Below are 106,927 nucleotides of genomic sequence, written 5' to 3' on the forward strand. Positions count from 1 at the left end.
AATGCTAAAGCACCCTATTTTGTGGATGAATAGGTGATAATGACTTCATAAAGTTCTTTTTGTAATATTGAAGGGCCAGTACCTGACAAGTTCATTTTCACAGTCTTATCTTCTTTCTTCCTAATTCTCTTCCTTGCAATTACTTGACACTTATGTAGGAAAAATCTTCCATATACAATTATGAAGCAAGAAGCTCTATATGTTATATTGTAAAACTGAGGTTTTATTTTTCTGGGCTGCATTCTAAATATACCACTGACCTTATTCACTGAGGAACACTTTAAAGTCTCTACACAATGACATGTGAGACTCACAGCTACAATAAAATATGGTTGCCCTATTCTGAAAGGAATTTTTCTGCCATGGGTACCAAAAGCTCCTTCATTTTTACTTCAGCTTTGGGAGACCTTACGGATGTTAAAATGCACCAGGCCAAATTCTCATTCTCAATAAATCTGCTTTGTTGTTTGATTATCTGCTGCCACTGACTGACAAGGATTTATGAATGACCATTCTAAATGCCCATACAGCCACCACTTGACCTATGGTTATGAAAAGTTGTATGTCCACATATCTGATTTGTCCTTTTTTTCTTACTGTGTTATATTCAGTGACTCTACCATTTTTATAGATCCATAATATGAAACTGCATCTTCACTCAGTGACACCCTGACTAAACATTGGCAGTGCTTATAAGTAAATCTAAAGCATTTATCGACTTTATTTTCAACTCATGCTATCTTCTTAAGCCTTCTTTTAATATTTATAATAGTAATTAACTATATTGTAATTATATATAATATCTGTATTATTTTTGAGCCATATATATCTAATAAGCATTTACAATCAGAGAAGTACATTTGGAATTTTGCAACAGTGCATTTCCTTAATAACAGAGATTTAATGAAGCTTATAGTCCTTCAACTCTAGACATAATACATTCTAGCTACAAGATTTAACCTGTCTTCTTCACAAAGTTCCCCAAAACTCTTAATTTAATTTTTATGTAATATTCATTCTACTCTGTTCTGACTACAAAATATTGATTCTATTCAAAAAGATGGGAAATCTTGCTGCTGAGAGTAGAGGTGTATTTGGAAGTAAATGTAATGTATTTATCACATCAGACTCAAGTGGGATTTTATTCGGCTGTTTTAATGTTAGGCTTTTCCATATCAAATGCTTTTCTTGGGCATTTCCAGCCTATGAAACAAGGCAAATGGCATAGCCTGCCTACGTGATGTCATTGTTGGACTTTGCAATTGTCTTTCTCCACTGCATCCCAAAGTTCAGTTACGGAGAGGCTCCAGCTGTGTTAACAGAACATCTCAAAGTCCTGTGGTAGACACTATAGGCTTATTTCTAACTTCTTGCATGTTATACTATAGTAGCCACAGGTAGTTCGTTTTCAAACACAGCACAGATGTGCATTTCTTTAAAAAAGCAGTTATGTATAATGTTTAAAGTAGATATCCGTAGAGCATGGACTAGGGATTTAATATTTAATAGTTGACCTGTTGTCAGTGCTCCTTTTAATACAGAGTACTGCTGCTTAAAGCAGGAATAACAAAAGTAAATACTATTTTACATGATGCTACTTAATACCCTGATAAACTACTGGCCTACTAAAGTGAATCCATATCTGGATTTTCTTTTCAATAAGAATGAAAGGATCATTTTAATGCTATTTTTACATTTGCCCAATTGGTGTGTCTCAAAGTAGGTTTATATATTTTTGTTAAATATGGTTTTATATCAGTATTTCCTGACTTCATAACTTTATTTTGAATTCATCAATATAAGACTAAAAATAAGTAGCACGCTTAGAGAAAAGCAAAGACTAAAACATCTTGGAAAAAATCATACCTGAAATTCTAAATTGGATACATTTTTAAAGTATTTGGTATTATTTGAACAAGAAAGAAGAAGCACAAGTGAAATGGAGCTTAACCTAATCAGTTACTCTAGTCATGGGAACCAGGGGTAGATATATGCACCACCAGGGTATTTCTGAGCTATTCTGCTTGTTGATAACTCCTTGGGTATTTAAGATTTAAACTCTAAAATCTCTTCTACCAAAAGCAATTGCAAAAACTAGATATTTAGTGGGAAAGCCAACTGAATAATAAAAGAGCATGAGTTATAGTATATTTGGAATAAAGTAAAGGTTCCTGCAGGCATATCACAGTATCAAAAAGCATGGCTAATGTGTAGTGCTGCTAAAAAGTGGCCCTGCCAGAATGGCTTTATCTAACCCAAAAGAATTAATTCATAACTTAGTAGGTTCTACATGTGTGATTTGTTTTTAAAATACGTATCAACAATACTAAGTTCAATTATTTCTTTTACTTAGTAACTCATCCCCCCTTCCTCTATCCAAACTTGGCAGTATAAAGGTAAACATATCCAGCTTGCATCTAACACATCACAAATTATTAGGTAACAAGCTCTATGTTAATTAATTTATATTGCATTGCTGGTCCTTTTGAGTTTATAACAATGGCATGTTGTCTGAAAGGCCTACCACCATTTCTAGTAGTTGGACACACAGAGGAGATATTAAGAAGCTTCCTGATGATGCTTCATCATCTAGCATCTGTGTAGGAGTCATACTCACTTCTGGGGTATTCCAAAACCTCCTCTCCCCACCCTTACCCACATCTCTGTCCTTGCACTTCTCCAGCCACAATATCCCCACCCTGGGGGTAAAAAAAGGAAATCCTCCAAAAGCCCAAGAAATAAGTATTCTTAGAAGCAAAGCATACTTATCTCATACTGCCTATGAATTTTTCATAGTGGTATTAGGATATTTATCCCAATTCTGACTTTCACGTTAGCTTTTCAGGCTGTCCTGCTTATGTTTAAGCTGAATTATATTGAGAAAAATGAGCTTCAAATAAAGTAAATGGAGTGACTTTACCATTCCACTGAAAATGAATTCAAACTCAAGCCATGACTCAGTAAAGTTAAAGATTCAGTTATGTAATTTGCAAGATCAAATATGGCACGAAAGACAATATTTTTACTCACATTGACTAAGTAAGGAAAACTATTTTCATTATTAAGTGTGTATGGAATTAATTATTACAAACAAAACAATATTATATTCTAAATCTAGACTGGACAGAAATAAATAAAGCACTGAACAGAAAAGATTTTCAGCTGGCTCCTTTAGAGAGCTGGACTTAGGTGGAGGACGGATTTTATAAATTTTTATATTATTTCAGAATGTAAGGATTTTATGTAAACAAGGAAAGGGAAGGTTAAAAACTCTTAAAATTTTATAAAATCGTAACATTATTTCTTCACTACTATTCGATGCCAGTAATAAAATATTCCAATGCTTAGCTTTCTGCAGCATGCTTAACTATGCAGAGGTTCATTTATAAATATTTGATAGGCAAATAGTCCGTAAGTATTTTCTGGCCCTTGTTTCTCTGTCCCTCTATTAGATAAGTTCCAATCCCTCCCCTGATTATAAGAACATTTTGGTGAAATAGTACATCTGGACAAAAAATACAATTTGTTGTATTTTACTTCTGGTACATTAAAATCCTGTATTCAGTTGTTGTTTTTCTTAGTTTCAGAAACCTAAAAGAAGGTCTTCTATTTCCTAAAGGATAAAATTGGATATAGCCTCTTTAGTAGCCTTTATCACAGTTCTGCTGTTTGCTGTGTTCATTTGCTTAATGAATTGTGTGAGAACAGTCACTGTAATGAAGTGTGTGTGTGTATGTGTGTGTGTGTGTGTTGCGGGTGGGGGGAAGGGCATGGGAAATGTTTTATGAAAAAGAAGTTATAAGCCTAATACTATGAAGTAACATCTAATGAAGTTCTTTTTAAGTGCAATATATTTATTTCTGCTAGAAATGTATTATCAACATTATGTAATATTTGAAGCATTACATGTTATTTGTAAACAGCTTAAAATTATATATTACCCCAAATTGTACAGAAGTACAAATGTGTGGATAATAATTTCTTTCATTAAATATGGTGTGTTTTGATATATATGCACACATTTACACCTTTCATTATCTCACACACTTCGTGACTTTTGGTACCTGTTTCCTTACCTGAATAAAAAAAAAAAAAAGAGGATTAGGTAAGATCAGGGGTCACAATTGGCCACGCCCAGGCCAGACACAGCCCTGAGTGCTACACAAGGTTTTGGTTTTGTCTTTAATTGCATATGAAAGTCTGTAGAGAAGACATTGCTCTCAAGTTGGCACCAGTTCCCATTTTCCTATACCCAGTACCTTTCACTCATTCACTCTACCTCATGAACCCCTAGAATCGTGGGTCTTTTTGCACCTCTCTGTACTGAATGATACTGAAGACTCCATAAAGCTTAAAGAACTCCTGCCTCTCATTCCAGTCATGAGCTCTTAGATGTGCTGTAATGATATTACACAAAGCAGGCTGACACAAAATAAGATTAGCCAAATTCAAAGTTTTAATCCTTCTTCCACATAATAGTCCTTCAAAACACTTGACATTATCAAACCTGCTTTCAGAAGTCTGCTCTATTACCCTTAATATTTTGTGCATGCCAAACACCAATCTTTTAAAAATCTTTTATTTGGAATAATTCCAAGCTTAGAGAAAAGTTGCAAGAATAGTATAAAGAAACTCCACATACTCTTTACTCAGATTCACCAATTGTTAACTTTCTGCCCCATTTATCATTTGCATTCATACTGAGGAGTGCAAGCATACATACACATACAAATTGTTCTTCTGAACATCTGAGAGTAAGCTTCACATATCATGCCCCATTATCCCTGAGTAATTCAAAGTATATTTCCTAAAACCAAGAAGATTCCACTAAAGAGCTACAGTACAGTTAGCAAGTTCAGGAAATTTAACAATCGTACAATATTGTATCGACCATCTGTACTTCAATTTTGTCAAATGACCCAGTGATGTCCTTTCTAGCATATTTTTTTTCCTTCAGTACGAAGGTTAGATCCAGTTCAGAATCACACATTTAGTTGTCATGTTTCTTTAGTATCCTTTAATCTGGTACTGATAGTTCCTCAGCCTTTGCCTTTTAAGACAAAAGAACTCCTATTTTTCAGTGGCTTATAATTTATTACTATCTTTAGTTATCTTGATGTTCAAATCATCCCAGATTTGGTCATTGGGAATCCCTTAAGTTGGATCCTGTGTCCTCTTGACATGCCCAAATTTACTTTTATTTCCCTTAGCACTTCTTAACTTTCTGGCTTAGTACATTGTTCCAGGCTCAACTTGTACCTTTCTTGCCCTAGCCCTGGAATCAATTTCTACCAGGACCCCAGATTCCTTTTAGCTGGGGAACTGCATTAGTAACCAATATCTGGGTGCCAGATGTGTTCATTGGGGATGTTTCTATACCTTTTCAGCTAACAGAGTTAGGAGTACATATACGTATATAAACCCACACATTCAAATATACGTATGTGTGTGAGTTTGTGTATAAAACGTATTAGAAATCATGAGTTTATGCGGATATCTCCAATTTCAATGTACTCCAATAGGGTCCTTTTCCCCATGCTTTGCCCCAGTTCATATCTGTATTTGCTTTCTTCCTCAGTGAGAATCCTGGCTACCAAGAGCATCAACATACTTATTTACTCAATTCTACCATACACCCCAAATAATTTCATATTACTTCTTTCATACAACTACAATAAACCTTCTACAAAGAGTTCAGGATTTGTTTCCAGTTGTTTCGTTCCCTATTCAACTAAGGGTAAATAGTTAAATGACATGTTTAGCAGTTACTTAGATCAGTTTTTTTTCTCTCCTATATAGTTATGCTATTCATTTGCAATACAACTGGGTTCATTTGTTCAGTTTGCTTACAGTTTTAAGGATTTTTTTCTCTAATTCTTACTGATTTTTTAAAAAATATGTAGAATATTAACATGCTTCCAAGAAAAACCATAGAACTAATAATCAAATATAACAAGATTATAGGGTACACGGTTAATATAAATAAGTCAATTGTTTTCTTATACACCAGAAATGAACAACTGGAATTTGAAATGAAAAATACAGCACCATTTATGTCCGCACCAAAAAAAGAGAAGAAATACTTAGGTATAAATATACTAAAATATGTACAAGATCTATCTGAGGAAAACTACAAAACTCTGATGAATGACATTAAAGAAGATCTAAAAAAATGGAGAGGTATTCCACGTTTGGGGATAGGCAGACTCAATAGTGACAATCAATTTGATCTATAGATTCAACACAGTCCCAATCACAGTCCCAGCAAGTTTTGTGGCTATCAACAAACTGATCATAAAGTTTATATGCAAAAGACCCAGAACATCCAACAAAATACTGAAGAAGAACAAAATTGGAGAATTGACAGTACTCAACTTCAAAACTTACTATAAAACTATATTAATAAAGACAGTATGGTATCAGTGAAAGAACAGACAAGTAGATCAACAAACACAACAGACAGCCCAGAAAATAAATCCATATAAATACAGCCAACTGATCTCTGACAAAGGAACAAAGTCGATTCAGTGGAAAAACAATAATCTTCTTTTAAAAATTATGCTGGAACAACTGAACATCCACATACAAGATAATGGATCTAGATACAGACTTGGCACCTTTCACAAACATCAACCCCAAACAGATCAAAGATCTAAATATAAGAAGCAAAGCTATAAAACTCCTAGAAGATAATGGAAGAAAATCTAGGTAATGTTGGCTTTTTAGATACAACATCAAAAGCATGATCCATTAAAGAAAAAGTTAGTATGATGGACTATATTCAAATTTAAAAACTTCTGGTCTACGAAAGACACTATTAAGAGAATGAAAAGATTAGCCACAACTGGCAGAATATATTTGCAAAACACATATCTGATAATTGGCTTGTATTCAAATATACAAAGATCTGTTAAAACTCATCAATCAGAAAACAAGCAATCCAGTTTTTTAACAGGCAAAAAGATCTATCTGAAACAGACAACACACCAAAACATATATAAAGATGGCAAATAAACATATAAAAGGTCTCAACATCATGTGTCATTTGGGAAATGAAAATTAAAACAACAATGAGATCACACTACATACCTATTAGAATGGCTAAAATCCAAAACACTGACAATACCAAATGCTGACAAGGATAAAGAGCAACAGAAACTCATTTGCTGTTGTAGAGAATGCAAAATGGTACAGTCACTCTGTATGACATTCTGGAAAAGCCAAAACTATAGAGATAGTAAAAAGATCACTAGTTTCTAGGGGTCTGGGAAAAGGGAGGGATAAATGGGTGGAACACACAGGCTTTTTAGGGTAGTGAAGCAATTCTGTATGATATAAGATGGATACATAACATGATGCAGTTGTCAAAATCCAAAAAACTGTACAACTCAGAGTGAACCATAATGTAAACTAGAGTTATGTTAGTTAATAATAATGTATCATTATTAGTTCATCAATTGTAAGAAATGTACCACACTAATGCAAGATGTTAATAACAGGAGAAAATGTGTACAACAGTGGGGATGAAGGGATATATGGGAATCCTGTACTTTCTGCTCAGTTTTTCTGTAAATCGAACACTATTCGAAGAAATAAACTGTATTAATTTTAAAAAGCCAATGAAATACCACTTCACACCTACTATGATGGCTATTATCAAAATGATGGACCATAACAAGTGTTGGCAAGAAACTGGAAACCTTGTACATTGGTTGTGAGAATACAAACGATGTGGCCACTTTGGAAACCAGTTCATCAAAAGGTTAAACATAGAGTTACCACATGACCCAGGAATTCCTCTCCTACATATACAGCTAGGAGAAAAAAAAACATATGTCCACATAAAAGCTTGTACATGCATATTCACAGCAGCATTATTCATAATAGCCACAAAAGTGGAAATAACTCAAATGTCCATCAACTGGTAAACAGATAAATAAAATTTGGTATATCTATATAATCAAATATTATTTAGCTATAAAAAGAAATGAACTACTGATAAATGTAAACATGGATGAGCCCTGAAAACATTATGGTAAGTGAATGAAGCCAGACACAAAGGACCACATATTGTATGATTCCACTTATAAGAAATGTCCAGCAGAGGGCTATTTAGAGAGGCAGAAAACAGATTTCCAGGGGCTGGAAGGAAGGAGAAATGGAAATGACTGCTAATGGGTATGGGGTTTCTTTTGAAGATGGTGAAAATGTGGAATTAGATAGCAGTGATGGTTCTACAACATTGTGAATATACTAAAGTCACTGAATCCTACACTTTAAAAGAATATATTTTATGGTATGTGAATTACATTTCACTAAAGCTGTTACTTTAAAATATAAAAAAGCTATCCAGAAAATATTTTATTTCCATTTTTAAGGGCCCAACCTGTCAACTTTGAGGACTCCCAGGGGAGTGATCTTGTGAGTTAAGAGTGAGCAGTCTAGGATCTTCTTCCTGACTCAAAATTCTTTTTTATCTGTAAAAAGAAGCTAATACTGCCTATTAGATAGCACTGCATGGTTTTAGGCTCTCAGTTTAAATTGGTTTATTTTTATCTCCTCCTTTTTGTTTCCCCTAGGAAGAATTGTAGTTGGTTCTTTGGACCCCCGGGAAAAGAAAAAGATGATATAAATAATTCCTTCTCCATCCTGAGCCTTGATATGGTAATGTTGCTACCTTTTATAAAACACTACATCTATATACTCTACACACATTACCTTACTTAATCTTTGCAACAACTCTATGAGGTAGAAGCTATTAATATTCCCATTGGAAGTATGAGAAAATTGAGGCTTAGAGAAATTGAATGTTCAGAAACCTACAGTAAGTGAGACAGCAGGATTCAAATCCTGTCTGAACTCATAACTAAGATGCTGTGCTAACTCCTATAACAAATATTTCTACATTTTAAGAAAAAAATTTTAAAGTCTACATTGTCTTTACTCTATCCAGGTACACAACTTCAATTAAGAAACATAAAAGCATAACTCAACAATTTTTCTCCTAATGAGTTTTATATTGCCACTGGTAAGTGTCTGGAGAAGAGTTTCAGATTGTAGCAGAGAAGGAAATTTTACAGTTCCACATTTACCTTTGAAGGATTGGTCAATATCTATGTGAAAGCAGGACTCTGCTGCCCAAAGCAGGAGCCTGGCGGTCTTCATATAAACACTTACTACTTATTTATGGATGTTTCCCCTTCCCTTTGTACTTTAGTTACCATTTAGGCTGCTAAAGGACAGAAGTAATTAGAGAATAGGAACAATGAAGCCCACTGTACTTAAGAGACTAGACAGGGAATCAGGGAAGAACCAGAGGAAGAGAGATCAGGGATGGGGTGGAGGCCAGGTTGGGGCTGGGCTGGAGCTAGGCTTAGTTCCTCTGGGTTGGCAGTGAGAGGTGTAGCAACTTGAGGAGAGGAAGGGGGATAAAATGTGGGGTAGACTGCAGTGAATAAGACCATCAGGATGGAATCAGAACACAGATGCAGATAGATGAGGAGAGAAGGGAAGTACTGTTAAGAAAGGAGTTTGATACAGGGCACTCAACAGGTATAACTCAACAGGTATATTTTTCCAGCCACCTAAATGTATGTACAAATACTAACTAGAATCAAATAAGTTTAAAAGACTTTAATAAGGCCTGTAGTCCAAAGTCTTTATTTCATAGTTGAAGAAATCAGACCTAGAGAAGTACTGCCCAGAACATATTGGGTCCGACCCTGCTGTGATATTTCTATCACTGTCATAAAGTTAAATCTCAAGTCAATCTGAAATATTATGTGATATAAAACATAGCACACAGGTGCCTTATGTATCATTTGTTTTTGCTACGTTTTGCATTTAACCTTCCCATATATATACACTACAGTTCATTCTTTAATATATTCTAAGACATCTGCTTATTTATATTAAATGTAATAATTCTTGTATTAGTTACTTTGGTGGTAAATGTTTTAAAAATGTCAATATGCTGGAGTTTGTTAATGGAACTATCATCATTGGGTTTATGGAAAAATTGATTTTTGGGGTGTGGTATATGTATACATGTATGTGGCTGCGTACAGATTGGTTAAGTCATTAAACAGTGGTTACTGAGTACCCTTCTCCTCAAATCAGTATGCATACATTATGCAACTGGGCAGTCTTCCCATGTAGGCGGTGAAGGAATTCTCCCAATTAATTAATGGATTACCTCCTTTCCTTTGAATGAAACATGCCTATATAAGGCTGTTCAAGGTTAAGGGGGTCTCATTTCATCTGAAATAGGTTTGGGGAACTAAACTGAGTTTGGGTGGCTGAGAGGGCTCCAGTTTAAAAGGAGAATAGGTCCCCCGTGGACCCAGGAAGTAGAATAGAACTCCTAGAAATCCCAATTTATTATAGATACCTTTTCTCCTACGGATGAAAAGACAGTGTTATGCAAAGCATCACACACAGATGCATTGACATTCAAGATGTATTCTTCATGACAACTTGGGGACTTTCCAATTTCTCCTAAGAAAAAGCCCCTGCATCCAACTAGAATTTAAACAGGCTCTATAAAGTAATTCAATAGCAGCAAATGCGCTAGTTAAAAATGAATCAATCCAAGATACATAGTGGTTTTAGACTGATGCAGTTGTTTTATAAAATATACATGTGCAAAGACATTTCTTCTAGTGGAAGCAACTTACTAAAGAAGAATTTGAAAGGATCTTTCAAAGATAAAAACAGACCAGTTAGAAAATAAATAGCCACCAAAAAGCTTATACCCATGATCATTCTATTTTTGAGACAAAAACAGAGATACAATTAAACATACACTTTTTCATCTTTGTAAACTTACAGGAAGTCTTACAGAAGTATAAAAATGAATCCCATTGAGTTCATCTTTTTAAAACTTCTTAATTGGAATGAATAAAATTACTAAATCAAAATGCTCTAAAAATCTTGGATATGTGATTCAATTATAGTTAGCATAATTATGAGTTCCTAAGAATTTTGCTACCATCTTTGGGACTAACTAATGATGATACTAGAGATACATAAACATTTGGATGTCAATTCCAACTCCCTGCACCATAAGAGGAGAAAAAAGCACTTTAATGTATAAGAAACTGTGAAACAAAACCAACAGAAACCCATCTCTTAGCAGATTGTCAGTTAAAATGAAATTGGTATTTTAAATTATCAAATTATAAGTGGAAAACTTAACATTTCCAAAATGATGTTCACTGAATTACCTCTATCTTTCCTAATCTATATAGCCAAACTAGATACAGATATAACTAAACTAACCACTTGAATTTATATCTAGGCATTTGTGCAAAATTAAAATGTTTAAATTTGATTAAAAAGTATCTGAATCAATGAAAGCAAAGTCATTATTATTTAGAAAATCAAACACTGGCCAAAATAAATATCTTAATTATTTTGATATATGAAATATGCTCTGTAATTATTTTTATGCAGGGTTACATTTGGAATTTCTCTACATTTCATATTTATTAAACTGATCTATTACAAGAATAGTGATCTTTTTCTTTTTAAAAATTACCTGAATAGTTAAAATTCTGATTTATAATTCATTACTGCCATCTGCTGGTGATATAGTTTCACTGCCTTTTTTTTTTTTTTTTTTTTGGTAAAACAAATTGCTTTACAAAAAGACTAAGAAAACAAAGACAAGTTTTAGATATAAAAGATTGGGAAATCTCTATGTAAGAGAAATAATTTGCTATATCACGAGATATCTTTATTTCAAAGAGTATAAGATAATGCAATAATATAGTGCATTATATCAAATTACACTATTTTAATTGTCAGTTGAGGAGGGAGGGAATAGCTCAAGTGGTAGAGCACATGCTTAGCATGCATGAGGTCCTGCGTTCAATCCCCAGTACCTCCTCTAAGAATAAATAAATAAGTAACCTAATTACCTTCCCCCACCAAAAACAAAAACAATGATTTTCTTAACTGTCAGTTCATCACATAGTAAGTATTGGGCACATGGATTTAAGTCATTGTCCTTAATAAGCACGTAGCTGAAATATAGCTCAAATAACTAGGTCAAAATAAGTGAAAACTGTTAGAGAAGTTACTAAAGATGAAAACATGCCATGATTCTATTCAACTGAATAAAACTAAGTGTCACATCTTCCTTCACACACACACAATCTATTCCTCGCCTAAGAGAATGCATAATTATTTAGGCAATGTCTTTTAGTTTTCTAAATTAACTAAGGAACCCAGAACTCATATTACTGTTTGATGATAGAACTAACATATAATTTAATCAGAAAAATTCAGGTGAGCAAAACATTAACTGGAAGTGGTACTCATCAGTATATTCTGAATATGGTCACTCTTGAGCAAGATATAGGAATTTTTCTTTCATTAAGCATGTAGTGTTTTAGGTGTTTTAGCAGTTTTCAGATGAGGAGATAAAAATTAGAGTGGCTAGGTTACTAGCTCAAGGCCACACACTGATAATCTTCCATATATGAGTCCTCTATGTAAAAGATTTAGAATGTAGCCTGGAACATAGTTAATTCTGTGTATATACTATATATCTGAATCATACATATCTTGCCTCTTTTACCTTCAACACTGTATCATGAGCATTTTCCTATTCAAAATTATTTTAGTCAATTTAGTAATGCTTCACTGTATAAGTGTTCTGTAATATTTTGTTTAATCTACAGATTATTTCTAATTTTCACTTCTATAAATAATAGTACAATGATTCTTATAAAAAATATTTTTAAATAGCAAAAATGACCAGATTCGTACTCGCAAGTGCTAGACCAAGGGTAAGAATATACTTTATTCTGTGAGACATAGAGTGACTTGAAGAACTGGAAACTCCAAGAAACAAACAAATTCACCAAAAAGAGAAACATAAGAAATAGGCAAAGTAGACTGAAGAGAGGGAAATCAAAATCAGAAAGTTCAGTTCAGAGTTTTATAAGAAAATGTCACTGAAAACATCTGGTCAACATTCCAGTAGCAGCCACTCCTTACTTCCCACAAAAATACCCACTTCTCATGAAAAACAAAGATATAAAATCACTTGAATGAATAATCTACTAACAAAGATCTTCAGATTATCTTTTTAAAAATTCAACAAGATATAGCTTAAAATAAACACATCTATTAGAATCACAGAGAGTTGAAGGATAAACCCTGGGCAAATATGGATTCTTTAAAAAAAATACAGATGGCCATATCAGTTTCAGTATCATATCAGTAAAAGCAGGGTGTATAATTCAGCTGACTTGAAATGTCTATGGAAAAACATAAATTTCTCCGAAATTGATACAAGTAGTAGCAGACAATGTAAATATACCAATAATAATAAAGGAAACTGAAAGATTAAAGAAAAAAAAAAGAGGCTCCAGAATCAGCTGTCCTAATGCAGACAAAATGGTGCAAATCTCAATTCATTTTGTGAATCTAATTCTAATAAAAAAGGAAAACAATAATTGCACCCCACTTGATCAAAAACAGTATTAAAATACTCATATAAAAATAAGGTATTTTATTTCAAGTTTGCATATTTATTCAATAATATATTTCTATCAACCACCCATAAATACCTTGTATTTTAAACTCAGTAGTGGACGATTTTTTACCTGCTGAAACTTGGGCAAATACATCCTTGATCCAGGGTTTCCTAATTAGTACAAAGTTATTACATGAATTAAATAAGAAAACATTTTAAGCACCCAACACAGTGCCAGGAATGTAAAAGTGCTCCCTGAAAAAATCTTACAAACCAATAGATTAATAACAACATTTATTTAATTTAAATAAGTGATAAGATGACTAGTACTGTTGGTACCTGCTTTAGACCTTCAGAGTAGAGGAAGTAACATGGGCTGGAGAAAAGGCTGGGGCTGGCGCACGGAAAGTGATGGAACTGAGACGGGCAGGGAAAGCTGGACAGAAAGCTCCAGGAGAGTTTTTCAGGATGAGCAAAGGGATAGTTACGGAGTCTCTCACCATGGATCCAGTCGGAAAAACTGGAAAGGAAGATTTGTGTCTGGGATGTGGGAAATTAAAGTTGAAGAGGCAATTGGGGCAGATTACTGAAGGCACTGATGAGCAAGCCCAAGGCGTTTACATTTTATTTGCAGGCCAGTAGGAGCCATGAACATTGTTGAGCGGTGTTGCATCAGGAAAATGAACCTGGCCACAGTGAGCCGTAACGTAGACTAGATGGGGGAGAAGGGGCTTGGGGAGTTGGACCCATGTAAAACAGAAGGGAGGAGAAGTAGGGTGGGCCCCAGGGCACGGCCTGCAGCGGAGGACACGGAAAATGCGCACGGCCCTTGCCCACCGCTGCGGCACCATGTGCGGCTGTGCGGTGTCTGTGCGGCTAAGAGCTCCCCAATCATGAGGTCCTGGGTGGTTTCTGGTTCAGGAACGTGAGAGGGCTGAGCACAGCTCCGCACTCAGCTGCTGAGGAATTCTGAGCAACCGTGTTTGGGACACATAATTTTACCTCAAGGATGGGTCAGTAAACGCTGTCCTCAAAGGCGACGTCACCGAACTCGCGTCAACCTGAGGCTCTGGGGTTAGACTCACCCGGCTCACGCCGGCTCTGCACCTGCCGCCTGTGGCCTCGGACCTTTGCCTCAGCGAGGGAGACGGACTCTTGAAAGCCCAGTGCAACGTGTTGGAGGGAGACCAGGTGAGATGCTCCTCAAGTGCCGGGCGCATCGCAGGCGCTCACTTCTCTCCCTCGCTTTCTGTGGTGATTTCTTTCAATTAATTGTCCTTTCCCTTCAACCACCTCGAGACAGGCAACTTTTGGGTAAAAATAACGAAGCTAACACTAATCTCGAAGAAAGTTATTAACTCTAAGAAAGTTCCTCATACTTGTCCGCCAGCAGGGGGCGATACCAAGCGGCGAGCTGGGCGGCGCTCGTGGGAGGAGGCGCGAGCGGCACGCAGAGCCTGCGCACTTGGGCGGCGGTGGGCGGCGCACGTGGGAGGACGCGCGTGGCGAGGCGCGCGTGGGCGGCGCACGAGCGGCGCGGGGCAGCCTGGGTCTCCCCCACCCCCCCTCCAGGTTTCGCGGTCGCCTTGACGACCAGGCGGCCTGCAACGGCGGCGGGGTTTAGTCGTTGAGCGGGCCTGGGAACCAGGCCCCTGCGGACCTCGCCCAACTCGGCCGGCCCCTGCCGGAGTCAGTCCCAGCTCCCTCCGAACAGGGACTATGAGAAAATGGTCGGGCAAACGAGGAGTAAGCTCAATGAAGCGGCTTCAGAGCCGTTGCATTCACCCCGCTCCATGCAGTATAAGCGGCGGCGCCGGGCCACCGGAGCTGGGGAGCCGGAGTTGGAGGAGGAACCGAAGGAGGAGGTGAAAAAGCCCCAGCTGCCTTTGCCTGTAGGCGGGGGGAACCTGCCAGGGGGCGCCCGGAGATACTCGCCGCGAAGGACCCGAAACCTGAACGCGCAGAATTGCATGCAGCTGGAGGTGGTCTCAAAGACACTTGTTCTGGACCGCTTCCAATTCCTCAGCTGTTTCCTGGAGCAACTCCGCGACAAGGTGCATCTATTGCAGAGACGTCAGTTCACGGGCAGGATCACCTTCTGCATAGGTGAGCAGAGCCGACCAGGGAGAGCCGTCGGCAGGAGCCCCGACGGCTCTGGGCCAGTGCACTCCCGCTTTCACACAAGGGACTCTCAGACCCTCTGAGCCTCGGGTTGGCAGTGGTTTTGGTGAGTCTTGAAGATCAGTTTCATAGGCAAGCCTAGCAGGAATAATGGCAAGGTGTAATTTCTGGAAAATCTTTGAGAAGAATTCAAAGCCCTTTTAGTTTTTTTTTTCCCCAGGGTTTTCAGACATAGTGATCATTTCATGTGTCACCAACAAAATGTCATCATAATCAAGGCAGCCATATATCACAAGTTGTGAAAACGATTGTTTAGCTCTTAGGGGCGGGATTTAGACATATTTTTTCTGCACTTTGAATAAAGCAAAATAAAGTATCGATTCTTTTAATTAGCTGAGAAACTTTAATAGTGGAAATAAGGTCAAGTTAGGCAATGTATTTCCCCATGTTTGTATTCATTGACTTTCATCTTGCTGAGGAGCTTCGATGCCTACACTGGGAAATTTTCTTCTTATTTGCATTCCTCATCTTATATACCTGAAGAGGTAACTTAAATGTTGCTGTTTCATTAAAATCAATTTTGAGCCCAGTCCTTGCTCAGACTGGCTGCTGATATAAATTGAAACATAGATAACTATCTCTTAATGTAAGTTGTGGGGTTTTTTCTATCCTAAGTTGACTGCTGATATTAAAGTAGAATGAACCTCCACATTTGGAGTGTTTTAGAAATACTTGAGAAAAAAATAGATAGGGGTTCATATTTAGATTTTATCAGATGTCTAATTATGGCAACACATACATCCCACTCCAGAGTCAACATAATGTTAGATACCTAGGTGTTTTGCATCCTAAACACAAGCTCTGGTGCGCCCTCTACTGGCACATTGAAGGCACTCAATGAATGTTGGGTGAAATGATGACTGAGTATATTAAGTGCTATGGGAGTTGAAAAGAGTGAATTAATACTTTAGGATGGGAAGTGGGAAATGAGATCAGGGGAGACTTTTAGGAAAAGGTGGGATTCGAATTGTGACAAAAACTGGTATTTGGACGTGTGAAGCAGAGGACAAGTGTAAGTGGCTGATACACCAGCATAATCAGAGTCATGGAAGTAAGAAAATACAAAAGCAAGGGAAGGCTGAAAGTAAGGGTACAAAAAGGTACAAAAAAGAAGAAATAGGGAGTTCAAAAGATTGGCTGGGACCAGCCACGGAGAATCTAATTCAAGTCTGGGTTTAAGGCATTTGAACGTTATTCTGTAGGAAGGCACTGATTGATTCTTTTCTTTAGGAAAATAATTTTTTTAATGATGTGAAATGCCTCATTAAAGTTAACCATTTTTAAAGTGAACAATTTTATAATGTTTAGTATATTCCAACAGTGGCATTGAATGATTGTTAAATAGAGTGACGTGATCAGAAGTGTACTTCAGAGAGATTAAGTTGACAGCAGTATGTAAAATGGACTGGATATAAACTGAGAAAAGAAGCAGAAAAAAATGATTGAATACTAGAATCCAGGCAATAGTGGTCTTAAGAAGGTAGCAACGGTTGGAATGGGGAAGAAAGGACAGAGGTGAGAATTGATGGAAACATTGAGAGAGCTGGGTAGGTGGTGAGGTAGAAGAGTGAAAAGAGAAGGGAGAGAGAATGTTCAGGCAAGAGGATTATAGATTTAGGAATTATCTGTGTAGAAGTGTGTTTAAAAAAAATAAAAATTGAGTAAGATTGCCAAGAGATGAAAGAGGGCAAAGTAAAGATACTTGGGAAACACCTCCCCCATACTTAGTTTTAAGAGATGAGAGGAAAGGAAAAGCCAGATAGATAAGCATGTAAAAACAAATGGTCAGCAAAATAGAAGAACTGGAAGAGTTGGTGTGATGGAAGATGACACAGGAAGAAATCCAGGAATCTGGTCAAATGCTACAAAGAGATTGAAAAGCATGAGACTTGAAAGAGGCTATTGATGTTGATAACTGAAGGTCATTGGTCATTTAAAAGAGTTACAAGAACTTATTAAAATGAAGGTGGCTAAGAATCTTATTAAATAATGGCAGGGGGTGGAGGAGAGAATATTTCCTAGTTTGAAGAGCTTCTAGATCTAGAGAAGTGTCCTAAGGCTTAGGAAAATCGAAGGCTAAAGGGAAGGATTAAGGGGACAGTACGATTGAGGTTCCAAGAGTTGGGAATGGTTGATGGGGCAGTCTTGGAATAATTGGGAAGGGTGGAATTAAAAAGGCACAAATTTGAGAAGCTAACTGTAGAAAAGAGAAAAGATGCTTCCTCTTCTGAAATGACAGAGATTAGAAAAGCAAGGATTACTGTATAGAGAAATGTTGAAGTGGACATAAGAGAAGTTAGGAGTGCTTGCAGCAAATGATCTTTGTCTCAGTAAAGAGTAAAGTTGGGTCACTTTCAGAGGTGAGCTTGACAGAGACAGGATACAGGGGCTCAGGAGATAGGCTTTGTATCCCAGCTTTGGAAGGAGTGGAGATAAGCACTTCATGCGTTTACAATATTGGCATCGTTATACCTTAACCATTTTATCAGGTGTGGAATGTGGGGTAAGGGAAGGAGGCAGTGAGAGACATGAGAATCTTGTGAGGATTTTTAGAAAGCTAGATGGACTTAGTAGGATATTTGATCATTTACTTAAATATCATTTTTAAGAGTTTTTGCCAGTTTATATAATTGGAGAATAAGAAAGAGGATATAAATACAGTCGAATAGGACACTTTCTGAGTATCTTAACAATTAATGAAACCTATCAGAGGGGCATCTGTTTCAAGTCGAGAGGGACGGTATAGATTTAATTTTAAAGTGGTTCAGAGTATATTATGATAGAAAGTTAACATACGTAGTAAGTATATACTTTTTCTATAAAGAGCCAGGTAGTAAATGTTTTAAGCTTCATAGGCCACATACAGTCTCTGTTACCTATTCTTCTTTCTTATTTTTACTACCCTTAAAAAATGTAACAAGGATTTTTAGCTTTCAGACAATGCAAAAAAAGACCATGGGCCAAAGTTTGCTGATCTTGGTATAAAACAAGTAAATCTTCGGAAGAATATTGAAGAGTAGTAGGAATGAGCTCAGGATGGTAAGAATATGGAAAAAAGGATGGAGAAGCATAACTGGGAATTTACAACATTGTAGTGGTTTTTTAAAAATTATTAAATACTTGTTTTAGAGGTATACTATAATAAAGCAGCTTTTAATGACTTTTTTCTTTTTTTCTTTTCAGCTGTCTTTGTGGGAGTTTTGCACTGGTAAGACTAATTTGAAATAAATAAAAACATTTGGATTAAAAATTGCTATCACTGTTTGCATATAATAAAATAATAACTGCTTGGTATGTGTATAGAACATCTGTATGTGCACCAGCTTACATATGAAACTTTGTATGTGAAACAGCATTTATAAATGGGTGCATTAGGGGAATAGTAACTTATGAGTTAAAATATTTTTGCTTTACCAAAGGATTCACCAGTATATTTCTTAAATACCTAGATTTTCTAATGTATTTTGCATGTTTATCTCATGTAAAAATTTTTTATTTTATAGTAATTGAGTGTTAGTGATGTAAAGTTAGAGATAAAGTTTTAGTTAACACCTGTCATTTGGAAATCAGGTAGAAATGAAGATAAACACTCTCTAATGGTAGTACAGAATTAAATGAGCCTTTCAGTGTGCATACACATGCACATTATTTTATACAAGTGATCTATTTGTAAAAAAAACTGTATGTAAAATAGTATTTTTCCTCTGACATATCTTCATTTCTAACTGAGCTCAAGGATTTCGACTCTTGGGATGAATGAGATTGCCCCACATCCTGTTGGGACGTAATGTTTTGACCATTAGTCTGCAGGGAGATTTCAATGTTAAATTAAGGCTGTAATGATCAGAAACATTTCCTGCAGCTATTGGTACCCTGGCATATGTCCTACATGTAAATGAAGGTGAGTGTTAGACAGGTTTACTATATGGAATTTTGCTTTATTTTCTATTTCATTGGAGAGCATTTACTATATAAATTAAGGATAGTGTAATTACTGACTATAACTAATTTTACTTATCACACATGCTCCTATTTTCAGTCCCTACAGCTGTTTTTTTGAGTTGCATTAATAAAATATCTTAAAGTACAGTCTGGTGTTCTTTGGCATTTTATGTAGTATTATCTTATTTAAAAATTGCTTTAATCTAAGATAATTTTATTTAAAATTATATTCCAAAGCTTTTCAGCAATTAGAGGCATTTCTCAAACCTCATACATTAGAATAACTTGTGAAACTTAACAAAAACATGCCTCTGTTCTGATTTAGAGTCCTGGAGTGGGAGGAGGGATAAAAATACCTGCAGGAGTTTTAGATGTACAATGAAGAACCAAAGAGTGCAGGAATTTCAGCTATGTGCTAATGCTAACATATAAATGCCTAAAAATACACAAGTTAGTAAGCAAATTATAAAATTATCCCAGTATTCATTATAAAAATTTATTCTTTTTCCTTTTTATGGTTTTCATACTTTGTTCATAACAGTTACTTTAGTAATTTTTTTGAAACATGTTCTTTTTTTTTGCCTAGGATGCATTTGGTAACACTTTTTGAAAATGATCGTCATTTTTCTCACCTCTCATCTTTGGAACGGGAGATGACTTTTCGCACTGAAATGGTTAGGTTCTTTCTTCTAATGAATGAATTTGTGGTTTAATACTAAGTCTATAAGGTAAAAATTTATTAGGAACTGAAATGAATTTTTGGTGAACTGCACTATTTGTCAAGCTATAATCTAGGCTCAAAGTGGATTAAAGACCTAAATGTAAGATCTGAGACCATAAAACTCCTAGAAAAGAACATAGGCAGAACACTCTTGGCATGAATTGTAGCAATGTTTTTTGGATCTGTCTCCTAAGGCAAAAGAAGTAAAAGCAAAAATCAACAAATAGAGCTTAAGTAAACTTAAAAGACTTTGCAAAGCAAAGGAAACCATCCACAAAATGAAAAGACAACCTACTGAACCAGGAGAAAATATTTGCAAATGATATGACTGTGACATTAAAAACACTCATGTTGTGCAACCATCACCACCATCCATCCAGAACTTTCTTATTATCCCAAACAGAAACTGTACCTGTTAAACACTTAGCCCCCCCACTCACCTAGCTCCTGCTGACTTTTATTTGACTCCCTGTCTACAAATTTACCTAGTCTAGTTATCTCAGCCACTGCTTTTGAATCTCACCTTATAGCCCCTTAAAGCTCTGAAGAAAGGGATATGTTAGCATTTGTAAAGCATTTGAATTTTTAATATAGGTATTACTTCCAAAGAGAGCATTAAAATATTATTAAATAAGGAGTGTAGCTATGGCAGAGTCTGAGCTTTGATGACAGATCACTAAATTTGAATGGCAGTTCTATGCTTCATTGTGTGATACTGGTTAGTTAACCTGTCTGATTCTCAGTCTCATCTGTTAACTAGAAATAATGCCAGCCTTACAGGATTTTATTAAAAATGAAGGAAGATACTGAATGAAGTACATAGCATAGTACCTGGTGCAAAAGTAATAGCTGTTATTAATAAGATTTATATGTTTTTATATATCTCTAAATACAGACATGCATATTAGGTATCCTTTCATAGTATTGCCTTGTTTCTGTCATAAGCCAAAGACAGAAATCTTTATATGATCTCTTGTTACTAATCAAAACTATGAGGAAATGCTCTTTCAGATACCAGCTGAAACATATCTTTAATTTAGTAGTCACTAGTGTTGCTTAAACTATCAAAAGTAAAGTACCTGTAGTTGTATGAGGCAGGAGTGAGTATAGAGTTGAAGATTATTTTTAATGTTTTTTGAGGAGAATGTATTACAAACTGTGTGGCCCTTTATTTTTTAGGAAGGAAAGCAGGAAACTGATGAAGTAATCTGAAACAACGTGCTTTTGTTAACTTCTGAATTTTAGCTATACAGCACTTTTACTGGTCTAATAAAGTCATTATTTCACATGCTGGAATAATGCACTAAAATAATCCCTTTTTCAGGACACAGCGTTTGTGTCGTGAACAACAGTCGGTTGACGTTTAGTTAGCTTTCACTTTATACAGAGCCAATAGATGGAGCTACGAAGTAAGATGAAAGCATGAACTACGTCTCATGATGCTTATGATCATTATTTATTTCTTAAGAGTTGGAGAAAGAGAAGTAATTTTCTGTATGCAAAATTGTACATGTACAAGGACATAAAGTCACGTCTGTGCCAGAATTCATCAGATCTCAGCCTAGTCTAAGCATCTCATGATGTGGGGATAAAAATCAAGCTTGGTGGAATTAAAAATATATTATATACATACTTTAAGGTATGGTTAGAAAACCTCCTTAAAATGTTTAACCGCCCCTCCAACTCTTTCAAACCTACAGATAATATGAAAGAATAGCACAGTAATAACCTGCAGATGTATGATTTTTTGAGTCCAAGAATGCAATAGTGAGGAGAAATTAGGAAGTCTTGCTACCATTTTCTTTTTTTCAGAAGAAATTGTTCAAAAAGATTTACAGAAACAAATTTTCAAATGTTTACTTACATTGACAATTTGTGCTCTTTTAAAGGGACTTTATTATTCCTACTTCAAGACCATTATTGAAGCGCCTTCATTTTTGGAAGGACTGTGGATGATTATGAATGACAGGCTCACTGAATATCCCCTTGTAATTAATACAGTGAAACGCTTCCATCTTTATCCAGAGGTGAGCAATATTTGGGGACAAATATTTGTGGATGGATTTTTTTGTATCATGTAAAAATAGAAAGTAAGCACAGTGATGATATAGAAAGGAGGTGACCTTTAAAGTTTATTGATTGTATGCATCCTTATAGTTAAGCAGAGTATCAAAAGTTCCTCTCCTCAATTTAAAGACCTTCAATCTGTAACATTGCTAAAATCATTAGTTCTAGGAGTTTTTCTAAATTATGTCAGTACAAATAGAGACAGTTTTATTTCTCTTTCTCCAAACTGTCCCTTTTATTTCTTTTTTTTTTTTGCATGGCTAGGATATCTATTATAATGTTGAATAAGAATGTTGAAAGCAGATACTTTTCTCTGATTCCCAGTATTAGGAGAAAAGCATTCAGTCTTGCCCTGTTAAGTGCAATGTTAGCTGTAGATTTACAGAGATGTTCTTTACTAGGTAGAAGAAATTCACCTTTATTCTTAGTGTGCTGAGAGTTTTTATTTTGAATGTTGGATTTTGACAAATGCTTTTTCCCTACATCAGGAGTTGGCATACTTTCTGCAAAATATCAAATATGAAATATTATAGGTTTTATGAAGCACATATGGTCTCTGTTATTGTTGTTTTTAACAAATCTTTAAAATGTGAACACTATTCTTAGCTTCCAGTTTGTACAGAAACAGGCCATGGGCTGTAGTTTGCATCTATTAAGATAATCATGTGGTTTTTCTCATTTATTCTGTTAATATGATGAAGTACAATGATGGCTTTTTAAATGTAAATACATATATGCACAGAGATAAATATAAATATATCAAAGAATATGAGAGAGAGACTATATGTGTCTCGCAAAGCCTTAGGTCTTACTATCTTGCTCTTTCTAGTGAAAGCTTGCTGACCTCTGATATGGGAGAATGACTCAATTTGGGAAGCAAAGTGGGTTTCCTGGGTAGCACCAAGGGCTTCATTTGAGGTTCATGGTCTTGAACCTAGAATGAGACCAGCCAGCAGAGTTGGTTTCTTCAGCTATAATCAGCTTCCCAAGTATGAGCACTGAAAAGGTAGAAAGCCCGATTTAATCATATAAGATCAGCTTTCCTTTGAATGTAGAAAGTCAGAAAGACCAGTGCTACCAGCCTAGCAGCAACTACACAAGCTGGACAATCTGCAAAATTATAACTTTTCCTGAAACCATCAGGGAGCTGAGGTAGTAGGGCAATCAGCTAACCCAAAGTCAAAGGAAAAAGGTGCCTGCCAGAAGAACAGGGAGCACAAACATCTGTTTACGTGGGTCTTCTGCCACTAGACACCGGAATAAAGAACTTAGCTCAAATTATTCACCAGCTGGGAAGTGCCTAGCATGAGTTAACAAGAGAATGTATAACCCCTGGGACTGCAGATATAAGGGAATTTACAGTCACTTGCAGGTTTTCCCCACAGATCTGACTGGGTGCTGACAAAAGATTATCAACAGTCCTGAGGAAGTGTCCCCTACGGCAAAGCCTGGGGGAGCCACCTAGGGAGAGGCATGAGACTCTACCTGCAACCTTCTCCCTTGTATTCCTTATGGGGAAAAAGCCTTAAACTGCTGGGGGGAAGGGTAAAAAACTTGCACCAAAATAGGACACAGGTCCTGATTTAGCCCTTGACTTAGTTTTGCTAACTCCTGTCCTTAATGCCTGTTTCATTTCTTCTCTCTCCAGTTCTCCCAAACTGTTTTCCCTCTTTTATTCTCTACTAATGACCCTGTTTCCTACTATTATTCAATGCCTGTGAACAGGGACTTTTGTTTATGACTGTGCCTAGTGCCTGGAATATAGAATTAATTCAATATATTTGTTGAATGAATTAAATGATAATTTTCTGGTACATACTAGGTATAATTTTTTTATTATTTTGTAGTTTTTAGTGAACATGTCTTAAATTCCTTTTGATAAATATTGTGTTTTTAATTTCAAATTCCAGTTGTTTATTGCTGATATGTAGGAAGATGATTGACTTATGTATATTAACTGTATCCTGCAACCTTGATATAATAGCTTCTTAGTTCTAGGAGTTTTTGGTTGATTTATTCAGATTTTCTGATAGACAATCATGTTATCTGTGAACAAAGTGTTTTCTCTCTTACTTCTGATCTCTATACTTTTTTTTTTCTTACCTCATCTCATTGTATTAGCTAGGAGTTTTAATATGATATTGAAGAGGAGTGGCGAGATGGGACATTCTTGCCTTGTTCCTTAGTGAGAAAACTTCAAGTTTCTCATCAATAAGTATGATTTTAGCTGTAGGGTTTTTGTAGATGCTCTTTATCTAGTTGAGGAAGTATGCCTCTAGTCATAGTTTACTGAGAATTTTTTTTAAATCATGAGTGTTAGATTTTGTCTGTTGCTTTTTCTGCATCTATTGATATGATCTTGTAATTTTTCTTCTTTAGCTTGTTGATATGATGAATTAAATTAATTGATTTTCAAATGTTGAACTAACCCTATATATGTGCATTAAGTCCCACTTGGTCATGATGTATGATTCTTTTTATACATTGTTGAATTTGATTTGCTATTTTGGGGGGATTTTTGCATCTGTTCATGAAAGTTATTGTTCTGTAGTTTTCTTGTAGTATCTTTTTCTGGTTTGGTATTATGGTAATTCTGGCTTCAAGGAATGAGTTCATAAGTATTTCCTCTACTGTGTCTTCTGGAAGAGAATCTAGAGAGTTGGTATACACTCTTCTTTAAAAGTTTGATAGAATTCAGTGGTGACCCGATCTGGGCCTGGTGCTCTCTGATCTAGAAGGTTAGTAATTGTTGACTAAATTTACTTACTAGATACAGTCCTATTCAGATTGTCTATTTCTTCTTGTGGCACTTCAAGGAAGTGATTCACAGGTTATAAAATTTGTGGGCATAGAGTTGTTCATTAACTCTTTATTATCCTTCTAATAACTACAGGATCTGTAGTGATGTCCCCTCTTTTGTTTCTGTTATTAGTAATTTGTGTTCTCTCTTTTTGTCTTAATTAACCTGGCTAGAGGCTTATTGATTTCATTGATACTCTGTTTTTAGATGTATGCACATTAAGGATTGCTATGTCTTCTTGTAGAATTGGTCCTTTTATCATTATGTAACACCACTCTTTACCTCGATAACATTTTCACTGTGAAGTCTGCTCTGTATAAAATTAGTATAGCTACTCTGATTTTCTTTTAGTGTTAGCATAGTATATCTTACTTTATTCATTTACTCTTAATCTACATATGTCTTTATATTTAAAGTTAGTTTATTGTAGACAGCACATGACAGGGTCTTGTTTTCTGATCCACTCTGACAGTCTCTGTCTATTGATTGATGTGTTTAGATCATTGGCATTCAAAATGATTATTGACAGAGTTGGATTGATGTCTACTGTATTTGTTACCATTTTTTTCTGGTTTTTACCCTGGCTTTTTGTTCCTACTTTGATTCTACTTTTTATGCCTTTTGTGATTCTAATTTGAGCATTTTATGTTATTACACTTTCTCTTCTTTCTTAACATTAAAGTTATAATTCTTTTTTCCTTTTTCTTTCTTTTTTTTTTTTTTTTTTTTTTTTTTTTTTGGTGATTGCCCTAGAGTTTGCAATATGCATTTACAGTGAATCCAGGACCAGTTTAAATTACACTAAACCATTTCTAGGGTAGTATGAATACCTTATAATAGCAAAATAATTCTAATTCCTCCCTCCCAACCCCCGAATAATTGCTGTCGTTTATGTCATTTATACATAAGCATACATACATACATAACAATACATAAATGAATACACTGTTGCTATTATTTTGAACAAAGCTGTTATACATTTGATCAATTAAGAAAAATACAAAGTTTTTATTTTGTCTTATTCTTTCTTTAATGCTTTCTTTCTTTATGTAGATACAAGTTTCTGATCTGTATCTTTCCCATCTCTCTAAAGAACATCTTTACAAAGTTCCTCAATTTTGACTTGTTTGAGAAAGTATTTCTCCTTCACTTTTAAAGGATAATTTCACATGATAAAGAATTTTAGATTGTTTTTTTCCCTCCCAACTCTTTAAATATTTCATTTTCTTCTTAACTGAATGGTTTCTTAAGAGGAGTCAGATGTAATTCTTATTTTATAGGTGTGGGGTTTTTTGGCCTATATCATGCTTTATGTTCTCTGATATTTCTGGATCTGTGGTTTGGTATCTGACATTAATTTGAGGAAATTCTTAGTCATTGTTTCAAATGTTCCCTCTGTTTCTTTATCTTTTCTCCTTCTGGTATTCCCATTACATGTGTCCTACACCTTTTGTAGTTGTCCCACAGTTCTTGGATATTCTATTCTCTCTCTCTCTCTCTTTTTTTTTTTTTTTTTTTTTTTGTCTTTTGTATTTTTGGTTTTCTGTTTTGGAGTTTTGTATTGAGATACACTCAAGCTCAGAGATTCTTTCCTCAGCCCAGTCCAGCCTACTAATAAGCACATCAAAGGCATTCTTGATTTCTGTTACAGTGTTTTTGATTTCTAGCAATTCTTTTTGGTTCTTTCTGAGAATTTCTCTCTCTGCTTACATGGTCTGTCTGTTTTTGCATGCTATTTACTTTTATCTATTAGAGCCTTTAGCATATTAATCATACTTTTCCTGAACTCCCAATTTTATAATCCAAAATCCCTGCCATATCTAACTCTGGTTCTGATGCTTGCTCTGTTTCTCAGACTATGTTTTTGGCTTTTAGAATGCCTTGTAGTATTTTCTTAATAGCTGGACAGTGATGTACTGGGTACAAAGAACTGCTGTAAATAGTCCTTTAGTAGTGTGGTGGTAAGGGAAGCATTCTATAATCCTATAATTACATCTCAGTCTTTTATGAACCTGTACCTCTGGACTGTGAACTTAACAAGTGCTTCTCAGGTTTAGTTTTTTTTTTTTTCCCCTCCCCATTTAGGTGCAACAGGATGGCTAGAGTGGGTTGGATTTGGATATTTCCCTTCTCTCACATGGACAGCTAGAGGGGACTTGCACATTAGGCTCTGATAAAACCCCAGCAGGTTAGTCTCTGGTAGAATAGTTTCTCCTAAAGACAGGCCTTCTTAAGAAGAGCAGAATGCTCTGGTGTGTTTCAAAATGATCCCCTCACCACTTCCCCTGTCAGAAGCAGGAGGTTTTTTTCTGATTTCTACTGTGAGAACCTGGTAATCTCCTAGAGCTGAAAATCATAAATATGTGGGCACCCTCCCTATTATGGGGTCTCCCTGGAGTTTTTGATCCTCAGAATTGTCTTGCTGTGCCTCCAGCAATTCATCAATTACAATTAAGTTTTCCTACTCTCCATCTGGTTTCCATGAGAGTTTCTGCTCCAGTAACTTGTGATTCTCTTTAATTGCCTGTCAATCTCTCCAGTTTGGGGAGCAGTTTACCTTGTAATCTCACTTCTGTTATGGATCTAAGAAGAATTGTTGATTTTTCCAGTTTGTTCAACTTTTTACTTATTAGACGGAGTGGCAACTTACAAGCTTCTTAGGTGCTGGACCTGGAAACCTTGTATTTCTCTTTTATTCAACTTAATATATTTTATTTCCCTTGCAACTGCCTACTTGGTCTGTGGATTTTTTTTAAGTTTTTTGTTTATTTGTTTTTAGTTTCCAAGTGTTTGGAGGTTTTCTTTTTATCTTTCTGTTGTTAGTTTGTAGCTTAAATTCATTGTGGTTAGAGAATACACTTTGTATCATTTAAATTATTTTAAGTTTCCTGAGGTTTGTCTTATGGCCCAGAATAGCATATGTCTTGAAATATGTTCTGTAGGCATTTGAAAAATTGTGCATTATGCTGTTATTGGATGAAGTATTTTGTAAATGTTGATTAGATCCTGTTGGATGATAGTGGTATAGTGGCCTTGATGTCTTCTCAGCACTCACTGATTTCCCGTGTAGTATTATCTGTTGTTTTTTTGGTCTGTTTTTTATTGACATAGAGTCAGTTTACAGTATTGTGTCAATTTCTGGTGTCCAGCATGTTTTAGTCATACATATACATATGTTCATTTTCATATTCTTTCTAGTTATAGGTTACTATAAAATATTGAGTATAGTTCCCCGTGCTATAAAGAATAAACTTGTTGTTTATCTATCTTATATATAGTAGTTAGTATTTGCAAATCTCAAACTCCCAGTTTATCCCTTCCCACCCCCTTTGCCTCCTGATCACCGAAAGTTTGTTTACCATGTCTGTGAGTCTGTTACTGTTTTGTAGGTAAGTTCATTTGTGTCTTTATTTTTTTTAGATTCCACATACGAGTGATATCATATGGTATTTTTCTCTGACTTAATTCACTTGGAATGACAATCTCCAGGTCCATCCATACTGCTGCAAATGGCATTATTTTATTATTTTTAAATGTCTGAGTAGTATTCCACATCTTCTTTATCCAGTCATCTGTCCATGTACATTTAGGTTGCTTCCATGTCTTGGCTACTGTATATAGTGCTGTTATGAACATTGGGGTGCATATATCTTTTCAAATTAGAGCTCCCTTCAGATATATGTCCAGGATTGGGATTGCTGGATCATATGGTAAGTCTATTTTTAGTTTTTTGAGGAATCTTCATACTGTTTTCCATAATGGCTCTACCAAACTATGTACGCAACAACAGTGTAGGAGGGTTCGCTTTGCTCTACACCCTTGCCAGCATTTATCGTTTGTGGACTTTTTAATGATGGCCATTCTTACTGGTGTGAAGGTGACACCTCATTGTAGTTTGGATTTGCATTTCTCTGATAGTTAGCTATATTGAGCATTTTTTTTCATGTTCCTATTGGCCATTTGTATGTCTTCATTGGAGAATTGCTTGTTTAGGTCTTCTGCCCAGTTTTTGATTGGGTTGTTTGTTTTCTTGTTATTAAGTTGTATAAGCTGCTTATATATTCTGGAAATTAAGCTGTTGTCGGTCTCTTCATTTGCAAATATTTTCTCCCATTCTGTTGGTTGCCTTTTTGTTTTGCTTATGGTTTCCTTTGCTGTGCAAAAGCTTGTAAGTTTAATTAGGTCCCATTTGTTTATTTTTGCTTTTATTTCTATTGCCTGGGTAGACTGCTGTAGGAGAACATTGCTAAGATTTATGTCAGAAAATGTTTTGCCTATGTTTTTGTCTAACATGTTCATAGTGTCTTGTCTTATATTTAAGTCTTTTAGCCATTTTGAGTTTATTTTTGTATAGGTGTGTGGGAGTGTTCTAACTTCACTGATTTACTTGCTGCTACCCAGTTTTCCTAACACCATTTGCTGAGGAGGCTGTCTTTTCTCCATTGTATATTCTTTCCTTCTTTGTCAAAGATTAATTGGCCATAGGTCTGTGGGTTTTTTCCTGGGCTCTGTATTCTGTTCCATTGATTCATATGTCTGTAACAAATACAGATACTATACAAATACATGCTATTTTGATTACTGTGGCTCTGTAGTATTGTCTGAAGTCTGGGAGTCCTTCAGTTTCTTTCTTTTTCTTCAATACTGCTTTGGCAATTCTGGGTCTTTTGTAATTTCATACAAATTTTAGAATTATTTGTTCTAGTTCTGTGAAAAAATGTCCTGGGTAATTTGATAGGGATTGCATTAAATCTGTAGATTGCTTTAGGTAGTATGGCCATTTTGACAATATTCATTATTCCAATCCCAGAGCATGGAATATCTTTCTGTTTCTTTAGGTCACCTTTAATTTCTTTAATCAATGTTTTGTAGTTCTCCAGTGTATCTGTTGTTGAGAGAGGGATACTGAAGTCTTCAACCATAATTGTGGATTTGTCCATTTTTCCTTGTAAGTCTTACCAGTTTTTCTTCACATATTCTATAGCTGTGTGTTTTGTACACATGCATTTAGTATTGCTATATCTTCTTGTTAGATTTTTGTCGTTATATGAAAACCCTCTCCCCTTTGCATTCGATTTTGTTTGTTCTGAAGTCTGCTTTTTTTGATATTAGCATCTTTCTTTTGATTAATGTACACAACACATCTTTTTCCATCCTTCTACTTTCAGAATGCAGGACTTTTTTCTTTCTTTCTTACTTTTTTTTGTTTGTTTGTTTGTTTTCAGTTTTCACAAGTGTTCAGAAGTATGCTGTTTAAAAATTTTCTTAAGTGTGATATGTCTTGGTATGGATTTCTTAGGTTTTATCTCACTTTTGATTTGCCCAGCTTTGGTTTCCTCCTCTTCCTCTCTTTTCAGAACTCCAGTGACACAAATGTGAGATCTTTTGTTAGAGTCCCATGGTTCCCTAGGGAACTGTATTTTTTTTTCAGTCTATTTTCTCTCTGTTGCTCAGATTGAGACATTTCATTTTGTTCTATCAGTTCACTGATTATTTTCCTCTATCCCCTTAATTCTGCTGTTAAGTTCACTGTTGAATTTTAGTTTTGGTTACTGTATTTTTCAGTTCTGAAATTTTTATTTATTTCTTCCTTATATCTTCTATATCTTTGCTGGCTTTCCCCCCTTCTTTGCAAAGACTTCCTGTTTTTTCATTTGTTTCACACATGTTTATAAAATTCATTTTACAAAGTATGTTTATTTTATCAAGCATGTTTAAAATTTATTTTAACATAATGTCTGTTTTATAAAATTAATTGATAAAATAGTAAATCTGTAATAGATATGAAAAGATGTTTAGGATATTGTTTAGTGATGTATATTACATGAACATCTTATGATACATAATATTACATAGTGAATAAACTCTAGCTACCTGTTTCCATATGCCTAGGGAGAGATGATCACCAAAATATAAAAGTAGTTAGTTCTAGATGATTTTTAGTTTCCCTTTGAACTCTTTATTAACTTTTATCCCCAGTGATCTTGCATTATTTTTCCCAAATCTATAAAATTAGTTTTTGAAAAATGTCCCAAGCATGAGCATTTTGTTTGCATTTTTTTTGTTGTTATTTTCCCTTGTCTTTAAACTTTTTAAAGTAAATTTCAGATTGGGAAGGATCAGGTAATTAAGTCTGCTTGGTCATTTAATGAGCACAGGGGTTATTATTCCATGCACAGATGGTTTTATAGACTATAATGAGTTGGTTTTTAGACTATGAAGAAAATAAGTGAAATGTTATGAAATATTTCTGTAAATCTTTGTAGTTTGCTATTATTTACCATCATATTTTAATTATATACTTTATGCTTGATTTTACTGCTGCTGTTAATTATGTTAGAGTTGATTATAAAAGTATATTACAAAGATGTTGATCACAACATAAATTTTGTAAATATGTATTACTCAGTACCACACAACTTCATAGAGTGTATGTGTATAGGTATAATTTAAAATGACCGTTTCCCACATAAAATGATTTAAATAAATTTGTCAAAGTTTATAATGTTAAAGTTAACCATCAGAAAGTGGTATTTTGGAAAATTTTTAATTATGAAGATAATATATTTGTCTCTATTATCTTTTTGCTTTTACCTTTTGTAGGTGATTATAGCCTTCTGGTATCGCACATGTGTGGGAATAATGAATTTATTTGGGTTAGAAACTAAGACCTGCTGGAATGTGACCAGAATAGAACCTCTAAATGAAGTTCAAAGCTGTGAAGGCATGTTTCTTCCTAAAATGCTGCTATACTGTCAGTAATGTTTACATAAACATTTTATAATGTTATGACTCACTTTAAGAATTATTATAAACTACTGTGATTGATTTTTTTTTCTTTAAAAACACTCTAGAACTGATTCACCTGAAGGAGTACTTACCCTTTATAGTAATCTTCTGAGAAGGCTATGTAACTTACTAATATGAGTATTATTTTGGAATTTAATTTCAATATTAATATACTGCAATTTAAGGCCATCCTGATTGTAAGTCATTCCTCCATTTCAGAATAAGGAGGTACCAAAAAAAAGCTTTGGGGCAGTATGAATACATAATTTTGGGGGATGTAGATAAAACAATCAGAATTCTACCTGTAATAGTTAATTAAAAATTTAGTTATACATATTTTAAAATCAGATATATGATAATAGATTACATTAGAAATTCTGCTTTTTAGTGCTCTCACAGTTCATGAATTGTTCTAAACAAACTCTTCACATATCTCTTCTACATCGGTATCTTTGTCCAGGAACTGCTTTTAGAATCCTCTAACAGTTTTCCAGGCTCTGTAATTGTCACTTCTATTTAAGATGTTTTCAATTTAGCACTATTTGCAATCTGAGTATACTGCTGTCCCTTGAAACTCTTGTTCAGAATCACATGTATCTACTTGTATAACACTCACATAGTTTTTTTTTATTTCTTCATATTCTCTACATTATATAGATTTGTAGACTTGTGTACAGTAACATTCAGATCTTTAAATATATCCTAAGTCTGTATTTTCATGTTTTCCTTACAATTTTACTGATTCCCTCGGGTGATCTTTATAACATCTAAAACAGCATTGGTAGAAGATATTTGAGGGCAATTAGACTTTTTTTTTGGTACAAAGAAAAGGAAACAAGAAAATGCCTCATAAAATGAGAGACTTAATCAGCTTAGAAGGTATAACCTTGGGGGAGGGTATAGCTCAGTGGGAGAGCTCCTGCTTAGCCTGCATGAGGTCCTGGGTTCAATCCCCAGTACCTCCATTGAAGATAAATAAATGAATAAACAAACTTTTAAAAAAAATTTTAAAGAAGGTATAACCTTTTCCAAAGGATGGAAAAAAATCACCTCATATATATACATTGATGGTATTTATTAAGTTGCCACTGAGTGATAGATTAGTGTTGGCACTTGGGACCCCAAGATAAACCAGGTAAACATGGGGTCTTACCCTCATAGAATTCACAAAGTAAAAGGGATGTTAGTGGCTACAACTGTGGTGGATACTACAGGTAAGAAAATAGTGTTGCTGAGGTTAGGAGAAGTGTTTCAAGAACAGGGACCAGCTAATTCCAAAGTCCTGAGGCAAGAAAGAACTGAAAGAAAGCTAAGCTTTCTAGAGCAGAGAAATTTAGAAGAAAACATGATGTGAAATGATGTTTGGAACGTAAGCAAGGGTCAGATAATGAAGGATGATTTACTTGATAAGGATTTTATATGTATTCGTTGAAGAATTTTAACAGATTTTTATTTTTAAAACATTATTTTGGCAGTTATATGGAAAATATATTAGTAAAAGACAGAAGTTAATTCAGTGAGGCCAGGTAGGAAATTACTGTGCTCTCAGTAAATGATTGCAGGAAAAGTAACTAGGAAATGAATGGATTTGGCAGATAGTTGGAAACAGAACTGACAAGATTTGATAATTGTTTGAAAGGAGAGGGGAAGGAGAATGAAATTATGAAACACTGGTCTCTGGCCTAAATAACTGAGTTTCTCCATTCAGAATGGTGAGAAACATTTTAAAAGTAGCAGGTTTGAGTTGCTACATTAATTTGAGGTCTCTGAGAGACCCCAAAGTGGTGATGTCAAGTGGCTACCTGCATATGCACATACAGGAATAAGAAGAAAGTTCTCATCTGAACATGCACTTGGAGTCGTCTGTATATAAATGATAATTGGAGCCATGGAAGTGGAAGAATTTCCTTAAGGAGAATATTCAGACTGAGAAGAGAAGAGGGCATATGGAAGAGGATAAGGTGGTCCAACATTAAAGGGCGGTTGGTAAAGAAAGAGAAATTATTAGGACAAAATGAAAAGGAATGGTCAGAGGAGTAGAATAAAGGCTAGCCTTCCAACCTTGGCTGCACCAGTTACGGCTAAATAACTTTTGGCAAGTTACTTTTTCTATGCTGTTTTTCTCAACCATTAAAAAACGTGTTTTTATACCAAGTAAACTCAGATTTGTTCTGAGTATTATGTGAGATGATAATTGTAAAGCACCTAGTAGATTGTGTGTTCATATATGTGTGTGTATATATATATATTGATTTTATCTAGCAAAAAACAAAAATAATGCAATGGATTTTGTCTTGTAATTTATCAAGTGACTACAGACAGTTCCGGATACTGAACAACAGCAGCATTACCTAAATAAAATGAAGCACCAACTAATCGTAACAGTCCAATAATACTATAATAGGGAAAACTATAAATGTAACTACAATAAAATATAAAGTATAAATGTAACTAACAACACCTCATGGAAGGGGAAAGCACTAATGTAATTATTAATAGAGCAGCAATCTGAAAAGCAAATGCTTTCTACAAGTTCATGAGCTCTTGATTACAAAGCATTGAGATAATTGCACCCAATTGCTATATAGTCATTTATTCATTAAATGTTGAACAATCTGTCTTTTTAAAGGATTGGGAGACCCTGCTTGCTTTTATGTTGGTGTGATTTTTATTTTAAATGGAATGATGATGGGATTGTTCTTCGCATATGGTACATACTTGAGGTAAGACTACTGTGTTAAAAGATCTTTCAGTGGGATTGTAAGGACTTGATGACATTTATTGATTAAATCAAGTGCATAATTAATGAGATTCATTGATTAATAGTAGGAAACTGTGTAGATTTTATGTTTTTCAGAAACTTAGCCAAATATCATGCAGCCAAAAACTAGAGTTGTCACTAATATATCTTAAAATCTTCCCCTTTTTCCTTGTGGGGGTATTTTTGAGCTCATTAAGATTCCTTAACAAAGATTTTAGTGAAAATACCTCTAGATCACATGTAAAATTATTGTAACATTAGAGGGGATCTTTGTTTGGCATTAGTAGCAGATTATTTCTAATTTTAATCTCTGTATGTGTGAAATTAAGAAAGCAGTAAAAGGAAATGTGTACCACTTGTGGCAGACACATTTGATAGCATGTCTTTCTTGATAATGGCACCGCAATTTTGTTTGGGTATCAGAACATCTAATTTCAGGTGATAGTTTGAAGTTGACTGTGACAGTCATGTATTCTGCTTCCCAATCTCCATTGCACATTGGGAAAGCCATACGAGCTAGCTTTTCCAGTAAAATCAGACTTGGTTACACCCAGGAAAGCATTTGCCTTTTTAACAAAACGTTAGATTCTGATGCCCTCTTTCTGTTTCTTCCTGCTTTTACTTGGATGTGATACTTGGAGCTGCTGCAGGCATTTTGTGATCATGAGGGAAAGGCCATAAACATAGCACATATGTCTGCCCTGACATCCTTTTGCTGCTGAACAAATGCCAATAAGCACTTATCTTTTATTTTCTTGTTGAATAATTTAATAAACATCCATATTATTTAAGCCACTTTTTGTCAGATTTTCTGTTTCTTACAGCAGAATACATTCTTATCTGAATCATTAGCTTTCTTTAAATGTTATCCTTGAACTGCATAACATTTAAAGTTAAAAATCTAGATTTAATCTTTCAACAATTATTTTTATTGAAGTATAGTTGAATTACAATGTGCTAGTTTCTGGTGTACAGCATATTCATTTAGTTATACATATATATGTATCTATTCTTTTTCATATTCTTTTTCATTATAGGTTATTATAAGATATTGAATATAGCTCCCCTGTGCTATACAGTAGGACCTTGTTGTCTATCTGGGTTATATATAGTAGTTTGAATCTGCTAATCCCAGACTCTTAATTTATCCCTCCCTGCCCCTTTCCCCTTTGGTAACCATAATTTTGTTTTCTATGTCTGTGAGTCTGTTTCTGTTTTGTAAATAATTATTACTGTATCATAAAACAAATGTAAATAAGACCATGTGATATTGGCATAGGGATAAACAAATAGATCATTGGACTACAGTAGAGCCCAGAAGCAGAAATGTACATTTGTATACACTTCTGTGATAAAGCGATATTGCAGATCAGTGGGTAAGGATAGGCTTCTCAATAAATGGTGTTGGAATAATTGGGAGATATGGAGCAAAGAGAAGTCAGAACTTAAAAAAATAAATCCTCGTTGGATTAAAAGATCAAATATGAAAGGTAAAATTGTAAAATGCTTAGAATGTTACATAGGAGAAAATCATTAGTAACTTAGAATAAGAAAGGCTTTCTTGAACAAGGTACACAATCCATTCCTGAAGGAAAAACTGATAAATTTGATGGAAAAAATTTAAGTTCCTCAGATATTATAGAATCAAAAGATAAGCCATAAACTGTGAGAGGATATTGCAAAGCATATATCCAGCATAGTATCCAGACTTACATTCATTCATTTGATAAATATTTATTGAATGCCTGCTGTGATTGGAAGCACTATTCTAGGTGCTGGAATACGAAACAATTTCTCATGGAGTAGGAAAAAACTAAGAAGATAGACAATCCAATTGAAAAATGGGCAAAATATTTATGAACAGACATTTTCCAGAAGAATTCCAAACTGCCAATAATACATATGTAAAATTGACCACCATCATTATCAGTAAAATACTAATTTAAGCCACAATGAGATACTATTTCACATCTACTAGATTGGGAAAAGGAACTTTTATCCTTGGTAAGTGAACATGTAAATTAGTACAACTATTTTGGAAAAACAGTGTGCATTATCTAGTAATTTTGAAGATGTATTGACCTTATAACTCAGCAATTCCAATTTAATGGAAAAGAACTGAAAAAAAAGTATGTATGTATGTATGTGTATAACTGAATCGCTTTGCTGTACACCTGAAACTAACATTGTAAATCGACTATGCTTCAACAAAAAATAAGAATAAATAAATAAATAGATGAAGCTAAAAAAATGAATTAAGTAAATATACCTAAGTATACCCCTCAATCTTAGAATTATTACCATAGTTTAGTAACCCTGTTACCCTCCACAGCAGTCATCGTTGTTTACCAGGAAATATGTATAAGAACAAAGCAGCATTATTTGTAATAGCTCCAAACTAGAAACAACTTAAATGTCCTTCAACAGAGAAATGTGCACATTGTAGATTTATTAATATAGTGAAATACTATACAATAATGAGAATGAATGAACTATAGCTACAAACATCAACATGGAAAAATCTTACAAATACAATGTTGAAAGAATTAGGGCAGGCACAAAATTTTAAAAAATGCTGCAAACTTCCATTTGCGTTAAGTTTGAATATAGTAAATGATAGTCTGATATGTTTACAGAAGCAGTTATATTGATAATCACAAAACTCAGGATAGTGGCTGTCTCAAGGGGTGACAAGGGAGGACTGAGGGTGTGATCAATTTTCTGTTTCAGTGACTTAACAGAGATTATAAGGACATCCTGCTTTATAAGTGTTCTATAAATTATCTAGAAATTTTTATGCACTTTTCTATATGTATGCCATGTAAGAAAAATGTATTTATATAAGCTCATCAGTATTTTGAGAGAAAAGGATTACTTTGAGATTATGATACAGGCTTTAAAAATTTCTATCTTTGAAAATAGGTTGTATTACTTATGCTTTTTCAAATATGGAAAATGTTACACAAGACTAAGACATTTTAAAAACTAGTGCTTTTCACTGGGAGAGCTACCCAAAAGGTGGTAATTCTCTAAATTGGCTACAAAGTTCTGGAATATCAAATATATTATAAGTCTCCAGTCTTTAAGAAAGATGTGTAAATGTAACATATGTTGGCTATAAAAGTGTCACCAAAACTGTGAGGAAATTAGAAACCATGGCATATAAGAAACAAAAGAAATAGGAATTTGGAGGGAAATTTTGCATTTCTTACCCTGGCCATTCTCCCCGACTGGCATTAACTTGGAAGGTAGACATTCCATTTCTTTTCTTTTGGTGCTTAATGATAAATGGTTAGCATGCATCTCTAACTTGATCAAGTCTAGAATTAATTGATATCCTTCCCCTTCTTCTGATCAGTGCAACAAATTTCAGAACACTTTACTTGAAAACAGCCCCTCAATCTTAGAATTATGACCATAGTTTAGTAACCTTGTTACCCTCTACAGCAGTCATTGTTGTTTTTTTTTTATGTTGTCAAACTTCCTTAGATTTATCCACATGTTCCTAGTGTCTATATGCAGCATTTGTTCTTGCTTCTCATGCCTTCCTCCTCTCAATTTCTTTTTTTCCAAAGTACGTCCTTTGAATTTCCTTCAGTGAAAAATCTCTTAAAGGTAAATTACTTCCCATTGGCTTTCCTTTGCTTGTTTTGTTGAACTCATTCCTTCCTTTCTTCAATCCTTCAACCAATATTTATTGTCTTACAAGTGTGAAGCTGTGTATACAATGGTGAACAATACTTTAAAGAAAAGGCAACTTTAAGAGATGGTTCTTAATCTTTGATAATTATCAGTCATCCTTGATCTGAGTTTTGTGTTCCACATTGTTGTTTCTTTGGGCTTCCAACAAAAGCATATTTGCAGTAGTTTAGATGGTTCGGTTACTACTAAATGAAACTGTTAGACTCTTGTCTTCATCTCTCAGTCACTGAAATCCAACTGGGAATGACAAAAATTTGCCTCTACTCAGAATATTAAAAAAATGCAATATAAACTCTGAAGTGCTGGCCTGTTTGTTAAAAATTATTTTATGTTCACACCTAATATTTTAACTTAGAAAATATTTTAAATATGAGAAATTGTAAGATTCAGATTACTTTATATGGACACTTTGTATGCTTGTGCATTCAAGATTAAAACATCAACTACAACATGGATACTTTAAAATTTTTGCTTTTATTTTATGTGATTTAGTACTATGACAGTTTAAAATCTAAGATAATTTTGTGAAGAACTCCCTATATTTTATATGAATTATGATTATATACTTTTTTTTTTTTTACAGTGGGACTCACCTTGGAGGTCTAATTACAGTATTATGCTACTTTTTCAACCATGGAGAGGTTTGTTTTTTAGAAAATAATGTTTAAGTAATAGAAGGAGAGGTACAGGAACAAGGAAATTTGTCAAAACTATATTTAATTGCATGTTAGTTAGGACTTCACAATATTTTAAAGAAGTTTGTATTGTAAGCTGATATTGTAATCATGTTGATCCACATTTTTACATAACAATTAGAATTTATGATTTGAAATATCTTGTCTAGTTTTTAGTATATATATTTATACAGTACATATATTTTGTAGAAAAAGAAAATACTGTATTTGTTGAATTCAGGCACTTCATACACATTATCTCATTTACTCCTACCAAACTTTTTGTCAGAGTAGTTGTTATCCTCACAGTAGAAGATATGAAATAAAAGTTTGGACTTGAGTAAGTTAAGTTATTTATCCAAGATTCCACATTTACTCTGTGATAAGGCTGGGTTTCCTATTCTACATTGGTCTGGCTCTAAAACCTCACCTCCTTCTATTATATCATGTTGCCTTTCAATAACACTAAATGCTGAATGCAAAATAGAAATTAACTAATTCAGCCCAACAAGACATGATCCACCTTAAAAGAGCTCATGGAAACTTATTTGAATGAATAGGATAGATTCAGTCAATGAAATATCGAGGACAGGACACATGCCAGACTCCTGTGTTAGATGCTGAGGATATGGCAGTGGAAAGTGGAAGAATCTGACTGCTAGTTTTTGGAAACGAAGTATGTAATATGTTATGGCACAGGTTATTGGGATAGAAGTCTTTATCTATTACTATTGGGAAAGGTAGATACTTGTTAACTTAAAAATCAATTAGACAAGGGAATCATAAAAATTTATACATAAGTATCTTAAATATATTAACTTAAAGCAAACAAATACATTGTCAGTCACCAGTGCGTTAGTGTAAAGACAAGACCTTTTCCTTGAGTATGCCAGACGACTGACATTATGAGTTGACCTTTTTATACATTCCATAATTCATCTTCTAAGGTTTATAATTTTGGTTTCTTGGAAGAGGAGCAATAAATTTTAAGACTCTTGCAAGGTTATAAGAGTTTAGATTCTTTGTAGAATTTCAGATTCTTGATATAAAATTTTATAATATTCTCGCCCATGTGTTTTGGAAATAATCAGTTTTTAGTTGTTTTTAGAAATTTATAGTTAACTCTTTCAAAGGTTTATTTCACAAATTCAGAGACAATCTTCATTACTTGTGATGTGTGTCTTTACTCTTTAAGAGTTTGTGTCCTGTACAAACTCTCTTGGTGTTTGTGAATGCCCTTGGTGACATTTGTTTAAGATGTTTTTCTGAGCATGTATACATCCCAAAGCCCTGGGATGCCAGGGTCATCACTGCAGAGCTGGAATGTGGATCTGGTTTGTCATTTCCAGAATCCTCACTGCTTCTATACCTATCATCTTGTTTGTCCTTTGGGTTTCTTTATGTTTGGCCTGATGATATCTTTCACTTGTGTCTGTACTTGCTAGTTAATGGCTCTCTACCTAATGGCTATGTGCTGTTAGGAGAATTCCAAAAACTGAAAAGCTATACTAGGCATTCAGAAATAAATGACCCTAGTATTAAAATTATTAAAACCAACCCATCCATGATTTTTAAATTAATGATGTTTATTGCAATGGAACATAAGGTAAAGTAAGCATTTTATTGATTTCAGGCTACTCGGGTGATGTGGACACCACCTCTCCGGGAAAGTTTCTCATATCCATTTCTGGTACTTCAGATGTACATTTTAACTATGATTCTCAGGTAATTTTTATTTACAGAACAAATGTAGATAAGTCATAAGTGTCTTAAAAATACATCAACCTATCAAGTTATAATTACTAAATTTAGGCTCTATTTAAAAAAATTTACTTCAAAATTAAATTGTGTTTCCAGTTTAAAAAAGTCTAAAATTACTATTGAAAAATTGCTTTTTATGTAAGAGCCTAGGCTACAGGTTTTAGATAACTAAATTATGTTTTAAAAAATCAAAATGTGTATGTTAATATATATTTGGTAAAGGCTCAAAGGTTTTTGAGAAACTGTTACTTTTTTTCCTTCAACACATTTGTATGCTGACTTTGTTTTCCAACCTGTGGATTTGATGGAGCATGAAAAAAGTATGCTATGCACAAATGAATTTGAAAAATGTTAGGTTAGCTAGATAAGGATTATCTATAATATGTTTATGAGTATTTCTGAACTACTGATATTTCTAGAAGCTCAACCAAAGTTTCATCTTAGCTGTTTTCCCTAGACGCATTTTTTGTTAGGTGGGGTTAATTTTATAAGCATTTCAGAAGTTTAAGAAGTCTGAGAAACAACAAAAGCATAAATAGTAGAATATTATAAATAACTTTATCATAGAAATAGGTTTCATAGAACGTTCATGAGATTTCTCACTGAATGAAATACTGATCACTGTCTCCTCCAAACTCCCAGAGAACCTCATACTTTACTTCCTAGTACCTGTCAGGTTCTGCCTATATTAAAATCATTTATGTACATCTTCTTTCTTTTTTAAAACTATAAATTTGTTAATAAAACACACATATTCAAATGTCTAAATATACACTTAATATATTAAAATGCCACTGGAAACAGAGACCAGCCACATTTCTCTCTTTAACCATGGAACACCTAGCACACTGCCATGCAGACATTTAACACCATTGTATGTCAGCGTGAAGAAAGTAAATAGAGGCATACTGCATGGCTACCAAGCTCGAGAAGGGAACAGCTAACTTCTGGTCTGTTACCTACATGAAAGTTTATTTTTGGATTTTATAAATATAAGATAACAGTACTTAATGAGTATATTTTGTGATAATACTACTTAACAATATGAACATTAAAAATTTTCTTTTGAAAATTTATATACTGTAGTAGGATTTATCACAATCCAATACAACCTTTATAAAAAGAACAGTTTTATAATATACACAAAATGTTTGCATTTCTTTTTTTTCATATTCTAAAAGATAGTAAAATCTTCTGTGGTAAAAGGTATTGGTTATTAATATATCTCATAATTGCAGGATGGACAGTTTAAACTTCAATATGCAGTAGTTTAACTGTATTCCAGAATTATTCTTTTAAAGTGATTGTTTAAAATCTCTTTAAATTTTTCTTATCGTTGTTAACATATTATTTCACCAGCACTTATACTTCTCTTCATTGCTTTTTGAAACATAAAAGTAGTGTTACATGAAAACTACTGCTGCTCATATAGGTAAATATCTCAAGGTATGCAAAGACAGTTCACATTCTGTTTTCTGACCTTCTTGCTGGAGTACTAAATTTCTAATTTTATACATAGTTACAGTTTTTAATTGAGTATATGGTTGATTTACAATATTATATTAGTTTCAGGTGTATGAAATAGTGATTCATTGTTTTTACAGATTATATTTCATTAAAAGTTATTGCAAGATAATGACTGTAATTCCCTGTGCTATATGTTTAAAATACTTACTGATAAACTAGATACAACATTTTGTTTAAATCCCTAATTTTGATTGTTTTATAATAAGCATTTTTGGAATCCAAATACTTTAAGTTATTTTTAATGAGCTTTTAAAAGTTAACTGTATTTTGTTGTCTTACATCAAAGGTAAGGGCAACATTAGATTTTAACGTTTTGCAACTAGTCTTTCTGTTCAATGATAGGCCAATTTTATGGTAAAACTTATTGGTGTCAACTCTCTCCATTAAGGACCTTGAACAACAGTAGAAGATTTTTTGTTGCACTCTGCCTTTCCAATGTTGCTTTTATGCTTCCCTGGCAATTTGCTCAGTTTATACTTTTTACACAGGTGAGATGATTTTAAACTAATTTAAGTTGAATGCAATATGTACTTGGCTGTTTCCATAGCAATTTTAAAATGTAGTCATTTTGTGCCCTAATAGATTTTAAAAATATGAAATAATTATAAAGTTCACATACATATGTGTGGGTTTTTTTAATCATGTAATTCTACCTTCTGTTAATGTGTTGGTAAGTTAGGCAGATAGGAAAGATCAGCATTCAAAAGACTTTTTCCTCTTATTTTAACTCATAATTTTTCCTATTGGTATTTGAGATGATCTCTGTAAATCTGCCTGTAGATTTTCCTTTGACTTGAGGAATCATTTTGGGTGCCAAGCTGTACAATATGGTAAGGGCCAGTTTGACTCTTCAAATTGGGAGGTTTCTGCTTCTGTTCCAGCTAAATGTTGGCCGTTTTGTCTGAAGAGCAAAATCTTACTGGACATCATTTTCAGAGCTTTAATCGTGGTATTACTTGAGTGAATTGAGGCCATATCCTGTTTCACCAAACAACTAAGTAACCAATGGCAAGAAACTGAGCTGGGGAAGCAGAGTAAAAGGTCAATTTTGATGAAATTTCCTCCTATGATTTTTCATTAGAATTCCTTTCCACCTAACTAGTAAACACTGATAATAAAATATTCTTTATCGGCCATGAAGAATTCTGCCAGGACTCCTTGTGTTGCCACTTGTCTACAAAGACTGAAATTATAACCTCAACTTAATTGGTGCTGCATGTTTAAAACATGTTTAGAATATCTCTTCTGCCTTATTTCCTTATATTTGGTCTATAACTAACACAGAATTTCTGTGGTTTTCATTATTTGCATATGCCAACATAGTAGAATAGATTTCTAATGTACATCTTTTCCTTGCAAGCAAATGTACTAATTTAGTGGTGCTGATGAAACTGTTTGAGTACCTTCTTGGGTAATTCTGATATCACCTTAATGATTTTCTGTCCATTCAAAAGATATACCAGGCTTTTAGAGTTTTTTCTTTTTTTGTTGTTGTTTAATAATTGACATAAAATATTATGTAAGTTTAAGGTGTACAATGTGTTGTTTTGATGCATTATTATATTGCAATATGATTACCACTTGGTTACCACCATAGTGTTAGTTAACACCTCTGTCAAGTCATATAATTATTATTTCATTTTTGTGGTGAGAACGCTTAATATCTAGTCTCTTGGCACCTTTGAATTCTATAATACAGTACTGGCTAAAATGACTGTGCTGTGTGTTAGATCTCCAGAACTTACTCATTTTCTAGTTGCAAGTTTGTACACTTTGTCCAACATCTCTCTTATTCCCCACCCCCCAGCCCCTGGTAATCACCATTCTACTTTGTTTCTACAAGTTTTACTTTTTTAGATTCTACATACAAGGGAAATAATACAGTATTTTCTTTCTCTAGCTGACTTACCTCACATAGCATAATGCCTCAAGGTCCATCTGTGTCCTGTGGCAGGATTTCCTTCTTTCTCATGGCTGAATAATACTCCATTGTATGTATATGTAGCGCATCTTCTTTATCCATTGATCTGTTGACAGACAGGTTGTTTCCATACCTTGGCTCTTGCGAATAATGCTGCAATAAACATACAAGTGCAGGTAACTCTTCCATATTCTGTTTTCATTGCCTTTGGATATTTACCTAGAAGTGGGATTGCTGGGTCACATGGTAATTCTATTTTAAATTTTCTGAGGAAACCTCCATATTGTTTTCCATAGTGATTCCACCACTTTACATTCCCACCAACAGTGCACAAGAGTTCCCTTTCCTCCACATGCTCACCAACATTCGTTTTCTCTTGTCTTCTTGATGACAGCTATTCTAACAGGTGTGAGAGGATATCTCATTGTGGATTTGATTTTACTTCCCTGATGATTAGTGATGTTGAGTGTCTTTTCATGTACCTGTTGGCCACTTGGATATCTTCTTTCAAAAAAATATTTATTGTTTCCTACTCATTTTTAACCAGTATTTTTGTCATTGAGTTGTATGAGTTCTTTATACATTTTGGATATTAATCTTTCATTTGATAGATGATCTGCAAATATTTTCTCCCATTCCATAGGTTGCCTTTTCATTTTGTTGATTATTTCTTTTGCTGAAAAAGCAGAAGCTTTTTAGTTTGATGTAGTCTTGCTTGCTATTTGCTTTTGTTGCTTGTGTTTTTGATGTCACAATCCAAAAAGCATTGCCAAGACCAATGCCAAGGATCTAATTCCATATGTTTTCTTCTAGGAGTTTTATGGCATCAGGTTTTGTATTTAAGTCTTTAATCCATTTCAAGTTAATTTTTATGAGTGGTATAGGATAGAAGTCCAATTTCATGTAAATATCATTTTCCTAACACCATTTATCAAGGACACTATTTTTCCCCCAAGTGTTCTTGGCTTCCTTCTCAAATATTAGTTAACTGTATATGCATGGGTATATTTCTGGACACTTGATCTGTTCCATTGGTGTATATGTTAATCTTTAAGCCTGTACCATACTATTTTGATAACTATACTGATAGCATAATGGGTGTTCCTTATATGTGACAATATATTTTTTCTTGCTACTTTCAGGGTTCTCTCTTTGTCTTTTATTTTTCACGGTTTCATTATAGTGTGTCTTAGAGAAGGTCTCATTCAGTTGCAATAATGGACTATTAGGTTTGAGAATTTGGTTGTCCAGATCTCTTCTTAGGTTTGAGAAGTTCTCAGCTATTATTTCTTTAAATAAACTTTCTGCCCCCATCTCCCTCTCTTTTCATAGAACTCCAATGATTCTGATAGTTGATCATTTGATGTTTTTATATAGATCACATAGGCTTTCTTCATTCTTTCTTTCTTTGTCCTCTTCTGATAGAGTATTTCACAGTTCCTATCTAACTCACTGTTCTGTCTTCTATTTGGTCTATTCTGATGTTGATACTCTATTGCATTTTTCATTTCATTCATTGAATCCTTCAGTTCCAGAATCTGTTTCATTCTGTTTTATGATTTTTATCTCTTTGTTAATCTTCTCACTTTGTTCATGTATTGTGTTCCTGATTTCATTGAATTGTGTTTCTGTGTTTTCTTGCAGTTCATTGAATTTCCTTAAAACAGCTATTTTGAATTCTTTTTCAGGTTAATCATAGAATTCTGCATCTTTGAGTTTAGTTACTGGAGAATTACTGAGATTTTTCGGTAATGTCACGTTTCTTTGATTCTTCATGTTCCTTGAAGTTTCGTGTTGCTGTTTTTGCATTTCAAGTAGCAGTTCATTTTTTTACTAATTGCCTTCAGATAGGAGATAGTCTTCATTCACCCTACTTATATCTTGGGTTTTCTCTGACTTTATATGGACATACCTGCTTCACGCTTCTTGCTCCCTCTTTGTGGCAGAGTTATTAAGCTTGTATGTCTTTTCTGGATCTTAGCAGGCTGACTGCTGTAAACCTCTCTTTTGCTTCCAGAAGGTGGTGCTACAGCTCTAGTTTCTCCCATGCCCACAGACCCTGACTTGTTTTTCATATGCGCTTATCCATCAGAGCGTGCTCTTGCTGCCACACTCAGGAGCATGCACAAGGAGCCAGTGGCAGAGTCGAAGGAAGTGTGAACTTAACACTCAGAAGGTGTCAAGAGTGCCTGCTGGCTTTCCTCAGCAGCTGGTGGGCAGGTTTCCTGAACACAACCAGAGGAACTGCATCCTTTTTGAAATGCCCTCTAATATTCTTATTTGCCTCTTTCTCAGTCTCCTACCTTCCCCAGTCAAGGAGATCCCACCTCACTACTCTGAGTGCTGCAGGAGAGAAATTTTTTTTCCCAGCAATGTCCTGCACAGCTGTGGAGGCCAGGCACACAGTCATCATTCTTCCTTTCCCCAGTGTGGGAGAGGTTGCCACTGGCTAGTTCAGGCTTTCACTGTGCCACCTTGAGGGAAGGGCAGTGTTGGCAAAGTTCCTCTTAACGCTCTCCAGTGCATCCAAACTTGTATATATATTTTTCCTCCAATGAAGTGCTTGAGCCTCTCCTCGGGAAGACTGGACTGTGCAAAGGCTCTCTTATCTGTGAGTGTCTGCCCAAGTCAGCACTCTCCATATTTTCTTCAACCATAACTGAGAGGGACTGGGGCCAGTTCACTGGCTCCTGCTTATTCCGCAGCCTGTGCTGAGGTCTGTCTGCCTATTACCTGATACATAGGTGGGCACAACTCCTCCTGGGGCCTTTGGTGTATCATGCTGGATCCCACAACTCCCACAGAAGCACTTTTGTTCATGGGTGGATGCCAAATTTTAGTTGTTAAAAGATGGAGGCAGAAAAGAGGGGCGTCTCATACTGCCATAAAGCTGACATAACTTCCAGCTTTTAGTTTTCTTAACTAATGTATAAAGTTTTGCTTGCTTGTGTGTGTGTTTGTTTTTAATGCTAACATAAAGGTAATTCAAAGTTGTTTTCAGGGAGTAGTCTAAGACTTATATTCTTGATTATATTTTTCATAGATTTAGGTTAAAATTAGTTCATGTCTTCTGCACATATTGTCTGATAAATAGGGTGAAGGAGTCAAGGATTGGCTATCTTTTAAAGAGAAAAAAATGACAAGTGACAATTGTAGAAACCTAGACTATTAGGAGGTTAGAAGACCTTAGGCATTATCATTCTTAAGAAACTGAAAAATTGTGACTTACTCAGAAACTGAATTTTAATTTATAATATGTTCTATTTTCTTACATTTTATTCGAGAATTCCCGTTTATGTAGGAAAGATTGTTATGACTAAGGAAAGCAAAATGGATAGTTGCAGGAAGGAGGTTATAAAATCAGAAGTAATAAAGATACAGATTATTTCTGAAAGAGATAGTATCAATATATTTATATAAAACTAGAATTTTTCATTTTCTTTCTTTATAAAACTTTTTCTTTGTTTGGGATAATGTATAAAGCCACATCTCTCATCTCTTTTAATATTTAAATTAATGTGACTCCATGCCCTCCTCCTTCTTATAACAAGATTATTTTCTTCCCTTCCTGGAGTTTCTTTTTCAATGATAAACCCTTCAGCCATTAATTTGGGCCAAGGATCAGGACTAGATGTTTTTGCTTCACCATTGAAGCCAGAGATGAAACTACTTGTATCTGGAAGATTCAGGAATCTGGGTACACAGTGGATGCCACCACACTTCTGTTTAGCAAAACACTTTCCCCTTCTGCATGAGAATTTGACCCTCAGTTTACCTTCTAGCTCTCTTCCCCAAGAAACTTGCTAGTGCGGCATGACCGTGATGCGGACGAGGCACATCACTTGGTGATTGCCCGATTGCATCCGAGTGGGAGGAGTTGCAGGTGAAGCTCTTCCTGAAGGGATGCATGACTTTGGACTTCCTTAAGTGAGGCGACTCTTAAGTGTCATTTCCCTTGCAGAATTTTCCGTGTCCTACGGAGCTCCTAAGCCAAGGTGACGTCTACGTTTACATGATGTGAGTCTTCTTTCTTTGCTCTTGAGCTGTCACCTGGGGTAAGGCAACTATGTAGACTTCTTTAAGAGTTCCCAATGAAGAGAAATATCTGAAGCTGTCCTACAGCTTTCTGAATGAACCTGAGGCCAAGTGTGAACTTAAGACCCCCTGCTTGGCAATGACATCAAGAACTCAAATTCATCTTCTTGAAGACAGAAAACTGCTACTAGCCATAGATGCCAGGTGCTTCATGCTGAAACTGACCTGAACTCCATGCTTTCACTTATGAGTGCCACCAGTCTCTTTCATGTGAATGTCTCATAGCATGTCTGCAGTGCTGAGACAGCTGAGTTGAGTCATCAGGAATTTCAGCACCAGCTAAATGCTATGGGCACAACTAGCCTTCTCCTAAGAAAAGACTCTACGGTTCTGGTGTTGAGTGAGCTCACAAATTCAAAGGTCTCTCACCTACACAGTGTGTTTGCTCTCAAGGTCCTTGGGGTCCTGTCTTGCCAAATTAGGATTATATTAGTTTCTTGAAGATGTTCAAATGTTGGTGAATCTCAGAAAGGTTTTCCCCCAGGAGATTCCTGATTCCTTATGAATTTTTTCCCCAGTTCCTTTGTCTTTACCGAACATCAAATTTCACACACCAAGGGTCGGAAGGACAATTTTTGTCAAGCCAAATAAACCTTTTGTTTAAGAAGAGTGAATGCCTATTTGCCTTTGATCTGCAAACTAAAAGAGGTCACCAAAGTGGTTTTTTCCAAGAAGAGTTGATGTTTCTTCTCCTAGACATAGAAGCAGCTGCTCTTACTAAAAATGTCAACTTCTCTTTCTGAAAGTTTTGTCTGACCTAGCATCTTCTAATGTAAACTCAGTCTACAAGTTGATTTCTCCCTGTTAGTTTGACAGTCTCTATTGTGGCCACAGTGGTTAAAATATAGTTTAAAGTCTATATATATAAACTAAATAACAGAGTCAAAAATTAGCTTACATAAGGGTTTTATGATTTTATTTCTTATACTAATTTTTATTTAAAACGTCTGCACTCATATCTGATTTCAGGAGCAAAATTGGTCTAAGCATTTGAACAGATTTAAAAATCTTTACTGTTTCCTAGAAGCAAATTTTGACCTACCCTCAGACCTACTTACCTTGAGGCTAGTATCCACAGAAGTTTGATGAAATCATCTGGAGGCAAGAATAGAAGTCAGTCAGTTTTCTACATTTTCACAGCAGAATGTCGACTCTAAATGAGAGAGCTTTCTTTCCAACCAGCGATTCAAGTAGCAACATTTTGGCAATTAAGCAGAATTTTCACCTGTGAAGTATTTTTCTTAGCCAAAGCATAAAGGTGATATTTAAGAAGGGTGGTCTAGATCTGCATATCCTAACAATATTAGTCTATGAAAGGAAGGAAAGGGAAAGTAATATATGCCTGACTTCAGTATTATAGTTTATTTCATTTAATCCTCAAGGAGTCTAGGCAGACGGGTATTATTAACTTAGAATTACAGATGGAGACACTAAGGCTCAAAGATTAAGTTAAAATTAAGTCTGCCTAACTGCAGAGCACCAACACTTCCAATTTATTTTTGTTGCATCTCTTGGGTCTTTGAACTCCTCTCTTGAAGGCTACACACTTGGCTGTATTATGTTATTTGCTTGCTAAAATGCCGCCAACTTTAACACAGCATTAATAAAAGAAATGCACATTTAAAGAATACTTCTGTACCTTTTGTTAAACTATAATTAATTGAGTCTCCTCTATTACATAATTGCTTTTCTGTATAAGAATCTATATGATACATTTTTCATAATTAGTGTCAAGATTAATTTTCCTCACAAAGTGAATTTATGAACTTCCTTTTAACAACTATAACTGTTTCATTAAATGAACTGGACTCAACAGGAGACAAGCAGAAAGCAACTGTATTCTTTTACCCAGTACCTCTTAAAACTTATGGTCTAGACTTGTCCCCATTCCCAAATTTACATACATACTCTTTTCCCTTTCACTTTGATGAAAAATGTGATTTCAGTAAATAAAAATTTTTGAGATCCTTAAAATATTGTGTCTTCTGATCAAAGAACATAATATATATCTAGTTATTTAATTCTTAATTTCTCTCAATAATGTTATATTAATTTTTAGAGATCATATAGATCTTTCATTAAATTTTTTCCCAGGTATTTTCTATTTTTGTTGCATTTAAAAAGATTGGTTGTTTTGTATTTGTTAGGTATGTGGTTATAGATATGTTAGGCAGAGTTTAATTGTATATTCAAATCTTTTAGGTCTCTACTACTTTTGTTTGCTTTCAGTTACTGGAAGAATAATTGTTAAAGTCTTCCACTATAACAGTAATTTGCTGTATCTACTTTTAGTTCTGTGAACTCTTGCTTTAAATATTTTAATGCAACATTATTATATGCACAGTTATTGTGTAGTCCTTCTATTTTCATGTAACGGGCCTTAAATTTTTTTAAGTCTATTTGTGAGTATGTAATGTGGCAAGAGCAGTGAACATAAGATGTACACTTTTCATAGATTTTTGAGTATGCAGTCCAGTATTGTTATGTACAGGCACAATGTTGTATAGTAGATCTCTAGAAGTTATTGATCTGGCATAACTGAAATCTTATGTGTGTTGATTAGCAGCTTCCCGTTTCCTCCTCCCCCCTAGCCCTTGGCAATCACTATTCTATTCTGCTTCTGTGAGTTTGAGTATTATCTCTGATAAATGGAATCATGCAGTATTTGTCTTTCTGTGACTGGCTTACTTCACTCAGCATAATATCCTCATCCATATTGTTGCATATTACAGAATTTCCTCCTCTTATAAGGATGATGATACTCTGTTGTATGTGTATAAACCATTTTTAAATCCATTCAACCATTGATTGTCATTTTGGTTATTTCCACATCTTGGATATTATGAATAGGGCTACAGTGAACATGAGAGTGCTAATATCTCTTCAAGATCCTGTTTTCCATTCTTTTGGATAAATACTTAGAAGTAGAAATACTAAATCATACCATATTTCTATTTTTAATTTTTAAGAAGCCTCCATACTGTTTTCCATAGCAGCTGCACAATTCTGCATTCCCATTAACAGTGTAAAAGGATTCCCTTTGTTTCACATCCTCCCTAATACCTGTTGTCGTTTGTTTTTTGATATTAGCCATCCTAACGATTGTGAGATAATATAATATGGTGGTTTTGTTGTGCATTTCACTGATGACTAGTGATGTTGAATGTTTTTTTATATATTTAATGGCCATTTGTATACCTTCTTTACTATTTACTTTATTGGTGTTTCCTTTGCTATGCAGAAGCTTTTTATTTTGATGCAATCTCACTTGTCTATATGTCTGATAAGAGATTAATATCAAGAAGACAAGAGAAAACAAATGTTGGTGAGCATGTGGAGGAAAGGGAATTCGTATGCACTGTTGGTGGGAATGTGAAGTGGTAGAACCACTATGGAAAACAATATGGAAGTTCCTCAGAAAATTTAAAATAGAATTACCATGTGATCCAGCAATCCCACTTCTAGGTAAATATCCAAAGGCAATGAAAACAGAATATGGAAGAGATATCTGCATTTCTATGTTTATTGCAGCATTATTCACAAGAGCCACGGTATGGAAACAACCTGTCTGTCAACAGATCAATGGATAAAGAAGATGTGCTACATATACATACAATGGAGTATTATTCAGCCGTGAGAAAGAAAGAAATCCTGCCACAGGACATAGATGGACCTTGAGGGCATTATCCTAAGTGAGATAAGTCAGCTAGAGAAAGAAAATACTGTATTATTTCACTTGTATGTGGAATCTAAAAAAGTAAAACTTGTAGAAACAGGAGAATGGTGGCTACCAGGACCTGAGAGGTAGAGGAGATAGGAAGGCATTGGACAAAAGGTACAAACTTGCAGCTAGAAGTTGAATAAGTTTTGGGGATCTAACACACAGCATGATTATAGCTAATGATACTGTTTTATATACTTGAAAGTTGCTAGGAGAGTAAATCTTAAATGTTATCACCACAAAAATGAAATGGGGATTTTGAGACATGATGAAGGTGTTAGCTAATGCTGTAGTGGTAATCATATTGAAATTTATACATGTGTCAAATCAATATGTTGTACACCTTAAACTTAACACAATGTTATAGGTCACTTATCTCTCAATAAAACTGGAAAAAAATAATACAGGAGTCCTTGGTAGAGACTCTAAGCTTAATAAAAAGAGGTAAATTTCTTAAATCCAGTAAAGTTCTGATTATCCATTAGCTGGAATTTTAGTTGGAACCACTTTATGCCATCCCCATCTATTTTTGTGGAGGAGGTGGGTAGTGAGGTATTTATGCTGGGAGAAAAAGAAATGACAGGAGGTTTGTTAGGCACCAACTCCTGAATTCTGGGTAGTTGATCTATAGAATAAACAAACTTGTAACAATTTATGCATTCTTTGACTCTGAGATTCGATGGGCTTGCTTGAGCTTGCTCTGTGAGGTACTTGATACTGTGTTGAAAGGAGATTTGCTGAGCTATCTATGTCTTTGCTCTTTTCCACACCACCGGCAAGTAAGTTTCTTTAGGGTGGAGATAGCATTGACCCTTTAGCATCCATTGAATGGACTTGAATTTAAAGTATTGTTTTCTAAGAAACTGTACTTTAAGCCCAAGCAACTAAGCTATAAAAAAAGTTCTAGAAAACTATATTCAGGGAAATTGGTTATTACTTGAAAGTATTACCATATTCAACTGGTACCTCTTTAAATCAAACATCTCTTTGGGATTCTTGAATGAATTATCCATTGTTGTTGTACTTATATAATAAATGCATAATCTGGTTACTGCTGAATGTTAAATTGCATGGGACTTTTCAGAGGCCCCCCCAAAAAAAGAATTCCTGGGCCCAGACATAATTATTGTGAATGCAGCCCTCTACTAGTACAAGAAATGTTAACACTGTAATTCACAGCAGAGCTCTACAATTTTTAATGTAATAAAATACAGCCAAAATAAAATGTCATGTAGTTAGAATCATAGAGTGTGTCACCTTTTCAGACTTGCTTCTTTCACTTAGCTGTGTGTATTTTAGGTTCCTCCATGTCTTTTCATGATTTGATGGCTCATTTCTTTTTATTGATGAATAATACTCCATTGTATGAATATACCACAGTTTGTTTATCCATCCATCTCTTGAAGGACATCATCCATCCATCTCTTGAAAGACATCATCGTTGCTTCTAGTCTTTGGTGATTCTAGTCTTTGGTGTGAAATATATTATTTATTGTATTATTTAATTATTTTTCTTTTGGTGGTGGGGGAAGATAATTAGGTTTTATTTATTTTTAGAGGAGGTACTGGGGATTGAACCCAGGACCTCATGCATGCTAAGCATGCACTCTATCACTTGAGCTATATCCTCCCCCCAAGTGAAGGTTTTGAGTGGGCGTAAGATTTCAACTCAATTGGGTAAATACCCAGGAGTGTGATTGGTGGTTTGTATGGTAAGATGATGTTTAGTTTTGTAAGAAATTGCCAATTTTGTCAGTTTTTTTGGATATTAGCCATTCTGATATGTTAGAAGCAGTATCTCATTGTTGCTTTGATTTACAGTTCCCTAGTGGAGTATTGTGCTTAGCATCTTTACATATGCTTATTTGCCCTCTGTATATCTTCTTTGGTTAGGTTATTTGCTCAGAGCTTTTGCCCATTTTTTTAATTCGGTTATTTGTTTTCATATTGCTGAGTTTTTCGAGTTCTTAGTATATTTTACATACCAGACCTTTATCAAATGTGGGTTTTGCAAAGATCTTTCCCCAATACCTTGCTTGTCTTTTAGTTTTCTTAATAGTGTCTTTTGCAGAGCTGGAGTTTTTGATCTTAAGGGAGTTCAGTTCATCAGTTTTTTCTTCCATGGATCATGCTTTTGGTGGTATTTCTAAAAACTCATCCTTAAACAAGATCACCTTGATTTTCTCCTGTTATCTTTTAGAAGTTTTTTGTCCATGTTCTCCATTTAGGTCTAAGATACATTTAAGTCAATTTTTTGGAAGGTGTTAAGTCTGTAGTTTGTTTTTTTTTTTTAATGTGTGAGTGTCCAAGTCTTTGAGCACCATTTGTTGAAGACTGTCAATTCTCCTTTGAATTACTTTGCTCTGTTGTCAAAGCTCAGTTGCCTGTAGTTTTGTGGATCTGTTTCTGGGCTCTATTTTATTCCATTGATCAATTTGTCTGTTTTTCCTCTCCAGTGCCATACTCTCATAATTACTGCAGCTTTATAGTAAATCTTAAAGTCAGTTAGTCTCAGACTCTTTTAAAGAGTTTTGTAGTTACCTTTGGTTATAAGCAGTTTTTACATTATATTCCTAAGTGTGGTCAGGTTTTGTTTGTCTTAATTTATCCCTTGCTGGAGGCTGCTCATACTTTGTGAATCAGTTCTTGATTTTTTTTTCTATAAATTTTGGGAACTTCTCAGATATAATTTCTTTAAATAATTGCTTTTACTTAATTCCCTTATCCCTTTCTGAGATTGAAATCTGGTCTTTACACTATGTGCTCTACATTTCTTATGTTCTTCATATATTGTTCATCCTTTTGTCCATTTTATGCTTTCTTCTGACCTGTCTTCCAATTTATCACTTTCTGTTTGGCTATATTTAACCTGCTTTTAAACCCATGTTTGACTTATTATTGATCATTCTAATACTTGTTGTACATTTTTAATTTGTTCTTTGTGTGTGTGTGTGGCTTTCAGTAGCCTCTTGGAATTTTCAAACTTATCCAGACATATTTTTGAGTGATTTGTGAGCTAAGAGTAGTTTTCACAGTTTTACAGTGTTGTTTAAAGAGTATAGAAGATGAAGAGTATACAATAGAGACTGTATGTGGCCCACAAATTATAACATATTTACTCTCTGGCTTTTTACATAAAAAGTTTGCTGACCCCTAAACTAGATGTAGAGTCTTCATAGGTCTGTTTCTATTGTCTTAGTGGTAGTGTCTTATCTCCTCCTACATCTGATTAGTTTTGATGTGGTATTGAACATTGTATATGAACAATTGTAGAGTTAATTTGAGACTAAGATGATACAAACTTCTTTCAGAGAAAATTAGAATTGCTTCCCATAGGCAAATATAGGGACTAACAATCTTTAATCACTCATGCAATCAGAGATTGAGATAATTCAAAGGTGAGCTTCAGTATTTCCCAAGGCTACTTTGATTTCTGGTTCTCTCTTATCGTATTACCCTTTGAAGTACAAACTAAAGCTTGGGGACTTAGCAGGGACCCCATTTTGGGGTTTCCCTGACTGCTAAGCTTGTAGAAATCTCTCAGCTGCCTCTCAGCTGGCAGGCATCCGCTTCTTTTAGAATTAGCAGATGCCTCTGGGAGAAAAATGACCCAAAATGTTATGCTCATCTCTGTAGATTTCCATCTTTTCTCTAGTCTTAGCTTCCCAATTCTTTTTGCCCTCTTAGTAATCTGTGGCTTACATATAAATATTTTTTCTTAGCTATTGTAGTTCTCAGTGAAAAGGCTGACTCACATTACTGTGACTATCATTATTGGAAATATAACTCTCTTCTTATATTTACTATGCTTATGAATAGTGAAATGCTTGTCTACATTTTATTTTTTGCTTTTTTTATATTTTTATTTCAGATAGCTTCATTATTTCCTATGTATGTTGTGGGGTACATTGAGCCAAACAAATTTCAGAAGATCATCTATATGAACATGGTAACATTCTTAATATTTTTAAGTCATATATTAAAATAAGATCTCAGGGTTTATAAAACAGAAGTGATTCTGTTTTATATACCTCCTCTCAAGTTGTATTTAATACATATGATGTTGACAATATTTAGAAGGATAACCAGATGCCATGTTATAGCAGATTATACTCTTAACTATAGATGTTTTATATTCTCTGAAACTTTTTAAAAATTTTTGTTTTATTATTATTGTCACTACTTTTGAAACTGCCTTTTCTCCCTGAGGCTTGAGATTTTTAACACGTCGCATGAGTGTAACACTCTGTAAAATTGATGTTTTGCATTATTGTTTTTATCTTACTCTCCAAACACATCTCCCTTAGGAAAATAAAAACTAAAAATCTTTTAGATAAGAACATAAAATAAACCTTCATTAGTGATGGAAATATTCAAGTAGTTCAACAAAAAATAAGATTAGAAAACTAAGACTTATAAGTCTTTCTCCATTATTGAATCAATAGAAACAATAGTTTTTTTTCTATTTTATTTCTACAAAGTTGCAAATAGAGAAAAAATTAAATTCTGCTATATAGTATTTATGATGTTGAAAATACTTAGAATCTATAAATATGTTGAAATTCTGTTATCACTTGGTCAAGATCTATCTTTTAATCTTATTTATGCAAATATAATTTGTATTAGAAATGATACATCCCTGCAGAAAAGGACACATTATGCTGTCTAATGACTATAAAATGTGTTTTTTCCTTCAATTCTTAGATTTCAGTTCTCCTTTGTTTTGTGTTGATGTTTGGAAATCCAATGTATTTATCGTCTTATTATTCTTCATCTTTGTTAATGACATTGGTAAGTGTTTCTTAAGCTCATGAAGATTTATTTTTAACCTGTCAAATAGCAGTTTACCCATCTCATAGATTTAGGAGACTAAACAGGGCCCTTTCTGGATTATTACTCACATGAAAAATTTTCCCCAGATAATGCTTTTTCCCTGTCTCATCCTTGAAAAATAATATAATGAAAGTTTACATTTTTAAGGCAATGCCCAAGTAAATTTTTTTTAAACTCATAAGGTAATAAGGCTTACTTTTTAAAGTATGCCTTAATTTATGATAAAAATTAGTTATTTCTTTCAGAAGTCACTTCAAGTAGGCTAAATACATATTGAAGTGACACTACCATTGCCCAGAGCATTTTTGGAACTCCTCTGAATTGCTTTCACAGACGGTGGCACATTCTTTTGAATATCCTCAATGGTGGCAAATCTTCATCTTTCAAGGGTGGATTTGATTTCTGGAAACGACCAAACTCTTGTGAAAAAGATGGGTGATTGGGCTGGGTAATACAGATCTTGATCAAAATATGGCACGACAATAAAATAATAAGACCAATTTTCTTGCAACTTTCTCTGAAAGTTGTTAGTAAAGAGGAGTTCTGAACTGTTTTGAGCAATGACAACATAATTAGAGAAGTATATAGTTTCCTCATGTGAATTACTTTGATGAAATAACATTCATTTGCAGTTGTATTTGGAATGGTGGTTCAGTAAATCAGTTTTATTACCTTATAATCACATTTCTGGTATTCATAAGCCAGAACCTGGAATGTTCTTCCCCTTGGAATGCTCCTGGGATGTTCTCTTTCCACAATAATCAGAAATGACACTTACTACAGAAATACCAAAATACAGCACTTTTCCATGTATGGTGCATTGGTGGAATCTTTTGGGATGTAAGTTTTAATTTTTTTTCCCCCACAACTCTTTTTTTGCTTCATAGTAAGTATTCTTCTTTCTCTCTCCCAAAAGACATAGGTTCTTTCTTTTCAACATTTTGTCAAATTTTTCCAGCGTTACAAAGTAGAGGACTTATAATAGTGTGCTCATCCACCTTTTTTTATGAAAACATTTTTTACTTTAAAATATAACACAGATATAGGAAACTTCTTAAAACAGATGTTTTATATACTGACTTAGTTCTGACCAGTACTGATAATTACTGATAAATGAACTATTTGGCAAACATCCTTAAACTACCATCAAGTCAAAACTAGAATTTTTCTAACCATTCTAGAAGCCCTCCCTGTAACGTGCCTCAGTTATGACTCCCTTGCACTCCTCTAAAACAGTAGTGTCTGTCTTGACTATGGTAATCACATCAAACTTTTCTTTATAGTTTCAGCATTTACATTTTTATTTTTAGCTACAGGTTTTCAATATGTCTCCTTGGTTTTTCCCCCAGAAAATTTATTTGTTGAAGAACCTGGGCCATTGAACATGTGAAGGGTTCTGTGGTCTTGATTTTTCTCTCGGAGTCCTCATGGTGCAGCTTTACATCTTCCTTTGTATTCTGTATTTATAATATATTAATTATTGGGTCTAAAACTTGGACAGGTTCTGATTTAATCCCTTTGGCAAGTCTATAATCAGGAGGCACATATTATCTGATGACTCTGGTTTTATGATAGCAGCCATCAGTGCTTGATACCAGATCCATTAATTCAGTAGGGATGGTAAAATGGTGACATTTTACACAGAAATCTATTTTAAATATTATCTCTCACTTACATGAAGGCAGCATACCACTATGTTTTGTGTTTTGATTTATCAGTCTATCCTGGGTATCACTTGACAACGTATCCTGGATATTATTCCATATCTGTTCATGGAGATCTTTATTCTTTCCTATAATTTCATAGTATATATTCTCCTCTGCATGCTCTATAGATAATTTAACCACTGTTCTATGTCTGGGCATTTGGGTTGCTTCTTGTATTTCGTGTTTACAAACAGTTTTGCAGTTTGTAATCTGGTGCATTTATATTTTCCTGTTGTTGAAAGTTCAGGAATCCTGGCTCACGTAGGACTAATTAGATGATGCAAAATTCTCCTCCAAATCTAAAAAATACACAGGCCTAAGATTTCAGTTTCTCGTTGGAAGCTTTTTTTTTTCCCAACACAAACTTGGTAATAAACAAATACCTTATCAACTTGTAAAATAGTAGGAGGAGTATTTCCATTCCCTGCATGCCTTTGTCGATTTGGGCTGCTCTAACAAAAATACTAGACTGGATGGCTTAACAGATGTCTATTTTTTACAGTCCTAGATGCTGGCAAGTACAACATCAAGGTGTCAACTGACTTGGTTCTTGGTGAGGGCTCTCTTCTTGCTTTGTAGACAGATATCTTCATTGTATTTTCACACGTTGGTGAGAGGCATCATCTCTCTCGTGTCTCTTCTCAGAAGGGCCCTTAATCCCATTTATGAGGGCTCTACCCTCATGATCTAATTACCTCACAGAAGTTCCACCTCTAAATATGTCACACTGAGGATCAAGTTTTCAACATATGGATGTAATGGAAGGACATAAACATTCAGGTGATAGCACTAAGGGTATGGTTTTGGGGGACCCCAGCTGTATGCATGAGTCTTAATTCTAATTTCTTACCTTTCATAGTCCCAAGTTCTCTTCTGCTGCCCTCCCTTTTAATACAAGCCCATATTTGTAGCCCCCTTCTACAGGCCGCCTCAAAGACTGCCATAGGTTCTCTCCTAATTAATGTTTTAGTTTTTAAAATCACCTTCTTTTCTGACACCTGGAAGATTCCTTTTCTTTCTTATAAATTCAATTAGGCATTTTCTTTAACATTTTAAAATATTTGAGAGTTTGGAGAGGAAGGATTTTCGTGTTACTTTAGACCACTAATTTTGCTAGGTAACTGACATATACATTTGTATGGACATACCTCCCCCATACCATCTACCTCCTCAGAGTGTTGCTCTGCATAAAATGTCCTAAGTAACTCACTGAGGAATTAAGTTGATTCTAGAGTCAACTTTTTGGTTTACAAAGCATTTGGCTCTCACTCCAAGGAAATTTTCCATGTCCAAATTTGGAAAAATCAACAATTAAGAAGGAAAATGGCTGGTAATAGCCAAGATGGAAGGGGGTGGCCATGTAATTTTTGAAATTTATCATTCATATGAAATATAAATGTTAATTTTATTTAATTGTTTTATTTTATATCATGCATTTTAGGTGATAATTCTAAAGAGAAATAAACTTCAAAGATTGGGAGTATCTGAACTCCACTTTTGGGTAAGGTTCAACATTTTTAACACAATTTCTTCAAATTTTTTTTCTTTCTATAAACTGAATACAGATAACATACTTTAAAAATTGAATGATTTATAGTGAATAAATCTTACAAATAGCTACTTAGGTAAGGTGGGAAATAGTCCTTATCGACATCTACAAGTCATTTTCAAGAGGTTAGTTTATTTCAGTGCTACCTTCAGTCCTTTCTTCCTTTACCTTTCATTCTGCTTTACACCTACTACCTTGCCTCTTAAATTTATTTCTATTTACTTTGAGTTTCTCTCTTTAGATTTATTAACCTTCTCTTCAAAATAACTCAGTCTGTAGTTCTGTCCCCACTTTCCCTTTTTTTTCTATATTTACCCATCATGTCTCTTTCCTTCAGCTTCCAACTTTAGCCTCTATTATTTTTAGCCTTTAAATGTTTTCCCTACAATCTCCCAGTCCCTTCTTATTTCAGCTCAGCCACTACCTGATCTTTGTTTGACTTCTTCTCAAATAGACAAATGGATGGCCCATGTTACCTCTATGTTTATGTGTTATGTTATAAAGTAAAATAGATACATTAGTGCGTAGGCACTGCAACTACTAATTCTCATAATATCAGGCAGAAGACATTCATTCTTTTTCTCTGGGTCTTTAATGTATCCCTATTAAAAAATAAAATCTGCTGTGTTGTAGAACTGTGTAATTACATGTCATATATTGATAGGGTAAAACTGGAAAAGTTATGGTATGATAATAAGGTAGATTTCCACTTAGAATACAAAAGAACAAAACGGAATTAATTGCCAGTTTCTCATTGCTGGAAGCACTCTTTCATCCCCGATGGTGAAAATACACTTAAGTTATTGACATGACCCTTCTAATATGTGATTTTTTTTTACTTCAGAAAAATCGACAATGATTTTTTTTTAAGAGTAAACCAAGAAATCAACAGAAAATTTAAAGATTTTTATTTAATAATTAAACTCAAAAGAAAGTCAAAATCTTAATTACAAATCATTGAAAAATGACAGTGAATAGAACAGTGTCTGTGGACATTTAGGAGATTCTGCCAAAGTTGTACTCAGAGGAAAATTTATTGTCTTGAATATTTTCAATTTTAGACTGAAAAAAATTAAGCTTTCAACATAAGAATTTCAAAGAAACAAATCTAAGAGAGAAAGTTAAAATATAATGAATGTTCAGCTTATATTTGTATTTTGAAACTGATATAATTAATACTGTCAATATCTTGCAAACGGAAGAAGTGAATCATGGTAGTCATCTAAACAACACAAAAGATATTCTGGCCCCTTATGGCTATTTTTGAGAAGACAATCAAAAAGAAAAAGCAAAGATATTTTGTGAACTAATACTTTTTCTTACAAAGACACCTGTTTTGTTACTCCAAGTGATTCTTACATGCTTGTGGAATAAAGATTATATTGCATATCTTGCTCTGTCATAATTGGAAAACTTGAAAATGAGGAGGTTCTTAGGTTTCTGCATCGCATGGCATTGAAACAGTATATAGAAAAAATGGTCACTTAGGATTGATCATAATCTAATTTTCATATTCTTTGCTATCATGTGGTAAATTACAAGAAAGATTCTTTTTTTTCACCTTCCTAGGTATTAAGTATTCTCTATTTTTAGCTTTTATGTATCTTTAGCAAAGGTAAATATTTACAACATAAAGCCTAAGCAAGTGCTTTTAGGCCTAAGTGATTCACTTGACAGTTTTCCTCAGTAGGAAGAAATTCAGTGCTTAATAGGAGATCCCAATTTTTGATTACGAGGTAAATATTAAACTGGGTTTATGAAATTTACTCAAAAACACCAAGAGGAACTCAGTGCGTATCATAAGGAATGAGAACCCTTACAAGAAGGGAAATGAAACCTCACTGGTAATCTAAATCTCAGTACTAAGGTCAGGCAAGGACAGTATGATTAAGCTTATTCTTACTCATGAACATGGATTTTAAATTCCACCTAGACTGAAAACACTCTATGGATAAAAATGCAAAAGAAAAGGTTAACAACTCAAGAATAGCCAGATAGGTATATATAAATATATATAAGCGATAGTCCATTCTTACCAAATTGGGTTCATCCCAGGAATGCAAAGACAACAAGATGGATACAGATAGGTGTAAATACAATAGAAGAATATTCTCCTGAGTGTTTCCTTTCATGTGTTTGCTTTGGTTTATTTTGTTATTCTTTATCTAGATATTTGAGTCAAAGTGTTAATTTATCTCTACTCTTATTTTTATTGATAAAAGTTTTTGGTGTTATGAATTTTGTTCTGATCATTGTTTTATATGTCTCCCTTAGCTTCTAATATGTAGTTCTCATTATCATATTTTAAAAAAATTTTTAAGTTTGTGTTTCCCTCTCACTTAAGATTTGTTAATTGAAGGTTTGTTGATTACCAGGATGCAGGGCCTTTTGTTCCTCAGCCTTCTATCTATTTTGTTTGTATTCTAGGTAATTCAAGGTTGTGCTTGGTTTTGTGGAACAATCATTTTGAAATTTCTGACATCTAAAATTTTAGGTGTTTCAGACCATGTAAGTACTTTCTAGCTAAAACATTAAAATTTCTATAAATATGTAGTTGGATAAAGACTTTTAAACCACCTGTTTTTGCCTCTTCATTTTATAGAGGTTAAAGTGCCTTCTTCAAGGTCTCAAGATAGTTATTTACTGGCAGAGTCTGTACTGAAACTCTGCAGTTCAGTGATTTTTTCAACCCACCAAGAAAAAAGTGTACCAATGAATTCTGACTTAGCCTTCCAGGAAAAAAAATATATTAAGTAGTTGCTTATATTTTGGTTAAAATACAAATAATTTATTTAGTAAGTTATTAGTTTGTTGTAAATGTTAACATATGAGCAGTCTGTACTCAGCTTTGAAATATAGAACTTAAAATCTCAATATAGTTTTATTTATAATCATAGATTAAAATTAAGAAATGATTTGATATTATTGAAGTTTTTCTTGTATAAAGATAATGATAAAAATTATCTTTTCATCTTCTAGAAAACATATGGACCACTTATCCCTCATGCATGGTGTTTCTGTCTGTTTTAAGGTTAATACCTTAAATAATGGCCCTTTTCAAAGCATAAGTTCCTATTAACTAATTTCTTTAGAGAATAGAAAATAATGCATGAATTTAACTTTTATTTTCAGCACTTTGTGTTTGGATATGAGCATAGAAGAGTGTAGCATACAATAACCCACTCTGAAATTCACCTTATCTAGCACTCTCCAATTAGGACCCTATCTCATGCTGAAATTGCTTCAACTTTAACAATGGATTATGGTAGTTACTCTCTAAAAGGCCCTGTGTTATCACTGTCCAGTAGATTTGAGCCTGGATACATGTTCATGTTAAATACAATTTCAAAATATAAAGATTTATTTGCCATTTATTGTTACCTCTGCATAGTGGTTTATTAGGTTTCTTTGCTGCTGTTGTTCTTTTTATTGTTCTTAATTTTTTATTCTGTAGGGGATATATATTTTATGGTAAACTATATTTAGGCCCTCTAAATTATTTTTTTATCTACTAAATTGACCTGTGATTTTCTTTCTTGCCTTACACCATATTGTCACCCAACTCTTTACAAATCCTGAACACACACACACATTCCCTTGGTATTCTTAAGTGACTTCTATGTGACAGCTGTGAGACAGATGTGCAACTAACGTGGTTTGGTTAAATTATTATTAGTCACCAGGCCTACTGTAAATTAGAAAAATTAAGTCAGCTCTAAATTATCCTTGGTACTGGTAGATAAGGGGAATCATGAGTAAATAAAAACCATAGTCATCAAAGTTGATATAAAATAATTTATGTCCTTATAAAATAATTTGCATTAATGCCAGATATTTTTCTTTTTCTGGCCTTCTGAGAAACCAGTGTAAAAATAATTGTCTCACTGAAGTAGGTAGTAAATAATGAGTAGAAAATAGGAGTTCTGCATTGGATTTGGTTAGTGGTGTTTATTTTAAAGGCCTTGGAGATCAAGTAACGAAATCAGAGTGGTATGTATAGTTATCATTCTTATGAAGAATAACTCTCATATTTAATGGCTTGAATGTATGTCTGAAAAATTCAAGAAGCACCAAAGATTGTGATCAGTGTCTGAGGCTTTGTGAAAATGGCAGTACATGGAAAATTTGCTGATGATTTACAATTTGTAGTGAAAGGAGTTAACATGAAATTTTTTTTTCTTGGTAAATGATCTGATTAAAAGTTTCATGATGAACTGCATGGTGATTTGTGTCAAGCAAATGTTGATTTTAGCTCACTTCTCGTCTTCCCTGCTTATTTTTCCTGACCTCATTTTCCTTTTCATTTCTCTTGATATTTCTCTTTGTTTTTATTTTCTTTGTAATTCAGGGCATAGCATGTATGGTTCACTGTATTTTTGTTGTTTGTTTTCTTTGAGGGGCATCCATGTACCTTGGATTTATCTTCCTTTTAAACTTTTTTTTTTTATTGTTACATCAAACCAGTTATTATTGACTATAATTATTTGTGTAATTTTAATTTGTTTTACTTTATTTTTTTCCAGATACGCCTGAGTGACCTTATAGCAGCCAGAATCTTAAGATACACAGATTTTGATACTTTAATTTACACTTGTGCTCCTGAATTTGACTTCATGGAAAAAGCGGTTTGAAATTTCTTTTTTTTTCCTTCTCTATGGATATGATGGGTTCTTGCTCTTAAGCTTTCCTTTTAATCTGAAACTCAAAATTTTTATTCAGAAACACCCAACTTACTTACTTTATCATTTTTATGGTAACTTTTGCTAATCATATGGCCTTCCTCACTTGTTTTCTTATGTGTAACATCAGTAAACAATGGCCCCTACCAAGGAGAGGGCATAACATACTATATGACCCACAGTGAATTATTATCATTACAGTTCAATTACTTGTAATAATCTAGATCAGTTGGAGGTATGGGACCACTCAGGAAAAATAAACCCACATTCTCATTTTTGTTATTTAAAAATTTCACTAAATATCCCAAATATTATAAAATTTTAAAATAAGATGTTGCCAAGAAAGTTATACTACTAACCTTGTATTATTCTCTTACCTATCCAATTCATTCAAAATTGATTACTGACCACTAATTATCTGTGAGGCAGTATGCTATAGGAATACAGAGAGGAAAATGACTTGGTTCCTCCCTTTGAGAGATATGTAATTTAGTTACATGGTAAATCACTCTCTGCCATCATTCATGAGAATTATCTAACTGCTGATATTATTTTAGTACTTATTTATACTTACAGTAATTACTTAGGTTAACTGTCTCCCTTGTTAGTTCTGTAGTTTCACAAATGAAAGCAATAGAATTTTGCAGCCCAGGAAATGATAATCTAGGGACCAGGGATCAGTAAACACACATTTTAAAACTTTCTATTATATAAGTAAGGGAAAGATAAAACCAAAAGAAAGGAAAAAATAATATCCATGGCTAATTTCGGTTGAATAGTTATTATCACTAAATTTTTTGATGTACTTGTTATAACTGTTTTTTTTATCATTTTGCTTCTTATATTAGAAGATGCAACTTGATAAGTATGTATTCTGTTAATGACAAAGATATTTTCACCTTTACAACATTGTATTTTGACACTTAATTTGATATAGATTTTTCCTCATTTAATGTAAAATTTAATAAATGACTGTTTTGAATAATTTGGTATATTTCAGACACCACTGAGATACACAAAGACATTATTGCTTCCAGTTGTTATGATGATTACTTATTTTATCTTTAAAAAGGTATTTAAAAATTTTTTTTGCTTGCTTTTGGGTTCAAGACCAGGACTTAGATTAATGCTAATAGCTCAGAATTCTGTCTTTTTAGGGTGACCTCCTCCCCTCCCTACAAAACTTTTTTTATTCAGATTTTTCTTTATCTAGTATTATATGCGGGTTTTTCTTTCCCTGAAAGCCAAGTTTGAAAGGCTATTTTTATCTTTTCTTTCAAAAGAAATTTGTTGATTATTCTCTATGTACCAAGAACTACATTAACATTGTAGGTACACTTGACAAATAAGACAGGCCCACCCCTATTTTGAAACTCAAGGTCTTGGAGTAGGGAGGGAAGAGTAAACCAATAATTTCCCAAATAATTAAAGAGCTGCAATTGTTATAGGTACTATGAAAGAAAAGTACAGTGGCCACGTTGGTATCCTTCACATATAAAGCACATTCAAAGAAATATTGATCCATTCTGAGAAATGAATAGGAGAAATTTTTATAGCCATTAAAAAAATCATTCTCTATTGTTCACTGTTTTCACACTGTTATCACAATAGAAGAAATAATGTTTAAAATACCACTGGAAGATTTTTTTGGTCTGGGAGTGATTTATCTGAAAGCCTGATTAAAGACAGTTGGTCCTCAGTTTTTAGCAATTTTGAACCATCTTTATTTATATCATTTTAAAGTTTTCCTACATTAAGTCAGTGTGTATTTATTTTGTGCTTTTAAGCAGATAGCAGTAACATTATTTCTCTATTGCTTGGTCCTGTTGAAGCCAGTGTTCTATATTTAAAGTCAAATTGCATATCTTCTCTATGTAGTTGCAGTTCCCACATTTCTCATTGCTTTGTTTTCACGTAGACTATGAATAATTTATGACCGAGAAAGTCATCTTCCTCTATATCTCTGTTGTTTTACCCTTGATCTAGTTCCCTAGGGACCACTTGGAAAGAGGGCAGATAGAGGTAATGAGAAGGCATGGGTAAACTACACACAAGATGGCTGCTCTCCATTGCTCTGGCCCTACCTATCTCAAGTTGCAGATTTTCTCCACTAGCCTGCTCTAGTCCATCATGGCAAATTGTGGGATTCTTACAAGGCTCCACCTGGAGGGACTATTGCAGGAATTAACTATTCAGTGGGGAGATATCCAGCACAGGAGAAAATGATAACTAGATCTACTATTAACTATTTAAAAAAAGTTAAGATCTAAGATCCAAGACTCATAAACATAATACTAGCCCCAAAACACACCACAGCTCGAACCATGCATGTGCACTAACAGGCTCTTGCACACATGCCTTCCTGTGGCTGTTAAAGCTTCACTCCTTTCTGCATCCACATAAACCCTTCAGCCTTTACCATTCTATTGTGGCTTATTTTCCATCTCAAGGATACTTCTGATGTTCATTTAACTATTACTTGTGTGGAATCACTTCTGGGAAGGGAAGGAGGAAGGCATGTCTACTATAATTTTCCTGTGACAATATTGAATCTCAGTCTCCTATAAATGAATATATTCTATTATCTATACCTTTCAATAGACTTTTGCTTGCCAAAATGATTGTAATCTCATTTATGTTACTTGAAACATTCTTCCATGCAGGATGCTCTTGAATCAGTGAGAGACATTAAAAATTCTAAACTTAGATTTCATTTAAAATTAGAGTCCAAATTTAACTATGTATTTTTTTCAGAATGTATCTGTGACTTTACAAACCACGTATCATGTAGAGTGCAAAATTTCAAGTTCCCCGTTAATTTCTTTATCTTAAGTTGTGTATAATTGCTGCTAAAGTCTTTTTGGCCAAAGTTGGCGTCCACATTCCCCTTCACTCCTCCCCCTCTCCCTCCCTCATCACCATCTGGTACATTTTGATAAGTGTTCTCAAGGCTTCGGTAGCAGTCCCTCTAGGCTGAGATAGATCAGGGAAGCAGATATGCCACAGCTAATTTTATAGTAATTGGGAGTTTTGAGTGAAGTTGGAATATAGACTGTGTAGATAGAGATTCCTAATTCACTTGGAAGGTCAAGATAAAATAGTCTCTCCAAGTACCTGGAGGAAGCTGCCGCCTTTGTGGAAGCAAATCCCCCACCTACAGCCCACCCGTCTCCCAGTACAATATAAACTTAAACTCTAGTAAGAAGTTATCCACATATAAAAGCTTAGAATTTTAGAGCTGAAAGATTTACTCCAATACTTTTTTTTTTAATGGAAAAAGAGGTTACAACTTCAGGAAATTATCTGCTTGAGGTAGAGTTGGGATCAAACTGTTCCTGAGAACTCACTTTAACAATAAGAAGACTTCTTCCTAGTGGGGGTGTTTATATTAATGAATCAGGGCATTTTAAATGTCAACTTAATTCCTTAGAAGTTTCATTGATTTGGTTCTATTCACAGGCCTTTCGTGATATTTTGTGTGTCTTATCTACAAACACTTATCTAAGGTAATTATATCATAGTTGTTTTTAAATCACACCATATTCAGTTATTAAATAATTTACTGTAATATCAGTTTTCCAGATGAATGTAATTAAACTTCAGCATTATGATTTAAAAAGGAGACATGCACCAAACTTAGATGTTTTCTTAAAAAAAAAAAGATCGAATGTATTATTCTTATGGCTATCTCTCTTTTGTGTATTTGGACTTGTTTTGGAGGTATTTATATTTGTGAATTAACTCAGTTTAAATTGATTTAGTTTAATTTTCATATACCACTGCAATTTAAAGTCAGTAAAAAGAAGTAAGCTAAAGTTTTATTTTGACAATTCTTTTTTTAACCTTCAAAGAAAGCATACTTATTAGTTTTTCTGAATATTCATGAAATAGTTTTTTTTCCTACATTTATGGTTAAAACTATTTGTTTTATCACATTTCTTTTCAGTTTTAGTAGTCACTAGAATTATGATATAAACATATATGAGAAAATATAACAACTCAAATAAATCATACATTGCTACAGGCATGAGAAGTAAATCGTGAAGAAAACTTCCTTCTGAGGAAAATCTTAATTGAACTTACATATTATGTTTGTAGATATGTAGATTTATTTTTAGGACAGTTTTAGATTTACAGAAAAATTGTGAAGGTAGTACAGAGAGTTTCCATGAATCCTATACCCCATGCTTATATTTTCAGCAAACAGTTTTGAATGGTTGTCAGAAGAACTAATTAGAATCTTACGGTTGAAATAGTACAAATTTTATTTGTTGAAATCATTTCCAAATCAAGAGGGTAAATAGATCCACTCTACTTTGTTCTACTCAGATGGACCTCAGGGAAATGTCTTGCCATTCTAAAAAGAGTGTTTTTAGAGCCCTGAAAACTATTCACATAAGGACTGCAAAAAAAAAAAAAAACTTGGGATATTTAATTGGATAATAGAAGATTGAGAGGTTCATGGCAGCTGTCTTCAAATATTTGAGAAGATGTAGTCTGGAAGAAGACAGACCTGAGGGGGCCAATTGGTTAAAGACACTTAACTCAGAATAAGGAGGTCTTTCTTGGTGATTACATTCCTGAAAGTGATAGCTCTCTCTATGTGTATGGGCAGAGGGGCCCTTTAAATCACAAAAATTACACAGTTGACTGTTGAAAAACATGAATTTGAACTGCACTTATACATAGATCTTTTTTCAGTAGTAAATACTACACTACTACTAGATCTGTGGTTGGCTGAATCCTGGGATATGGAGGAACCAAGTGTATGGAGGGCTGAGTGTAATTTATACTTGGATTTTCAACTGTACCCCTTACCTCCATGTTGTTCAAAGGTCGACTGTACATGCTTATAGTAACACAGTCAGACAAAATGGTATATCAGGAAAAGAGGAAATGTTCTCCTCTCTTAGATGCATTCCTCGTTGGTACTGATTGTAAGTGGCTTTGTATGTATCTTTCCAGAAAACAATTCCAAAAACACAATGTATTTTTTTAAATGGTATTATTCTGTAACTTTACTTTCTTTTAACAACATATCTTGGACATCTGCCTAGGTCTTCCTCATACTTTGTAGTAGTCTGCACATTTTATTGTTTATCATCATGAGTGACTACTGTCTACTAAGCCATTCCTACATCAGTGAAGGTTTAGATTATATTTATCTTTTTGTCATAACAACCAATGCTATAAGTAATTAACATCCTTGTACGTATTTGTTTGCACACTTATTTCAGTGTTTAGAATATTTAATATTTGGAATATTTGAAATGAGGCTGCTTATGGGATCGTAAGATAGGAATGCTTTACAATTTGATTAAGTGCTGAGAACATATAATGTTAAGAGTGTCCATGTTCTGCATCTCCATGAACACCAGTATTGTTAAACTTTTAATATTTTCTAACTGATAGTTTTTTAAAAAGTAACTCATTTTATTTTATAAGCCTTACCACTGAAGTTTTTCTTCTTTCCATATATCTGTTAGCTATTTGTATTCCTTTTTGACTGTTAGAAGGTTGATTTGCGGTGTTTTTTTTAATATTACAGACCGTAATCTTTTGTCTACTATGTGTATAATATAGTTTATTCTAGGATGTCAGTTTATAGTTTGTTAATGGTGATTGCTTTATAGAAGCTTAAAATTTCTATACAATCACAACTGTACATTTTCTGTTTCCTGTGTTAATTTCTGTGCATAGAAAATACCTCCCCCATCATAAAAATATTTCTCCATATTCTGTTTCATAGCTTTCATTTTTTTGCCAAATAAATACACATATATTTAAAGGATAACACATGATTTGATATACATAAACATTGTGAAGTGATTACCACAGCCAAGTTAATTAACACATTCAACAGTCACAGAGTTTTGTGTGTGTGAGAACACGTAAGGTCTACATTCTTAGCAAATACCAAATATACAATGCAATATTTTAACCATAGTTTATAATAACTGCTATCTGTTTCTCCTTTCCTATCTATTAATATTTGCTTAATATATTTAGGTGTCCTAAAGCTGGGTGCATATAGATTTAGAATTGTTATATCCTCTTGATGAAGTGGTCCCTTTATCATTACGTAGTGACGTTATTCTTTGTCTCTTGTTCCAGTTTTCAACTTAGTCTATTTCACCTGACTTTATATGTATGTATCAGGTACCCCTGGCTTCTTTTCATTTCCTTTTGAGTGGAATGCCTTTCGTCACCTTTTTCACTTTTACCTCATGTGTATCCTTAAAGCTAAAATGAGACTCTTATAGGCAGCATATAGCTGGGTTTAGCCACTCTATATCTTTAGATTAGAGAATTCAATCAGTTTACATTTAAAGTAATTATTGATAGATGAGGACTTATTTTTGCCATCTTCTTAATTGTTTTCTGCCTGTTTTGTATTTTCTTTCTTCCTCTGGTGCTGTCTTCCTTTATGACTTGGTGATTTTTTATAGTGGAATACTTTGATTCCTTTTTCTTTATCTTTTGTGTATCTAGGTTTTTGCTTTGTGGTTCTCATGACACTTACATAATACATTTTATAGTTACAGCAATCTGTTTCAAGCTGGTAACAAATTAACTTCAATTGCATATGAAAATTCTACCTTTTTACTTCCCCCTTCCCCATTTTGTGCTTTTGATGTCACAATCTGATATTTTGAATCTATTAACAAATTATTGTAGCTGTATTTATTTTTTAATACTTTTGTCTTTTTTATATGAGAGTTAAGTGATTTACACACCACTATTACAGTATTAGAGTATTCTGATTTTGACTATATAGTTACCTTTATTAATAAGTTTTATACTTTCGTATGTGTTCATGTTACTAATTAGCATTCTTTCATTTCAGCTTGAAGGACTCCCTTTAGCATTTCTTATAAGGCAGGTCTAGTTATGATGAGCTCCCCTCAGCTTTTGTTTGTCTGGGGAAGTCTTTCTCTCACCTCCATCTGAAGGATGGTTTTGCTGGGTAAAGTATTCTTAGTTGGCAGATTTTTTATTTGAGCACTTTGAATATATCATCCCACTTTCTCTTGGCCTCAAAGATTTCTCCTGAGAAATCTGCTGATAACCTTACAGGGGGCATCCCTTATATGAGGGGATTTGCTGTTTTCAGAATTCATTCTTTGTCTTTGATTTGAACAGTTTTATTATAATGTATCTAGTGAATTTGAGGGGTTGAATCTGTATTGGCATCGATGAGCATCATGTACTTGGATGTCCATATCTTTCCCCAGAGTTAGCAAGTTTTCAGCCATTATTCTTTAAATAAGATTTCTGCCCTTTTTCTCTCTCATCTTGTCCGTGGGGTCCCAGTTGTGAGTATTGTTTCTCTTGATAGTGTTCCATAATTCATGTAAGCTTTCTTCACTCTTTTGTATTCTTTTTTCTTTATCTTCTCTGACTGGATAATTTCAAGTGATCTGTCTTCAAGTTTACAGATTCTCTTCTGCTTGATTAAGTGCGCCTGTGATAATGTCTGTTGCATTTTTTGTTTCATTCATTGTGTTCTTCTCCTCTAGAATTTCTGTTTGGATTTCTTTTTTTCAATAATTTCTATCTCACTATTGAACTTCTCATTTTGTTCATGTGTTGTTTTCCTGATTTTGAGTAGTTCTATCTATGTTCTCTCTAGTTCACTGAGCTTCCTTAAAACAATTACTTGGAATTCTTTGACAATTCATAGATCTCCATTTCTACAGGATTGGTTACTAGGAAATTACTGGGTTCCTTTGGTGTGTCACATTTCCTTGATTTTTCATGTTTCTTGCATTGATATCGCTGCATTTGGTGAAGCAATCACTTCTTCCAGACTTTACAAACTGGTTTTGCCTGGGAAAGACCAGGTGTCCTAATTCTGAAATCTATGTTTTTTCCTACTATACTACACTGATTTTGCAAGAAAATTCTTAATTCTTAATTAAAATGTTCTAGTGTCCCTTAAATGATTTTAATTTTTTATGGTAATTTGTTTTAGTAATACATTTCACAAGAAATGTCTTCATTACTGATAAACTAAATGTTTTCAGCCACCGTCCTAAGTGCATAGAAAGCAAAGGCACCTGTAGATGGACGGATGTTTGTAGTAGTGGTGAGGGCTATTCAGGTCTGCAGTGGTGAAGCTGCTAGGGACCACCTGATCTCTTTTTCTCCCATGGGGGATGTTGTGTCTGAGGAGAAACCCCTTGGCGCTGGCTCTGACTTGTGAGTGCCCTTTGTGGTAGTGGTGATATTGGTGACTGATGGATGAGCACGCATGGAACAGCCATGTTGCTGGGGATTGGAGCTTGTACACTTGGAGAGCAACAGCAGCTCTGGGATCCGATGGTTCTAGCTGGCCTGTGGTAGTGGTGGGTGTGGAGCCAGAGGTGTGGGCATGTGCAGAGCAGGCACAGTGCCAAGGACTGCAGCATTAGCACTCATGAAGTGACAGTGGCTCCAGGGTGTGGGACACTGGTGAGCCCACAGTGGAGACAATTTATGAGACATGGATGTGCATATAGTGGCAATTTTGCACTCATTTTGCAGTATGTTGACCTTTAGGAATTTACCTTTTCCCCCTCAAATTAGGTATTGTCTCAATGCAATATTGTATAATCTTTTCCCCAGTCATTTGAAATATCAGTTTTAATCACATACTAATAAATTCTCATATGTACTTGATACTATTTTTAGATTCTCTTTTAATCTATTTGTTTCTGAGTCAGAACAACACTATTTCAGCCCTCCCCTCTTTGTTGTTACTGTTTTTCACATTTGCTTACATTCACTTTTCCGGGAAACTTTGGAATGAATGTGCCTAGAATCCTCGTAGCCCCAGGCACTCATCATAGTCTATTGGAATTGCTTTAGATTAAGTCAAAGAGAATTTATTCTTTATATAATTGATTTTCCAATCCATACCAAGTAGGTATATCTCTACTTACAAGTGTGGGCAAGTAACTTAACCCCTCTATGCCCCAGTTTCATTATCTGTAAAACGGGAATAACAACATCAACCTGACAGGGTTACTGTATGTATTGGAAGAATTAATGTGTGAAAGTAGTTTAGAACTGCGAACAGAACAAACACCAGAGTATTATGATTATTGCTGTTGTTCTAATTCTTACAGTTTATTAAAGCTTTATAGTTTTTTTTCCCCTCTGAGAGCCTTACTAATATTTTTTTCTTCTGGATTATATAGATTTTTTTCCTTTTTCAGTGGGGGGCAATTTTAAGTTATATTTGCTAATTTATCATTGCTAGTTTATAGAAAAATGTTGATTCTTATACATGAATTTTTATCCAGCAACACTACCAAACTTTCTTTTTACTTTTATTTTTACAATTGATTCTCTAGATTGTCTAGGCAGATGGTCATTATAATCTATCTACAAATAATTATGATTTCTCAGTGTTTATATGTCTCTTTTTTTCTTTGTCTTCCTGTATTGGCTAGAACTTCCATAACAACTTTAAATAATTGCAGTGATAATAGGCTTTGTCTTTTGTTATTGTTTTGTAAATGATCTTTTTTGCTGTTAGTTGTAATAACCCTATTTAGTTATGGATGTTTCCTTGTGGCCATATAAACCAAAATAATGTTTTAAATTAAAAGTCAGGCACTCTGGATTTAGAGACTTGCTTGCTTCACCAGTGTGCTATTGAAACACTTTTCCCTTGTGACCTACCCTCACTTCCCATATTACTCTGAAAGAATCTGAAATTTTAGCTAGATTTTATAATACTTTCTTTTTAAGAAGTCTCTCTGAACATTTAGATTAAAGACAAAAGCAATTTATGGACTTGACTCCAAAATTTTACTAGTTTATTCGGCAAATAAACTGGTTCTTAACTGTTTCTTGTATTTCATGCTTTCTCTGTCTTAGATTCATAGAGTACCTGTGCTCAAATGATGTTTTTTAGAAAGAGTGTAGGGACAGCACACTTTCTGAATGCCTTTTTGTTTGAAAAATGCCTTTCTTTTGCCGTCACATTAGATTGATGGAATAGTTAATGGATATTTCTGGGTTTTATTCAGAATTTTGTAGATATTGCTTCATTGTTTTCTACCATTGAGCATTACAGATGAGAAATTTTGTACAAAGTTTTGCTCTATGGAAATTTATGTTTTGAAGGGTGTGTGTGTGTGCATGCGTGTGCACATGCATTTCAAATATTTATTCATAGTACATTTTAATCAACACTCAAATCTTTCTTTAGTTTATGGGATTGTTATTCTGTCATTTTTTGGCTTATCTTCTCTTTTTTGAAAATCTATTATTGCTTTTATCATAGTATCTATTTTTTTCCAATTACGTTCTCGGAGAATTCCATGACTGGGTCTTCAGCATTATCAATTTTAGCTGTGTACATTCTGCTATTCAACCTTCTTTTGAGGTTTTAAATTAGGCAAAAATGTTTTTTTCTCAGAATTTCTAAAAACTTTTTTATTACAACTTGTTTTAATTGTATGGATGCAATATCCTCTTAAACTTCTGTGAAGATAATAATTGGAATTACTCATTTAATACTCTATTAGTTCTTGTATTTACCCTTTCTTGAGAGGTCAGTTCATTTGCTCATTTATCTTACTGTTTCTCTTTCATCCTATTTGTGTCTCTTGACTTGGTTGTATATTGATATTTTAAATCAGTTACTAGATTTATTTGTATCAGTAGTTGTTGTTGGAGCCCTTGGTGACTATAATACTTACTTACCTACTAGGCCTCTCCCTTAAATGCAACAGCTCAATACACGATTCTGCTGTGACTGGCAGATTTCAGGACAAGTGGGAACCCGTTCATCCACTCCCAGCTCCACTCTTGACTGCGTAAGTCAGGAAGGAGCTGCAATGGTGGCAAAATAATTTGGTTATTTCACTACCATTCCAAGAGGACTTTCCCCCAACTACTGTTTTTAAAAAACTTACTAGATCTGTGTGTGCCCCTGGACTTCTTATACTCCTTACTTTCCTACTTATATACTGTTATACTTCTCTCTCCAAGCCCAAAATCCATGTGAGAAGGCCTCTTATTCTGCATAGCCTTTTTATAAAACTGAAATATTGAGTCTTTTCAGTGGAGCAATAAAATAGGCAGTCTCTTACCTCTTGTCTGAATCTAACATAAACTTTATGAGGATAAGAACAGTATCTATGCTATTCACTCTGTGCTCACTGCACAGTGCCTAGAACACAGTAGATGTGCCATTAAATATTTTTAGAAATATATATTTGGAAAATGTGTTAGACAATATTTCTGGTATTAAAAATATTTTTATGCTCTACTCAGTAACTTTTATTCTAGAAATTTATCCTGAAGAAATACTCAGAAATGCTCACGGAGTTTTATGTACAGGGATGTTCATGTTGTTTATAATTATGAAAAGTGAAAACAACTCAGAAGTCCCAGCAGTGCTTATCTAAAGCATTGTATATCCTGTATATAGTTGAATATTTAAGAGAAAATTTTAAAAATTAATTTATCTCTCCAGAGGTACAGTCCTCAGCAGTCAATAGAACCTATTTTATCTTAAGCAAAGAACAGCATTTTGACATACTTTAAATAGGATGACTTTAAATCATGCCTTTTAAATTGCTGTAATTTTTAGTAATGTTGTCTAATATTTTTATTTATGCTCCTAAGTAGTTTAAAAAGAATTACATTTTTAAAATATAAGAACAAATAAATGGAAGTTTGTTTTGATGTAATCATAGTATAATGGACATTCAGTAAATAGAGACTATTTTTGTTTTATTCCAGAAAACAGCTCCTCGAACATGGCGAGGTAAAGCTTTCATTTTTGTCTCTGCTAGATTTGTGTATTATATTCTAGTTCAAGGATAATTCACAAAGGTATAACGTTGCTGCTGACACACCGTCAGCAGTGCTTAAGTGGTTCAGCACTGGTAGTATATTTCTGCTGATCCTTCCCACTTTTTAATCTGCTCTCAGTTTTGAATAGTAGTAGGGACTTGACAGCCAGAAGGCTGATTTATGACCACAGAGTACAATTAAATTACCTTCATTCATTCATTCATTTATTCAATAATAATAAACATTAATTTCTATTTCTAGCCCACTGAGCTATTCAGCTACAGACCATCAGGGCAGGTACTGTGGCCCTGTGACTGGTGGCTTTCTGCCACATACAGACGTGGTGGTCAGTCGGTTACAAGTTTAGCAGTGTTATCAGGATACAACAGATGGTATAGCAGTTTTCCTACCCTCAAATATGTCTAACTTTTCAGTGGAGAACAAAACAGGATAGCATTTTTTTATGATGCTAAATTATTTTGTGGAGTACAAGGGAAAGATCAGCATGAGTTGGAAATATGACTTCCTAAATAACAGAACTTTGAGCCTTAAGAGAAATGACAAAGTTACAAATTTGAACTTAATAGAAGTAGCTTATGATGATGACTAATATTTTTGAATCGTTACTATGTGCCATGTACTGTACTATTTAATTCTCATTATAATATTATTCCCACTTTGCAAAAAAGAAAATTATGTTAATTAGATGATATGAGCTGTTACAGAGATAAATACTAACACTGAAATGACTTACCTCAGTAGAAGTTTAATTCTTTGCTAACATACAGTTAAAACCAGAAGTTCCTGATTAGCAGGTGGCTCTCCAACAAGCAGAATTATGACAACGTACAACTAATAATTTAGGTTTTCTGAGTATTCGGCTGAAAGGTAGGAAGCTTTCTAAGGGTAAAAGTCAGGTAGTGCAAACTCATAATTACAGTATCTAGATAATAGAGAACTGTCATGCACAAATGGGTTTAGACCAATTTTGTACAGTTCTAGAGATGTGGAACTTACAGGAAAACATTAGTTCAGTTTTAGAAAAGATTTTCTAACGTTTACAGCTACCCATCTTTGTAATAGGTACTTCTAGGGCATATTCATTTTCAGGAAATAGTGAATATTCAGTTCATAGATTTATGGGAGAGATCCCTGGTTTGGATAGATGGTTAAAGTAGGTGGCCCACATAATCTACCAATCTGTGATTTAGTGGTTCTGAACAAAAGTACCGATTTGGGTATGAAGTGTGTTGTTGTCTTTCTTCTTTCCACAACATGTTCCTGATTTTGTCCAAAGATGAGTTTGACTGAAAAAAAAAAAATGAAGGATTGATTTTAAAATAAATATTCCACATTCCAACTTTGGGTTCAAGAATTATTATAGAAATTAACAAAGTCCATTTTAAACATTATTACTTTAATAAGGAACAAACAGCTTTAGGCACAGTTTTTGACATTCTGTTTTCAATAAAAATTATGTATTTCTGATTATAAAAATAACACATGCTCTAAAAATTTGAAAGATGCAGAAAAACAGAACGAACCTCTGTTAACTTTTTAGGTATATTAACAGCCTTTGCTCCCTGTGCATATATATACATACATAGATGATTTTCACAGAATTAATGTTGTTCTGTAAGTATAGAGTTTTATACTCTGAAAACATTTCCATGCCATTAAATAGTCTCCCAATATATAATCTTTTAATGGCTGTATACATGTGGAAATGCAATAATTTGCTTATTCCTATATATTGATCACTTACATTATTCCTATTTTTGCTGCTAAAAATCCACTTCAGTGATCATCTTTGTAGAAGCATTTTTGTATTTTCATTTTTCCCTTAAGTTAAATTCCTGGAACCAAAATTTAAGCAAAGGAGTTGATCTTTTCTAGGGTCTTAATAAATATTGCTAAATTACAGAAATGTACCCATTATTTCAGTGTGTCTTTTCATGGCATTCTCTCAAACATTCAGTATTAATTTAATATTTGCCAATTTTATAGATAAAATATCTTCTTATCTTTACTATTATTGCATTAATTCTTTGTCCATTTTTCTAGTTAGAAGTTGGTTGATATTTTATGAATATGTCTGTCAGGAAAGTTTTGTTTGAAACCTTTGCTCAGTGAAATTCCATCTTAATCAAAATAGGGTGTCCTACTAATTAGCCCAAATATTTATACAATTCTGCTACTTATAAAATAATCTAGTTTGTGTTATGATTTTTGTTGCTGATTGAATGACACAAATTTGTGAAGCATCCCATATTTTCGTGTTTCTGTGGCTCCCTTCCTCACCTTGTGTAGGACCTTGCTCAAATACCACCTTCTCAAAGAGACCCACTCTCATGATCCTACTTAACACTTGCAACTTCTCCCACCTGTGGCCTCACACCACACCCTACACTCCAGTCTCCTTCTTCCGCTTCCTTTTCCATAGCACTTACCACTTTCTGATGGACTGATAATAGATTTTGTGATTGGCTATGTCTGTTTATTGTCTGTCTCTCCTTACTAAGTGTACTAAAATGTGAGCCTCACAAGGACAGGAATTGCTCACTGCTGTTTTCTCCAAAGCACCCAGAACAGCACCTGGCATATGGCAGGCATTTAATAAATCTTTGTTGAATGAATGAATAAATATTAGTAGGTTATTACTAAGTTAAAAGTTCCTTATCCTAGTGAATGGTAATAGTGTTAACATACTTTATTTTACATATATTACTTTTTAAAAATATTAAGTGAAAATGTCATTTTGTTTTTTGTTTTTATAGCTTATTTTTCACACATTGCAGTTTTTTGCATTTTCTTCCCTTGCCATTTTAATTATGAGGCTGAAGCTGTTTTTGACACCTCACATGTGTGTTATGGCTTCCCTGATATGCTCTCGGCGGGTAAGGCACTCATTCTTGTATAACTACAGCTATGACAACTATAGCAACTGCAGTGTAGTTACCATGGCTTTGCTGAGTAATCCAAAACTAAAGCACTAGGTGTTTTTATCTTAAGTGATTTAAAATGTTAATTCAAGATTCACTATAGAGTAAGAAAAGCAAATTCTGTTAGTATCCTATCAACAAATGCAGTTTTTTGAAGTTGAGGTCTGTGTAAGAGTTTCTTGGCCCATCAAAAGTACCCTCAAGTGCTCTTATAAAGCCAGAGGGGATGCAGTGTAATTACCCTAATATTGTCCTGTTGGGCTCCAGTAATCCCTAGGAAAAAATGTCAATTTTGGGTTTCTGTTACTGTATCTAATATACAAAAGAGCTGGACAAAGTAGCTGGAGTTTTGGGACCAAAGTACTTCTAGAAACACCTTATTTAGTTTTGATTATGAGTGTCTTGCCTTAGAATATCATAAACTTATTTTCCTGAGAGAAATATACATGTTAGTACTAGTGAGGTTTCCCTAGTTATTCGAGATGTCCATAAAAGGCAACCAGATGTTCCAGGATTTAGTTCCAGGATGTTTCAGAATTGTGATTTGCTAATCTGCATCCCTGGTAGTACATCAGTACTAGAAGGATCAGGTATTCCTTCTTTCTTTTGAAAAGAAAGAAAGCTCAATTTTTTAACTGGACTCTGTAATTCCAAAATATTTGCTGTTTTTAAACAATGGGTGATGATAGTTCTGTATATTATTTGTATCAAATGTTCACCCAGCTTGGTTTAAGTAGAAAGGTGAGAATGTATTATTGACCCAATAGTACTCTTCTTATAGGAATTATAAATAAATTTCATTTCTTTCATTTCAGCTCTTTGGCTGGCTTTTTTGCAGAGTTCGTTTTGAGAATTTTATCTTTGGCATTCTAACAGTGATGTCATTACAAGGTTGTGCAAACCTCCATAATCAATGGAGCATAATAGGAGAATTTAATAATTTGCCCCAGGAAGAACTAATACAGTGGATCAAATACAATACCAGACCAGGTATGTAGCTGTTTATATGTATAGCTAGTTTTTAAAAATTATTTAATTATTGTATGTTATATATACATTTATATATATTGTATAGTTATCATTTCATATATATGTGTGTGTATATGTATGACATTTTAAAATGCATTCATACGTTCACAGATTTTGAGCATGCTAATTGCAGTGTTCATTAAATCAAACCTTTTCAAAAAAGCCATTTTGTGTCAAAAAGAATTTTAATTGACATAAAAAATTAATGATCGTTCACAAATTATGTGCTGTAACTCTGAGACTATTATTGTATTTTAACAATAACGGTGACACCTTAAAGAAAAAAATCTTTAATAACAAACTTTCACACCTTGTGACGGGCCGCTGGAGAAGATATTTTTCACAGCGGGAGGGTTAATGGCACCCCTTCTATCACTTCAATCAGTGCGTACTCTGCTCCATGTCTGTAAAACCACTCACATGCAGAAGAGTTGAAATCTTGGATATTCTGTTTTCTTCACTAACTCATCTGAAAAAGATGAGTATACATGCTACTTTTAAACACTCTAAAATATTCTTTTTAGCTTATCTTCTTTTGTTACTATCTTTATCCAAAACCACGTCAAGCAGATGGACATTTATTTCACTTTTAAATACCTTTCCAGAGAATAAATCTATCCTATGATATTTTCTGTAAGTAATCTATAATCTTGTCCTAGACAATTTTTGATGTTTAATAATCTTCTCTGGCACAGGTTATTCGCTATGGTTTATTTAAATTTATCCTGTGACTCTTTGAGCCAATTTTCTTTTATCTCTTATTTGGCAGTCATTGTTTCACTAATCAGCCATCATTAATGTAATCTTTGATAAGCTTTAACTCAGATCTATTTGCTAGTCTATGGTTTTCAAAGGCTATAGGTGACAATACCTCATCACTTAGAGCTTCCAAGCTAGTTTAATCAGAATTGTTGAATTAATCCTCTGCTGGCCTTTTTCCTGTAGTAATACAAGGTAGTTACTCCCTTTGCTGCCCCTTGTCCCTCCCCAGTTACAGCTGTTTTTCCAAAGCTTTAAACAGTACCTGCTCTTTTCATCTTTTCTTGTGTCTTTCTTTGTTCCAGTGTTTGTCTTAGGTTCCTGGCACAGAGAGCCTGTGTTTGGCAGCTTATTCTTCTAGTGATAACTCCCACAAACTCCTACCTCGTCTTTAGCCACCTCTTCTTTCTTCTTACCAGTCTTCCTGATCCCTGTGTTATGAGTTCTGTTATGTTTACCACATGTTTATTTAAAGCAGCATGAAGTTCTATAGTAAAGGTGGTAATAGGGCTTACATTCAGGTCTACCTGTAAGGTTGTGTAGTTTGTGCATGACACAAAGGTGCTCAGGTGAGAGGACAAGTGGGAACTAAGATCCAGCCTATGGGCCACTTACCGAGTCTTGTAAGTGAGGCTCTGTCAAGTTTCAGAAGGGATGCTCTTTTCTAATACATGCAGTAGGCTAAGGGGAGAGTTAAATATTTGTGTAAAAATCCTATTCTTTCCCTGTCCTGCTCATATTTACTTTACTGCCAAGAGGAAGGAAGCTGGTGGGGGTATTTCTCCCCTTCTCTCTCTGCTGCAGGTGGTTTCTTCTCAGTGGTTCCAATTCTTGCTGGACAGGCTTACCTAGTTTCTTCTGGACGATCCTGGCCCTGGGCTTCGGGTCCCGCTAGCCCAGGGTTTCTCAGCCTTGGCACTGTTGACGTTCGGGCTGTCCTGTGCATTGGCTGGACAGCGAGCAGCATCCCTTTCTTCTACCCGTGGATGCCAGTAGCACTTCTCCCCTGCAGTGTGCCAGCCAGAAATGTCTCCAGAAGTGGACGGTGTCTCCAGGAAATAAAATCGTTTCTGACTGAGAACCACTGCTCTAACCTAGGAGTTTTTCATCATTAATTATTAAATGTTAAAACAGCAGATACACATATACTTCAATTTATTTATATACTTTCAAATTTAAAGCACATAAAGAGATTTCCATTCAAAGTTACATTTAGAATGCTTCTAAAGCATGCTTACTTTTTTTGAAAGTAAATATTCAGTTATTTACAGTAGAGCTGAATAATATGCCTTGTTATTAGTTATTTTACTGTGCTGATTAAAAATGATAATAACCATCCTAATTATGTAATCATTTATTATACAAAAGTGCCAGAAAGTAAGTGTTTCGTCTTTTTGTCTTCCAAGAGAAAGAACTGAAACTGAAGCCAGGTAGTAGACTTTGCTGTATCACTAGTTATAACCAAAGGCAATACATTTATACATGCTGTTACTCCAGAAAGTACTGCTGACACATAATGAAATGATGTGATGAAATGTGTAAGTTTATAAAGTCAAGCAGAAACTAAGGAAACTTAGTTATGAGTATTTAAAAATGATCTGAAGGAAGAAAACAATACTTTCATCTGTCTAGTCCTCAGGATTACAGTTTTCAACCCAAAGGAGTCATTTTAAAACATATACCATAAGACTTGCCCTTTATAACAATCTCTCAGTTCCTAGAACTTTAAATTATTGGAACAAGATATGAAATTTTAATTCTTTCCAGTCCTTTGTGTCTTTGTAGTACTGTCTCTTAGCATAGTGCTTGAACATGGCAGGACACTGTAGTGAAGTGGCTAAGAGGCTGGGCCTTGATACTTCCCAGCTGTGCAGTCTTGGGCAAGTTACTTAACTAATAACAGAACCCATTTCAAAACTGTGCAGATTGAATTGTGTACTCCTAGTAAAAGTATTTAGCAGCTCCTGTAACAAAGATAACATTTAACAAAAGTTGGTTGTTATTATTATATAGACAGTAAATATTAAGTGAAGAAAAAGATTGCCAACAATGTTATTATTTAAATATATTTCATCTTTCTTAATTTGGGTTCACATATCATAGATGAGTAACTTTTGGTTTTCTTTAAAACATATCGGTAAGGACTATAATCTTGTTTTGCAGATGCTGTTTTCGCAGGTGCCATGCCTACAATGGCAAGTGTCAAGCTCTCCACTCTTCACCCCATTGTGAATCACCCACATTATGAGGATGCAGACTTGAGGTGGGAACCTACAGAACACTTCAACCAGATGCACTGGCAACTTCTACTGACTCAGGAATAGGGACAGTTTTTACGTACACACACACACACATACACACTCTCATCCTCATATTCATGCCAGAAGTTTAAAAATGTATAATAACCATCCAGAAATTACAGTATGTACCTGTTGACCTAAAGCAACCTTTGTAAATCTCTGAAAACTAAGAAAAGCAAAAGGTGATTTTGCTCAAAGTGAAAAAATATGTCACATTTATGACTCGCCTCATAAGGTGTGTTTCTGTGGGTGTGTGCATTCCAGTACAACTCCTAGGTAGTAGTGATAAGAAGGGGGATGGATTTGGCTCATGGCCGTGATTTGGCTCATGGCCATAGTTTGCCAGCCGCTGCTCTAGATTCCACAAGCCATCTGCCTGATTTAAGAAACCATTCTTGATCCTACTGGTGGCCAATGACTAGCCTTTTTTTAACAGATAGAAACAGTACATGAAATTTGCTATATTAAATGCTTTTATGAAAATTTGGGGTGCTCTTTTGCTAGCTGATGATGAGAATTTTAGTTTCCACTGGGGTCTGAAAGTTTTGCTTTCCTTAAATGACTGACTTTAAAAAAATTATTTTAATCATTCTAGTAATTGTCAAGATAAGCATTTTCTTTTAATGTGTTTTTGGCCTATTATTAGAGGTAAAATTTTAAATTATTTAAAGTTTTATGTCTGGTTGTGGAGATAGGGCATCCCACATGCTTAAAATTCTAAGAAAAGTCTAATGCATAACTGGTAATTTGTTCAGGATTTTATAAACTCCCATTTAGGGTTAAATCATCTGTTGTACCATATTTTGGTAAATATCCTTGTCTTTCAAGCTTCTGTTAAGTTGCTTTCTCTACCTGACTGCTACCTAGATGTCCACTGTTTAATTTTTCTATTTGCTACATTCAGCTTGAACATGTATGCTTTTCAGAGCTTCTAAAGACAAGCTTATGTACTGAAATCTGTATTTTCATTATGTTTGGCTCCTATCTGAATGTGTTCCAGATTCATTACAACTTATGCAAAGCAAACTTTATGTTCTGAACTGTTATGCTGCTACCTGTGTCTAGGCTCTAAATTGGTTTATACACTAAAAATCACTACCTGCACAATTCAAATTGCTGCAAGTTTTGGCACATGCAAAATATAAGTAGGAATGTGGAAATTGCTATCCCCAAAATAATTCATGCTGTCTGGGGTCATATATAACTATGCTCTATCCGGTAAGCACTGAGATTTTAATTTGCTAGCAGAATTTCTTTAGTCAATTCTATTATCATTTATGTAAAAAAAAAACTTAACTTGTTTGAATTTAAAGGGCTCGGACAAAAATAGTTTATTCTGCATATAGTCGAAAATCTGCAAAAGAAGTGAGAGATAAGTTGTTGGAGTTACACGTGAATTACTACATTTTAGAGGAGGCATGGTGTGTTGTGAGAACTAAGTGAGTATGAGCCCTATGCTATATGATACGGTCTATTTTTAGGCAGCAAATGTTTTACTTTATTACAGCAGTCATGATTCTTTAAGAATTTTCATTTTAAATTAATTCCATTAAATTTTACTCTGGCGTTTTATTTGTTTATTTGTTTTTATTTTTATATTTTTTAATACAGGTACTGAGGATTGAACCCAGGGCCTCATGCATACTAAGCATGTGCTCTGCCACTCACTGAGCTATACCCTCCCCCCAACCCTGGTATTTTATTTAAAATTATTTCATGTAGGAAAGTAAAATTATACTATTACTTGAGTATAATCCAATTTCAAAAATTACAGTGTACTTTAGTATCCTAATTTTTTTCATTTTAATTTTGACATCTTAAATGTAGCTCTTTTCCATAATTTTCACATTTTTATGGTAACTTTTATTAGATGTATGAAATACAGATTTGAATTTACAACAAAGTGAGATATTGGCATTCTACTACTAAAGCTGGATTACAGTGGATTTATAGGACTCATAAGAAAAGTTTCACATAATTCAAAAAGACATAATATGACAACATTTCTAATTAAAATATTTTAGTTTCTAAATTTTGAATCTCTAGAAGTACATAATATTCTAAGATGTGTAATGGGTATCTTGAAGCCTTTCTTTAGTCTCCTTGACTTAAGAAGTCCTTAATTGTATTAATTTTAACATTAAGAATTTTCATTTCTTTTATAGATAATTAGGAATTGGCTATAATAGATTTTTGAAGAGCGAAGTTTAGAAATTTTAGTAGCTAATTTTTGTATCTAATTTTCATATATATTATATATATATATCTAGGAAGCAATGTTACCTTGCAAAGGAATAAATAGGAATATCATATTGTACATGCTTATCTTATTAATTTAATTTGAAATTTAGTAAGACAAAGTATACTTTAAAACAAGGCATATTACCACAAATAAAAATGAATATTTTATAATGACAAAGGATTAATTCATCAAAAATATGTAGCAATTTAGCATACCTCTAAACAGAGCTTCAAAGAACACAAAATAAAAATGTGTAGAACTAAAAGAAAAAGATAAGCAAATCTTCAATCATGGTTAGAAATGTTAACATTCTTTTCTCTACTGGGAAAAGTAGATAAAAAGTAGTCTGGGATTTGCAGATTCTAACTACTAACATAAGATACTTTTAAAAAATAAGGTCCTACTGTATAGCACAGGGAACTATATTCAATACCTTGTAATAGCCTTTAATGAAAAAGAATATGAAAAGGAATATATATATGTATATGTGTGTGTGTGTGTATATATATATATGTATATATATAAAACTGAATCACTATGCTGTACACCAGAAATTAATCCAACATTGTAAACTGAATGTACTTCAGTTTTTTTTAAAGTAGGATATAAAAGAGATGAACAACAAATGTTATCAAATAACCTGACCCAACTGACACAGAACACAGCAGGAAACAGCTGCAGAATACACATTTGTTTTAAAAGGCAGGTGGAATGTTCACCTAGAGAAAACACATGCTGGGCTGTAAAAATGGTCTCAATATGTTTAAAAGATTTAAAATGACACAGAATTAAAATAGAAAACAGTAATAAATAGATACCTAGTAAGTCTATACATATTTGGAAATTAGGCGATAAACTTATGGATAATTTGTGGGTCGAAGTAAAAAACCACAAAGGAAATTTAAAAACACTATTTTTGCTTGAATAGAAAAGGAGTCTTTTAACAATGTTGCTGATCTAACTGGATATAATATATAGAAGAAAAATTAAACCGTGACTCATACTACAATACACCATACCCAGAGATTAACTTGACATGGATTACAGAGCTAAATGTAAAAATCTGAAATCATAAAGATTTCTTAGACTACAGAGTACTAGCCACTAAAAAAATCAATAAACTATATGTATCAAAATTGAAATATTTTCCTCAAAAAGATATTTTTAAGAAAATAATAAGGCAAGCCATAGACTGGAAGAAATAGTTGAAAGCATGTATCTGACAAAGAACTTATAAGTATAGTTTATATATAAAGAAATTATACAGATTAATAATAAATGACAATACAATTGAAAATGGACAAAAGACTTGGAAAAACATAATTCACCAAAGAATATGTGTAAATGACCAATAAATACATGAAAAGGTGCTCAATACTGTTAATGTTCAGGACCTGCAATTTAAAACCACAACAGATACCAATACACATACTCTTAAACAGATAAAAATTTTAAAACTAAAATACCAAACGGAGAGGATACAGAATAATTGTAAATCTCTTACATTGCTAATGGGAGTGAAAACAATACAACCATTTTGGAGAACTATTTAGAGGCGTTGTAAAAAACTTTAAGTGTATACTGACCTTATCACTCAGCAGTTCCAGTCCTAGGAATTTAAACAAGAGAAATTAATACATCTCTCCAGCAAGGATGTGAGAGCAGCTTTATTCATAGTAGCTCAAAACTTGTATGTAACTTCTTGCTTTTACTTTGCTGCTTTTAATATTCTCTTTTTATGTTTAATTTTTTGCCATTTTAATTACAGTGTGTCTTGGTGTGAACCTCTTTGGGTTAATCCTATTTGAAACTCTCTGTGCTTCCTGGATCTGGATGTCTATTTCCTTTCACTGGTTAGGGAAGTTTTTAGCTATTATGACTTTAAAAATGTTCTCTACCCCTTTTTCTCTCTCCTTTTTCTGAGACCCCTAAAATGAGAATGTTAGTATGCTTAATGTTTTCTCAAAGGTCTCTTAAACTGTTTTCATTATTTTTTTTCTTTTTTCTGTGTAGCGTCAGTGATTCCCACTGCTCTGTCTTCCAGTTCGCTGATCCATCCCTCTGTATCATTTAATCTACCAATGGGTCCTTCTGGTGTAGTTTTTAATTTCAGTTTTTGTATTATATAGCTGTTTAGTTGTTTATATTTTCTGTCTCTCTGTTAAACTTCTTACTGTGTTCATCTATTCTTCTCCCAAGTTCTTTGAGCATCTTTTATGATTACCTTGAATTTTTTATTTGGTAGATTGCTTATCTCCACTACACTTAATTATTCTTCTGGGGTTTTTATCTTTTATCTTTTTTCTTTGTTTAGAACATATTTCTCTGTCACCTCATTTTGCCTAATTGACTGTTATTTTTACTATGTACTTGGTAGTCTGGTTATGTTTTCCAATCTTGGAGAAATGGCCTTTCGTAGGAGACATCTTTGTAGACATCTTCGTAGGTCCCAGCAGTGCACTCCCCTCTGGTCACCAGAGCTGTAAGCTTCAGGGGTACCCCCTGTGTTTGCTGTGTGAGCTCTTCTGTTGTGGCAGGCTGAGAACTGTGAGTGGTCTGGTAGGCATGGCTGACCCCTAGACCTGGTGGTTGCCATTCCCTGCCTTGTGTGGAGGCTGTTGGCCCCTGGTGAGTGAGGCCAGATGCTGAGGCACCTGGGTCCAGGGCCCAGGGTGTGCCAAAGCTGATGTTGGCTAGCTGGTGAGTGGAGCCAGAGGCCAGGGAGTCCCAGGAGAAGTGTCAGCCTGCTGGTGTGTGGGCTGGGTCCTGACATGGCAGGCTCTGGGGCAGTCCTGCAGCTGATGTCCACTGGGTGTGTCCAGGGGAGTCAGGGGGTCCTAAGGCAGCTCGCCTGCTAGTAGGCAGGGCTGTGTCCCCACCAAGATAGCTGCTTGACCTGAGTTCTCTCAATCCTGGTGCCAACAGGCTGGTGGGTGGGGACAGGTCCCAGTGCTAACTAGAGGAAGAATTCCACAGTGGCACTTGCCAGCACCAGTGTCAACATGATAGAACAAGCGCCTCAAAATAGCTGAGCTCCAGTTGCTTCCTGTCTCTCTAGGAGGCTCTCCAAGATCAGCAGGCAGGTCTGACCCAGGCTCCTTTCAGATCACTGCTCTGCCTGGGTCCCATAGTGTGCAAGATTTTGTGTGTGCCCTTTAAGAGTGGAGTCTCTAATTCCTATAGCCCTCTGGCTCTCCCAGAAGTAAACCCCACTTGCCTTCAAAACCAAATGTCCTGGAGGCTCATCTTCCTGGTGCAGAACCCCCTAAACTGGGGAGTCTGATGTGGGGCCCTGATCCTTCGGTGCTCTGCAATTATAATTATCTTCCCATTTGTGGTTGCCCACTTGGGTATATGGGTCTTGACTTAACCACATCCATGCCCCTCTTACCTGCCTCATTGTGGTTCCTTCTTTATATCTTTAGTTGTATAAGGTCTTTTCTGCTAGATTCCGGTCTTTCTCATCAATAGTTGCTCTGTAAATAGTTTTAATTTTGGTGTGCCCATGTGAGGAGGTGAGCTCAGGGCCTTACTGTGCCCTTTTGGCGCTCCTCCTTGGAAATAATCCAGTTTTAATCGAATTTTAATGTTAAGTAAATTGTGATACATTGAAGATGCCTGCTATAATTCCTAGAGCAAACCACTTTAAAAATGCAAAAAATAACTAATAAGCCAATAGATTAATTAATGGTATAAGAAAAAGTTTTTACTTGACAAAAAAGAAATCAAGAAAGAGAAACAGATGATCAAAAAAGATATGAAACAAATAGAAGAAAAAAAATGGCAATCCTAAATCAAACCATATCAGTACTTGCAGATGTGAATGGGGACTAAACACTCCAGTCAGATGTCAGAGATTGACAGACTGAATACAACAGCAAAACCCAACTATGTTCTGCCTATAAAAGCTGCATTTTAAATAAGAATACATGAAGGAAAGGTTGAAGGAAAAAGGATAGAAATGCTACCATGTGAGTAATCATGTGTGTTACGTGTACTAGATATGTATTACCTAGCATCTACTGGAAAAGCAGAACTATGGTGCAGAAAGGAAATCAGCGGTTGCCTGGGCTTATGTCTGGGAGAGGGGATTGACTCTAAAGGGGTACAAGGGAACTTGCTGGGGTGTTGGAAATTTTCTATATTGTAATTATGGTGGTGCTTACATACCTATACACATTTGCCATACTTATCAAGCTTTACACATAAAATGGGTGAATTTTATTGTGCATAAATTATACCTCAATATAGCTGTTAAAAAAAATAGAAACCAATTTTACCTGACTTCTTCCCTTTAATGACTGTCATGCAGGGTTATTCTGTAGTGAGAAATATTATCTCATTCAAGTCCACTCATAGAACTACCCAAAGGGGAAAGGGTTGAGGGGAATAAAGTTGGCATAAGAACTACCCTTCCCTGCTTTGGGCTGTATATGTTTTCATGCTAATCCAAGTCAACTTAAGCTCAAAAATATGAAATTCATCAGGAATTAAATTAACTTTCCTTTAATTTGTCTCTTTCTACTATAAATGGGCCTTATGTTTGGATGGCAATATCACTTATAAACTATATTTCATTTATATTTCATAAATAATATATTTATGAATGTACACTGAGCCGTGGTTATTTGATTCAATAATACATTGGTTATTTGGTTAAGTGGAATATGAAAATGCAGCATACTTCGATTTTTAGTTTAAATGTTGAAATTATATTTTTTGAAATGAGGCTTTAAAATCCTTAATTTATTAAATAAACTAGTCTCTAAAAACTAAAAAACACTTAGTAATTATATTTCATCTAGATATGAATACATTTTAATATAGATGTATATGTGCCAATTTTTTTCAGACCGGGTTGCAGTATGCTTGAAATCTGGGATGTGGAAGACCCTTCCAACTCAGCTAACCCTCCCTTATGTAGCGTCTTGCTCAAGGATGCGAGGCCTTACTTCACCACAGTGTTTCAGAATAGTATGTACAGAGTATTAAAGGTTAACTGAGAGTGAGACCACCCTTTACACCGTGGTGCAAAGAAGTGTGACAAAAATAGCCACTTTAGTTTATTTACATTAATAAAAATCACAAGCTTTAATAAGGGACCCTTAAAAACAAGATAATAAAAATGATCTAAAGTTTTTCTGAGTAAATTATTTCATTATTTTCTATTGAATGTCCACCTTATTAAGCTTGTCATATAAATGACTAAATCATTTTACGCCATAAACAAATCTTCATCTTAAAGTTTTAAAGAAAATATATATGTAAAAGAACAAAGAAATTTAATAAATCAAGGATTTGTAAGTCCTTTTGTATCCAACTAGGTGAATTGCTTTAGATTTTCTCTAGTACCAGGAGGTACCAGCTCAAACTCTAAACCACTTAGACTTAATGCAGTTTCTGAAATGACACTTCCTTAAGATCCCAGTACTGATCACAACCTCTTTACCTCTGTGAGAAAATTTGTTTGTAACCATGTGTTTTTTAAGGTTTTTTTGCTTTTACTAGCCTTCAGGAAAGATCTTTAATAGCTTTTAATGACTTTCTTATCATTTAAAGGTTTTTTTTAAAGCTTATTTTGTAATGTTTTGAATCTCTTTAAATTTATTTATCCAACCAGGTATTTTCCACTGATTAGTTCTCAACTTAAGTTCACCAAGTTACTAATCTGTCTTTGGAATCCAGTGGTTTTTCTTTTAATATCCAAGTAAAGTAAAAACTGTTACAGGACACAGCCAAATTCAGGGGTTAAACATAATCAGAAAAGAAAATCCAGTTAAATGTATCAAATGAGATTGTAAGAGTCTAGGTCTTGAATGAAGCAAAGGCATTTTCATCTTGACAGCCCTATGGCTCATTGGACATAGTCTCTTTTTTTGGTCACCATCTTTTGTAATAGTATGTTTTTAAGTTTTCATTTCTTTTGGTTTTGGATGAGGAAGGTGATGTTTTATAAATCCTCTTCCCCAATATAAAACCTTCCAATAATAATGCTTTGAAAAGTGGTAAATAGTTATCTTGAAGAGATTGTGGCCAAATGGAAAGATAAACATTCTCTCTCTGCTTGGTATATATTAAATATGCCATATCTATAGTATTTTAATGTGCATCTTCTTTAATCGTCTTGGAATTCTTGTAATTCCCTTATGTTTTTGACCCTCTACATTTGAGATAACAAAATGACTTAATTCCATAGATTAGTTCATTTATAATAGTAGAAAATTATATATATATGTATATATATATAAAATATATACAGGAAGACCAATAAAATTATTTTTCAACTATTATAGTCGTAAAATATTTTAATACAAGATACAAAACAGCTAAGAAAGCATACCAAGTTTTATTTATATTTGCATTTTCAAATAATTCGTCTTGTTATAAGTATGGGGCAAAGAGGGAAAGGAGACATGATACCTAACATTCATAAAAATTGAAATACATTTTGGGTGATATTTTCATAAGAAATATTTTTTAAAAGTTGGTAGAATTTTGTAAAAGAACTGTATTAACTAATAAAATATTCAATATAAATATAGTTACATGGATTTATATATAGGGAAACAAAATTATTTTCAACTTTTATAGTTGTAAAATATTTTAATACAAGATACAAATCAGCTAAGAAAGCATGACATATTTTACTTATTTTAGCATTTTCAAATAATTTGTTTTGGTGCCAGTGTGAGGCAAAAAGGGAAAAGAGATACAACCTCTAACATTCGTGAAATTAAATTAACACATTTTTCATGGTATTTTCATAGGCAACATTTTAAAGAAGTTGGTAGAATTTAACAACAAAAATGGATGAGTTGTATTAACTAAAAATGTTTCATATAAATATAATTTATTAACGTGGATTTATGTTATTTTCATGTGCTATTTATGTTTAACATTAAAAAAGCCCTTGAAGATCCTTTGTGTGTTTTCTTTCCTCGTTCTTTACTAAGAATACATTTAGAAATTGAAATCATTCTGACATGAAGGTAGAAATCATAGTGTCCTGGATTTATTAACCATATTTACATTGGCAGTGATCTTTCTTAGCCATTTTAAAACAATTCTGGGTATACCCACACAGAAGGCAGTGTAGTGTGGTGGAAATAATGTGGGCTTTGTAACCAGATGGATCTAAGTTTGAATCCTGACACTTCCACTTACTAGGTATATTACCTACCATCCATCCAAAAATATTTATTGAGCAGTTACTGTATGCCAGGCACTACGCTAAGCTTGGTCATGTTACTTGACCCTATCAACCTCAGTTTCTTCACCTGTAAATGAGAACTCACAGTATGTACTTGGCAGGGTCATTTTAGGATTCACGAGATAATGTGTTAAAGCACATACAGGCACTTGACAAATGTTAGTTCCTTTTGTTCTCTCTCCCTCACCCGCTAATAAGCAGTTTAGTAATATGTTACACTATAGGTTATCTCATCTCGTAATTCCAAATAGTCTTACCTTTATTTAGTGTCAGTAAACAAGAATACCAAACTGTTGCTTACTTTTATATAAATTATCCTATTGGATTCTTGCTTCCATATGTTGTTTATTTTTTTAAATCTGAAAACTATGCAAGAATGTTGTGGGTTGAGTGATGGATAGGTTTTTCCTCAATGCAAGGAAGCATCTTCCTATGGTTATATTTTTGGACACTTACCTGAAACCATGATAGAAGTGAGTTGTGCACAAGCTGAGCAGCCCCCTCCCTCATCCAGTTGTCAGAAGCTGATGTACAGCTTCAGTGAATAATATGTGTTGCACTCTTGCTGCTAATAGACAGCACATCAAAAAGCAGTACTTTTCGTAATAAAATTATGCTTATATTTTCTACATTTCTATTATACAAGCAACACAAACTTATATGGAAAATTAGTTTTGGAAAAAAACAGGAAATTTGAAAGATGGGAAAATATTCACCAGGCACCAGTAACATTTCATGGTTTTCTTCCAACCTTTAGGCATAATTTTTTTGCTTGTTTTCTTCTTTTAATATAAATCATTGTATGCTTTGTTCTTCATATAATAAATATGGAACTGTTATACAAAGACTATTTTTATAGGCTACGTAATATCCTGTTTTGTATATAAATATAAGCATGGATATCTCTGTACATAAACATATCTTTTTGTTTAGCTATTTCCATTTTTGCCAATACATGGAGGTAAATACAGAACATAGCAATGAGTATCTTAGTACATTAAGAATTTTTTTTAATTTTCAGATCATTTCCTTAAGGTATATTCCATAAAGTTAAATTTCAATTAAAAAAAATGTGGATACCTTTAAAGCCTTCAAAGCAGTTTGCCTTAAATTACTTCTGCCAAAGGATGGTATGTACCACCAATAATCAGCGTATGACAATGCTCTTCTCACAACACTCATTTGCATTGGTTAGCCTTATTGAAAATAATTTTTGCTAATTTGTGACAACCCAGAATGGTACTCATTATTACTTTAATTTGCATTGATACCATGGTTTGTGTGGTTGGGTACCTATGCATATACATTTCCTCTTGTCTCACCTCTTGACATCCACCCGCATTTATGGATGCCCCACCTAGCCCTGAGACGGTGTTACAGACGCTCCCTGTCAGCAACTCTGTCTTGTTATTCACTGTTCGGGGAAGCTGATAAAACTACCATATGAGCTTGTGTATTCTTACTACTCAGTAGGCTGGAGATTTTGCTTCAAGCTGTGTAAAATCGTCATCTACTTTGTGCCACATCCAGTATGTCTATTTAACATTAAATACCAAGTTTAAAACTCTCAATGCTTCAGCTGTTTAAATAAGGATTCACTAACCATAATTTCATGTTTGGACACCATCAACTTTGTAAATTTTGTTTTATGTGTGAAACTACTTTAACCATTATTACTGATCTAATATGGACTGCTTTTTATAGTATAAGGAAAACAGAATTATTAAATTTTAAATAGTTTTTGGTCTCCCATGAACTAACAGAGCTTTATATGTGTCCACTATTGTCCAGTAAAAACTCACCTATATTCTTATTATTTAGGAAGTATATTCCTTGGGGCTCTGTTCATATTTTTTGATAAATCCACTGAGTCTCCTCAAAAGGGGTGGGGTTGGAGATAAGGGAGAAGAAAAAAAATCTCTGAAATTTCTTATTAACCATGATAAATAAAAGGAAAATTTGAAAAGAATGGATAGGAATATTACTTCATGTACAAAAGCCAAATTAAGATGGTCAAGGACTTCAATGAGAAAGGCAGAACTTTAAAACTTTTAGAAGAAAATTAGAGAAATGAAAATATCATTTGACAAAATGTACAAGTCTGATAATAAGAATTTGTGAAAACAGGGAGCAACAAGAACTCTCATCAAATTGTGGTAGCAGTATAAATTGGTACAGCCATTTTGGAAAATAATTTGTTATTGCCTAATACATTTTAAAGTATGTAATCCCTGCAACCAATAATTTTACCCTAAAAAATGTCTGTGTAAATATGTGAGGGAAAATAATTACAAGAATGTCCTGGAAGCATTATTTGTACCCAGTGAAGGGAGCTGAAAACAATCTAAAGGACCACAAGCAGAATGTATGAAATGAACTATTTCCATGTAATGGAATATTGTACAGGAATTAAAGTGATCTATTCACATGTCAATAGGAATGAATCTCAAATATAATGCGAAGAATAAAAAACTAAGTTATCCAAGGTGGTGTGTGTACATATATGTGTAAATTTATATGCCATTTGTAAATAGCCTAAAAACAAACAAAACAAAAATAATACTAGATACATGTGTGGCAAAACAATAAAAGCATAGGCATAATTCATGCAAGAGTTAGGCTGGTGATCACTTCTAAGAGAATGCAATCCAGGAGGAACCTGGATGCTTGAACATTCCTGCTTCAGTTTTTAACTGGGTGTTAAGTACATAAGTATTCCTTTTGTAATTAAAATGTACATATACTTTATAATGTTTGATAAATTTTACACCCTCCAAAGTAGAGCTTTGCTACCACATCAGTGGTTCCTAAATCTTGGATTCTTTTTCAGTAGCTCTGAAGTGCTTAAACAAGCATCATCAGATTGGGGTCCAGCTAGTCAAAGAAATTTTCAACTTGTAGATGAACTTCCGTTTGTACAGGGTATTACTTAGTTTCTTCAAATGGCAGATGATGTGACAGTGCCTCTATTGAACAGCATCAACTGGGTGGAAAGTGACTATTATTTTTTATTTCGTTTTCTTATTTAAATGTTTTTCCACAAAAATATTTCGTGTTCATTAAGGGAAAGTTGGAAAATTCAAGACAGTAACAAAAAGAAACTGCATGTTCTTTCAGGAGCACTATAGCTTCTTTGAGATTATATTAAAGTTCATAAGACTTTGAAGAAGGACATCATTCACATAAATTGCATTAAAATTCACAGTAATTATTTGATTCGTTTGAAAAAACATAAGATGTGCGATGTAATGTGACTTCTTCATGGCCTTAAGATAGCTTCCCTGTGGTGAGAATTCTGTTTTTGCAATCCGTCAGAGTGTTTGCCAGCCTTTGTATATCTACCATCCATGTTCTTTAATGTATAGGAAAAAAAATTTTTTTGGAAAAGGTCAAGATTTTTATTACTCAGCTTTCAGCAGACATTGATTAGAACTCCATATTAGGCTCCCTGTTTCTCCTGAACTGTGTTAAATTATCCTTTTTTTTCCTCCTCCCATGGTTTAACTACAAAGATTAGAAAAATACAAAATGTACCCACTTAATAGTAGCATACACCCATTAAGAGATTTCTTTTTTCTAAAGCAAAATTTCTAGCATGGGTTTCAGAAATATTCAATAGGATTCATTGCTTTTCTTTGAAATGATATCTTATCAAGTATTAGTGTTTGATATCTAATACTTTTTGAATGCCTTGACTCTCTTAGAGTCCTTTCTTTGATCTTTTCAAAATACACTACAAACTGTATGGATACGATATACAAGAGTCTGTTCAGACAGCAGGTGATAATCACTCTGTGATCAGTGCTGGAGCACAACATAAGGAACACGTGAGCGGATCCTGTCCCTTCACGTAAGATTTTTCTAACAGATCTTAAAATGAAGGTAGGAAGTAACCAAGTAAAGGGGGCCAGGGTCAGGGAGGTCTTTCCAGGTATGGGGGCAGCATGTGCAACAGCACAGGACCACTGAGGCAGGTGGCTCAGTTCAGGAATTGCATTTAGGTTTAGTGAGAGCACTTGCATGTTGAGGTACTTACCGTTAAGTTGGAGAGAGACCCTGCAAGTAGCAGGGCCTAAAAGGAAGCAAGACCTCTGGAGTGGGAAAACAGTACATGCTTTATTCTCCAATTTGTTAACTTTCAGCTTTCATTTCTTCATCTGTAAATCGGTAATAATACCTTCCTCACTGAACTGTGAGCATCGAACAAGATGCTCCACGTGGAAGTGCATTATAAAGTACTACACATGCAATCCAGACTTTGAGTCAACTTCGACCTGGATGTTAACAAGGAAGATCTGAGAATTATTAACCCAAAAGAGCTAAAAACCAAATCACTTATATCTGACCTTGCCTTATGTTCGAGGAGCTTTTGCCAATACCGACTCGCTTATTATGCTTGCCTGAGATTAAAATTCATTTGTAACTTTTGAACACTTATAGATAATGGCCTTTATTTTTTTTTAATTCCATAAAAGAGCTATGTGTAATTCATATATAGACATCGAGATTATTCAAATGAAGCTGAAGGCCCTTTCATGGAGTAATCTGGATTGAATCCTGACCCAAGAATCTAGGAGTTAACATGTATATAAAAACAGCATCTCAACTACTGGAAAAGAAACAGCCTGTTCATACAGGTTCAGCCAAGAGAGACCTAAGGGATATGAAGGGGATCTCAACATGAATATTGATTGTTTTAAAGGGGCTAGTGTGACAGCCACAAAGGTACACCACCCCTCGGATCTTCTTTGGTCCAGCTGCAGGAGTAGTTTACCCACAGCCTCTAACTGCAGTCCCTTCCACGTCCTCCACTAGCATTCAAGCCGAGGTCACACTCTTCCCAGGAAGTGCCCAGCCAATGAGTGGGCAAGGCAGGGTCCCATTTCTGCCCAGCACTGGACTTCTCGAACAGGTGACCTTTTCTTCGGAGATCCATACCGAGTAAGCAAAGACCTGCTCAGATCCCCCAGGCTCTCCTTGCTTGCTCCTCCTGTCACAGGTATCAGATCTGCCTCATGGCCAAAAAGCTTTCCCACCCAATCCAGCTCCCTCCTCCTCTAACAGCTGATACCCCTTCCCATAAGCCTCTTGCCCTCCTGACTCTATCTCAGCATCTGTTTCCTGGAGAATCTGAACTAACCCAGGCAGATTGCCGGCCCAAATTCCAAGCAGAGCAAGTTCAGGGTTTCGTCTCAGTCTGTTGGGATTCCGGAGAGATTCTGCTGTTCTCTGTGTGTGCAAGGCTTAGGAAGATGAAAAAGACTGACTGACTATAGGAAAACCTAGTTTCACTCCTTCACCCATGCTAGTTTTCCATGAATTTTCCTGACCACGCAGAGATGGTACCACTTCTCCTTTTAGAAGTTCCTGAGGTCCCCAGGGTAATCCCTATAAGGCTATAGCATGGTAGCCACTGTCGGGAGAAGGGACTGTATGCCTAAGAGATGCCCTTTCTTTCTCACACTCGGGCCCTAATCAAACCTCAGAGTTCCCAGAATGGAAAAGAGTCCTTTGCGAACGATAGAAGCCAGGTCTTCAAACCATCGAATCGTAGTAAATACACACTGTACACTTCTTTGAAGAGTTAAACACTGAAATTTGGTTTTAAAATCACTCTAGCCAAGTTCAGTTATCTTAAATGAATGTCTGGGCTTTATGAGATGCTCTCTACAATATTGTGAAAAAGCAAAGCTATCTTAATCTGAAATGTAGTTCTTGTTTATTCCTCATCCTTAACAAAATGATTTGCTGTATTATAAAAACAGTTCCTTTTGGAATAAGTAGGAGGGAATGCCCACTAAAAAAGTTAAGTGGACAAAATGTTTATTTTATATATCCTAGTGCCATCTGCTGGCTATGAAATATTATAACATTTGTCATAAAATAACATCTACAAAAAGTGTTAAGAAGCTAGTTGGCATGTGTTTTAATAAAAAATAGGAGAAATCCAGGGAGAAACAAAGAGAACTTGACACGAACTTCACTATTTTTTTTAGCTGTGATTATCTCGCAAGTGGTGATAGAAGAGGCATTCCTGGCTTTTCTCTCCCTTACCCACCACACCCCTGCTATTTCTTCCATCTGTTTCCCACCATGGATGCCTTAGAAGTTTCTGTCTGATTTAGTCCATGCCTTTCTGTCTAGGACCACTGACACGCCCACCATGGCACTTTTCACTTTAGCAACAATGAACTGCCTGACGTCCCCAGCATCTTTCTCCTGCCTGTGGTGACTCTCCCCTCAGTCCACTAAGGTATCACCTGTTCTCCTCCCACTTCCTCTTCCTGCTCACCCTTCAGTCTCTGCTCAGAAGCCCCCTCCTCCTGGAAGCCAGTCCTGACCAGCTCCTCCATAGTCCACTTGCCTTGTTGTTTGATCATTTATCTGATTACCTTTGGGAGTCTCTTATTGATCTATGAACTACTTAAATACAGAATTTGTGTCTTATTTATTTCTGTTTTCCACCCAGCTCAGTACCTGGCACATAGTAAAAGCTCAGTAAATACTGCACGAAGGAATAACGTGGAAAATAACTAGAAAAATTTAGTGGTGAGTGATCCCTTGAGGCCACTTTTACTGTTTGCTGCTCCTACTAAATAGCTAAATTATCCCCAAAATGGATCAGGATATTCTTAACTATTTTTTAAGTACCCAACACTCTATTTATTAGGTGCTCTGGGAATCGAGTTCAAAATATTAGTATCTAAATTAAAGCTGGGTTTGAATCCCTCTTCTACCAGAACTAACTGGCAATTTATTCCCACAGCAGAATCGACAACATTTTAGTGCCTTTCACTCTATACTAACCTTCATTTCGTTTCCAATCCTTTCCAGTTGGGCCCCAACAGTGGTCCTTTTACCCAGTGTCGCCGGGGCCAACAGAACAGAACCAAGTTCTGTTCAGAAGCAAAGCTTCAGTCTATGATCAGAGAATGGAGACGTGCCAGTTCAAGTTCTAGAGCTCACGCTCTAGCAGCAGGCTGTGGGCGGGGCTGCGTCACAGGGATCTCATGAGGGGAGGGGGCGGAGCTCTTGCTGCGCAGGCGCAGTCGTGCCGCTCAGGGTCAAGATGACAGCCCGAGGTGCAGCGTCTCTCTGCACGCAGCTCGGCCGCTGCCGCCATCTTCACTTGTAGTGCTGTCTGTGGTGCTTCTGCACACAGTCCCTGAGCTGAGGTGCTGGGTGCAGCGGTTCCACGCAGGGAACTCTGATCTTTCATGTCAGGTGAGAGGCCTCTGCACAGGACCCCCTCTAGGCAAGTGAAATTAGACTAAGCACAATAGAAGAGATTAGACCTTGTCACCTAGATTACATCTTATTTTTCCTGGGGACTCCAGTGGGCTCTGCAGCTGACAGTTTTCCCTAGTGGCACAAAACATGCTTTAATAGGAAAGCCATTTCTTTGCATGCCCAAGACCTAGCTAGGTGCCTGGCTCTCACAGGCACTTAGTAAATGTTTTCAGAATGAATTTATATATACTAACAGATCGCACACTCATGGTTTCCATGGAGAACCAGAACTGGGCAATTAAGGAAAATCAATGGGGTCTTGAAATTAAAAAAAAAAAAAAACTGAGTATATTACAGTATTGCTTAGATGGAATCTATTCTTTCATGATAGATACCTATCTTTTCTGTTTGCAATTACTTCTCTCTTACCTGACCAGCAGAATGCCTCTCTTGCAGGCAGTTCACTCTAGGTTAGATGATCTCCAAGGCCTTTTGGCTCTTAAAAGACCATGATCTGGGAATGGCTCATTGGCACTAACACCTTTACTTCAGGGGGAGGAGAAAAGAAAAGCAGTTTAAAACATACAAAAATGTGAAACCAGCAGAAGCTTTTAGATTCATGTAGGAAATATGTAAGTGCTGGAGTTTTAGAGACGTCTATCTTCACAAGAGATTTTAGGAGATAAATGAAATAATGAAAATATTAATTGTTGAAAAACAAAAGTGAAAATGGGTAGCAAGTAGACTGTCTAGCAGCATATGCTATCAGTCACTTGAAAAGTAAGGAAGCATCCATTTAGTATGTTTGCAAGGAAAGCCTCCCAGTTTATGTTGGTGTTTTGTTTTGTTTTTTTAATAACACACTTAGACCCCAAATTCAATCCAGTTTAACTCAGTTAAGTACTTTGTAAGCACTTCTTACATGGTTGGTGACAGAAGGAGCAGTGGTAAGGACAGTGTATTAACCATGATTTTTATTTTCTATAATTTGATTCTTTGACATCTGGAGACTTGCTGACCTGGAAGGGACTGCTCCTCCCAGAGTTAGCTAGTCCCTAGAGGTCACAAACTACTGTAAGCACACCTTTCATATGCAGCTCATAGCCTCATCACCTTTTTTATAAATAATTTTTTAAAAAATTGTAGTATAGTTCATTTATAATGATGTATTAGTTTCAAGTGTACAGCAAAGTGATTCAGGTATACATATATATATTATTTTTCAGATTCTTTTCAATTACAGGTTATTATAAAGTATTGAATATAATTCCCTGTGCTATACAGTAGGTCCTTGTTGTTTATATATTTTATGTATCATAATGTGTGTATATGTTAATCCCAAACTCTTAATTTATGCTGTCAGATTCCAGGCCATTACCTACCTGCCCTAATCACCCTAGGGCCAGGTACCAGACAACTAGGGACAACCCCTTTACCCCAGAGCCTGCCGAAAATTTTCAAATTAGCCAGTCCTAAAATTATTTACCTTGCTTGCCTGTTCCTTCCTACAGAAACTACCACCAAGCATCTTGCTCAAATTCCCCCAACCTCCCTGTCTCCTGATGGGCCTTGCTTCCTCATGTGGTGTAGCATGGCGTGCCCCTCCTCTTGGGAACTGTGAGTAAACTTCTTTCTTCTTGACAGTCATTTCCCTGTCTGTGTGTCTTACCATACACAGTTAAAAGAATTCCCAGAAGCCAAAATCCAGAACACTGACACCACCAAATGCTGGTGAGGATGTGGAGCAACAAGGACTCATTTATTGCTGCTGGGGATGCAAAATGGTAGTCACCTTGGAAGACAGTTTGACAATTCCTTACAAAACTAAACATACTCTTACCATATGACTCTTATCATATGATTCAGCAATCATACTACTTGGTATTTACCCAAAGGAGTTGAAAACTTATGTCCACACAAAACCCTGTACATGGATGTTTATAGCAGTTTTACTCATAGTTGCCAAAACCTGAAAGCAACCAAGATGTCCTTCAGTAGATGAATGGATAAATAACCAACAATACATGCAGACAATGGAATATTATTCAGTGCTAGAAAATAAATAAGCTACTGAGACGTGAAAAGACATGGAGGAAGCTTAAATTTGTATTTCTAAGTGAAAGAAGCCAATCTTTAAAAAGTTACTTACTATATGATTCCAACAATATGACATTCTGGAAAAGGCAAAACTATAGATCCAGTAAAAAGTTCAGTAGTTGCCAAGGGTAAAGGGGTGGGAAGGAGGGATGAAAAAGTGAAGTGCAGAGGATTTTTAGAGCAATGAAAATACTCTGTATGATACTGTAATTATTGATATGAGTCATTATATATTTGTCCAAACCCATACAATGTACAATATCAAGAGTGAGCCCTAATATAAACTATGGACTTCGGATAATTGTGATGTGTCAATGTAGATTCATCAATTGTAATAAATATTCCATTCTGGTGGGGGGTGTTGGTAATGAGGGAGGCTATGTATGCTTGCATAGGTACAGGGGTAACTGGGAAACTCTATCCTCCTCTCAATGTTGCCGTGAACCTAAAACTACTCTAAAAATATTTTTTTAAATATATACATGTGAAAGAACTTGTATCCAACATTTACAAAGAATTCTTGCCACTCAGTAGTAAGACAAACAACCCAATGTTTAAAAGATGGGGAAAAAAATCTTGAGTACTCTAAGAACACAGAAATAGTGGTAACAATGAAGAACTAGCCTAAAAACCCTGGCAAATTGTCTTCTTGATCCTTTCATCTCTATCAGCAATGGTCACGCTAGAGAAGCGTGGGCGTGGGATCAGGCAGACCGGGGTTGGAACCCTGGTTCTGCCACTTACTAGCCATGTGACCTTACACAATTTAATCCGTATAAACATCCGTTTAATCATTATAAAATGAGGATAATACTGTCTATCCCACAGGCTACTTAGGAGATTAAGTGCCATCATAGAGTCTTTAAAGTAGGTGTTTACTAAAAAGCTATTTTGTGGTACCTGCAGCTAATACATTTTTCCTGAAGGAATCATCACCACTTCCATGTGCTTCTGATAAAATGAAAAATGATAGATGTGACGTTTTGAGGGTAAAGGAGCCAGTGAGAATATGAGTGAAGGCTTAAATAGATTGCAAAAATAAAGAAATGAGTTATTTGGGAAGGGAAATTTAAATGATTGTACTTTTTAAGTGAGATCATGGCAGTAGACAGTGTGATAGAGGCTACCTACCAATGAGGACAAATGAGTAGGAACTTTTGTTTATGTTGGCTTAAATAATTTGAATACTCATAGGCAAATCTACTGTGCTTTGGTGTTTCCATCAATAAAATGGAAATAATAATGGCTAATCTTGACTTTTTAATCAAAACTTGAAAATTCTGTCACCTTACTCTCCTCTACCCCTGTTGGGAGCGAGCTCCTGTTGGTCTCTGAATTGTCCTTTCCTTTTCTTCTCAGATACACAATCCTCATTAGATTCCCTTTCACTTTGTACAAGGACGAGAGGAACTTCTCACCTTGTACCTACCTTCTCTCCAGCATTTCCTCCCTTTTCACCACCTTTCATTTCATCATAGACTAATCTTCCTAAATACTGGCTGCCATATATCAGGCTACATTTCTACTCAAAACTTGACTGCTTCCCACTCTTTACAGGGAAAATATCTTTACTTGGCACTGCAGACCTTCCACAGCGCAGTCCCAGGCTACCTTTCCAGTCTCATCTCCCATTGCTCACCTAAACAAATGGAACCAGAAGATTTTGCTCTGTCTGCAGAATGTGTCCACATGTGACTCATAATATTTTCTCCTTTTTCTCCAACCTCTCCTCTACCAAATCCTACCCACATTTGAAAATCCAGGCCAAATCTTTCCACGTTGAAGCCTTTCTTGGCCACTTAATGTGAACTCTTCCCTGAACCACTGTGAGGCTTCTTGTTCCACACATCACATTTGACATTTTATTAGCTGTACTTTACATTAGCTTGATATGTATTATCTTATCACTGCGACTAAATCCTCTAAGACCCAAGATCATAGCAGGTTTTTAATACTGACTCTGCATTTGCCCGTTGGAGACCCATTTCTACACAAAGGAAGATGACAAACACTATTCATCGGAACACAGAGCACTGAAATGACACACAGAGGCCACCCCTGGGGAACATCTATTGTATCCATTTGCTAGAGCTGCCATAACTAAGTACTGCACACTGGGTGGGCTAAACAACAGAAACTTATTGTCCCACAATTCTGGAGACTAAATGTCTGAGATCAAGGTTTTGGTAAGCTTGACTTCTGAGCCCTCTCTCCTGGGCTTGCAGGCAGCCATCTTTTCCCATTTTCTTCACATGGTATGTTCCTCTGTATGTTTCTGTGCCCTAATCTTTTCTTCTTCAGTATGAGGTGTTCAGTATGAAGATTCACACTGGATTAGGGATCACCCTAATGACCTCGCTTTACCTTAATTACTTCTTGATAGACTGTTTCTCCAAATACAGTCACATTCTGAGGTACTGAGGGTTGGGACTCCAACATATGAATTTTGGGAAGACATAATTCAACTTACAACACCTACTTAACAGCCTGTGTCTCATAAAAAGAAGGGAAGTGAGAAGAAGAAAGAAATGGTGGAGGGTAGAGGAGGAAGGAAGGAAGAAAAGAGGAGAAAGGAGACGGCCTGTTAGCAATGCATAGGATAGAAAATCTTTTCTTTAAGTTTGAAATTTGATGATTATACAGTAATTAAAAATAGTTTTGACACAAAGAATGCATTCAGCTTAGAGCTATATGGGACGTGAATGACATGAACCATGCAGAAAGAAAGGAGATAAGCAAGCCCTACTTGAAAAGAACTATCCTCTCCTTTAGTGGGAGGGGAAATGGGAATAGAATGCCTATGGTTTGTTGCAAATACCTTTGCTTAAATTAATACTATAGTGAACTTTGTACATTTCTTTTTCTATTTGTGCCCAATCATCTTAACTATACCTTGATTATCTTCATCAAGTTGATTAAGGAGCCATACTGGAGTCATAGATTGATGACTCCATGCTACTAATGCAGTCATGATTCTAGTGCCCAGGTAAGAAGTCTTGCTTTTGAGGCTCAGTATAAAGTCCGTCTGTATCTAACCTCTGTCTGATGCTCCATGTGGCAGCACCATTAAAGTCTTCCCACCTCAGAGGTAAATGTGAACTAACTCAAATCCAAAGACAATAAAAACTTTATCATTATTGGTTACCCACCCACAAAACCACTGACTGTAGTTTTAATAGTGTGAATATCTGTTCTGACACAAAGAGCTCATCAGTTTGGTGGAGAAAATAGAACAATCTATTTCTAGAGTATTCAAACCATTTAGTCCACTGTTTTAGTAGATGAGAGGCACAAAACAATCAACATCCAGTCATTTACTGAACAATACGAGGTATTGTAATTCACCTTTGAGTGAAGCAGAGTTTATATTGTGCAAGTTTGCTCTCCCATGTAAATAAATTATAGACTTAGGAAATAAAAGGACAGGTCAGGCAGAGAAAAATCAGAAGTAATTTGAGTAGGACCAGTAATCCATGGATGAATACCAAATTTAGATGAAAGTGAAGAAAAAATCTGCATGTGAGAGCTGGGCCAAGGAATGATTCTTTAACTTATGGCCACAGGGCTGTGTGATTAAGAAAGGTGAGTCTGGAGAAGACTGGAAACCAGGCCAACAGACCTGGAGGAAATGGACAGGTAGATATTACTAAAATTACTCATCATCATCATAATCATCTATGATTTATGGGCCTACTCTACACTGTCACTTTATACATTATCTGTTTAGTCTTTAGAACAACTTAGTAACATTTCACAGATGAGAAACTTGGGTCTCAGAGATGTCAAGTGTCTTCCTAAGGTCCCATAGCTAGAGAGAGGCAAGGCTGGAAATTAGGTTCAGGTCTGACTGATTCACTGATACAATCAAACAAAAACCAAACTAGATGGTAGTCATTTAAGGGGGAGACAGAACTGGAGATCTAGAAAGTCAGGGACCCAGGAGTATTTGGGACCAGCTGATGAAGGAAATGAAGGGTGAGGAATAGCTGGCTGAATAAGGGCCCTGGAACTACTGTGAGAGAAAACAAGATATGTACCCTGCAGTCAAAGAACTCAGGATCCAAAGATCATACCAAGAATTGTTTCAAAAATTACTGACCAAGTAAATTACCCCGCTCTTCTTGTCTCAGGCGTCCTCAGGGTTGGTGTAGGCCTGGGACGGGAGCAGGGCAGGCTGAACTTAGGGGCAGGGAACCAGTCTCTGCTGGTGCAACAGTGGAGAGGGAAGGGGAAGCAGGCACCCAGGTTCCAGCCCACAGAGGACCCTGTGCTTTCTGTCCCCACAGTAAGAAGTGGGGAGCTGCAGAGACACTTTGTCCCACAGCAGCCAGGCTCCCTGGCAGACTTGAGGGGATTCTGCTTCCTCTTGCGGACGTTCAGGTTTCTGCTGTCCAGACTGTGGATTTC

At 34.8% G+C, this 106,927-nt stretch overlaps 1 protein-coding gene across 3 annotated transcripts; it reads left to right on the top strand.

The window, feature by feature from the left end:
- The first annotated feature begins 14,909 nt into the window (after window positions 1–14,909).
- On the top strand, window positions 14,910–92,902 carry DPY19L2 (dpy-19 like 2). 3 transcript variants are annotated; one of them, XM_010955387.3, is made up of 22 exons: window positions 14,910–15,592; window positions 18,851–18,875; window positions 20,196–20,283; window positions 22,220–22,357; window positions 31,801–31,921; window positions 34,616–34,709; window positions 39,033–39,090; window positions 40,757–40,848; window positions 42,800–42,899; window positions 56,020–56,097; window positions 56,853–56,939; window positions 60,129–60,188; window positions 62,664–62,744; window positions 64,760–64,861; window positions 65,916–65,987; window positions 68,375–68,421; window positions 76,658–76,682; window positions 79,489–79,608; window positions 80,469–80,643; window positions 83,605–83,704; window positions 85,055–85,180; window positions 90,836–92,902. In XM_010955387.3, exons 1-22 carry the CDS (start codon window positions 15,214–15,216, stop codon window positions 90,984–90,986), a joined length of 2,319 nt encoding a protein of 772 aa, XP_010953689.1. In that variant the 5' UTR covers window positions 14,910–15,213; the 3' UTR covers window positions 90,987–92,902. The 3 variants fall into 3 exon arrangements, with proteins under 3 accessions (XP_010953689.1, XP_045372909.1, XP_045372908.1); XM_045516953.2 differs by lacking the exon at window positions 85,055–85,180; XM_045516952.2 differs by lacking the exon at window positions 65,916–65,987.
- The last annotated feature ends 14,025 nt before the right edge of the window (window positions 92,903–106,927 follow it).

The sequence above is a fragment of the Camelus bactrianus genome, chromosome 7 (genome assembly GCF_048773025.1).
Source record: "Camelus bactrianus isolate YW-2024 breed Bactrian camel chromosome 7, ASM4877302v1, whole genome shotgun sequence".
NCBI lineage: Eukaryota > Metazoa > Chordata > Mammalia > Artiodactyla > Camelidae > Camelus > Camelus bactrianus.

Excerpts from the sequence above, each read along its gene's own strand:
- DPY19L2 (XM_010955387.3), top strand. The coding sequence starts at position 15,214 with ATGGTCGGGCAAACGAGGAGTAAGCTCAATGAAGCGGCTTCAGAGCCG. Across the intron at positions 18,876-20,195 it reads TTTGTGGGAGTTTTGCACTG|GATGCATTTGGTAACACTTT; the intron begins GTAAGACTAATT and ends TTTTTTGCCTAG. Across the intron at positions 68,422-76,657 it reads TCTACAAACACTTATCTAAG|AAAACAGCTCCTCGAACATG; the intron begins GTAATTATATCA and ends GTTTTATTCCAG.